Raw genomic sequence first — 117,271 nt, 5'->3', positions numbered from 1 at the left:
TCATTTCGGTGCTGGATCATTAATCTGCCTACTTACCTATATGATACTGATTGTCCACCTCCTCGTCACGCAGGTTCGCAGAATGACATCACACTTTTATTCCTTTGGAAAACAAAAGATCAATCTGCGGGCCAGGTTTAATAATGAATTATGAACGTGCCGCAGGTGGGTTCCACGAGACCTCTTATAATTAGTGAATGACCCAATGAAATCCCTGGTTGTCCACTATGGAAAACGGCTGATCATGTAATGCAGTAATCTCCATTATCTCAGTAGATGTTTCTTTAGATCTGGAGCTGCTATTGGTAATGTTCAAATATTGGCCGGTAATACTGCTAGGTTAACGGTGCATCGTTTGCAGACATAATGATGCAAAAAAAAAAAAAAAACATAATGTTTGCCAAATAATAAGAAATCTCAGAGCCCAGGGTACGCACAGTAACTACAGGCATACAGCTGCAGGAGTCGATGGTGCCATTAGTATGAATCACACAGCGCAACAAGAGCGACACTTGGGTACTGTGTTACCCAAAGGGCAAGAGGCGGATTGTCAGGGCAGGTTTCCATGGTGATGAAGGTGATGAAGCACGACCTCACTCAAACCCCTTCACATATGAACAGTTTTCAGACATTTTTTTAGCCCAGTTTTCTGGATATCAAGGTAACGGTCTGAGACCCCAGCCAGTGTCTGATAATAGCACATGGGACTATGGGAACTTTCAGCCCTTATCTGCGATTAATTTTTCACTCGTTTCATTTTTATCACATCACTGTTTCAACATTTTACTCTAGCCAAAACTTTGCGCATGGATTCCACCAACTGTTCACGCTATTAATTGAACTAGCCAGGAGTGAATAAGACGTGAGTGGCCGAGCAATCCAATAGTGTTCTACAGAAACTATACAGTACTGACTGTTAACACAATTTCACATGCAAACATTTGTTTCCCAGGAAAGGTCCTGCAACACCCACGCTATTGAACCAGCACCAACGTGCCCTTAGCGAGATAAGTTTAGCCTAGGTTGAGTATAGTGCCTGTATGTCGGATGTTTAAAGAAACATCTTAATGTTTACATTACGGTGTTATCCATGTGGAAATATTTTATATGTTTCTTCCAAAGGATTTTTCAAAAATTCAGTCATTGCTTTTTATTTTTCTAAGCTGCCCCAACCTAAAACTCATATCTGACTTCTTGTAATTCAGGGAATTCCTAATGTAACTTAGGTAATGTAATTCCTAATGTAACATAAACTTACCCAGGCACGTTAACTGTTCTGTCTATTTGGGGGCGTTTTCAATGGTTCCAGATCATTTTTGGCTGTTTGCAAACTGACTTTAACAGCAGCCTTAGGTGACCTCCACCTAGAATCGTCAAAGGAACGCAGAGTTTTACGAGAGTGGGGGAGGGGTTGTAGTGGTGATATCCGCTTGCCCCGGGGCGGAATGCTAATTAAATCAAGATCCAGGCTTTGTGGGGAAGAAGACCTTCATCATTTGAATAGATCCCTGCTGGGGCCAAACTGAAGATCTTTACATCGGAATTGGTATTAGAATCATTATTGCCACTCGACCAAGGTGGATGGAAATTTTTGTTGGCAGTGCATCTAACCGTTGGAGACACCATGACAACTAGCAATTAGGACATAACACAGTTCGAGAATAAGCACAAGACACACAAAAAACACAAGGTACACAACAAAAAGGAGTAAATGCAAGACATGGGATATATACAGTAGTTTGTGCAAATTCAGGTAATGAAATAAAGAAGTTGTCATAGGCACAATACAGAAAACAACGCCGGGTGATACACACAACCGGATCATTCAGTCATCAGAAGTGTCACATCATCAGGGTCATTCACTTAAAACTGATTCCTTTGTCACTGATTCCTTCATTCACTCGATTTTGTCTCACGCTCCTTTTTTTTCCACGTCTTGCTCTTTCATCGCCATATTTCATCTTTACGGAGCCTCCACCTCCCAAGAATGCACAGACATCTGTGCTGTGGATCTTTGTTCATGAAGAAAATGATTTTCCAGCAGGGTCAGTCGTGTCCTACTGGCACACGATGGCCTTGGGTGGGACACAATTAAGCTCAAAGCAGGACGCCATGCTCAGAAACAACAAAAAATGTTTATGTTTCGAATCAGAGATAATGACTTTTCATTGGATGATGCCAGTTCGGCAGGGAGGTTAGGCTTGCCTGAGCAGAAACACAGCCCTGTCCGGCCCAGAACTTCACTTCATGGACCCTTGGGTTCTGTTGTGAGTGGAAAACTGCTTCGACTTAGTGGGTTGTTTGTCTTCGCAAGCCACTGCGCTCAGGTAATAAACATGATCATGAAAGTGTCCCTGAGGATGTAACAGGTCAAGTTTGAATCCAAGGTCTGCAACAACTGCAGAGTATAGCAGCTTATTAAGGAAGCCAGCCCAGCCCTATAATCGGTAACACTACTCAAGGGGGGCAAATTATGTAGCATTATGCTCTTACTTATGTATTAATTAACCCAAAACTAAGCTTTAGTTGCATACTGATCTCATGTTCATTCGTCATTGATGAATTTGGCGTCTTTGATCGCAAGCAGTTACTATATTTGTTACTCTGTTAATTCTATAACCCTTTGTGAACTATTGAAGGAACAAGTAATAAATAACACTGATCTCATGTTTGGTTATTAATGAATCATGATGCATCTTTAATCCCAAGCACTTACTATATTTGTTCATGATTTGTACTTCAGTAGTAACTAAGTTACTGCAAAGTATTTGTGCCCCTTTAAGTAAAGCATTACCCTGGAGCCTAATTTTTCTTTTTAGCCAGACTAACTAGATCAGTGGTTCTCAAACCCGGTCTTCGGAACCCACTGCCCTGCTTGTTTTCCAGCTATCCCTGCCCGACTTACTAGAGGATAACTCATAGTATTACAGTGGTTAAGACCATGGAACCAGTAACCTGTCAGTTTATAACGGTTTATGTAAGCTTATGTGTGCTCTGCCTATTTCATTTCCACCCTGGATGTCTGGTTTTTCTGTGTTTGTTCTGTGTTCTGTATGTGTGCGTAGGTTCTGCCCCAGAAAACATTCTCTTCTCTGTTAACTGGATACTCAGGTCATGTTCAGAGTACCTTTCCAGAGTGTTCTCATTCATGCTCCTTTTTCTTGACAACACTGTTACCAGATCAGCACCAATTTAAAGGGGATGTCATTATTGTCGTAATGGTTACCAGCAAACATATATTTATAGATGAAGATATATACAGAGATGACGACCTGATAAACACCAGCAGGGGATTTTAGGTAACGAGGCCTCTGGTGGTCATGGCTCATGCATCGCAAGGTTCAATTTGCAGAAATGGCCCAGAATTCTATGGCTTAGGTCCCTCGCCTCCTACTGCTTCAGACCATCAGCTCAATAAATTTGGAGTCTCAAGAGACATCGCACAGATGCTCAGATACCTTCACTATTAAACATTGGCCAACTTGCTATAAGTGTGTCTTCTATGCTCTATTGCAGCTGTGTTAAAAAAAGAAAAAAAAGAAACCTTCCCTCAATTTCTCTGCTTTGGAGTTCTAGCTCACTAACTGGCAGCTGGTCCCAAATGTTTTGTACTTGAATGCAAACAAACACAATCACACAAGCTGTTGTTTCTTCATTTACATTAAAGGGGTCCTATTATGCAAATTTTCACTATCAATACTTTTATTTTTGGGGTGTACTAGAGTAGATTTGCATGCCTCAGTGTTCCAAAAAACATTATTTTTCATACTGTATACATTTCTATTCACTCTGACTATACCTCTGTCTGAAATACTCTGAGCTTTAAGCCGCACCTCGGATGAGCCCTTTGGTTTCTGTTTGTTCATCTTGCCTGATTGGCCCGTTTGCCCAACACATTCCGCCCCTGTCTTGCTGTCTGCAAACAGATTCTTGCAGGTAGGTGGCCAATAAGGATTGTGTTACGAGGTGACCTCACTATGTCACAGAAGTAATGGCTGGAATTCCAATGCGGTTTTTGGTGTGAGAGTTATTACCTTTGGCGTGTACTTTGGGCCTTGAGACTTTGCAGACTGTTTACATGCATATAAAGCTAAATACCACGGTTAGACAAAGGGAAAAAGCAGAAAAGAACAACAGGGCCCTTTTAAAAACATTTAAATCAGCTATTTAGCTATTAGCTATTTTTTTATCATAAAATTCTGAAGAGAATCAATGTAGCTCTTGTTGATGCAGCTAAGTACTTTTTTTCCTTGTATCAAGCCCAAATTGTACTTCTTAATTAGCTGATCACGCAATCCAGCGAGCTAATAAAACTGCAGTTGCTCTGAATTTGTTAGGTAGAGCTATTTTCAAGTGTCTTTCTGCTAGGGACATTATATCTGATGTCAGGAAGACTGGGGCCACTAAGTTTCTGCATCAGCTCTTAGCTGCTCCTGTGCATGACATCTAACTTCATTTTGTGTAATTCATTTGCTAGTTTACATTTATGGTAACACTTGACCTAAAGCTTTCCTCTATAATGCACTATAGATACCTTCATAATGCATTATAATGCTCAGTATAAGAATTAATTAAGAAAGCATCTTCTATTGACAGTCATTAGGCATTGTAGTGTTGATTAATATATTTAATAAGTTACAATGAAGCTATCATCTATAATGCATTATAGACACCTTCATAATGCATTATAATGATCTGCATAAGAACTAAGGATGCTTTGTACTGCATTATGAAGGTACCTACAGTGCTTTATAGATGAGAGCTTCATTAAGCATTCATAATGAACAATAAACATGGATATAATGTTTTATGTCTTTTTATAAATATTCATAGGCATGGTTATAACAGTTTATGAATACATTATAATATCTTATTAATGTGTTCATAGATCCTTATAGACTCCGGTTTCCCCCCACAGTCCAAAAACATGCTGAGGCTGATTGGATTGCTAAATTGCCCGTAGGAGTAAATGTGTGAGTGAATGGTGTGTGAGTGTGCCCTGCGATGGGCTGGCCCCCCATCCTGGGTTGTTCCCTGCCTCGTGCCCATTGCTTCCGGGATGGGCTCCGGACCCCCCGCAACCCAGTAGGATAAGCGGTTTGGAAAATGGATGGATGGATGGATGGATCCTTTTAGACATGACACTCATAGAAAGTGTTGCCACATTTATTCATTTAGCAGATGCACTGATCCAGAGCGACATACATTGGAGAAAGCAGGGTCAGACAGTCGCTGGAGCAGCTGGGGGTTAAGGGCCTCGCTCAGGGGCCCGACGGTGACATCACTGTGCCGGCCATGGGATTTATAAGGTAACAGAAAATCCTGGAGACACTGTGGTCCAAGTCAAAGAACCAGGGTTTGGCTCCTCCTCTCCATCCTATTCTTAACAGCTGTCATCCAATTGGCTGCTCAGTGGTTTTCCTGAGTCTGAGTCATTGCCATCCTTTGCTCTACAGTCTCCACCCTGGATCACCAGAGCACAATGGGTTCCGTCTTCTCAAATACACTAAGGGATTATGACCCAACTGACTTCCCAGAGTGACTATTTTATGCCCCACAAAGAGGCCCCATCCATGCCACAGACTGTAACAGATGAAACAGGACACCCCCGATAACGTGGACGGGAGGCTCATTTACTCGGTCAAAGGCACTATAATTACGTTACTGCAGAAAACTCACATTCCGCTCTTTTATTTTATGTTGATTTACAAGGTCAACAAATTCAATATCATGAGCTCAAAGGCCAAATATAATATTTCGTAATTAGATTTCTGTGTTTATTTTGTGACATTCCCTTGCCAGTCCTTTACAGAGGGCTGGCGATATGGAATATTTATAAGATGCATGGTCAGTTTGCAGCCAGGAATGTTGAAGGGCCCAGTCCTTTTATGGAATCTATAGGTATTGGCCTCAAATGAAAAACTACAACATGGACTTCGTTTAAAAACAAAATTCTACAAGATGCTGTTTTGACTTTCTGGAAAGGCTCCAGTGTCCTTTGTCACAGCTTTTTGTTGGATTAGCTAGATTTCCTCCGATGTTCTTCCAGTGTGCCCCGTCCATTAGAGTTGACTCCCTCATCAGTTTTGTCTCAAAATCTCCTCTCTAAACATGACAGGCAATAACGTCTTGTCGCTCTCATTGACTGCAGGGAAATGAGCGTGTTCTTGGGCGAAACTCATCTTCTGGATAGAGTCATCGCTACATCTGTTGCTGTTGTTGGTCTTTGATCGGGCAGGCTGTCCTTTGGCCGCTGTTTACAGAGGAGATGGATCTGTCGCAGCTTGTTAACACGATTTGTCCAAAGTCTCTTTTGTGTTTGTCTTGTGTGTTATATATTATCGTTTTCCTTCTGTATATTTTCCTCGAAACTAACCCAAGAAGGCTTATAGTGTTATTGAGAGGTATGAAAGATGCAGAGGTGATCTATCAATGCTGGAAAGCTTTCATAATGGCAAGTAATAGTTAATAATAGCGGTGAAGTGGGGGCTGTCTTACACTTCGGGGGTTGGGGGTTAAAATCCTGCCCCTGCTCTGTATGAGTGGGATTTTCCAGTTACCCCATTACTGTGTGGAATTCCTCTGGGTACTCAAATCTCTACCCACGCTCCAAAAACTCTCCTCCATAGTTTTTGATTGTGCCTTTTGGTGGACTGGCATCCCGTTGAGGATCTACACCTGCCTTTGCCGTTGGCTGGGTCTGGCAGATTCCAGGCCACCCCGGTAACCCTGTACCAGATAAGTGGTTGGACAATGGACCGAGTTAATAGGAGAGCACCTAGCTGAGCTGTATACAGTTACTTTAATGCAATCTATAAACGTCGTGAGACAGTAGAATTCTGTGACTTCACTTCAGTTAGAGTTTTATGAATGTTAAAGGACAATTACAAAAGACGTTTCTACCTAAGACCTTCTGCAGTAAAATGTCACACTGGGAAATGTTCCCAGTATGTCCAGCTGCAGCCAATTGACCTGATGTTAATGAACATGGATGATCATAATGCTTGTACCATCCACCGTAACCTGCCAGATGCTGCCAGTGCATATAAATATTGTGGTGGATGTGTGCTTTTTCACTTCACTTTACGCAGGTGTTCCGATTTAAAGTTAATTCTGATGTTCCTCTTCCGTGAACTGATGCTGTATTTCTTAGAAGTTTTTAAGAACACTAATATAGGATGAAATGATTCTGCTCCTATGATAAGACAGGGAAGTCAAAAAAAAAGTGAAGAAAAACAAATTCTTTCACTCAGAAGGTACGACCTCGGTGCGTATGTTGATGCTTCCATGTCCCACTCTCGCCAGTGTGGGGAAGCAATTAAAAAGGCCAATAGGATGTCGGGTTACATCTCTAGGTGTGTGGAGTTTAATTCAAGGGAGGTGATGCGACGATTATATAATTCCTTGGTAAGACCACACCTAGAACATTGTGTGCAGGTTTGGACACCATACCTTAAGAAGGACATTGCTGCCTTGGAAAAGGTGCAACGTAGGGCTACAAGAATGATTCCTGGTCTTAGAGGAATGTCTTATGATGAGAGGTTAGCTGAGCTGAATCTGTTAAGCCTCATGCAAAGGAGACTAAAGGGGGACATGATCCAGGTATATAAGATTCTAACAGGTCTGGATGCTGTTCAGCCAAATGGCTATTTCAATATTAGTTTAAATACTAGAACTCGTGGCCATAAGTGGAAATTAGCGGGAGAACATTTTAAAATGAATTTGAGCAAGCACTTCTTTACACAGTGTGTAGTTGGAATATGGAATAGTCTTCCTGCTAGTGTAGCGCAAACTAAAACCCTGGATTCCTTTAAATCAGAGCTAGATAAGATTCTCTGAGCTATTAGTTAAGTTCTCCCCAAACGAGCTTGATGGGCCGAATGGCCTCTTCGTTTGTAAACTTCTTATGTTCTTAAGATGTTTCCACTGCATCTAGAGTACACCTAACACAAAGAAGCCCTGATCCTTCTGAAACAGCAGGTTTACTTGATGCTTTTCCCCTCCAAGACAACCAACAGTAGAGGGATGATGTACGACTTATGTCCTGGGATTTAAACCACCACCTTTTGGGTTTCTAGCACGAATACTCTTCTCGTTAAGCCTTTGAAGTGCGATTTGAACCATAGAAATGGGCGCCCTGCCATTCAGATTCCCAGGTAACTGCCAACCGTATATGTCATTTCAAGCATGGCCACCCTTTCACTCAAGTGACCTGTAGGGATGCGAATACCGGTGTGCAGTGTACTGTAGCTGTCAGGCCTCCTAGGTCCACGTCTTGTTCTTAGGCTTGAGGCGTAGTCAATCTTCAGCTGACGGCATCTATGTTTTTGTTTCCTATTTTAGCCCAATCGCTATAGAGTCATGGTTTGTCTCACTTTTCGCCTTTATCAGCTGCCACGGGACAGAGAGAGAAAAAAATGTATATCACTGCATAACTATGCAACTCCATCAGTGAAATGCAGCCGTCTGCAAACTGGGCTGGCAGGGTAGTAAAAGCAGATAGTTCGGCCCAAGTATGGATTGCAGGTAGTTTCTGAACTCAGCATTGAATACAGCTGAGTCAGACAGAGGTCTGGTCCATTGTTCAATCTGGAGTGAGCAATCTGGCTTTGGTAACAAGTAATTAAAATTATTTTTTTTAAAACTGTCTACATACCAGGTTCTTCTGAGCAGGTTTTATATTTAGTAGCCAAAGCCTCTCTGGGTCTAGTCATATACTTCATAACATTTAACAAATCATACCCAATAAATTTTATTCAATGTGTTGGTCTTTTCCTGGTCCCTAGGCTGCAGTGATAGACACACAAATATAGACGATCCCCCACCTGAAGCCCAGGGGAATAGTGACTCCAATAGTGGAGTATATACCATGCAGTGTGATCCTGCATCACAAGTGTGATGTCATAATGCCATGCAGTATAGTCCAGTGCCACAACTGTGATGTCATAATGCCATGCAGTATAGTCTAGCGCCACAACTATGATGTCATAATGCCACAGCACCACCAACTGCAATGACTGGTTGTACTTGATGGACTAGAGTGACAGGCAGGATAGTGGATGAAACCTCAGCCTTAGAGAAGGAGAGAGGATCATGTCAAGGTGAAATTAGCTGGCAGCGGTTCTACAATCAGCTAAGTGATGCTGAATATACTGCACTCATTTTTGGCCTTACTGCAGTGAGGTCATAATCACATTGTATGAAACTGAATTTGTCAACAGTGTGCTCAGAACATCCATTCAAACAATTTCAAATTGTTTGATGCTCTGATTCTTCTTACGTCATGTAGTGCACAATTGGCTTAATCCCCCTACAATTACAGGACACTGTTACATACACCAGTGGCCAAAATTGTGGAAACGCTTCCAGTTTTTAGAGATTGCACAACTTTATTCGACCGTTGCTCTGGTTACTTATTTAATTGTCGAATGTATATTTCTAACATTCTTCGATTGTTTATAAACACTACTGCCAAAATCCGTGTAGTGATTTTTAAAGCGTAATGGCAAAAATGCTAGGTGTTTCCACAATTTTGGCCATTAGTGTAGCATGGCTGAAGAAACAATGACTTAGAGGAGATCCTGGGAGCCACACCAGCCTTCACAAATATAGTTTCCCAGCTCTGCTTTCATTATGGGTTCTAGAAATGGATCGTGTGTCAACGAGAAGTGGAAAGTGATGAGGCTCACATTTTTCCCTACTGTATAAGCTCTTAATTCTGTGCCAAAGAACATAACCGTCAGCTCAGACTAGTCCTCACGTTCTACTGTGAACCCAGGTAAAATAGGGTGTGTCTTCCTATGCCCCCTAGTGGACGCAAATATTCCCGCAAAGGCACGCAGGTCCATGGCTGCATTTGATATACGCTCAGAATCGTTCTGCATTTATACTAGCAGTCAGAGGTTTTTACGCACCGCATGTTTTTATGACGTCTCCGCCTGGGAGTTTGCATGTTCTCCCCATGTCGTCGTGGGGTTTCCTCCGGGTACTCCGGTTTCCCCCCACAGTCCAAAAACATGCTCAGGCTAATTGGAGTCGCTAAATTGCCCATAGGTGTGCATGCGTGAGTGATTGGTGTGTGAGTGTGCCCTGCGATGGGCTGGCCCCCCATCCTGGGTTGTTCCCTGCCTCATGCCCATTGCTTCTGGGATAGGCTCCGGACCCCCCGCGACCAAGTAGGATAAGCGGTTTGGAAAATGGATGGATGGATGAATGGATAAGTCAAATAAAACATGTTTCCTTTATAACATGGAATGAATATGTAACTGGTTGTTTGGTGATGGCAGTCAAATTCTAGGCCGTCCTTTAACTTTAAATGCACTAGTTAACTGTTTCATCCCATGAGACAGAGCAGTGTTCAATGTACCTTGTAGAAAGGAATGTGTTGAATTTTCTCTGCTGTTATAATTGCTAGAGGAGATTGCTTTGATGAATCAAAGATATGACATTTTCTTGCTTATATAGGTACTCAGGTGAACATGCAGTGAATTTATTTGTCAGCAAAGAATATCCAGTAAATGTTACATGAGCGACATGCACATGTAGAAAATCTCCAGAAACATTTGACTGATAGTGTACACAGCATCTCATAGAGTGGGCTTAAAATGCTTGATTGACCTTGTGAGCTGGCCTTGGACAGGGGAGAGACAGGGGCTGTCCAAACGCCAGATGATGGTAATGATGAGATGACATACACGTCGCCTGCTGAGCTTGCCAAGGCCAGGCCCCTGGAGCCGTATGTCTTAAAGTAGGTCATACTTGGCATTGCCTGACAATGCAAGGGGGCAGGAAGGCAATTTCCATTGTAAAGCATTCAAGGTTCATCAGTCTTAGCGGTGACTAGGAGCTGGTGAAAGGGACAGAGAGACAGAGTGGCAATGGAAGTAATAAATAAATGAATGAGCTTGGGGGAGCAAATCTACAGGAGAGAGCCTCACTAATGTCTATAACAGAAACACATCTAAAAATTACCTCTGTGGTTCTACATCCCACAGAGATTTGGCATTAAGGGGATTTAGTGGAGTGTTAGAGTCATTACCACAGCCAGGTGCTAAATGCTTCACTTCTAATGATTAAACTCCCTACCTTGTTGCCTGTCATCTCTGCTTGCCTGCGTACCCATGGAGGTGGTCCATCGCCTTGGTGTGTGATGCTCTGCACAGTCTCAGTGATTCGTGTTCAGTTTGATGCCAGAGTAATGTGAGAAGAGCACAGGGAAAACCATTGACCGGGTTTTCTGATGACTTCAGACGAACGGGCAGGCATTAAAAATGAGGAAAGGAATTACCTTATCTGGCCTGGAAAGTTATAATCCTGGCGGGGGGGGGGGGGGGGGGGGGGAGTCTTGTTTTAAGGTTGGAGGAGTCAATAGCTATTTGAGTGTTGGGGTGTATATGTATGTGTGGCTTTATGGCTGAATTGATGGAGAGGTGCGTATATGTGTGCGCACTTGGAGGGATGGGCTATGTGTTTGGAGTGTTTGTGCATGGGGGGGGGCTCTGTCTCCCCCTCCCATCGTGCCAAAAAGCTCTGCATTGCTGGCAAGAGTTATGAGAATCGAAAAAAGCAACACCAGATGGTGGCGTGTTTTTTAAAGAAGTCAGTGATCTCCTGGACTAACAGCTCTCGCTCTCTCTTAATTACGTCGTGTCCAGTATCGCCCCTGTTGTTTTTTCACATGGTAATTGACCGGGGGGGGGGGGGAAGGATAAAACTGAGTGCGGGACTTGGTCTGGCCATTTCCGAGCGGGATGGCGCTGTGGCTGCTGACTGGCGTGCTGGTCCTGCTAGCTGTGTGTAGACCCACATTTCAGGGAGGTAAGGAAACCCAGCGTGGTACTCTGTGTGTGTCTGCACTCCTGTTTGCATGGCCTTAATTTCTCAGTCGGGCACCTCTACAGGAGGTAATGCAGGATTTGTGAGTGGTGTGCTCTGGACACTAAATCAGGAACTACTGAGTCTCAGGAAATCATCCAGGATTGACTGAAACAAACGCTAAATAATTCTGAAACATTACTCTTTTCGTGTAACCTTTCTGGCTCTTCGTATGTGTTAGCACAATTTGTTCTGCAGCAATTCTGAGGGATGTTTCTGGTCTTGAAGAGCTAGAAGAATGTGACTGGTGGTTTGTCCACCTGTCTTCTCAAATTCGTTCTGCAGACCTACAGCTCAAGGTTCATCGTTTTGAGCGTGAGCAGCAAATTACCTGTCTATGTGCTTTAATATGTACCTTTTTAATTAGTCGTTACTGAGAGAATGACTTATTAGTGCACATGTTCCGTTATTTGTTATTCATTTCTTTTGCAAAACACCGTGCCCATTTTCTTTTTAAAATCAGTCACAAAGTGTTTCAAATGCAGGACCCTCCTGCATGATACCACAGCTGCTGTTCATTTGTAACTCACCTAAACCGTACTGTCAGACGCAAGAGCTGTTTCATTAGCTGTATTGACCAAGCTGTGAGTCCAGTAAGACTTAAGTTCACTCTATGATGTTCACACCATGATGTAATCGCTTTTCTCAGAATGTATCCCCATCATTAAGCGATGCATTGCTGTACTCAGATGTCATGTCACTTGTCTATGACAGATATAGTTTGTAATCTAGATCTGCTTGACCATTATCCAAATGTCCCAAGTATAAAGGCACATATTTCCTTTCTCTTCTTCAATCAAAATCCTTCCGCAGCTCTGACTGGCCAGATGAGCTTGTTACTTGCAGGATATAGTTTTCCCATTGGCCAGTCAGTAATTATACAGCTCAGACAGCTTAGCAGTTTGGCGTGTGAGGTCACCGCTCTCGTTTTTAGGGAAATTCACTTACATATTCGAATGAAGCAAAGCAAACGTATCTAAAGCCTCACAGTTCCTGTTTCTCTAGGGGACCAAGCAGCATGTTTCACTAAATCCACAATGTCCCCACAAAGTTCCTTAACCAAGACCAAGGTTGGGGGATTGACGTTGACTGTCATGCGATCCGCTGATCCTGTATCCATGTGTATGGAGTTGGCATGTTCTCCATATGTAATTGTGGGGTTCCCTCTGAGTGCTCAAGCTTCTCCCTGCTGTCCAAACACATGCTGAGGTTAATTGGAGTTGCTAGATTGCCCGTAGGTGTGTATGTGTGAGTGAATGGTGTTTGAGTGAATGGTGTGTGAGTGAATGGTGTGTGAGTGTGCCCTGCGATGGGCCGGCACCCCTTCCTGGGGTTTCCTGCTTGCGCCCATAGACCCTAGACCCCCCCATAGCCCTGAAGAGGATAAGCAGATCCAGAAAATGCATGGATGCGCAGAAGAGACCCTTTTTTACATTCTCACAAACTATTGCCAACCCAGTGCAAACTTTTTGCATGTGCAACCCAGACATGAAAAACAGTCGGATTACATGCAGTATATCTGGCTTCTTTGCATAAATACGCTTATGTATGTGTGGCCCAGGTATATTTATTAGATTGCCTGCAATGCATGAGCGTGAATAAAAGATGAGTTATCTGGTCTTTATAAAATGGTTGCTCTTTTCTATTGTAAATCAGTTACAGTGATGAAATTTCGTGATGTTCCAGTCATGTACTTACCTTGAGTTTAAATAGTATGTGATTCCACTTGACTTTTATCACAGTGATTCTTAATTTACCTGGTCCTCACGGAGTCCCAGATGCTCCCACAGAGCTCCCTATCAGACAGTGGACTGTCTGCAGGTTCCTGAGCACCGGATTGTGAAACACTCGTGCATGTCATCAGTTTCATTATTTGCATTGTGTTTCAGGGGTCTACTTGCCTACTGGGGCTGGGGTAGGAACTGAAGCAAGACCAGGAACGTTTGGGTTGGGAGCTGGAGGACTGGCCACAGGTCTGTTAGCAAGTTCCTCATGAAATCAATGCGTTGCAAAGTGTCTCGGCGGTCCGCCTTGTAACCGCACAAGTTCGGGGTCATGGGCGGAATTGTGTATGCAGTTTACATGACTGTCCAAGGTTCAGGGCACTTCTGCCAACAGGCAGAATCATTTAGATAGCTTAGATGTTGTATCTAAGGTACCTTTTGATTGACAGTCACGCCTTCCAACGCATCTACACCCTGTCCTCTAGGAGAGACTTGGGGTTCTGTACTAGATAAGAAGTACAGATGGTGTACTGAAAATCTCACAGCTTAGGCAATAGCTGAAAAAGAAATAAGACAATTTGGATGACTCAACTGAATGTTCTATATTGTCTAATGTTATAGACAATGCAACGCAGTTTGCAAGAGAATGAAACAGAATTTCCATCCATCCTTTTTCCAAACCACTTCTCCTACTGGGTCGTGGGGGGTCCGGAGCCTATCCTGTAAGCAATGGGCACGAGGCAGGGAACAACCCAGGATGGGAGGCCAGCCCATCGCAGGGCACACTCACACACCATTCACTCACATGCAATTTAGTAACTATAATCAGCCTCAGCATGTCTTTGAACTGCGGAGGGAAACCGGAGTACCCCATGGATGGAGGAAACCCCATGACGACATGTGGAGAACATGCAAACACTGAACACATGTGACCCAGGGGGAGACTCGAACCCGGGTCCCAGAGGTGTGAGGCAACAGTGCTAACCACTGCACCACCATGCCGCCTCCTGAAACAGGATTTAGGAAATAAAACTCAACCAAACAAAACTCTAAGCAATAATCGTTCAAATAATGATCTGATGATTGGAAAGTACTTAAGATTAAATATCTCGCAGAGGTAATAATGGAAATTAACATATGCTTCTGGTTGTGTCGTTGGTTAAGGGGCCCAAGGTTTAGGTACTAGGCTGGTACCTGGTGGTTTGGGAACTGGTGGAGTAGGAACTGGTGGACTGCTGCCTGGTGGATTAGGACCAGCTGGAGTTAGACCAGGTGGACTGATTCCTGGTGGAGTTGCAGCTGGTGGTCTAGGTGGCCTGGGATTTGGGACAGGTATGTGTACTCATTATGAATACTAGGTAGTACTCAGGAGAAAGAATAACTGAGAAATTTACAGAGAGACAGTGAGAGAATGACACTGCATTGTAATCACCACTGATAATCTGATGATCTTTCCTACAGGGGTTGGTGGTAAACCTGGCAAGACAGGTGAGCTATTACTTGAATCCAAAGTTCTTCTCCTCTCTCAGAGACTATCAAAAAGTTTTAATTGTGCCTCATGTTACCTGTCATTTGTTTGTGTCATTTGATATTGGGCACAAGGTGTAGGTACTGGACTGGTACCTGGTGGAGTAGGACCTGGAGGTCTATTTCCTGGTGGAGTAGGACCTGGAGGTCTATTTCCTGCTGGAGTAGGACCTGGAGGTCTACTTCCTGGTGGAGTAGGACCAGCTGGTGTCGGAATTGGTGGAATAGGAACTGGTGGACTTCTGCCTGGTGGAGTAGGACCAGGTGGATTTAGACCTGGTGGACTGATTCCAGGTGGAGTTGGAACTGGTGGTCCAGGTGGCCTGGGACTTGGGACAGGTATATGTGCACATTATGAATACTAGGTAGTACTCAGGAGAAAGAATAACTGAGAAATTTACAGAGAGACAGTGAGAGAATGACATTGCATTGTAATCACTACTGATAATCTGATGATCTTTCCTACAGGGGTTGGTGGTAAACCTGGCAAGACAGGTGAGCTATTACTTGAATCCTAAGTTTTTCTCCTCTCTCAGAATCTATCAAAAAGTTTTAATTGTGCCTCATGTTACCTGTCATTTGTTTGTGTCATTTGATACGGGGCACAAGGTGTAGGTACTGGACTGGTACCTGGTGGAGTAGGACCTGGAGGTCTATTTCCTGCTGGAGTAGGACCTGGAGGTCTACTTCCTGGTGGAGTAGGACCTGGAGGTCTACTTCCTGGTGGAGTAGGACCTGGAGGTCTACTTCCTGGTGGAGTAGGACCAGCTGGTGTCGGAATTGGTGGATTAGGAACTGGTGGATTACAGCCTGGTGGAGTAGGACCAGGTGGAGTTAGACCTGGTGGACTGATTCCTGGTGGAGTTGGAGCTGGTGGTCTAGGTGGCCTGGGACTTGGGACAGGTACATGTGCTCATTAGGAATACTAGGTAGTGCTCAGGAGAAAAGAATAACTGAGAAATTTACAGAGAGACAGAAAGAGAATGACACTGCATTGTAATCACCACTGATAATCTGATGATCTTTCCTACAGGGGTTGGTGGTAAACCTGGCAAGACAGGTGAGCTATAACTTGAATCCAAAGTTCTTCTCCTCTCTCAGAGACTATCAAAAAGTTTGAATTGTGCCTTATGTGATCTGTCATTTCTTTCTGCTATTTGATATGGGGCACAAGGTGTAGGTACTGGACTGGTACCTGGTGGAGTAGGACCTGGAGGTCTATTTCCTGCTGGAGTAGGACCTGGAGGTCTACTTCCTGGTGGAGTAGGACCAGCTGGTGTCGGAATTGGTGGACTAGGAACTGGTGGATTACAGCCTGGTGGAGTAGGACCAGGTGGAGTTAGACCTGGTGGACTGATTCCAGGTGGAGTTGGAACTGGTGGTCTAGGTGGCCTGGGACTTGGGACAGGTACATGTGCTCATTATGAATACTAGGTAGTACTCAGGAGAAAGAATAACTGAGAAATTTACAGAGAGACAGTGAGAGAATGACATTGCATTGTAATCAGCACTGATAATCTGATGATTTTTCCTACAGGGGTTGGTGGTAAACCTGGCAAGATAGGTGAGCTATTACTTGAATCCTAAGTTCTTCTCCTCACTCAGCGTCTATCATGAGGTTTAAATTTTTCCTTATGTTGTCTGTCATTTATCTGTGTCATTTGATATGGGGCACAAGGTGTAGGTACTGGACTGGTACCTGGTGGAGTAGCACCTGGAGGTCTATTTCCTGCTGGAGTAGGACCTGGAGGTCTACTTCCTGGTGGAGTAGGACCTGGTGGTGTCGGAATTGGTGGACTAGGAACTGGTGGATTACAGCCTGGTGGAGTAGGACCAGGTGGAGTTAGACCTGGTGGACTGATTCCAGGTGGAGTTGGAACTGGTGGTCTAGGTGGCCTGGGACTTGGGACAGGTATATGTGCTCATTATGAATACTAGGTAGTACTCAGGAGAAAGAATAACTGAGAAATTTACAGAGAGACAGTGAGAGAATGACACTGCATTGTAATCACCACTGATAATCTGATGATTTTTCCTACAGGGGTTGGTGGTAAACCTGGCAAGATAGGTGAGCTATTACTTGCATCCTAAGTTCTTCTCTTCACTCAGGGTCTATCATAAGGTTTTAATTTTTCCTTATGTTGTCTGTCATTTATCTGTGTCATTTGATATGGGGCACAAGGTGTAGGTACTGGACTGGTACCTGGTGGAGTAGGACCTGGAGGTCTATTTCCTGCTGGAGTAGGACCTGGAGGTCTATTTCCTGCTGGAGTAGGACCTGGAGGTCTATTTCCTGCTGGAGTAGGTCCTGGAGGTCTATTTCCTGGTGGAGTAGGACCTGGTGGTCTACTTCCTGGTGGAGTAGGACCTGGTGGTGTCGGAATTGGTGGACTAGGAACTGGTGGATTACAGCCTGGTGGAGTAGGACCAGGTGGAGTTAGACCTGGTGGACTGATTCCAGGTGGAGTTGGAACTGGTGGTCTAGGTGGCCTGGGACTTGGGACAGGTATATGTGCTCATTATGAATACTAGGTAGTACTCAGGAGAAAGAATAACTGAGAAATTTACAGAGAGACAGTGAGAGAATGACACTGCATTGTAATCACCACTGATAATCTGATGATTTTTCCTACAGGGGTTGGTGGTAAATTTGGCAAGACAGGTGAGCTATTACTTGAATCCTAAGTTCTTCCACTCTCTCAGTGTCTATCATAAAGTTTTAATTGTGCATTGTGTTACCTGTCATTTATCTGTGTTATTTGATATGGGGCACAAGGTGTAGGTACTGGACTGGTACCTGGTGGAGTAAGACCTGGAGGTCTATTTCCTGGTGGAGTAGGACCTGGAGGTCTACTTCCTGGTGGAATAGGACCAGCTGGTGTCGGAATTGGTGGACTAGGAACTGGTGGACTTCTGCCTGGTGGAGTAGGACCAGGTGGAGTTAGACCTGGTGGACTGATCCCAGGTGGAGTTGGAGCTGGCGGTCTAGGTGGCCTGGGACTTGGGACAGGTATATGTGCTCATTATGAATACTAGGTATTACTTAGGAGAAAGAATAACTGAGAAATTTACAGAGAGGCAGTGAGCAAATGACACTGCATTGTAATCACCACTGAAAATCTGATGATTTTTCCTATAGGGGTTGGTCGTAAACCTGGGAAGACAGGTGAGCTATTACTTGAAAACTAAGTTCTTCTCCTCTCTCAGAAACTATCAAAAAGTTTTAATTATGCCTTATGCTATCTGTCATTTGTTTGTGTCATTTGATATGGGGCACAAGGTGTAGGTACTGGACTGGTACCTGGTGGAGTAGGACCTGGAGGTCTATTTCCTGGTGGAGTAGGACATGGAGGTCTACTTCCTGGTGGAGTAGGACCAGCTGGTGTCGGAATTGGTGGACTTCTGCCTGGTGGAGTAGGACCAGGTGGAGTTAGACCTGGTGGAGTGATTCCAGGTGGAGTTGGAGCTGGTGGTCCAGTTGGCCTGGGACTTGGGACAGGTACATGTGCTCATTATGAATACTAGGTAGTACTCAGGAGAAAGAATAACTGAGAAATTTACAGAGTGACAGTGAGAGAATGACATTGCATTGTAATCACCACTGATAATCTGATGATTTTTCCTACAGGGGTTGGTGGTAAACCTGGCAAGATAGGTGAGCTATTACTTGAATCCTAAGTTCTTCTCCTCACTCAGCGTCTATCATAAGGCTTTAATATTTCCTTATGTTGTCTGTCATTTATCTGTGTCATTTGATATGGGGCACAAGGTGTAGGTACTGGACTGGTACCTGGTGGAGTAGGACCTGGAGGTCTATTTCCTGCTGGAGTAGGACCTGGAGGTCTACTTCCTGGTGGAGTAGGACCAGCTGGTGTCGGAATTGGTGGACTAGGAACTGGTGGACTTCTGCCTGGTGGAGTAGGACCAGGTGGAGTTAGACCTGGTGGAGTCATTCCTGGTGGAGTTGGAGCTGGTGGTCTAGGTGGCCTGGGACTTGGGACAGGTACATGTGCTGATTATGAATACTAGGTAGTTCTCAGGAGAAAGAATAACTGAGAAATTTACAGAGAGACAGTGAGAGAATGACATTGCATTGTAATCACCACTGATAATCTGATGATTTTTCCTACAGGGGTTGGTGGTAAACCTGGCAAGACAGGTGACCTATTACTTGAATCCTAAGTTCTTCACCCTCTCTCAGTGTCTATCATAAAGTTTTAATTGTGCCTTGTGTTACCTGTCATTTATCTGTGTTATTTGATATGGGGCACAAGGTGTAGGTACTGGGCTGGTACCTGGTGGAGTAGGACCTGGAGGTCTACTTCCTGGTGGAGTAGGACCAGCTGGTGTCGGAATTGGTGGACTAGGAACTGGTGGACTTCTGCCTGGTGGAGTAGGACCAGGTGGAGTTAGACCTGGTGGAGTGATTCCAGGTGGAGTTGGAGCTGGTGGTCCAGTTGGCCTGGGACTTGGGACAGGTATGTGTACTCATTATGAATACTAGGTAGTACTCAGGAGAAAGAATAACTGAGAAATTTACAGAGAGACAGTGAGAGAATGACATTGCATTGTAATCACCACTGATAATCTGATGATTTTTCCTACAGGGGTTGGTGGTAAACCTGGCAAGATAGGTGAGCTATTACTTGCATCCTAAGTTCTTCTCTTCACTCAGCGTCTATCATAAGGTTTTAATTTTTCCTTATGTTGTCTGTCATTTATCTGTGTCATTTGATATGGGGCACAAGGTGTAGGTACTGGACTGGTACCTGGTGGAGTAGGACCTGGAGGTCTATTTCCTGCTGGAGTAGGACCTGGAGGTCTACTTCCTGGTGGAGTAGGACCTGGAGGTCTACTTCCTGGTGGAGTAGGACCAGCTGGTGTCGGAATTGGTGGACTAGGAACTGGTGGATTACAGCCTGGTGGAGTAGGACCAGGTGGAGTTAGACCTGGTGGACTGATTCCAGGTGGAGTTGGAACTGGTGGTCTAGGTGGCCTGGGACTTGGGACAGGTATATGTGCTCATTATGAATACTAGGTAGTACTCAGGAGAAAGAATAACTGAGAAATTAACAGAGAGACAGTGAGAGAATGACAATGCATTGTAATCACCACTGATAATCTGATGATTTTTCCTACAGGGGTTGGTGGTAAACCTGGCAAGACAGGTGAGCTATTACTTGAATCCAAATTTCTTCTGCTCTCTCAGAGACTATCAAAAAGTTTTAATTGTGCCTCATGTTACCTGTCATTTGTTTGTGTCATTTGATATGGGGCACAAGGTGTAGGTACTGGACTGGTACCTGGTGGAGTAGGACCTGGAGGTCTATTTCCTGCTGGAGTAGGACCTGGAGGTCTACTTCCTGGTGGAGTAGGATCTGGAGGTCTACTTCCTGGTGGAGTAGGACCAGCTGGTGTCGGAATTGGTGGACTAGGAACTGGTGGACTTCTGCCTGGTGGAGTAGGACCAGGTGGAGTTAGACCTGGTGGACTGATTCCTGGTGGAGTTGGAGCTGGTGGTCTAGGTGGCCTGGGACTTGGGACAGGTACATGTGCTCATTAGGAATACTAGGTAGTGCTCAGGAGAAAAGAATAACTGAGAAATTTACAGAGAGACAGTGAGAGAATGACACTGCATTGTAATCACCACTGATAATCTGATGATTTTTTTCCTACAGGGGTTGGTCGTAAACCTGGCAAGACAGGTGAACTATTACTTGAATCCTAAGTTCTTCCCCTCTCTCAGTGTCTATCATAAAGTTTTAATTGTGCCTTGTGTTACCTGTCATTTATCCGTGTTATTTGATATGGGGCACAAGGTGTAGGTACTGGACTGGTACCTGGTGGAGTAGGACCTGGAGGTCTATTTCCTGGTGGAGTAGGACCTGGAGGTCTACTTCCTGGTGGAGTAGGACCAGCTGGTGTCGGAATTGGTGGACTAGGAACTGGTGGACTTCTGCCTGGTGGAGTAGGACCAGGTGGAGTTAGACCTGGTGGAGTGATTCCAGGTGGAGTTGGAGCTGGTGGTCCAGTTGGCCTGGGACTTGGGACAGGTATGTGTACTCATTATGAATATTAGGTAGTACTCAGGAGAAAGAATATCTGAGAAATTTACAGAGAGACAGTGAGAGAATTACATTGCATTGTAATCACCACTGATAATCTGATTATTTTTCCTACAGGGGTTGGTGGTAAACCTGGCAAGATAGGTGAGCTATTACTTGAATCCTAAGTTCTTCTCCTCACTCAGCGTCTATCATAAGGTTTTAATTTTTCCTTATGTTGTCTGTCATTTATCTGTGTCATTTGATATGGGGCACAAGGTGTAGGTACTGGACTGGTACCTGGTGGAGTAGGACCTGGAGGTCTATTTCCTGCTGGAGTAGGACCTGGCGGTCTACTTCCTGGTGGAGTAGGACCAGCTGGTGTTGGAATTGGTGGACTAGGAACTGGTGGACTTCTGCCTGGTGGAGTAGGACCAGGTGGAGTTAGACCTGGTGGAGTCATTCCTGGTGGAGTTGGAGCTGGTGGTCTAGGTGGCCTGGGACTTGGGACAGGTATATGTGCTCATTATGAATACTAGGTAGTACTCAGGAGAAAGAATAACTGAGAAATTTACAGAGAGACAGTGAGAGAATGACACTGCATTGTAATCACCACTGATAATCTGATGATTTTTCCTACAGGGGTTGGTGGTAAACCTGGCAAGACAGGTGAGCTATTACTTGAATCCTAAGTTCTTCCCCTCTCTCAGTGTCTATCATAAAGTTTTAATTGTGCCTTGTGTTACCTGTCATTTATCTGTGTTATTTGATATGGGGCACAAGGTGTAGGTACTGGACTGGTACCTGGTGGAGTAGGACCTGGAGGTCTATTTCCTGCTGGAGTAAGACCTGGAGGTCTACTTCCTGGTGGAGTAGGACCCGCTGGTGTCGGACTTGGTGGACTAGGAACTGGTGGATTTCTGCCTGGTGGAGTAGGACCAGGAGGAGTTAGACCTGGTGGACTGATTCCTGGTGGAGTTGGAGCTGGTGGTCTAGGTGGCCTGGGACTTGGGACAGGTACATGTGCTCATTATAGAGGTAGTAAAAAGAATAAGATAAAAAGAGGTAATGAGGCAAAAAACTATCATAGAGATTTGCGTGTGTTTTTTAGCATTGTGTCATTGGATTTGGGTCCAAGGTGTACGTGCGAGAGTGATACCTGGTGGATTAGGTGAATTAGGTGAAATAGGAGCTGGTGAAGTAGCAAAAACTTCACACATCTCCAAGGTAGTGGACAGGATTCTTCTCTGCTCTCCATGGGAGTTGCTCTGCTGCAGCCACCCACAGGTAGGCTGCATGGATTATAAAATGAATGGGAGAAAGCCTTTGGGAGTATTAACACTGGCGGGGAACCAATGGGGTCTACCCTGTTGGGTGTTGGAATTGGTGTACTGCTGAGGGTCGCTCGCTGCATGGCAGCACTTAGGACTTCATTTTGCAGCAGCCCATCTGGGTAAAAACATGTCTTTCCTCTGTATTTTAATGGCAGCACACTCTAAGGTACACACACCAGGGAATAGCCAGATCTCTGTAGATGGGTATAACTATTATTGGTCTGGTCCCTCTAATGGCTGCCATACTCAGGGAGTAGCTGTTGCTGTGGCAGATGGGCTCCTCTAGATGGTAATTTTAGTGAGCATGTCTGCGGTGGGTGATATCCCAGTGAGGGAAACATTTTATTCACAGTTTTGCTCAGTGGTTGATCAGTGCCCAGGACACTCCTCTGGTCATGGTTGACTTCAATGTGACCACTGGCACTGACAAGGCTTGCTGTGAGGTTTGTGTTGATCCCCACAGGTCTGGTGACTGTGGTGAAAGTGACTCCATGTTCCTAGACTTTGTAAAATGTCAGGGTCCGTGGGTCACTGGATCCTGGTTACAGCATGCAGAGCTGCATCGTTGGACTTGATACTACAACACTTGTGGTTCCGCGAAAGACCTACACAACTGCAGGATCTACAAAAGTGACTAGTTTGTGAATTCTGCAGACTTTTTGTCTGGAGATTCATCTTAGGTTCAGTAAGCTACCACCTACTAGGAGAATGAAGCAGGACATGGCTAGACTGCAAGATCAGGCTGTTTCTAATGAGTTTGCATGCAGTTTCTGTGAAGAACTTGCAGCTTTGGGTGCGACTGCTGATTCTGACGTGATGTGGGAGACCTTCCATGATGAGACTCTGAAGGTTGTTGAAGGCTGAGTTGGTGTAATCAGTGCTTTTAGAAGGATGTGCTTCATCTCACAGGTCACCCTGGATATTAACAAGAGGAGGCACAGTGCACCGCTTAATGGCAACTCTCGTCTGAACCAGAAACTGAGAAGGATAAATGTGGAGGCACTAAGGGCAGATAGGGAGGTGTTTGTTAGAGGAATCTGTGAGCAAGTGACACACCATCTGTGGGTAAGCGACCCACATCCTGGAATCGAAGCATTTCACACATCTGAATCTGTTCCTCGGAGAATAGCAGTCAGGGCAGGTGATGGAATAGTCCTTACAGATGACACTGCAGGTGTGACCCACTAGACTGGCTACTTTGAGGAGCTGTTTAAGGCTGATCTTCTGGCTAAGACATTGGATATCTTTCGGTCCGCGGTTCTTGGGGCTCATCTTCCGATTAGCTGGGAACCACCCCATCTCACAGAGATTGAACAGGTGGTGAGCCAGCTGGAGGCAGGGACAACCTAAGGGATCTATGACATTTGAGGTGAACTTCTCCAGGCTGGAGGTAAGGCTGTCCTCCTGACCTTGCAAGCAAGCTTTGCTTCCATTTAGGAGACAGGCATTATCCCAACTGACCCGGAAATGGGAATTCTTGTCCCTATCTGGAAAGGGTAGGGTGATCGCCTGGTTTGCGGCAACCGCAGGGTGATAATACTGCTGTCAGTGCCAGGGAATGTCCTTGCTGGGTTCATCCTGAACAGGAGCTGCAGTCACTTGCTTGCCACCAGTGATTGGAACAGTCTGGTTTTACTCGTAAGAAGCCTACTATCAATAGCATCATGGCACAGAGGGTTCTCACTGAGCGCAAATGCAAATATCATCATCTTTGCAGCCTTTGTTGATTTGACTTAGTTGATCAAGCTGCCCTGTGGGACATCCTGAATCTTCACAGGATCTCCCAAAGTTGCTGGACATCATGGCTAGTCTATACACTGATACTGTGAGTGCTGTGCAGAGTGGAGGCAGAACCTCTATGTGGATTTTGGGGTTTGTTAGGGATGTGTTCTTGTTTATACATTGTTCAGTGCTTGTATGGACTGGATGTTGGGCAGGGTGGTGGGATCCAGCAGCTGTGAGGCAACTGTTTGTGAGGAATGATTTACTGATCTTGACTGTCAATGATGCTGTAATCTTTGCGGAGTCAATGAAGGCCCTGATTGGGGCTCTCGAGAGACTGAATGAGGAATCTGAGTGTCTAGGTTTGTGAGTGTCCTGGATCGAAACCAAGATCCAGGCCTTTAATGACTTCTGGGGCACAGCCATCAGCAGTGCATCTGTCTGCGGAGAGAGTGTCAACCTCGTTAAGATGTTCGCTTACCTTAGCAGTGACGTTCTTGTCTCTGGTGACTTTTCCTATGAAGTCAGTAGATGGATTTGTAGAGCATGGGTGGTCATGAGGTCACTGGAATGGGGTGTGTGGCACTTCTGAAATCTTTGTAAGGGGGAGAAGGTATAAGCCATTAGAATCTTGGTGCTCCCTGTCTTGCTGTATAGCTCAAAGACATGGATGCTATCCAATGACCTAAGATGAAGACTGGACTTTGGTACTGTGTCCTTTCCGAGAAGAGACACAGAATCTGGTTTGAGTCTGCATCAAATAAGCGGTTGCTCACGGAGTCCCAAGTGAGGCACAAATGAGGCATCTACCAGCACTGTAAGGGAGCATTAGTTAAAGCACTATGGCTATGTGATGCATTTTCCTCAGGCTGATCTGGCTCGCCGAATACTCATTGCTGGTGACCCATGCGACTGGGGCAGGCCAAGGGAATATCATGCTGGTACAGAAATCGGCCTTCCCCGAAGGCCACAACGTTAGAAGCATAGAAATAGGCAAAAATTCCCATAGACATTCTTCAAATGTCTTAATATGTATAGCAAGACATTTTAGACAATTGTATGCTTCCAATTGGGATGAACTAGAATGGAGATTGAGAGCTAGGCCTTCATGTCCAACATCATTGCTTCACATTACAAATGCTCTTCTGGAACGGGCAAAAATACCTACAGAATCTTGTGAGAAGCCTTGCCAGAAGTGTGGCAGCTGTTATAGCTGCAAAGCGTAGACCAACTTCATATTGATGCCTATGGATTTAGAATGGGATGTCATAAAAGGGTCTGTGGGTGTAATAGCCAGGTGTTCCACTTCTATTGTCAATATAGTGTACGTTGCTTCGTCAATGTGTGTCTAGGTGGAGCTGGAGGAACAGGACTGGGAGGGGTTGGTCCAGGAGGAGTAGCAGGGCCAGGTGCAGCTGGAGGTAAGACAATTAACATAATACAGCAATAACAAATGATAAACCAGTATCATATTGCCATTTATCATTTTTCCCTGCTAGTTCCTGTTTTTCCCCAAACTGGTCTGCCAGTAGGGGGCACCAGAGGGAAGGCCTCAAAAGTACCAGGTAAGGTAAAGAGGAAACCTGTTTGATGACTTTTATAATTCCTTAATTTATATTATACCTGCCATCATTCCCATTTTTCCCATATGTCAAGACCATCTCGTTTTGCTGTTTCTCCTGGGAACACCTGTAATTTGCATGGCCCTCAAATTTCATTAGGAATATTCTTCATACATGGTTCTGTAAGTTTTGTGTGTTTGCCTAACTAGGTTTCATTCATTCATTCATTCATTGTCATTCATTGTTATTCATTCTCATTCATTCGTTTGTTTATCCACTTTTTTGCTCGCTTGCTTATTTACTTATCCAACCCCCCCTTCTCACCGAATAACTTTCTAAAGAGTATAGTATCAATAATAACTTGGAATCAATCCTACAACCTAATGGTTTCAGGTATAATCTTCCAGCACCAGTTCAGTATTTATCAGAGTCCAGTACTTATCACTTCCAAAGCCCAGCTCTGCATGTTAGCTATGAAAACTGATTTTCTGGAGATCTTGCATGATGGAGCTGATGGTAGGAAAACTGAGTTTCTGTGCCGATGCTCCTACCCAGTGAAACCTGTAGTTGTTCTCTATCTATTGTGCGGATCCAGGTGTGGGAATTCCTGGACTCTATCAGCGTGGACTTGTACCAGCGCAAGGTAGGTTTCTACAATTACGTTCCCTTATGTTCCCATAGTTTGTCTTTGGCCAGTAAAAGCCAACAAATCTATTTCCTCTCTAAGGTCTTGGCGGTTGGGGGACAGTGCCTGGTGTAGTGACAGGGGCAGAACTTCAGCCACAAGGTAAGGCTTCAATGAAATTGATTTCTTCATCTCTGCATCACCTGTCGATTTTCTATCAAGTTCAACCCTTTTAGGTAAATGCAAGATATTACCTTTGCAATTTCACATATCTCCTTCTCAATTTCTGTTGTGCTTCATCCATCAGGGACGGGCCAACTTGGGCAGGGTATATACGGAGCTAATGGTAAGCATTGCTCTAAACTGGTTTGATTAGTTACAAATGCAAGCCTTATTTAGGAACTTTCAAATGTACTTTATTCATACTTTGCTTGGATACATTCTAACTTATAGACAATAATTTTAGGACAATTAGGACAATAAAGTAGTAATGATTCCGCCTGGGTTAAATGTGCGTGGAGTTTGCATGTTCTCCCCATGTCGTCGTGGGGTTTCCTCCGGGTACTCCGGTTTCCCCCCACAGTCCAAAAACATGCTGAGGCTAATTGGAGTTACTAAATTGCCCATAGGTGTGCATGCGTGAGTGAATGGTGTGTGAGTGTGCCCAGCGATGGGCTGGCCCCCCATCCTGGGTTGTTCCCTGCCTCGTGCCCATTGTTTCTGGGATAGGCTCCGGACCCCCCGCAACCTAGTAGGATAAGCGGTTTGGAAAATGGATGGATGGATGGGTAGTAACGATTCCTTGTTTTCTTGTATATGCGTGTACATATGCGTACGTTCTTTGAGTTTGGGTATATAGTTGAGACTGTAAATGCTGCTGTGAACATGCAAATGCGGATCGCTGTGTGTAAGCGAATGAATGTGGTTATTAATCTGCATATATGGATTCTTCGGATAATCCCACGTACGTACCACAGTAATTGTCTTTGCAGGAGGTCGTGAGGCATTTCTGCGCCAGCCAGGAATCTTCAGCGGCTACCCCCTGACCTCCCCCAAAATTCAGGGTATGGTCGCTGACGGAAAACAACTCGCATCTACAGAGGTGGACATTTCAGGTGCAGAAAGTAAAAATCCAGGCCAAGATTTTATTTCAACCAACCAGTTGAGTATAGAGTCACAGAGTACTCAACTGGTTGGTTGAAACAATCTTGGCCTGGATTTTTACCCCCTGGAGGTGAAATGTCCACCTCTGCTTACACCACCGCCACTGGCTTGTGGTACACTGCATGATAAGCAGATTTGGACCGATGCAGTAGTCTACACTGCAAACGACATATTTAAGAAACATTCCTCCACAACATTAGTTCCAGAATTAAAATCCAGGTATTTTCAGACTTATCTAATACTGAATGTTGCATCAACTTTTCCCCTGTGATTTGACACATTAAAAGGGATGAGGCGAGGGAGTAAGTTTGGTTTCAACATTAGTAGGGCCCAAATCTGCAGCCCAAACCCCACCCCCTAAATATACACCCAGACTTCAAAATGCTATTCACTGGATACCGAAAGATTTTAACTGCAACACTGCCGTTTACTCAAACTAAATGTATTATAAAAATGGACAATAAGAAAAATATCAAAGTCAAAGTGCAAGAATTAGTAAAGATGTAATAATAAATAATTTGGAAAACCCTCAGGAACTTTTACATAAAACCACGAGACATTAGCTATATCATTTGTTGCCAGCAAAGTGAGCACTGAAGGTAAACGAATGAAGCTTGCTTGTCACCGTGAGCTTAGCACTCTGTGCCCTCACAAAGGATTACTCACTGAAACCATGCAAAAATTCTCCAGTGGCTGCGAGTTCCCAGGCACTTCTGGAAGTCACACATTAGGGTGAGCCTCGATATGTTTCATTTTCTTCCCTAATTTCCTCTGTGAACTTTAAATATGGTGACAATGAGCTAGTGAGAGCAGACGAGGAAGGAAAAAATACTGGGATGCACCCTTGATTTCGCCCTAAAGTGCGCAAAAAATATTGGTAGGGACAATTCGGTACTCCTACAGGGTTGGTAGGAGCATGTCCCTTAGGCACTCTTGATGTATTTCTGAAATCTTGTGTGTCTTTTCTTCAGGTGTGGGTGCACTCAGTCTGGCTAAAGCCCAGGCCAAAGCAGCTAAATACGGTAATGTGCCTAAAGCACCATAGTTAAGCACATTACTCCACAGAGCACTACAGTCATTACTCCTTACAGTAGTATAGTCATTACTCCATACTGCACTACAGCCATTACTCCACACTGCACAATAGTCATTACTTCACAGGGCACTACAGTCATTATTCCACACTGCACTATAGTCATTACTTCTCCCAGCTTTATTATTGTATCACAGCTTATGACAATGAATTTATTGGCATTCCAGGAGGCATTGGTAGAATTCCTGGAGGAATTGGTGGAGTTCCCGGAGGAGTTGCTGGCCTTCCCGGAGGAGTTGGTGGCCTTCCTGGAGGAGTTGCTGGCCTACCTGGAGGAACTGGTGGCCTACCTGGAGGAGTTGCTGGCCTTCCTGCAGGAGTTGCTGGCCTACCTGGAGGAGTTGGTGGAGTTCCTGGAGGTGTTGCGGGTGTCCCTGGAGGAGTTGGTGGATTTCCTGGAGGAACGGGTATAGTTCCTGGAGGCGTTGCTGGTCTTCCTGGTGTAGTTGGTGGAATTCCAGGTGTTTCTGGTGATCCCAGAGGAATTCCAGGAAGTCTAGGAATACCTGGAGGTAATTTAGGATAATGGAGAACATAAGGTGTATGATGTGTGAATAGTGAGATATATACTTGTACAAGAAGCCACGGGTGTGGCCAAAGAAAAGATGGATTTATGAGCACTTGTATCTTAAGGATACAACTCGCATCTACAGAGGTGGACATTTCAAGTGCAGAAAGTAAAAATCCAGGCCAAGATTTTATTTCAACCAACCAGTTGAGTATAGAGTCACAGAGTACTCAACTGGTTGTTTGAAACAATCTTGAATCTACACCCAGACTTCAAAATGCTATTCACTGGATACCGAAAGATTTTAACTGCAACACTGCCGTTTACTCAAACTAAATGTATTATACAAATGGACAATAAGAAAAATATCAAAGTCAAAGTGCAAGAATTAGTAAAGATGTAATAATCAATAATTTGGAAAACCCTCAGGAACTTTTACATAAAACCACGAGACATTAGCTATATCATTTGTTGCCAGCAAAGTGAGCACTGAAGGTAAACGAATGAAGCTTGCTTGTCACCGTGAGCTTAGCACTCTGTGCCCTCACAAAGGATTACTCACTGAAACCATGCAAAAATTCTCCAGTGGCTGCGAGTTCCCAGGCACTTCTGGAAGTCACACGTTAGGGTGAGCCTCGATATGTTTCAGTTTCTTCCCTAATTTCCTCTGTGAACTTTAAATATGGTGACAATGAGCTAGTGAGAGCAGACGAGGAAGGAAAAAATACTGGGATGCACCCTTGATTTCGCACTAAAGTGCGCAAAAAATATTGGTAGGGACAATTCTGTACTCCTACAGGGTTGGTAGGAGCATGTCCCTTAGGCACTCTTGATGTGTTTCTGAAATCTTGTGTGCTCTTTCTTCAGGTGTGGGTGCACTCAGCCTGGCTAAAGCCCAGGCCAAAGCAGCTAAATACGGTAATGTGCCTAAAGCACCATAGTTAAGCACATTACTCCACAGAGCACTACAGTCATTACTCCTTACAGTAGTATAGTCATTACTCCATACTGCACTACAGCCATTACTCCACACTGCACAATAGTCATTACTCCACAGAGCACTACAGTCATTACTCCTTACAGTAGTATAGTCATTACTCCACACTGCACAATAGTCATTACTCCACAGAGCACTATAGTCATTACTCCTTACAGTAGTATAGTTAATACTCCATACTGCACTACAGCCATTACTCCACACTGCACAATAGTCATTACTTCACAGGGCACTACAGTCATTATTCCACACTGCACTATAGTCATTACTTCTCCCAGCTTTATTATTGTATCACAGCTTATGACAATGCATTTATTGGCATTCCAGGAGGCATCGGTAGAATTCCTGGAGGAGTTGGTGGAGTTCCCGGAGGAGTTGCTGGCCTACCTGGAGGAGTTGGTGGAGTTCCTGGAGGTGTTGCGGGTGTCCCTGGAGGAGTTGGTGGAGTTCCTGGAGGTGTTGCGGGTGTCCCTGGAGGAGTTGGTGGAGTTCCTGGAGGTGTTGCGGGTGTCCCTGGAGGAGTTGGTGGAGTTCCTGGAGGAACTGGTGTAGTTCCTGGAGGCGTTGCTGGTCTTCCTGGTGTAGTTGGTGATCCCAGAGGAATTCCAGGAAGTCTAGGAATACCTGGAGGTAATTTAGGATAATGTAGAACATAAGGTGTATGATGTGTGAATAGTGAGATATATACTTGTACAAGAAGCCATGGGTGTGGCCAAAGAAAAGATGGATTTATGAGCACTTGTATCTTAAGGATACAACTCGCATCTACAGAGGTGGACATTTCAGGTGCAGAAAGTAAAAATCCAGGCCAAGATTTTATTTCAACCAACCAGTTGAGTATAGAGTCACAGAGTACTCAACTGGTTGTTTGAAACAATCTTGAATCTACACCCAGACTTCAAAATGCTATTCACTGGATACCGAAAAATTTTAACTGCAACACTGCCGTTTACTCAAACTAAATGTATTATACAAATGGACAATAAGAAAAATATCAAAGTCAAAGTGCAAGAATTAGTAAAGATGTAATAATCAATAATTTGGAAAACCCTCAGGAACTTTTACATAAAACCACGAGACATTAGCTATATCATTTGTTGCCAGCAAAGTGAGCACTGAAGGTAAACGAATGAAGCTTGCTTGTCACCGTGAGCTTAGCACTCTGTGCCCTCACAAAGGATTACTCACTGAAACCATGCAAAAATTCTCCAGTGGCTGCGAGGTCCCAGGCACTTCTGGAAGTCACACGTTAGGGTGAGCCTCGATATGTTTCATTTTCTTCCCTAATTTCCTCTGTGAACTTTAAATATGGTGGCAATGAGCTAGTGAGAGTAGACGAGGAAGGAAAAAATACTGGGATGCACCCTTGATTTCGCACTAAAGTGCGCAAAAAATATTGGTAGGGACAATTCTGTACTCCTACAGGGTTGGTAGGAGCATGTCCCTTAGGCACTCTTGATGTGTTTCTGAAATCTTGTGTGCTCTTTCTTCAGGTGTGGGTGCACTCAGCCTGGCTAAAGCCCAGGCCAAAGCAGCTAAATACGGTAATGTGCCTAAAGCACCATAGTTAAGCACATTACTCCACAGAGCACTACAGTCATTACTCCTTACAGTAGTATAGTCATTACTCCATACTGCACTACAGCCATTACTCCACACTGCACAATAGTCATTACTCCACAGAGCACTATAGTCATTACTCCTTACAGTAGTATAGTTAATACTCCATACTGCACTACAGCCATTACTCCACACTGCACAATAGTCATTACTTCACAGGGCACTACAGTCATTATTCCACACTGCACTATAGTCATTACTTCTCCCAGCTTTATTATTGTATCACAGCTTATGACAATGCATTTATTGGCATTCCAGGAGGCATCGGTAGAATTCCTGGAGGAGTTGGTGGAGTTCCCGGAGGAGTTGCTGGCCTTCCCGGAGGAGTTGGTGGCCTTCCTGGAGGAGTTGGTGGAGTTCCCGGAGGAGTTGCTGGCCTTCCTGGAGGAGTTGCTGGCCTACCTGGAGGAGTTGGTGGAGTTCCTGGAGGTGTTGCGGGTGTCCCTGGAGGAGTTGGTGGAGTTCCTGGAGGAACTGGTGTAGTTCCTGGAGGCGTTGCTGGTCTTCCTGGTGTAGTTGGTGATCCCAGAGGAATTCCAGGAAGTCTAGGAATACCTGGAGGTAATTTAGGATAATGGAGAACATAAGGTGTATGATGTGTGAATAGTGAGATATATACTGTACTTGTACAAGAAGCCACGGGTGTGGCCAAAGAAAAGATGGATTTATGAGCACTTGTATCTTAAGGATTATAATTATTAGACCTGTTATACAGGCGAAATTCCCCATAAAGTGTCTTTGCGTGTTTAAGGTCATGGGTAATTTAATTGATTTGTGAAAATGATGTTGAAGACCCAGACTTATGTCTAAAACAGGTCAGACTGGTTTAATGTGTTTAATCTGTCATTTTACGTTGCAGCATATGGAGCAAGTGCTAAAGCACGTAAATATGGTAAGATCAGGACCATTCATGCTTATAACCTCCGCATTTCTTTAAGATTTTTTGTAATTATAAGCCTTAAAGCACATTTTCTGTGCTTTACACACATTTCCTCACGACACTATGAACTGTGGGTAATTCCCACAAGCAAAGTCTGCTGAAATTGCAACCTTTGTGTGCATTAAGGGCTCAAAATGTCTGCGAGAGAGCCCTCACACACTTGACGATATGATAGTGGGACAGCCCTAAGCCCTCAAGGACCCTCTTTGAATTCTGTTACAAGGAACCCCTGATGATCTCGTATGTGGAGCGTTATGTTGTTTCGACTGATTAAATATAGAGGGGCTCGTGTTCTGCAGTGTATGGACCTTCGAACCGTCTTTTGGACCTTTTTTTATAGCTGCTGGCATTGGACCGAGTGCTGGATTTCCTGGAGGACTTCCCGGGGGGGTGCCTGCTTCTGGTTTTGGAGTTGGAGCGAGTAAGTTTATATCTCTGTGGTGTGCTGACTCAGTTCAGTTTGTTAGCTGTAAGTCATACATGACCAAGGCCACAAAGGTGTCTCTGCAATCAAGAATGAGCAAATCACAGTGTTCAGTGTATTAACAAAATTATATGGGATCAAATGAATGGGAAAAACTCAACTGTACCTCTGAGCCAAGTTCCTCATGTTACTGAGCTCATATTGGCCGTTAGATGTGTGACCCTAACATCACTGTAGATCAATGTTTCCCAAACTGGCCCTCGGGGACCCACAGACACTTTTGTAGAGTGTTTAATGAGTATGAGTGTGTCTGCGTCATTCCAGTAGGAATCCCAGGAGGTGCAGTACCCGGATTAGGAGGGGTACCAGGAGGTGCAGTACCCGGATTAGGAGGGGTACCAGGAGGTGCAGTACCCGGATTAGGAGGGGTACCAGGAGGAATCCCAGGAGGTGCAGTACCTGGATTAGGAGGGGTACCAGGAGCTGCAGTACCTGGATTAGGAGGGGTACCAGGAGGAATCCCAGGAGCTGCAGTACCTGGATTAGGAGGGGTACCAGGAGGAATCCCAGGAGGTGCAGTACCTGGATTAGGAGGGGTACCAGGAGGGGTACCAGGGCATCCAGGGGCTGGTGCTGGAGGTATATAATGTAATTTTTATGCAGTGGGTAGGGTGTGGAAAGCAGAAAGATGGGCCAGTATTTAATCCTGAATACTGAATAATGCCTATGCTTATAATCACAGAATTCATCAATAACGTTAATTGTAATGCCATTGCTATCTATACTTCTCTAGCATTCTTCATAGGGTAGAAGTTTTAGTTACAAATGTTTTTGTATTTCTTTAAAAACATTGTTAAATACAGGATGCTGTCCTTCTGTTACTGTTTTGTCAAGTTACAGTAATGATAAGTTAACAAGTCAATGCATCTGGAATGGCTGTTACGTATAAATTATTCATAAAGACAGCATGTCAATCATTTTCATAGCAGTCAATCTTATGTATTTTGTGTCACAGGGTATCCCGGTGGGCTCAAAGCTCTTAAATATGGTATGCCTTTTAATTAAAATTAACTTAATTTTTGCCACGTTCACTCACTCTTACACATTTAATGGGATTCCATAATAGCATCTTAAAATAGAGATTGACTGTCCTTATGATCTTTCATGCAGGTCCAGGCGGAGTCGCAGGAGGATTTGGCATTCCCGGTGCAGTTCCAGGTCTTGGATATGGATTCGGACCTGGTGCCGGACTCGTCCCTGGTGCTGGAGGGGTTCCAGGGGCTGGACCCGTCCCAGGAGTCGCAGGAGTTCCAGGTTCTGTAGGGATCCCACAGATTGGATTTGGAGTTGGGCCTGGAGGTAAATATAGAATGAATTTCTACAAATTACAGTCAAAGCCAACCCTGCAACAGCAACACAGAGCAGGTTAAAGATATGGCATTACGATTGAGTTTGAGCTCAGGCAGGATCTGCACTGGGGGACAAAACTGTGTAAACAGTTACAAGTTTTAGAGATTGCAGAACTTTATCTAGCTGTTGCTCCAGTAACTTATTTATTCATCCAATGTATGATATGAGTAACATTCTTTGATTGTTTAGAAACATAGCCGATTTTTTTAAGTATGATGCCAAAAGTGCTGGGTGTATCAACAGTCTTGGTCACTAGTGTAGCACTGCTTGTTTAGTTTTTGAGAGACATCAATGCAGAGTAAGTAGTTTATGTGTAAAGAGTGTAAAGCCATGCAGGGGTCACCACAGCCATGCAATAATGCGTGGTATACAGTTAAGGAGACTGCTATGTTGTCCCACCATGATAACCAGTAATCGTTAGTGGGGATAATCACTTACAGTACTGTACTAATTTTTTGTGTTGTTTTCTTGTTTTAAAGGGTATGGTGGAGGCGTTAAGCCCCCAAAACCTGGTAAGAGCATCTTGTTATATATTGTTCTACCATGATAATCAGTAATCACCAATAGGGATAATCACTTATAGTACAGTACTAATGTTTTGTGTTGTTTTCTTGTTTTAAAGGGTATGGTGGAGGCGTTAAGCCCCCAAAACCTGGTAAGAGCATCTTGTTGTATGTAGTATGTCTATTAATTGCATAGAATATTGCCTAGTCTGATAAAACATAGATCTGAAGGTTCTAAGACAGCGGTGAGGAACCTCATTCATTGTGGGCCGATGTGGGTGCAGGTTTGTGGGATGGCCTCTCAATCAGGCAATAATAAAACAGTGGTTCTCAACTCCAGTGCTCTCCATGGATCCGGTTCCCTACCCCTCGTATTAGAGAACCAGTGCAGTGTTTCCCTTCCTAGACCTCAGGAACCCACAGACAGCCCACGTTCCCCCCCCCTCAACCCCAGCTCCCTGCCAGTCAGTCCACATTTTTGCTCCCTCCCAGTTCCCAGCAAAAATGTGGACTGTCCTCAGTATAACAATTTCAGCCCTGTCCTGTAGGTGTCCCTGCTGTGGGCGAAGGGGTTCTGGGAGGAATAGGTGTGGATCGAACCTCTAGCACGGCATCTGGAGGTGCCGCAACAAGGGTCCCGGGAACCACTGGAGCACCACTCGTGGACAGTGGAAAGCCAGGTGCATTTTGACTGCTGCTACGTCCGATTCGCTGCCTTCAATGGGACACTGCATTCCCCTAACCTCGCACTGCTATGATTTATGTTGGTCACATGACCTGCTCTGAGGCATGCATTTAGCGAAAACTGGCAGCACATTCCATTGTTAAGGGCCTGTTTAGACCTATCAGTTACAAGTAAGTTTATTGTAAATTTACTTTTCATTTCAGTTCAGCATTTATCAGCAGCTCAGTTAAGTACATACAAAGGTTAAATGCTGTGTATCTTACGCAGTAAAAATACTTGGTTGAAACCTGTAAAAACAACAGTTTTGGAAATTTGTAATCAAGAGACAGTGGGGATCTGTTGTCTAGTACACTAACTCCAGCTTTCTTGTAGGTTACATCGTTTTATTGTTTCATTATCATTTTCTATGTCTTACAGCAAAGGGACCAACGCAGGCACCTGGAGAAACTAAAATCTTAGGTTTGTTCTTAATATATTTAACTCAAATAGAAATGGTACTTTTTCATCCATGCTCCTAACTTCTCAAAGATTTATTTATGAAAATGCCAAGGGTGTGCCTATGAATTACGTCACAGGACAAAATCTCCCCAGTTGGCTCACCCCGATCCACGGCGAAGTGTTACATCATAGCATAAGTCATTCCCCAGCTGCCCCCCCCAAGTCCTGTGTTCCTGTTCTCCCATTAGTACTGAAAAGTCAAACTTTTGTTTGTGTCATTGTTTTGTCTCCATGGGCTGTAAAACCTGCAGTAGAGATGTGTATCTCCCTCATTGAGGCCAATGAGATACACATTTTGATGCACTGCCAACAATCCGATACATTAACGATACATATGATGCGACTACTAAAGCGATACAATGTTTCACTCCTATTGTGATACCAATGCGATTAGATACAGTTTGATTCAACATAATGCAATTCGACGAGAGACAACAAAAATAATATGACAATATGCAATTCAATATGGTACAGATACAGAAATAGTTTTAGGGAGGGGGATTAAATCTAAATGTAAAACTACTGGTCAAAAATTATTGGTCACATTTTTAAATAATAAAGCCAAAGGGCCATTACTAATAATTATATATATGAATAAATCGGATTTTACCAATGCAAAGATGTTAGAAACGATGCATCCCAAGTTCACCCCAATCTGTATCTGATCTACGCTTGTTAAGTTGAGGCAATTGCACCGTGAACTTCTATGCCGGTGCACCGATACGAATTGGGGAATATTTCCGTCCTTAACTTGCAAAGAAGTCTGAGACTTCAGAGGCTTGTAGCTGGGGAGAGGGTGAGGACCTGGAGAAAGACTTTTGGATGCTATATGATACTAAGCTGCACTTTGCCGCTCCTGTAGCCATATTTTGTGACTAGCTTTGTAGATAGGATGCATCAAATTTAGCGATGACAGGACCCATAAAAAACAGCCTGCTAAAATGGCTCAGTGAGGCTTAGTGTAGAAATACATAAACAGCTACTGTATGTGCTAATCCTTCAATGTGCAGGTATTTTAAAGCAGGATTCCCCAATTCCGGTCCTGGAGGGCCAGTCCGTGACATAGTTTGCATATTTCCCTGCTCAGACACACATGCTAAACCTGACTGGTGAGCTGAGTAAGGCATTTTAAAGTAGGGAAATCTGCAAACTGTGTCACGGACTTTGCCCTCTAGAAATTGGGGAATCCTGCTATAAGGTTGAATCCTGTTGTCTCTTTGGCAGGAGCGACGGCCACTGTTGTGGCTGACACAGCTCCATCGCCCAGTAAGCTTCACCTAGTGGTCGCATGCAGTTCCCACGAAAACTAGTGTCATGGTCGCCACCACAACCTAAAAAGTGCTTGCTGCACCATTTTCCCACTAATGCTGAACAGCGCCCTGTGTGTGTCAGATCTGCGTGTCAGCAGGTGCACTGCCCCACGCACACCCCCACCCCTTGCCTTTCCTGATGGGTTTCCCCAGATAGAGGACCCTGTAAAAACACCCTATATACCAGTGACCACCAACCCTGCTCTTGGAGATCTACCCCCCCCACAGAATTTAGGTGCCGCCCTTAATTTAACACACCTCATACAGACAATAAGGGCTTTCAGGGGCATGTCAGGATTAGAACTAACTTAGCTTCAGTGTAATTGGCTCCAGTGCCTACACTGCTCACAGAAAGTCTTAGGACGCTTGCTTAATTCTTTAAAAATGTTGCAGATTTATTGGTTTCATATCAAAACAAAAGTCCATTGACAAGCAATGCTTAACATATCTCCAAATATCTTCTCCACAGGCATTTTCTTTTTATTGTGTCAATTTTTTTGACTCATTCAGCTCTGTTCTTGCCATTTTATTATTAATTCCAATAGTCATTGGCTTCCAAAGGGATACTACACACACTGTTATTGCAACTGGACTACTTTTATGTTATTTTGTCAATTAACTTTTTAACTCAGAGCTATAATATAGGTTTCAATTTATTACTACTTTAGATAAATGTTTTACTTAAAACGACTAGTTGTTTCTCATGTGACAGACGCTCCTCTACTTACGAATGAGATACGTTCCAAACGGCCGTTCGTAACTTAAAATGTTCGTAAGTCGTTATTCAACATCATTTTAAGGGTATACGCAAGTACTAAGAACTAGGATGCTGGGAATACGCACGCTACGCTGCTGCGCGGTGGAAGTAGCGGCCAGAAGTAGTACTAGGCGGAATTGGGCACAGAAAAAAAATTATGCTGCGGACAGGAAACCCAATTTGGACTTACAGCACTCTTCGTTCGTATGTCTGAAAGTTCGTAAGTTGAAAGATCGTAAGCATTCATCACAAGACATTCTGTGGGCTTCTGTGTCTGTATTGGGAGCTAAATTAGGGCTGGACTAAGCTTTGCAAGGTGGTAGATATTCAGGAGCAGGATTAGCGATCACTGCCGTGAACCATCACCTTTTTGTCACACGGTTGCATTGTTAGAAATGACGCACCCTCTCACTTCCGCTCTCTCCTACCCCACGCACGTGGTTCTTCATGTGTTCCATTTCCAGGCTGACATTGCCTCTCCGTTTCCTTTGACAGGTGTTGGAGATGTTGTGGCAGGTGAGTAACCAGCACACCTCGAGGTACTACATCCAAAACCTCACCCTACTTTAGGTCAGTTAACAGACTGAAGTTCCTCAGCACCCACAAGGGGACAGGATATGACATCACCATCAATTGAGCGGCGTGGTTTCAGAATCACTGATTTAGACCCAAAAAAATTCACGACTATTTAATACTGAAATTTAAATAATTCTTTTTCCTCTAGGTACAGAACTACTGAAACTAGACGGTAAGTTTATATGTTTGAAGTAGGGTTGCAATAATGATGACTAATATGTAAGAGTCAATACAGTGACAGAGATCCTTATTAAGCATTGTTAACTGTTATTACAGTGGGTGCAGGAGTTATTCAGCCTAGTTGTAAGTAATTTAATGTTTCAGGTGATTTATTTTGCTTATCGGTAGGATTCTTATAACCATCTCATGGGGCAAGAATAAATTAAAATAAAATAAAATAAAATAAAGGAGTAACAGCCATGTATTGCAATTAATATAGTTTTTAACAACAGACTGTCCAAACATTATTTCTTTCTATTAAGACTGTAAATATTCACCGTTTTTTTTAATTCTTGCACTTCAAAGGAAGGTATAGTCAATGCAATTTAATAATTATATAATTTGAATGAACAATTTACTGTATTTTCTTTTCTTAAATCAATAATAATGTTTTGATGTTTTCCATTTTTTCAGCTGGAACGAGCATCAGTAAGTACTTTATTCAATTCTGTTTTTTTTTTTAAACTCTTTCAGCATGATGCTATTTATTACATTTATTACTGCAATATAGTGCAAAACACAGAAAATCTGCCTGGTTTGTTATGCTGAGTTATTAATCCTTTACTGAGAAATGATACATTTTGGTAATTACTGCAGTGAGTAGAGCTAAAGGGACCCTATTATGCTCATTTTCATTGTTTATAGTTTTATTTCCGAGCTACTGGAATAGATTTACTTGCCTCAGTTTTCCAAAAACATTAGTTTTCTCATACTGTACATCTCTATTCACTCTGTCTAAAACAGTCTATTAGAGCTTTAAGTCCCACTCCCGGTGAGCCCAGTGTGTTCTGATTGGTCAGCTTGCCCGATTGGTCAGTTTGTCCAACACGTTCCGCCCTTGTCAGAAAAAGTTGCTGCTCCGGCTGGGTGTTGCGTGAGGGCGTGCCAAACTTGGGGGCCAATAAATGTGTAATGAGGTGACGTCACTATCTCAAAAAGTATGGGCTGGAATTCCAGTGAAGCATTTCAGGCAGATTAGTAAAAAGTGTTTTTTGCTGTGAGAATTACTACCTTTGGCATGTACTTTCGGTCTTGAGACTTTGCAGACTGTTTGCATGCACATAAAGCTACATAACACAGTAACAGAAAGGGAAAAAATGGAAAAGCATAATAGGGCCCCTTTAATATAGTTAATACAGGCATTAAACACAGTGATTAAATGCATAACCAAATGAGGCATTAGATCAATAGCTTTGATGATTCTGCTGGAAAGAAAATTGGGTAAAAGTATTACTCTTATTGGTCAAATCCAAGATAAAAGAATAACTGGTGAATGTAATCACACAAACAATGAGCATAATCATCACGGAAGTTAAAGTTACATTTTTTACAGGCGCTGGTGTTGCTTCTGGTTCTGGTGTTAGTCCTGGTGCTGCTGCTGGTTCTGGAAGTGGAACCGAGTCACTGCCGAGAGCCAAGCCTCTAAACTCTCCAGGTGAAACATTCAGCGAGGCTCAGAAGGTCTTTGCGGTTTCATGCCTGAAGATCTGGTCTCCGTTTGCATTCCCTGCTCTGTCAGCTGTGGATGGAGAGTTTGGTGTAGCAAGCTTCGCTCCTCCTCTGCTCAGTCCCACTCTTCTGCTGAAGTGAATAACTCCATCTGCCTTTCACAAATAACCCTAGTAGTGCACTACGGACATTTCCGACTCTCTGATGAATCTGTATGATAAACATTTGGGTTGCAGGCTGTTCTGCCTGTTCCGTCCACCTGAAGGTGTGAGAAGATCATGCAGAATCAAACTAAATGGTCCCGTGCATAACCGGTGCCAAGAACGCATCTCGAATTTCCTGAAGCTGCATCATCTTGCAAAGTTTACATCTGTCAACTACAGAAGTTATCTATCTGCCTTAAGGGCAGAGTGTGGCCTGTGTGCCTGTAATTACAACGTCGCCGGTTCAAACCCAGCCTCAGCATGTCTGCAGGGCCTTGTGCAAGGCTCTCAACCCCCATCCCTCTGGGTGCTGCTATGGGTGGCTGCCCTTCGCAGACAGCTTACTCTACAACGAGCAAGTTGAGGGAGGTATAAAAGATAATTTCCCCACAGGGATCAATAAAGTATATATTATTATTGTTAGTGATGCCGCTGATAAGTGCATGCTATGTGGCTCAGTGGATTAGCACACTGTGTCTGAGATTAGAAGATGGCAGGTTTGAATATTTTCTCCAAAAAAAAAAAGTATGTTGCTTTAAATGACTGCTGAAAAGGAAAATGCCACAGGGAATGTGGTGGAGTATCATTTGAACAGGATTAGCAGGTTAGTTTGTTAAGTGTGGACGGCTGCATCAGAGACATCCAGTTGTCATTAAGAATTAGTGACTGTGGTTGGATTATTGCTGTTGGAAGGATGAAAAACCGCTAACATAGGTGTAGTAAGAACAGTGTATCCTATTAAATATGCATTTATAATAATTAATGTATTACTAGTGTTAATATGCAGTATAAAATTCAGAATTTTCACAAATCAACATTTAGTAGAAACAGTTATAAATGCATGGAAATTAAGCTTTATGAATATGTGCGTAGAGCACAAACACATTTCTCATATGAAGGAGTCTCATAATCTGGATGTAATTTCCCTGGTTTTCCTGCAGAGGGCAGTGTTCTTTGGTTTGGTAATTACCTAGGTAGAAACGTTATTCTTCTTCTTTGGTCAACTCATAGCCAGCAGCAAAGGCTTATATCGGAGACTGCAATGTTCTGTCACCAACAAAAGACACATTGTTGCCTCATGGTCCCATTGAATTGTAGGTAACCGTAAGTTGCCCTAGTCAGGCAGAGAGAGTTATCAGATGATCTATGTTGAGAAAGAGAGACTCGGCATGTGTCTTTGTGCTGTTCACCCAGAATGCACCTGGTCTCCATGACTACGCCTTGTAGATAAGCAATGATCGTTGTGATGTACTGAACTCTCCTGATCACTTGACCACAGACAGTCTTAAATAATTGCTTCATTCTTTTCTCAGTCTTGGATGATGGAGCCTGGTGCTTAATAATGATGTTTTCTGGTTTTGCCCTCTAGTCGATGGATCTGAGGGAACAGGCAGCTCACAAAAAGAAGGTGAGATCCGCTCCTTTTTGGGCTAAAAACGTCACACAGACTGACTGTACTTGTGCTGACGATGCTTGTCTGTTATTTAATGCACTGTTTATGTGCATTGAGTCCCTTTGAAGTACATTATAGTGTAAATGATGTAAATGCAAATGCTTGTCTTTCACAATAGGGCACTTAAAAGTAAAGGACTTTCTGGTGATTTTAACAAAAAATATAATTTTTATAATTGTGTCTTAAAAATTCTGAAAGAATGTATGGTTTTCAGTAATTTGGATGAAGTGCTGTTTCACTAGGCTTCATTATGTACAAACCAACACTGAGGTCAGCTAGTGACGACCCAGAATTCTCCGGCTCTAGTCATGGAACTGAGATGCCTGTCAAAGTTTAACTCTGATCTCCTTGCCCAGCAGAAAATTAATTGTTAACCTGAAGAGTAATTATTGCTAGTGATGGCCAAATGACCCTTCAGGAACCATTTTCTATATTTTTTTGACCCCACTAGATGGCGATGTTGGTTTGTTTTGGGGCATGAATTGAGCCCTTTCTTTAATAGAGAGCACCATCTAGTGGTATCAGAAAATACAGCAAATGGTTCATGAAGATTCATTTGGCCATCACTAATTATTGCTGCTTGCAAGTCTTTGAAATGACATGTAGTACAAGCACTTTCTCTGTATTTTTATTTGCCCCCTGTCTAGCCAAAAACAATGGCCTCCGGGGATTACTGGGTGGAAGCAGTTATGGAGGTAACAAGCCTTACTACTGGATGACCTCTGGCCATGTGTCCACATCATTATGATTTCTCTTCCTAACCTGCAGGCCTGTTCACTAGTTTTTACTCTTTAGTTCCAGGACAATACATTTTTCAATTACATTTAACACTTCTAGCAGACACTTTGTCCAAAACGACGTATATCTGAGGCAAATAGCACACGTATATGTATAAGCGGCACTGGAGCAGAAGCTACACAAGGATTTGACCGAGTCAAGGATTTGACCGACCTTTACAGGGTGGTCAGCTCTCTGAAGAAATATGGGGACCTCCCCAGGAGGGCTGAGACAATAAAAAATAAGGCAACTAAAGCCCCCCCTAAATAGCGTCTACAACATAGGCATCGTTAGATCTGATCACTGGGGGCTATAGCCCCGAGTTTTTGACCCGCAATGTCCATCAAAAAACGAAGCCATGCTCTGGGTAAACTTGATTGAGCCCCGATTTTTTTCAATAGCTAGAAACACACCTGGTCTAGAATCACCTGTGGCTGCACAGTATGTTTCAAACAAAGCAAGAACATTGAAAGATCTCTATTCAAATCGGTAGACAAAGTGCAATAATGACAGCATTCAGGGAATATTAAGTGGTATCGGGTAACGGAGGTATTCCTGGGTCTTAAGAACAATGAGCGCTAAATCATGAAAACATTGTAAACTTAATAATTGGTAATACATGTTTCTGTTCTAGAGGGTTCTGGATGTCAAGGCAGATCCTGTGGGAGAAGAAAGTGAGAGAACTTCAGCATATCGAGACCTCAAGACATTTTGGTGCTACTTCCTGATTCAGAATGTACATTTTTACAAGCAAAAAATGTTTGTTCTGCTTTCATGTACCAGAGATTGACTTTCCTTTGTACTGTACTTGAGTAAAAATCCTTTTGCAAGCACACAAATGTAAAGAAGCGTTTGACATTCCTGAATAACAATTTTTTAAAAATTAGTAGATTACAGTCAATGTATGTTTGTATGATACCATGCTGATTGTTAGCCAGTTTACAAGCAATGCATTTACCAGCCTTTTTGTTTTTTAGACACACAGAGTCTGAAGATGTGTGGCTGCTACTTTAAAAACTGTGCAAGTGAAGCTGTTGCAGCGTAAAAGTAGGCGTGTCCCGTTTGGCATTTAGTATTTTGGCGTTTAACTTGTCAGCAATTTGTACGTGTCATTATATGGACGTTATTCTGCATTAACGTATAAGCCGGTACCTATGCAATCATGGCATTAAACTTTCAAATTGTGTTCTATACATACATTTTTTATTTTATTAAAAATGTAACACTGAAATTAACTGATTAAATTATTATGACTACAATGCCTCATGAGTCATAAATAGGGAATAAGCGTATATAGGAAGAGATACTTACACAACTGCCATGTTTTGTTATTGCGTGGTTACAGTGCTTTTCTGATTTTTGGAAACCGTATAAATGCAATTCCCGAATAGGAGTCGTGATGTTTTTGTACACGTTCTAGTTAACATTTATGATTGTATGGTAAACGTGTGCAACATTTGTAATCTTGTTCTAAGTCAATGTTTACTGTGATAATCAGGACTAATGTTTTTAAATCGCTTTTCTACCTACTTGCTCATTAGGCTGCGTTATTTAAAAAATAACATTTTTATAATGTTTTTAAATAATATTATTAACATTCAAGGGTGTCCCCGGAGCGTACCCACGAGGTCTGTACTATAAAATGTGTCAGGCCAACAGGCTTAACCTGTTCCAGCTCTGAGCGGATGGTGTGTTAACATTTTAATTGTTTTAAAACAAGTTGTATAAGGCAAGTAAAAGTCACGCATTGCAGACTTTCCACCGGGTAAATACTAATGGTGTGGTGGGAACGATCAATGCATGTTTTTGTTGAATACTTCTGATTATTTGTTGGAATCGCCCAGCATTATAATTGATTAAAAATTAACGTAATAAAGTATTTTTCTGCGTGAATTTTTCAAAGTGGTGAATTTGTTCACAATGCAGCCTTTCCTCAATCGATGTGTATTGTTTGCAATAGTAGCCTATACCACACAACATACTGTCTTTGCCTCTACAAGAAAAAATTAAAATGAAAAATGACCAGCTTCATGATCATGCAACGCCGGCGTCCTTTCCGAAATTACAATGGTTCCGCCCTCACATGCTGATGTACACCAGCAGGCCCCTCCTTATTCTACTTTGCACACTGCATGCAATCGGCCGGCCCTCCTCATACAGGCCCCGTCATCTTCAGGCTGGGTAACTGCACCCTTCCAGTGCGGGCCAAAAACGCTCCGTGGCGCCAGGGAAATTAGGGTTTCAGCGGAGCGCGAAGCCCAGGGACTTTCACACAGCTGAGCGCTGAAAAAGGCTGACTCCCCTTAATCGCCGGGTGAGGGACGGACTTATGGAACAGGTACAAGGTGGGTCAGAAATATGATTTAGACGTTTGAAGGTGGGGCGTGTTTTAATCATACAGACCATAGATGCAGTTGAGTTACCGCAGATCGGGAGCGTGTTTGGAATTGTCATTCGTGTATTAAACTTCACCAAACTACTAAAGTTAACTGTATCTTAATTTGATAAGCCATGGAAGTAATGTTAGCTGATTAATTGTAGGTCTGTTAAGAACTTCGACAGCAGTGTCCACCCATCTTCTAACCGCTTATAGTGGTCACGGGGGCCCCAAGCAGAACGGGGCACAGAGTTGGTGTACACCCTAAATATGGTCAAATCCATCGCAAGACAATTACATATTAGTACTAGAGGCAGTAGTAAACTATTATTAGTAGCAGTAATAGTATTTGATATTATCATAACAATATATTAATCACAGCCGGATGTGTATTTTGTTCACTAAAAAATGTTAAATTGCTTTCTGGTACAAACATTTCTTCTTGAAATAAGTTTCAAACGTATCGTCACTTCTCAGCAAATGTGTCGTTACTGGTCAATCTTTAAAAAAAATCAGCAGATTTTAAAGAAAAGAAAAAAAAACCTTGTGCACACATAGTTCAGTTATGGTTTTTACCACCTTTGGCTGTGTGTTTCAGCTGGAGGGGGGTTTCTCGTGTGCAGGGGGTGCGGGCGTGGAATCCAGGACCCCCGCTACGTACAGGCACTGGGTTCCGACTGGCACGCGCGCTGTTTCCGGTAAGAGTTTCGGTCCGCACAAGTTCGCAATGTACAGTCCCGTACTTCGTTGGTTATCACATTGAAAAACAAACCCTCCCGAAAAGCTTAAATAACATGACTAGTGATAAGATCAGGGAGAGGAACAGCCGACTTATGGAGAATTTTGGAGATGACAAACTTTGCATTCTGGTTTGATTTTCCCGTTTTATTCATCCAACCCAAATTATGACTGTATCATGCGCTGTTTTGAAACATCTCTAAAGTAACATTTTAATATTTTTTTCTCATGCTTGCATTTAAGTCACTTAGGCCAAACCCGACAGAAAACAAGCTGTGTCTTGCTCCCCCACGCGCATGTTTGATGCTGGTGACCCTGCTGTTTATTAATCTGAGTACATAATTCTGCTCATTAGCTATTAGATAATAGCTGGTAGCTCACAGACAGCCTACTGCCCGTGCAGATAATCTAAACGGGGGTATGCTTCGCGTCCTAGTATTGTTTTAGCATCTTCCGAAATGTCACGTGTTAAAATGTTAAGAACATTACATTTTAGGAAACCTATGGTGTGTATACGTTTGCCTTTGTAAGAGCAAAATCGGGTTCGAGGCGCCATCTTGTGGCGAATATCGCGATACCCCTAATCAAATATGTAATATAGAGTTAAACATCGGCCTTCATTTGGAGAATAATTAGCGACTGTGATATTTCAATCCCCTCTGAACTGCGCATCACCCTGTCATAAATGCTCAGAGCTCATCAAGTATCCTCAAGTACGTATGCCGTATTGAACATCTAACGCTATATCTATGGTTGCAAGCTGTCTTGGGGATGTTGACTCAGTTATTTGGAATTAAGGTCATCTGACAGGGCTCCCCAATAAGAAGAATTTATGGTATCCATCATCATTATGACCCCCCACCCGCCCCAAAGAGTCATTGGTCACTTGACACACTGATTATTCCTCCTGACCACCTGGTGTTCTGGCCAGGTGATCTGACCTTTGTAAAATGAGTCGTAGAAGATCTGAATGCACGTATCATGGTGTTTGGGTGTTGCTCTGGACTGGAATTTCTGAAATGATGAAAAAACACTTGGACAACTACAGTATATTAGCTGTGTAAGTGTGACTTTGCACAAAATAAATTCTTGGGGGTAGATTGTTTGTGTTTGGGCAGGGGGCCTATTGTGATATGGTTGTTTTATCTTGTGTTGCAATGGCTGTGTAGGTTACTGATCTTCAAAAAACCCTGAATGGGTGGAAGTCAGTCAGTATTTGATGTTCTGTAGAGGTTGTCATGTTTCCCCAGGAAATCAGCTCACGGAAATGAGGGAGAGAGAGAGAGTGAGAGAGTGACAAATAGAGAAGTCTGCTTGCATAGTTGTCATGCTATCTCCATTAGACTTTTCAGTGACTGAGTGGACCAAAGCTTCATCTCTGGTTGCTAGCGGTGGGATATGTCACGGAGGGACCAGCGGTACAGAAAGCTGAGCAAGGGGAAGTAAGGCTGTGGAGTAAAACTCATGTTGTAACCAGTAACCAAATGAAACTGTTGTGGTATAATGACCTTGGGAGTCCTTTGCGTGGCTATGGTCAGGATGGGCTGGCTCCGTTAGAGATCTTAGATTTACATATGATGTTAATAACCTAAATAGTCACTGTGACTAATTCTGTTCTGCGCGATGTGGATTTCACACCTAACCAGAAGCTACTTTTTAAGTTATAATTTTTTTTTTATTTGTCCCTTGTCTTTGTATCTTGTTAAATGCTTTTCTTGCTCTGGATCTGACCTGCTGAAGCCGGTAGAGTTTGCGATGTGGGTGTTGGAGAGAGAGATGGCACAGCGGACGTGTGGCCTGACAGCTTGCTGCGGGAATTCAGGATAGCCACCAGTTTGTCAGAGCCACAACTTCCCGTAGAATGTGCGGAAAAAAAAAAAACAGTTATCCAGTTTATTTTTGTGAGCTGCCCTCCTATAACATGTGACTTCCTGGCAGATGGAGGTTTTCATGAGATATCTTTATTTGAATGAGGCAAAGCGTGAATGTGAGAGATACAAATATGGACAGACCATGTTTGGGTGTATGGGTGCACAGATGTGGTTTAATGTATGGGGGGGGTGGGGGTGTGTTTGCAGGCACTGCGTTGTCTTTTACCTACTTTAACTTGTCTGCGATAAGTAGATTTCTCAGCAGCAATTGCTTGCACTTTATCCACACTTGACATTTTGTTTCTGCCCGCCGTCTTCGCATTGCCTAAACGCTCTCTGAACATTTTTCCCTGGAGTAGGTGCTGTGAGTGCTCAGACTTACTGTCGCATTGGTACTATGAGAAGGATGGCCGTTTCTTCTGTAAGCGGGACTATTGGGCCCGATTCGGAGAGGTGTGTAGGGGCTGCTGTGAAACCATCACCACAGGCCTTGTCATGGTAAGAGGCTCAGCATTCACCCGAACCACACCCACATGTGCACATCCCAACCATGACAACCTTGACCCCTGTCCAGCCCTGTCATTAAGCACGAATAATCAAATAGAATGAGACTTCTGGCATTTTTAAGCTTTTGATTGCAGTCACAGATTTTCATAAAATTGAAAAAATGGTCCCCGCAATGTCAAAACAGGTTTTTATCACATTGTGGGGACATTTGGGGACCTTGTTTGCAACATGTTTTGCTCTTACAAAAGCTTGCTTCCTCTCAGTCAGTAACCCTGTCTGCTTCCTTACTGGTAAATAATGTTTCTCAATTAATTGACTCTCACTTCATCTTCCCCCTTCAAAGTTCAGTACTGGCCACAGTGCCCCTACCATTGAAATGTATTTCCCCCCCCCCTTAAATTGCAAGATCCCAAAAACTGTGTCTCTCCGTCAGTGTTATAGAGAAGGGGGCGGGTTTCATAGCTGTACTCTGGGCTGACGGTGCTGGTTTAGTGACCAGATGCTTTGCCCATTCATTTCGAAATCTGCATGAAGTCTAATCCACTGCAAATATCGCAGCAGAAAGGCGACTGATCTTCAGGCAGGTCATTTGGAAGTCCTTGCTATCATAGTTACGGAGCGGTTTGGGCAGAACGATGGGGAGCGATCACATACTGCACATGAAGGTGTGGCATGGTTCATAACAAGCATCGTGCACAGCGAGGTTTTGTTGTCTGAATGTCGTAATCTTTGATTTCACCACATCAGTACTGCTGCTTGAGGTAGAGGGGTGAAGGAGCCTTCTGCCTGTGTCATTCAGGCAGTGCTGAAAGTGGGCTGTTGCACTGAAAGGTCTCCTACTGAAACTGTCATGTGACTCTCTGATGTCTTTCATAGGTTGCTGGGGAACAGAAGTACCACCCAGAGTGCTTTACCTGCCTGTGCTGCGGTGGGGTCATCGGGGATGGGGATGCATACGCACTGGTGGAGCGCTCCAAACTCTACTGGTGAGTCTGCTAATGGCGGTGTACAATGTGCTGGGAAAACAGATGCATGCGTCATACATTTTGCAGCTGACCCTGGATAAGTTTGTGGACTTAGCTTGTTTTATAAGGGTGTACTGACACTAGGCGATCCGTACTGTGCCTAAACATATTTGACCCCCAAAGTCCAGTTCGTTTGATTGATGTGATCGCTCGGGCACAGTGCGCTTAACCATGCCCTGGCCCGCTTCAAGAGGTGGACCCAGGCACGCTTGAGTTATCCTCAGGCACAGTATGCATCTAGTGTGATCGCTAACCATGCTCTATGCATGACCTGGACCTGCAAGGAACGGATCGGGTAGTCCGCACAGATTGGGTAGCAACAAACATGGTGGCATAGGGATCACTTTGGTCTCCAGCAGAGGTAGAGTGTTTGCTGGAAATTTAGGCTGAGGAGAGTATCCAGGAACAACTGGATGGGACATATAAAAACTCAGAGAGATTGTGGTAAGTGCAGTAGGTAATAAAAATATCATTGGATATGCGATAAATCTATAAAGGGCCGTGTGTCATCGCACCCAAAACGACTCCAAAAAAGCTACGAAGTAGGGCATCAATCATGAGCTTCATTGTCCTGTCCGATAAAGCTTTTCTTACTGTTTTCTTCAACACAAAAAGTTGCACAGTGATGATGAAAGTGTGCTTGGGCCTGGATTTCCAAGCACAGTGTGAGTGCACACTAGCCGGGGAGGGGGGGACAGTTGTGCTCAGGCAAAGGTCAAGGCAATCGGGCCAAGTGTGAGTACACCCTAAGATCAAAGGAGGGGTCCAGGCAAAGGTCCCAGTCTTTCACACCCTGTAATGTGTGGTCATTGTGTTTTGTGTTCTCCTCTTTATCTGCAGTGGACAATGTTACCAGAAGACCGTCGTCAGTCAAGTGACCCAGCCGGACTCCCTGGATTCCAAGGTCCCACACATAGTGACACTGGTGTCCATCCCAGCCTCTCCTGATGGAAACCGGGGCTTCTCAGTATCCATCAGCCCGGACTGCAGCTCCAACACATGTGGACCAGAGTGCAGCCCCACTGTGCGCGTATCAAGGTGAGTCAGCAGGTCTGCATGGCTGTTAACTCATCCAATCACAGTCTACAGCAATGCTGACCATTGGGCATTATCTAAGAATACACAATTTTAAAAGCGGTAATCAAGGCAAGCGCCGCAAATTCTTGAATCAAAAGTGAAAGTAAGGCAGCAAAATGACCCGAATGATGTGCTTCTGTGTGAGACATTTATCAGTCAGCCAGGTATGCGCTTCACGGTTTTTAGATGATGCGTAGACTTCTGCTAAACTCATCCAGTGAATGACTTTTATAATTGTCACTAAAACCACCAATCAAACAGTAACAGAATATTTAAACGTAAAGAAAAGAGGTACTTTGTATTTTTGGGAATGTTCAAAATTTGTCCAAATAAGTAAAAAGTGGACCGTTCAAGTGCACCTTTATGAACTTCAGATGAGAGAAAAGCTAGGAAATGTAATAAAAACAGGAGCGAAAGCTACATCAAACTTTCAGGCTGGGGGCTAGAGAGTTGTGGTTCCAAATGGCAGCAGGAATCAGGCTGTGGTCCGAATGATGCTAGGAATCAGGCTGTGGTTCCGAATGATGCTAGGAAACAGTCTCCTGAACAAATACCTTGTCTTTCTGTCCAGTGTGAACTTGAACTGCTGCAGTCCAGACCTAAAGAGCTCCATGTGCATTGGGGACCGCATATTGGAGATCAATGGAACCCCAATTCAGAATGTTCCACTAGATGAGGTAACGAAAACTTCCAATCAGCTCAGCCTGTGAAACTCTCCCCATCTTGGTCACTCTCTTTTTGCCCAGGCTTGACCTAGAACCACTCTGTCTACACTAGATTGAACTGTTGATTCAGGAGCCTGGCAGGAATCTGCAGCTGACTGTTGAGCGGAATCCCCATGACCTCAAAGATTTTGGGGATCAGGTCGACAGCCGATCAGAAGTGGTCCAGTGCAGAAGCAGCCCTGGCTCTGAACTCTCACTCCATCCTATCGCCAACAGAGTTCGCTCCAAAGTCATCGCGTAAGAGCTCTACAAAGTGACTACTGGGGTGTTGCTATCAGCCCAGTGCTTCACCCAACTTTTGTAGGATTTATACTCATACTAGAATGATCCAGCAATGCTGCTTTTGTGGGCTCAGGTGTTAGTATCCCAGTCCTAACTTACCCAACAATGACTAAATCCAGTCAAAAATTAGATTTCTGAATGTTATGCACGTTCTTCATATAAAATAGTTATTTTTCATGATCACCCAGCTACATTATATTAGTCTGACATTTTATCCAAAGTAGCTTATAGTAAAGGGTTACGATTTATGCTTATTGAGATTCAAACCCACAACCTTTGTATTGGTCCCACAGTACTCATCTCATTGAGCTGTCAGCTGCTTTGCCCTTTCAGACGCAGTTGCAGCATTGATAAATCCCCAGTCCCCCGTGGCTCTTCCTCCCCCCTGTCCCACCGGAGGGACATTGGGCGCTCAGAGTCCCTGCGAACTGTGCCTACGGGTCGGACAGATCGCATTTTCCGTCCTTCTGACCTCAACCACGGCCAGGTGTTGGGAAAAGGCTTTTTTGGACAAGTCATCAAGGTGCAGCCTCATCTGCGACCTCTGTGCTTCAGTCGGCCTTTTTCATGCATGCGCACCACTGCATTCACCATGTGCTGCCTATTTATTAGTGGACTCTCTTTATATGCAACTTACTGAGGTCTAGCTGTTCAGAAGAGGCAGGACTCTAGAAGAAATTCACGCATAGTAGTGGAGGGTATAAAGTCCGTGAACTGGAATCAAAGGTTCATAGTGAGTCATGTGGATTTTTATGAATAAACGAAAGAGTGAATGTTACATTTATATAGACCTATTCAAGACACCCAAAACGTTCTAAAGAACCAGTGTGGAGCCACCTTAACCACCATTTTTTGCTTTTGATTGGTGTTTTTCCTTCCAGGATCATGGTCTCCACAGCATTCAGTACATCACTGCACATTATAAAGATCTGTTATCCAGTGTCTATAGATTTGCCGGATATTCACTGGAATGCACCCATGACATTATTCGATGTCTATAGGTCACACATCGTGAAACAGGTGAAGAGATGGTGATGAAGGAGCTCCTCCGCTTTGATGAAGACAGCCAAAAGACTTTCCTGAAGGAGGTACATCCAAGGAGGAAATTGGGGGGGGGGGCAACGTGTACCCCACAGTATTTTATTTGGCTTAATTCACCCCTTCTTAATAAATATACCTTTCCATTTACATTATGAAGCGGCCCCTCCCCCAATTTCAAACTCTCTTCCATGCCTTTGGATCCATCACATGGCTGAATTACCCCCACCCAGTGATGGAGATCAGCCTGGTTGATTTGAGTCCAGTACCACTTAACTTTTATGCCTGACCTGACGATGAGTAAAATGTTCCTGTTGACCTCTCCAGGTGAAGGTGATGCGGTGCCTAGACCATCCCAATGTGCTGCGGTTCATTGGGATCCTTTACAAGGACAAGAAGCTTAACTTAATATCCGAGTACATCAAAGGAGGCACCCTGAGGGACATCATCCAGGACATGGTGAGAACCCAGTAGGGTTTAGGTTCTCATTTCATCTTTGTGTTTTTCTACCTGTGTGTCTGTGACTGTGCATGTTCTCATTCATATTCTGGGGGCTGCCTGTATGTCCTGCATCTTGCATAACATGCACTAATATTTGATATTTAAAACAAGTCTATGAGATATAATATACAGCCATGAGTACATGCAAAAACATTCATGCATGTTGCTCTGAGGAACAGAAAAATGAACACAAGGTAAATTTCCCAGTGTGTCCCTTTTCATCCCAAACAGGACAGTAATTACCCCTGGAATCAGAGAATAGGATTTGCTAGGGACATCGCCTCTGGAATGGTTAGTGTCAAGTACTTTGTGTGTTTATTGTGTTCTGCTGCCCTCTAGTGAAATTACATAATATAGCGGTTTAACTTAAGGGCAATTGCATTTTCATTATCTTTTTGCTCTTTGTATCTGTATAAATGAAGTAAATCGGGTTTCATAAATAAAGGAGTTTCCTGGGCCCCTAGACGTAATGAAGGTAGAGAAATTGGGGGAGAGCAAAGGCCCTTTTGTATTCTGATGTAAGTCCATGGCAAGAATACTTGGCAGTATTAAAAACGAAGAGAACCTGTCCTATTTACGGGTTTGTTCAGTTGGTGCCATGTAGTCTTTTTCTTTAGTGGGTCAAGTAAATGTTGTTTACTCTCAGTAGTTTCAGCATCATTTTCTGCTTTTGTTCACATTTATTCAGGCATATCTGCACTCTATGAACATCATCCACCGGGATCTGAATTCAAATAACTGTCTGGTCAGGGAGGTGGGTACCGCGTACCAGTGTGTACATTGCATTTTATGGAGCAAGACCCTGTCCTTGAGGAATCGAGGTTTAGAAGGCATAGACGTAGACATCTGCGTATTACACGACTGGCTGTTTTTGGGCCTTCTGTTGGAGGATGCGAGGTAGGCTCAGCTCAGTGAGTACTGCCCCCACAGGACCAGAGTGTGGTGGTGGCTGACTTTGGCTTGGCCCGCCTCATGGTGGAAGAGCGGAATGCAGGCAGGCTCCCCCCAGCTGGGCTAACGGGCCCGCCGAAGTCAGACCGGAGGAAGAGGTACACGGTGGTCGGTAGCCCCTACTGGATGGCACCGGAGATGATCCTCGGTGAGTCGAAGGGAAACGTCTGTGATAACTGTCAATTAAACACGTAGAAATCAGAGAAAGTAGCTGCAGCTTTGTGGCATACACAGTGCTCACAGAAAGTATTGGGGTGCTTGCGTAATTCAGGAAAAATATCAGCGGGGTCAGAAAATACCGCAAATGGTTCATGAATCATCATTTGATGATCACTATTAGGTAGTAGTGCAACTGTAAACCAGCCTGCTCACTAATGTTTCATTGCCAGGTCAAAGTTATGACGAGCACGTGGACATCTTCTCCTTTGGAATAATGCTGTGTGAGGTTAGCACTGCAAATGATTACTGAAATGTTGTTACCGTGGACCAATAAGAGTGTTTTATTCCAATCTCGCTTTGGCAACTATTCGACCACTGTCTACTCTTGCTTCTAGATAATCGGCAGGGTGAACGCTGACCCGGATTATCTGCTCCGAACTGTAAACTTTGGCCTGAACATCAGAGATTTCCTGGAGCGCTACTATCCACCAGAATGCCCCATGGCCTTTTTCCCCATGGCTGCTATGTGCTGTGACCTGGACCCGGACCAGCGGTACTAAACCACTCCTTTCAGGGGTCATTGTTTTGAAAGTATAGCACTTGTTTTTCCTCCCCGATTCAGTCTATGTCTCTTCTTCTCCATCCTCATAGGCCCTCGTTTGCCAAGTTGGAAGAATGGCTCCGCAACCTGTCGATGCATCTGACCATCCGGCTCCCCCTTGCCTCTGAGCTGGACCACGTCCACCAAACCTTCTGGCAGAGCCACACCCAGCCCAAACACAAGGCAGACGCACCCCCCGAGTAGCTTGGCTATCTGGAGCCTTACTCCAGTGCTTGCAGAGCCAGACTGGGCCGTATTTAATGCACAAGGACCAGGGATCTCATTATTCCTCAGGAACTGCTGTATAATAGAAGCACTTACTGAATTCTTCGTAGCTTTTGCATTTAGTACGCAGGTAGGAAAATGGTACTTCCTTTGAATTAGTCTCCTCCAGATTAACCACTGTCGTAATGGCTGAACTGAATAATGGGCCTTTGACTTGGGGAAAAAAATCTGGCGGCTGAACTGAAGATGATGTGATACAGAAGATACAGAGGAACTTGACTGATGGTGAAGGCAATAGGCAGTGCAGGAAGTATGTCTGCTTGGCCCTGTGTGAATGCAAACAAGGCCGAAGTTTGCAGAGGAACCACTGTCAGCTAATGTGTATGTCTCTAGGTCATCTGCGCGCAAACTACAGTTATTGGGTTAAAGACAGAAGTTGTGCTGGTTTTGGCAGATATGTCTAAGCCCATGACCCTGTGGATGATGTGTGTTAGGAGTTCGCAGCCTTTTGATGACTGGACTGCAGACGGGTGAAACCTGTCACCCGGGGTTGGGAAATACTGAGATGTGATTTTGCAGTGGCCTGTGCTCATTTGTAGATATCCTCCTAGAGCATTTCTCACATGAAGGTTTTTTTATTTGCAGTTAAGATTCTCATCTCACTGTTCACTGTAATGTATACAGCAAATATCCATGTTACCTCACACCTTCGGAGACAAGGGTTTGAGTCAACGCCCCAGTTCTATGTGTGTGGAGTTTGCATGCTGTTCCAGATATACTCGTCAGGTTTCTTCCTGGTCCACCATTTCCCCCAACAATCCAAAAACATTGCTGAGGTGAATTGGAGTCACCAAAAAATCCATAGCTGTGAATGGTGTGTGAGTGTATGGTGTGTGTGAGTGGTGTGTGAGTGAATGGTGTGTGTGTGTGTGTGTGAGTAAGTGGTGTGTGAGTGTATGGTGTGTGTGAGTAAGTGGTGTGTGAGCGCGCCCTGTGATGGGTTGGCGTCCCATTCTGGGTTATTCATAACTATTGGGATTGACTCAGGACCCTCTTGACTTTGCATAGTATCAGCAGGTATGGAATATGGATGGATGGATGGATGGATGATTTCCAATAACCAGTTATCTGGGTCATGGTGAATATCATAAATGTTTACAGTTATTCTGTGTTAAAGTACATTTTTATGCAGGAGTTTTTTGGCCAAAATACAACCCCCTGTTAAAAAAATCTGAATGTATCCATATAGATGATCCATAAAGATGTAAAATGCACTATATCGGTAAACTATCTTTTACTCTTTTTACATACGAACATATTATGGTTTGCATTTGTTAAGATATGTTAAGATTTTATGTAACATGGCCGTTTATGCAGGTCCCAGTTTGAAGAACCTGTTTACATGTGAGCCTCCTTTTTAAGCGAAGTACAATTTCGGTCGTGGTATTTTTTTTTTACAAATTACATTAAATGTACCTACAGGTAACAATGTCACCTCCATGTTCAAGATGTATGACTCACACTCAGTAATTTTGGAAATACCTAAAGATCTGAAATATTTTGGTCGCCATTCTTCTGTTTACTGATTTTACTTTTTCTCTGAGCCAGACGACTATACTTGATGAGGAATTTGTAACCTTCACCGCTATGTGAGCCTGAGCGAATCGCAGCTATAGCCAGCCAACGGTCTCATGTAGTAGCTGAAAGGCTGTAACTGCTGTGTGTGTAGCTGCCAATAGGGTGCTTCTCGTTTTACACACTGGCCATTATAGTGAGCATAGTTTCTTCGTGTGCCAGCATAGTAACGTTAGTTATCGTTATTATCTTGACTTGCGAATGTAGCTGTACTATGTACTTTGACAATGGAACTTCTTAGGATGTGATTCTGGTCAGAATTTGTCTGTTGTGGAGTTTGTTAAACCTTTATGTAAAGTAAGGCGGAAAATGTTCAGTTTCTAAGAACATAAAGCCTACTGATATTCATTCTAGTTTCATTCATAATTCTTTGCTTCAGTCAATCCGTGTAAAGGATCTATATTTCAGTTTTTTTTGTTTTTAAATGTACAAGTACAAGTTATATGTATGGGCAGACATATGCCATCACTGATATTGTGTTAAATGACTTGCCTTATGACTTCTTTACCTTGCAAACTATGAGAAACAACTATGTATTTTAGTTTGGGAAGCCAGCAGCCAATGGGGGTAACTATTACAGCACCATTTTTTTTTCTTACTTCCTTGAAGTTCAAAGAGTATTTTTATAATGTACTGTTTGTAGCACATCGTAAGTCCTTGACTGCTGTCTGTCGACTAGTTTAGGTTTTAAACGAAGAAACCATAAAAAAATGATTGGTTGTCCCACCTCTAGTTGCTTGGACCCTCCTCCTCTACAGTCTGATTGGTTATCTCTCTGCACTAATCAGTTTTCATTCTGCCCTCAGAACATTTTTGTGTAAGTAAAACTCCCATGAGCTTCTTGCAAGTTTGAGTATGTCTTTCTATGCCGTATGCAGAAAGGACTGTACAGACTGGAGAGATCAACAGGCACACAGTAAACATGGAACCAGAGCGAGTCAAGCTGAGGCTGAGCATTATAGACACTCCTGGATTCAGGGATGCTATGAATAACACAGAGTGGTGTGCTGAGCCTGAGATTACCAGGGGCGGGGACAAGGGCTCGTTTTAAACTGAGAATGGAGGCAGCCGACGGCAGCTTTTCAAATGAGCATAGGTTCAAACAGACAGAGAATGTAAAATGAAAGTTTGCAGTGGAATTCAAATCGTTCTTTGTCTCGATTCCACTCGTTTGACCCCATTTATCCTAGAAATATCCAAGGCATCTCTTCGTAAGGAGTTGGTAATGAAACGTGCTGTCAAAGTGAAATGCTCTCAGCTAAGATGGCTTTGCTTTGTTTGGTACACCTTACCAAACACTGCTGAGGTGCTACTGTGCTGGGAACATTGCACTGCATTGCACTGCACTGTACTTCAGGGGCATTGTGTAAATTATAGGGGGGTGGCGGGTTGTGACCTCCCCAATAATCAAAACCAGCCAGTACAACCCCCTGGGCCCCCTTCAGTGGGTGGAAACTTCTACCCCTCCCCCCCCCCCCCCCCCCCCAAAAAAAAAAAAAAAAAAAAAGTTATGTCCTTGTTCAGGGGCAAGATGGGAACACTGAGGACATTCATGGGCACTGCTGTCTCTACTTCATCTCGCCCTTTGACAATGGATAAAAAAGACCGATATGAATATTATCCCTCAGGCTACACTCACCTACATTTTTTTGAAGCTATGGAATAAAATGTCCTTAAAATAAAAAAAGAAAGAAAAAACATATTGCATTTCGCCACATTTAGGCTGCGTCCGAATCAGATAACGCTGGAACTGTGTAGTCCCCACCCTGCATGCACACACTGTGTCTGCGTCTAACCTTGGCAGTGGAGAATTCCACCCGCAGCGTTCTTGTGATGTTGTGGGACATGCTGGAGTGCATACAGATGCCGGACCTGATAGACACAACTGAGGAGAAACACTACAGGATCTACCATGTGCAGCACGTGACACACTATCGTGAACAAACAGGAGTTTCATTTGTTGCAACGGTGGCATTCTGTGATGGTGCACAACATGAACCAACTGTATGTCAAATAGTCAAAGACTGCATTGGTAAACGAGCACATTTCATTCCAAGTATGTCAGTGAAGAACACGCGGTGTGTCTGTGCTGAAGCAGCCGCAGAGCCTGGTCAGTAGGCAGCAGTGTGTGTCGTGAATCTCGTTCTGCTCAGGCGTGTGGCTGTCGACTCCTTCCTCTAAGGAGATTGTAGAGACACAAATACATCAAGAGGATTGGCTTCAGCTCTAAGCTCCATCTGCCTCACACAACTAGAAGCAATCATACAATAAACTTACCAAAAACTAGGAAACATACAGTGGAAAACATGTCTGTCAATAGCAAATTTAGGAATACAGTATGCAGATACGGTGAGTACAACTATAGTAAGATTTCTGCAAATGTGTAATTGTGTACAAATCTAGAAGTTCAGCTGTAATCTGCTACAGCTTCCTTTAAGATACAGGTGTTGATAGATAATGCAAGTCATTTGCTTTTTGTTTATATTAATCATTTATATAGTAGTACTAGAGATATATGGTCACATTTGTATTTACGTCTGCATGTATTTTCCTACATGTTATAGGGTGCAGTCTTCAGTGTAGCATGCTGTCTGCTTTGGCAGTCCTTGGCTTGGCTTTAAGGCGTGGAGCCAGCAGTTAAAATCTTCTTCTTCTCTGTGAATCCATCTCTTTGTTTTCAGATGTAGCGGGAAAACATTTGTGATGTAAAACATTGTACAAAAATGCAGAAATATAAATGCAATGCATAAATGTGCAATTGACTGCAAATGGAAACATTGTATTACATCAAACGGGTGATTTTTGTGTGTGTGAACACAGTTCATTTGTAAGCCACTCGTGTTAAATGGAATAGACACTGTCTGAGGGCTCGTCACTATGAGAGGTCATGCTATATTCTTGTTTTAAGAATAGATTATAAGGGAATAAGTTGGTCTCTTTTATATTTACATGATTTTAAGGCTGTGAGTTTCTGCTGTTTGAGTTTGTGAAAGAATATTAGTTAAGAAAGCCATTTGTCATTTTTGACCATATAACATCAGGTGATAATATCCATCCATCCATTTTCCAAACCGCTTATCCTACTGGGTCGCGGGGGGTCTGGAGCCTATCCCGGAAGCAATGGGCACGAGGCAGGGAACAACCCAGGATGGGGGGGCCAGCCCATCGCAGGGCACACTCACACACCATGCACTCACACATGCACACCTACGGGCAATTTAGCAACTCCAATTAGCTTCAGCATGTCTTTGGACTGTGGGGGGAAACCGGAGTACCCGGAGGAAACCCCACGACGACATGGGGAGAACATGCAAACTCCACGCACATTTAACCCAGGCGGAGACTCGAACCTGGGTCCCAGAGGTGTGAGGCAACAGTGCTAACCACTGCACCACCATGCCGCCCCCAGTGATAATATCAATTATTGTAATTTGTAGCTCCTTGAAAACTGTCTCGGATTTGGTGAAATTTTCATATCAATATGGCCTATGCAGAATCTGTTGTGTTGATGGTCCTCTATTAGGGGATCTTGAGTTCTAGGATGGCCGTCATAACCTGCTCTGTGTCATACTTCCTGTCCTTCTCCAAGACATCATGCACAGTTGCACGTTAAAGATGTTTGACCATGTAAACTATAACAGGGAGGTGTAGCATTCAGCTGATTTGCTATTGGATCTCGACTATACTGTCACTGTATGGCAGTTGTTTGTAATGAGAGAGCAGCAGAGAACATCCATCCATCCATCCATCCATTTTCCAAACCGCTTATCCTACTGGGTCGCGGGAGGTCCGGAGCCTATTCCAGAAGCAATGGGCACGAGGCTGGGAACAACCCAGGATGGGGGGCCAGCCCATCACAGGGCACACTCACACACCATTCACTCACACATGCATTCCTACGGGCAATTTAGCAAGTCCAATTAGCCTCAGCATGTTTTTGGACTGTGGGGGGAAACCGGAGTACCTGGAGGAAACCCCACGATGACATGGGGAGAACATGCAAACTCCGCACACATGTGACCCAGGCAGAGACTCGAACCCGGGTCCCAGAGGTGTGAAGCAACAGTGCTAACCACTGCACCACCATGCCGCCCCCCAGCAGAGAACAAATTTTGTTAATTAATTTATATTAAAAACATTTCCGTGGCACAGGGATCTGGTTGCTAGCTAGTATGTGTCTGTTTCACAAGAAAATGACCAAAATACCAAAACTAGCGTAAATAATTGTAATATCATGGAATGCAATCAAGAGGTATTTTGATCTTTTTTTCTCTTGCTCTTTTGCGCCCCCTAATGGCGATCGTCCATGTCACTTATAAGGCAAGCTGGGCCCTGATCCCTCCCCAGCAGTGCTTATTTCTTGTAGCTAGAACTCTGACACTTCATGAAGTGAGATAAGGCCTCCTCCTGTTATTTTTCAGGTGCGTATTTAATAATATCAGCTAGTGACCACTTGGTGTTTAAGAATATTAACTAGATCCATTACCAGTGTTGAGGAAGTTACTCACAAAAGTAGCCCATTGCAGACAGAGGTGGAAAGTTCATGTCCAGAAAGTGCAAATCCAGACCAAGGTTTTGTTTCAACCAACTAGTTGAGTACTTTTACTGTGTTAGGAACCACAAACTCTGTTCTGCTGAAATGTATAATAATAATAATAACAATAATAATCAATACTTTATTGATCCCCTTTGGGAAATTGTCTAATGAAAATGAATTAAAATTAGTTTTCTGTTACACTCATTACAAACAACTGCCATCCACTGAAATTTCCACCTCTGACAGGAACTAAAAGGCTGGCATCCCATGTCAGCTCATGCTGTTAACGGCTGTTTATTCTCTTATTCGTTTATAAATCATTCTGCTCTAGAGGAGGTGGGATTTGGGCAGCCAATTGAAAAGGAAGCTGTTCCTGTGGCATGATCCCTAGTCTGTCATAGTCTGGAAGTTTTCTGGGTCGTCTGGGGATGGTGGCATTACTGCCCTGATGGTCTTGCATGGCACTGACAGTTTGACAGCTGAGATTCCGGCTGTAGAGCCATGATGTTCTACCTGTTCAGAGCTCCTTTCATACAGTTTGTCTGTGAAGAGTGTTATAAGGCGTGAACTGAAACTGAAAATTTTTCCCCACAATGAACAAAACCAAAATGAACGCTTGGTACTTTGCTTTCTATAGAGGTTATGTGGAATGCAACTACATTGCATGTGATTCACCTGAATATTCTAGAACCTATATTATAGTAAAAAAAAAACTCCCTTTATAGTTCCAGAGGCACTTCTGGGTGTAAATTGCATCAAGTAAGCCAATACACAGCAGGTCAATTATCTGTGCTATTCTAGTGCAGATTGAAGCTGAATTGTAGGTGCAGAAAGTTAGGATGCACTGATACGACTAATACGACATTTGACCTGAGCGTCCCATATATCCATTTGAAACAGCTCACTGCTTGGAGTTTGAGCTTTAATAGGCTCTGTGTTTTGTTTCACTAGCTAAGAACAATTATTCAGTTGTTTTTATTCTTCCCTTAGTACTTTATCCTCTTGTAATGCCAGGCGATTCTTTTCATCTATGTGTTAAATTCCCTTGATCCTTGGCCTTGCAAACATCTCTGTCTTCCTGCTAGTTCCGCAGCTTCTCCATGGCTGAGTCAGACTTGGAGGTGAATCACGTCATGAAGCACTTCCTTCCTAGCCGGGCCCACTCCCCCCCCAGCGGAGAACCGTCATGTGATCGGGTGGTGGGGGACGCCACTACCCGCCCACTCGCCTCAGGGAGACACTCTTTCTTCCGCCAAATCACACCAGATAGAACCTCCAGGGACTCCTCTGCAGAGTCGGACTCACTGTTCAGGTTCAGCCTGGGCTCCATGGACCTGCCACTCAGCCCATCACGTCCTAAGAGTCCTTGGGGCCACTTTGACCCCTACGATTCAGTCGAGGTACAATGTATAAACCATTTTAGCCCCTATAGATTCCTCACAAGAAATATGTAATGACATGAGCATCACCTAGTATGAACAAATGTCATAAATCCACATGCACCTTTATCTGATTCACATGGACTGTTTGGTTTTAGGACTTGTCAACAGATGCCTGTATTAATGCTGTTACATTGTGAATGAGTCATGGATTCCCTGCTGGTGATTTTCTTTGGAGCAACAGAAATCAAACAATAAACCATAGATTTCAGTGGGTAACACTTTGCATTAACTGCACCTTCATAATGCATCCATTATGCATTCATAGAACATTCAGTGCATCTTAATAATGCATTCATAGAACATTCATAACCAGCATGTAAGTATACCTTAACATCCTAACGTACCTTAATAGCTGTAATATACATCAATAACAAACATTATATGATTCTAATGTTTGTTATTGTATGATGTTTGTTATTAATGTGTAATTGTTTTATGAATGTTCTATGAATGCATGATGGATGTGAATTGAATGTTCTATGACTGCATTATTAAGGCATCTTGAAGGTGCAGTTAATGTTACCTGGCAGTGGCCATTACAGAGGTATTCAGATTTTCTTTTAGAATTATGGACAGCAAATAGTTGTTTTTTTTATGATGTCACCACAGTCTAAATCCAAATAGCAGGCATTCTCATCATACGGTAATTAATCTACTTAATTATAAAGACACTGGCTAAAGTCATGTCTCCTTTACAGGACCAAGATAAAGAATATGTTGGTTTTGCAACGTTGCCAAACCAGGTACACAAAAAATCAGTAAAAAGGGGCTTTGACTTCACATTGATGGTAGTGGGTGAGTACAGTTGGGTAGGATTTCCTGCCATGTCATTGTATAGGTGATGATACACGGGGTAACTTTGTGAGCAGTGTTGCCGGGTAACCGCCAGCTAGGTGAGACAGAGGCCAGCTCAGCTGAATCTGGATGATTGTGAAAAGTTGCCCATTGTTGTCGAAATTTGGTGCCCAATAGCAATCGGAAATTGGCCAAGCAACATTCGTCAGCAACACCGCCCGGCAACATGGCTCAGAAAGTTACCCTCTGTATCGTCACCCTTAGAGGTCTTGTGTACATGAGAAACCATCATTATCACTAATGTAATTTTCTCCCTTAAATCCATTGGTATTTACGAATAAATCTTTTTACAAATATTTCGTTTGAAAGGTTAATGGATGGGCAGCAGTTCAGTGCAAAGAAAAATTACATCTTGATCCCAGCATTGTGTCTCCTAGCAACAATGAAGTATGTTTTATTTTAGGAGAATCCGGCCTGGGAAAATCTACTCTTGTCAACAGCCTTTTCCTCACAGACCTATATAAGGACAGGAGGCTTTTCCGTGCAGAAGGTGGGATTTGACCGTAATCTGTTGTTTGTGCTTAATTTGAGTTTGCTTTCAGTTAGTTCCTATGCAGATTTAATGTTATTATCTATGACGCCCCATGAACCATTTGCTGTATTTTCTGACCCCACTAGATGGGGCTCTTTGTTTGCACTGGTCATTGTTTGTGCCCTTTTTTTGAGCACCATCTAGTGTGGCCAAAAAATACAGTAAATGGTTCACGAAGCATCATTATGTCTCACTGCTGTTGTCAATCGAGGTGGTGTTACTATTGGGGGAACAGTAGAACAGTCTATTGACACAGGCTAAAGTAACCAGAACCTTCCATCTTCTCCTGCCCAATTATCTAACACAGGACTGATTGGTAACCAGAGCAAGCAATCTTATCCACAGATGGCCAGTGTGCACGCAGGTTTTTGGGGTAACCTTTAGGTCAGCTATTCAAACTCAGGTGTGAGGACTCTTCAGCCAATCAGTGCTCTAATTAGTAATCTGATTGGGAAGTTGCAGCAAAAACCCGCATACCAAACGGCACTTTCTAGATAAGATTGTCCTCTTCTGGTCTTAGGCATAGCTTTGCTATCCAGGGCTGAGGTCCTCTGCTTTCTGCAGAGAGAATCACACAGACTGTAGAAATCACTAGGCGCACGGTCAACATTGAGGAGAAAGGGGTGAAGCTGAGGCTGACCGTGGTGGACACACCAGGATTTGGTGATGCTGTCAACAACAAACAATGGTAGGTCTGAGTGGGTGGAGGCGGGGTTTAAGGGGGAAGAAAATGAAAAGAATTGATTACAATTTACATATTTCTACAAACCAGTAGTGATGGGCAAATGAAGCTTCATGAACCATTTGCTGAATTTTCTGACCCAACTAGATGGCGCTGTCTGTTCAGAAAAGGGTACAAATCATGTTCCAAAGCAAACCAAGAGCACCATCTAGTGGGGTCAAAAGATACAGCAAATGGTTCATGAAGCCTTATTTGCCTGTCACTAGAAACCAGTATTAATAAGTATTGTTTTTCCAATTTATTTCCTGTGTTTGGTTAATTTAGGATGCACTGATATGACATTTGACATGTTCCCTGGTGTTTTGCAAAAGTTGGCAGCCTGTGGTGGATTACATTGAAGAGCAATTTGAGCAGTACTTCAGGGATGAAAGTGGCTTAAACCGCAAGAACATCCAGGACAACCGTGTGCACTGCTGCCTCTACTTCATCTCACCCTTCAGCCACGGGTACAAGGACCGGACTCTTCATCTCTTAGTGTTAAGAAGAATATAAAACCTCATTCATATATATCATTTTCTGTAACTAGTGGCAAAGATCTCTACCAGAAATTAATAAATATCCTAGGTATACACTGACACTGAAGAAGGGCTACATTTCCCTTAATCTTGTGTGAAGTAAACAGTAAAGTCATAAGATTTGCACTTGAGGTGTTTTAGACCGTTTTAACTTACAGACATGGCCTGATGAGTTACATGACAGGGTGTCACCCTCTTCTATCTTAGCCTCAGGCCTATAGATGTAGAGTTTATGAAGGTTCTACATGAGAAGGTCAACATTGTGCCAGTGCTGGCGAAGGCCGACAGCCACACCCCATATGAAATGAGGAAGAAAAAATTTAAGGTGAGTACGGAGCACCTAAACGATCATAGTCAGATAAGGACCTGGGGGGTATTCCATGAAGTACGATTTCGGATGACTTGTCAAATTTAAGGTATTTAAGGTCTGGGTTAAATTGACTTTATTTTCATTCCCTGACATTTAGCTCAGACTACCTCAAATCTGACAAGTTATCTGGCTAAGCAAGAAATCCCCCAGGTCATTATCAGACTTACATTCAGCAGCACAAAGAGGAGGAACGATCAAAGCCTGTACACATATTCACATGACGAGTGCACTGTACATCTTGAATGCGCACATGTGTTCTTGTATCAGGCAGGAAAACATGGATCGTGCCATTGGAGAGCACACTGGACAGCCGCTGTGCGTCACGTTGGCCAAAGCAGTGGTCTCACTGTCTTGTCCAACCTCCAGATACGGGAGGAGATGGAGCAGCATGGAATCAAGATCTACCAGCTCCCGGACTGTGACTCAGATTCAGATGAAGACTTCCGACAGCGTGATCAGGAGCTAAAGGTTAAGCCTCTCTAACAGGACCTCTGTATACTAGGAACAATAAGACTCCCTACCAGTTTTAGAAAGAATCGCAGAAGCACAACAATTTAATGAACACTTTTCAGATTATATATGACATTTGCAAATCTAATCTGTCTGTTCTCTGCTACAATAGAGCCTCCCAGAGTTGCCATTGATGCAATTTCTTTCGTCTCCCTTCCAGGACAGAGTCCCTTTTGCCATAATTGGTAGCAACATGGTGGTGGAAAGCATGGGGCGCCAGGTTCGAGGGCGTCTGTACCCCTGGGGCATTGTGGAAGGTACGGGGAGCTACAATGCTGATTGGGGGTCACCAATCCTGATCTTAGAGATCTACCACCCTACAGTGCAGCCCTAATTTAACACACCCGATATAGATAAGTATCGCAGCCAGTTACATTAAAGCTAAGCTGACTCTAATACCGAGAGACCACCGAAGGGTCTCCTTATCTGTGACAGGCGTGTTAAATTAAGGGCTGCACTTAAGCTGGCTGGTGACCACTGGTTTAAGGCGATGCTGCCTTATAACTATGTGTCATGTTAAGGACAATGTTGATTTGAGCTTACCTACCATGCTGTACCCAAAGCAAACTTTGCTGATCTCGGTTGTGTGGTCATCAAAAATGATTCTAATTCATTGACTCACTGATCTGCAAATGTTGATATTTATGAGGTATCTAATATATAGATTGACCTCTAGTCCTGGTATTGTTCCCTTGTACTGCTGATTAAATAGTGCAGTCTATGTCATAGTCTATGTGAAAGCTATGATGTTCTGTCCCTTGTGATCCCCTTAGTCTCCATTTAACTTGGCCTGTAGTGCCACTCGGCAGGTGACATGACTCGTTTCCGCTTATGGGTGGGCGTGGTCTGAGAGGTGACCCTAAACAGAGCCCGTCTGTGCTGTCGGTCGTCTTGGTAGCGGAGGATCCTGCCCACAGCGATTTCCTGATGCTACGCGACATGCTGGTGCGCACTCACATGCAGGACCTGAAGGACATCACCAGGGAGACACACTACGAGAACTACCGTGTGCAATGTATCCAGAACATGACCCGAATGGCGGCTGGAAGGAGGAGGCGCATGTGAGTGTGTGTGATGGCTCAGCCAGGCGTGCAGAGTTTTGTCCACACACACACACACACACAAAACCCTATAACAATGTGTCCTGAATCAAATCAGCTTCTCATTTACGACTCTGGGCGACCTCAGATTTCAATGCTTCATGTGTGTATGTAGTAGACTGATTCAGGACAACAGAGCGGACTTTCCGATCCCCTTAACGTCATGCTCCACGGACAGCAACACAGAGAGACTCGTTTGCGAGAAGGACCGGGAGGTAAAAATCAAGCAAGATCCTGTAAGAGGAGGCTTCTGGCCCAGGTACAGACTGGGAAATGTGAACCAGGGAACCTTTCGGATGTGATTAGTAGTATCGCCTGCATCGGTATTGATAGACTTACTGGTGTCTTATCCGATTCACAGATGAGGCGGATGCAGGAAGGACCACACAGGATCAAGGGACAGAAAGAAGCTCGTTAGCCAATGCCACCTATTTTCAATCGCTTTCCTGTCCGAAACACAACATTTTGTTGGGTGTCTGAGAGCGTCCATGTGATCTTTATCTGCAGAGTGAACATCCTCTGTTCTTCGCAGGCTGGCACTAATTTCATGTTACACTCGTCCTAAATGCAAAAAGGAGGCAGGGCTGAGGGGGCTTGGCGCAGGGGGGGCTTCTTTATGCTGCTTTCACAAAGCCTGGGTTCCGGCTGCCGAAGTTAATCCTGGAATATCATGTCCCTCACTATCTGAAAGTATAATGAGAAACCCGTGACTGATGGTAGCAGGGAGCTATGCAGGTGTGTTTGTATGTTACGTAGGCGCTGATGTTAAAAAATGGAAACCTCAAGCAAGAGAAAAATAAGATTGTAAGATCTGATTTATTTGTGACCTATAGATGCAGATGGGTTTGCAGCTGAAATGTCCTGGGAGCCCACAATTTGAGAGACAAAGCACCCTGGTCAGATCATTTTGGAAACGATGATGTCATACAACCATTGCTGCAAATGTAATAATATTTATTAAGAATCTTCATGATTATAATTCCATTTTTTCTCTTCTTTAAACATAATGGACAGTTAGATGCAGCCCAGAATTTACAGGCGATACATAACTTAAACTTTCTCCATAGGGAAAACAATTATATATATAATTTTATATATATATATTTATATATATGCATTGTTAAAGTGGAAAGAGGTCTGTAAAAGTGACCTTATTGTTCTCCATAATTGTACATGGTCCCCCCCCCCCCCCCAAAAAAATAAAAATAAAAATCAAAATAAAACTCTGCAATCTACATGCAAAAACAGGCAATGATTAAAGCTTAAAGCATACACACAAACATGTCAATATGTGCATATACTCACACTTAACTTCACACTAATATAAAACTCACAACTGAACTCCGGGCATTATGCTTTAAAAAATTCAGAGCACAGATTTCGAAAAGAAAGACTGGCTTTTCCACCACACACACGTACACGCAGACTGGGCCCGTTTTGTCATAGCTATGCACTGCAGCTGGTGTAAATCATAGTCGCCCTACCGAACCCACCCCCAAACATACGCACCAAGCTGACACACCAGTAACTCCAAATCACACTGTATGATTCGAAGTGATGCTGGAACATGTGGGAAGGAAGGGGTCAGGGACGGGGGACAAGGCCGTACAGCTTCGAATCTGCTGGAATCTTCTCGTCTCTGTGACATGGAAGGAGATTTGTCACTTGGTAGTGTCTATCAACCAGAAGAAGGTTAACAGCAAAACTAACTACACCAGTACGTACACCAGGCAGTTACCCCCATTCCGTGATACCAGTGTTTCTCAATCCGTTCCTTGGGGGACCAACAGACAGTCCACGTTTTTGCTGCCTCCCAGCTGGAGGAAGCAAAAATCTATACTGTCTGTCAGGGAGCTGGGGTGGGAGCAGAAACAAGGACCATCTGTGGGTCCCCGAGGACTGGGTTGGGAAACACTGCTCTATACCATTTCACCCCAGAGGGTAGTGTTTGTATCTCCCTTCATAGAGGACTGGGGAAGGAGGAACATTAAGGGGGTGGGCCAGCCTACAACCTTGTGTCCAACTGCAGCAGTCCAGTGAGCAGTCCAGTGAGCAGTCCAGTGAGCAGTCAGACGCAGCCGTCTGCAGCACAGCACAGTCTGCAGGTCAAGGTTCTTCACAGCAGTTTCCCAACCCGCCCCTTGGGGACCCCCGAACAGTCCACGTTTTTGCTCCCTCTCAACTCCCACGAAAATGCGGGCTGTCTGACAAGAAGCTGGGAGGACTGGTTTGGGAAACCGCGCTTTATAAAGCCAGGCAAACAGCCTGAAAAGGGAGCGGAACCAGTATCCCTTCGGTCAGACCTCTATACATCGCGATCAAGCTGTTTTGCACGCCTAAAACCAACTCACAGTCATGATGTGCCGCATGAGGCGCAGTAACACCCTCTGGACAGAAGAGGGCAGGAGCGCGACACTCCACAACACATGGCCACAGGCTGTGACCGCCAACAATCTGGTCATTATTGGTCACACTGAAGGCGCGAGGGCGACACACAGCGTTTGTGGACCGAGGGTAAGGCTTGTGCCAGAGGCACGTTAACTGCAGATATCTTTTTCAAGGAGTACAATTATCAAGACTTTGTCTTCATTCAGACTTCAACATTCAACCTGCATCCAACATATTTTGTAAGATTTTTTCTGTATTTGCCTACCCAGATAATAACCCAAGAGAAATTACACACACCTTGGTCAAAAAAAAATATCATGGAATCATGACCTGACTCAGATCATGTGACCATGCACAGTGAAACCACCTGAGTCTCAGATCACATGACTGCCCACAGTGAAACTATGCAACGGAGATACCATGCCACTGTACACTGTAAAACCCACGTAACCAAATGCAGAATGATGAAGAGCAGAAAGCATACGACACACAAACGAGCTAAACAAGCCAGTCTGGGTAACGCTTCACCTCCCCCCATAACAGGCGTCCAACTCCACATATGCACGTCACAAACCCAAATGTGTGCACAGACCGTTTCATATACATCTTTGACAAAAATAGATTTTTTTTTTTTGGAATGTAAAGTTTTTAATGCGGTTCATGATTCTATCCAAATCTGTGGTTTTGAATTTCCATCAGTTCCAGTCGATGTGTGTGTGCGTGTGTTCCATCTGTCTGGAAGTCTATGTGCACTTAAGTCTGCAGGCTCCTCCCCCTTAAGCCAGATACAGGCTCCTCCCCTTTAAGACAGATTCAGGCTCCTCCCCCTTAAGCCAGATTCAGGCTCCTCCTCCTTAAGCCAATTTCAGGCCACTGACAGGGAAGGAGGGCATGGTCACCATGGTGACAGGGTTGAGCACAGCTCCCCCTACCAGCTGTGGGTGACGTGACACCACCTGCTGTTTGCCTACGAGGGCGGTGGCCTGGGGGCCAGAGGCAGGGCCCGAACCATTCACCTGTGCATGGCTCAGAGTGTGTGCGATATGGCTGACCACGGCAGCAGCTGCAGGGGGCTGCGGGTACAAGGTGGTGCCCAGGTGAGTCACCGGGTGCACCGTGATGTGACCGATGGGGGTGGAGGCCGAGGCAGAGGAGGATGAGGAGGAAGATGGAGCTATGTGAGCGACATGCTTGGGACCAGCCTGGATCACATGGCTCACGGCCTGAATGACAGAAGCGTGCGAGGCTGAGGCCGCATGGGCGATCACCGTAGGTTGGGTGACTAGGTGCGGGTGGGCAACCATAGCTTGGGCGGGGCCAGGGGGTGGGGCCAGTATTCCAGGGGGTGGGGCTGGATGTTGGAGGGAGACGGCAGCCACTATGGGGGCCGGTGGCTTCTGGGGGGCTTTGGGGAGAGAGACGGGTGCAGTGGCGACGGATGCCGTGGAAATGTGCTCATCCTGGTCCAGATTGTCTTCGCCCTCTGGCAGAGAGATCAGAAAAACGCCCAGTCAGTCCAGCCAGAGAAAAGAAGAGAAAATAACCTTTGCAAAAGTGACAAATAACATAAAACAAATTTCATCATTTGTCTATAACTTCTCTGCCCTTGATCACACCGGCTCTGGCCATGCTGTCACTGCCCCGAGCGTCTGGCCTGCCTACCCGAGGCGGTGGAGGTGGAGGCCTGGTCGTCCTCGGGCTGCGCTGCCTGCCGCAGCAGCCGCTCGATCTCCATGCCGTCCACCCACTGGCTCAGCTCGTCACGCAGCTCCGCCAGCCGCTGCTGGGTGGCGATCTTCTCCCGCGCCAGGCGCTCCATCTCGTGCTCAAACTCCTTCTCTTTCCTCTTCAGCATCTGCAAGCACAAAGACTGGTCGGGGGGGGGTGGATTTCCCTCTAGCGCCACCTGTTGCCCGGCTGACTACACAGCAAGCTTCAGTAGGCCTGAACACGCCTCAGTGTGGTTTTCCTGCGTCACAGTTCATGTGCGCCTGCCTTAACAATCTCACAGCCCTACAGGTGTAACAGGTACAACCTCAGCCGAGGATTAACAACCAGCATGACAGGATCAGTCTGTTATACTGCGTCTCCCGCGCTGGCAAATCCTGTAGAGAACTACAAACCAGCCACCGCTCTGTGAAGGCAACTCCCCACATCATTAAGGCTTCCATACACACACAGACACACACCTGTCCCTGTGTCTCCCAAACAAACAGCAGGGCGAAAGGGAAACATTGAACTCAGGCAGCTAATGACCTAGTTTGCTGTCAGCTGACACGAGAAAGCCAAACAGGTCACACGGACAGGGCAGCTAAGGCCGCTAAGAAAAAACAAGAAAAGGTCTAAAATTGTGTGTGAGTGTGTGTGTGTTTAAGAGAATTAAAGTCATAAGGAGCCTAGAGATACTCTATTAAAACAGGTATGTTCACCGGCGGGTGCAGAGGGGGCGTGTCAGAGCTTCCCTTATGGCGATTTCGATTATTTCTCTCCGAGTCGGAACTCGGATGAAAACGTCACGAAACGTCACTTCCCGTTGGAAACACGCCTCTTTTACGATGTTGATGTCGGACGTAATTTCAACATGGCGGCTTACATACTCAACATTTATATTCAACATCGATTTAGAGAGTACCATATCCTGACCGTAAACAGTATCCTAGCAGCAATATCAGATTTTTACCAGACTCGTTAGTGTCTTTGGTTTGTTTGTAGTTTGTTTGCCTCTCGAACAAAAGAGCATCGCTATGAGTGTACTACAATATTTTATAAAGCTTTTAATGTGGTTTGACTAGTTCGTGTTTCTCTTGGAAAAAATAATCTCACTCCAAATCTGCTAAAATACATAGCGACAACACACAACAGCGTGTTCATGGAGGCAGCCATGTTTGTTCCGAGATGTGGCAGCTCGAACAGCAGATTGTTGGACGTGAATACACTGAACTCAGAATTTCCGAGTTCCGAGAGAAAAACAAACACACCATAAGCGCGGCCTGATCTGTGATCACCCCCCCCCCACCCCACCAAAATATACACACACACCTGCATGACCCCTCACAGCCAGAGAGACTGTCAGGAGAAAGAGGAACACGGGAGTACGCATGGTTGATCAGAGGAGGACAGAAGGCTTCGGAGTGACTAAAAGTTGTCCCCGACTAATGAGTCAGTCGGCATCTCACTGTAAAACAGAACCAAAAGGTTCCTCTTCGGCACTGGCGTCACTGCGAATGACACCAGGCCCTTTGCCCTGAGACTCCAGGCTCCCCCGCCTGTTTCCAAGACAACAACTAGAAGCCATCCTAGTTTCCCCAGCAACCACCTTCACAATGAGTAGGTTGCAGCTAGATCTCACTGCAGCCCCCCGCCCCCCACAGACACACCTGTGGATACATAGACAGACTAATTAACCTTTACACACAAACAGAATCCTGTCCCCCACCCCCAAGCCACAGTGCCCCCATAGCAGCTATTCAGGAGAGACCACTGCACCAGCAGACAGTACCAACCAGACAAAAAAAAAAACCTAAAAATTTGGAGCCAGAAGCTGTACGACCTTCAGGGGGAGGGAACACTGCTTTCCTGGCTTTCCCATGGGCCTGCTTGCCACAGCAAGGTGGGGGCCAGAGGACACCAAAAAAAGACAGAACACACACCTCACTCTATGAGTATGACTTCACACCAAATCTACCATGTTATATTGTAATAGTGACAAAGTAGCATATACGATATCCTAAAATGCCACACTTATTGTATGGTTACAATAAGTAACTGCTAGAGATAGATTCAAATCTTTCATACGTACATGTTGCTATTAAACTGCTACATTTATTGAATTTTTATTTTTATTGCGTGTTATTTGTTGAGTTCGCACTAATTGGGAGTAGCATTTTCAATTTCATTGTCCTGTACAATGACAATGAAGACTATTCTCTTACCACTTTACACATTAATTGTTACAATACAATGATGTGCGTATGACGACGGAGAGAGTCTCAGACCAATTTCTGCGTGTGAGGGCCAGTGCAGGAAAGAGGAGTGAGACACATCTGGGCTCTCAAAAAGGGCCGAGAGAACAAAGTGCTTGTACGGTTTTGAAGCCCTTTCACAGAACGAAAGCATCACAGAAAAGACCTTTTGTTCCACACGGCCGGGGGAAAAAAAAACCATTTCGCCCGACATAAAGAGAGGTTTCTGTCCCATATAGAGGACAACAGGATTTTATTTGCTTATAACGCCACAGTAAGCGAAGGGACAGATGTCCTCAGCAAATGATGCCCACCATTGTTACCTTCTAATTCACACCAGGTAATATCCCCAGGTGCCTGATTATTTACTGACGCGAGCACACCCCAAAGGGGAGAGGGACCATCAGCCAATTAGGCGAGGAACGCACACAAGGTGTGGAGACAGCCGTCACTGGACAGAGAGAGGAGGGAAGGAATATGGGGAAGCCACCTTCTGTTTGGTGCAGGAGATCAGTCGCCTTGACCATATCTGAGCGTCGTGGGGACCCAATCACAGGTCAGAGACGCGGGCAGACTCTGCAAAGACAGACCGAGCTGTGCTGCCGCGGTGACGGACATGGGCGCAGAGATACCGTGAGGTACGGAGGGGGGGCGGGAGAGGGGGGAGAATCGGAGAGGGAGGCACAGGGAGAGAAATGAAGGGGGAGTGGGAGGCCGGAACACAGAGAGATGAGTGTGCTGATATACCCCGAACTAAAGGAGAAATCACCTTGTTGACACACTCCACTTGCCCCATGGGGGCGACTTCGTAAGAAGGAGTGGGCCAGCGTCCAGGGAGGGTGAGAGACGGAGGGCCAAAGGCAGCTTATCGAGCCTCCGGGCCACTCAATAGCGCAAGGGGGCCCTCAGCGACACCCTCCCAGCCTTATCCGTGCAAAAATAAAACCGAATTGACATTTCAAAAATGTACAAACATAAACAGAATTAAACCGAAAGGGATGGGGGCTTAGAGACCCTGCAGACAAGCCGGTGCTGTCAAACACGCGCGTCCGCGCCCCTCCCCCTCTCCTCAAGCCCTGCCTCCCTCCCCCCCTAACCTCTGCGGCAGTGGTCTGTTCCGCACGTGCTCAGACTCAGCGGGGCTGAGGTGACGTCACCCGTCTGCAGCTAGCCATGTGCTCAGAGCTCACATGGAGAAGGGCGCCCGGGGAAGGCTTAAAGGGCTACAGTGCTGAACTCGCACAGGCATCGCGGCGTCACGAACAGGAACCCCGCAACATAAAATGGTTCCCCGACATCACAGACACTCCCTGAGGTTGATATTATTTATGCAGGTCACCGGTTCTCACTACGCTATGCCATCTGCAACCTCCATAAACCAAACGATGCCCAAATAGTACAAAAGGGACATTTAGAATCCACCTATCGCGCTCGGTAACAGAGGGAGAGTCTGAGACGACCCACCGGGGCCACGGCAGAACAGGGAGTTAAACCAGAGTCTTGCTTCCGAAATCCCCCTCACAAAAGGGGGAGTGGGCAGGGTGACAGAGCGAGTGTCTGACCTCAAGGAGCACATTCAATTCAATTCATTATATTTTTATATAGCATCTTTCACAGCAGAGTTGCCTGTGGGCAGAAGTGATGGGCACACTGTAATACATTACTACATCATTCATACAGAATAATACATGAAAAAGGGAGAAAGAATAAAAGAATGGAAAAAGAAATAAAGTGGAAGGTAAAGAGGAGAGACAAAGGCGAGTCAAATAGCCATCGGCTCTGGAATGACTACTGCCTGTGTTATTATACGTGTACATGCCACATTAGTATAAAACGTGTTTAACATGTTTAACGCATCGCCCCAATATTGCCCCCTCTCTGCCTGCGTGGTAATGCGGCTGCTAGACTTTACCCAGCGATAGGAAATTAAGGTTGGTTAGGCTAAAGATGAGGCTGGTACAGTCCTGCAGAACACATGCGAGGTGTTTGGGGGGGGAAGGGGGTCTTCATGGTGCGTCGACTATCTCTCGGAACTCGGAAATTCCGATTCAGTGACATCACGTCCGACAATCTCCCGTTCGAGCTACCACATCCCGGAACAAACATGGCTGCCTCCATGGACACGCTGTTGTGTGTTGTTGCTTTGTATTTTAGCAGATTTGGAGTAAGATTATTTTTTCTGAGACACAAACAAACTAGAAACACAAAACTAGTCAAACCACATTTAAAGCTTTAGAAAATACTGTAGTACATTCACAGCGATATTCTTTTGTTCGAGAGGCAAACAAACTACAAACAAACAAAACACACTAACAAGTCTGGTAAAAATCTGATATTGCTGCTAGGATACTGTTTACGGTCACGATATGGTATTCCCTAAATCGAACATGTGCAATTAAATGTATTAATAGTTATAAATGTAACAAAATAAACATTTTTAAATAGTTATAAAATAGAATTACTGTAGACTGTGTAAGCCACCATGTTGAAATGATGTCAAAGAGGAAACCCGGACAACAAAATTCTTGGTGCGTATCATTTGCCTTGGGATCCGATTTTCAGATTCCGAGATTACATCACATCCGCTAAAACCTCAGGAAAACAGAGTCAGACGCGCTCCATTTGCCAGAGAAGTAGCAATACCATGGACCCATGTGAAAAACAAGATTTTTTGCTTAGCAAAAACAACTTGTCAGATTTAAGGTACCTTAGTTTAAATGGCCTTTATCTTCGTTCACTTACAATTAGTCCGAACGACCTTAAATCCGACAAATAATCCGACTAATCATGAAATCTAATTCTACCCCAGTTAATTGTTAGCCATTGTTATAATATCAGTTGATAATACATTACGCATGGTGCTTTACGTATAAAACTCCGTACAACACGTCCACACATAAGTTAGATGGTAAAGCGTGTGCGACCGATTTAATGAGCCACAAATGAGAAGCAGTGCTTAAATACTACAACTTTCCCTTCTGTTAATAAAGGGTTCAGCCATCTTGAATTCTGAACTCGGGATCCTCTGTGCTGCTCTGAGATATTTCTCGGCTCTCCGAGAAATGGGAGCGCGCACGTCGTCACTTCTGATTCAGACTCGGAATCCGAGTTCCGAGGCCAAATGGAACGCACCATTAGTCCGACATCGACGTCATAAAAGCGGTATGTTTCCGACGGGAAGTGACGTTTTTTTTGTGACGTCTTCATCCGAGTTCCGACTCGGACAGAGATAATCGAACGCAGGATTACAGTAGTGTGACGGGGGAATGAGCTGCTCTCAAAGTGAGAGGCGGGGGGGGGGTGGGACTGAGGAGCGTGAAAGAGAGAGAATGATGAGGAACCTCGCGGCAGCAGAGCCACGACCCGCGGAAAACGCCTGGAGATGTGGCCGCTCACCTGGATGTAGCGCAGGGCGCTCCTCAGCACGCTCAGGTTGGACGTCTTCTTCTCGTCCACGTTAGGGATGTTCTTCTTCAAGGTCTCGAAACACTCTTTCAGATGTGCGCGCCTGCGGAGGAGAGCAGGCGGCTGGTCAGCCGAAGGGGATATCCCAGCATGCTCAGCGGTGCCCATGTGGCCCCGTCTAATGACCCACAAGCTCACGGACAAAACATGTATGGAACCACGTGACCCCCAAAGAGTACAGCGGCTTCCGCCAAACACAGAAGTACAAGAATCCCATTAACTGAAGTGTGACCTACATTCTAACAAAGGGATGCAAGGAGGATCTTCGACAGCAGAAACTGGGCAGTAACGGCTGGGGTGCCCGTATGCTGAGCGAAATCCAGTCGATTTCACGCTCCAAACACTCTTACTGTTCCTTTCTCCGAAATACCCAACAGCAGACACTTCCTAAGACTCTGGCTCCCAGGGGCTATTGCTCCATGATTAACTAACCAATGGTTTCAAGTTTAACAAGTTTAAACTTGACCGAGTCATGTGGTTTCTTAAATGCAACTTCTGAGGTTTAATTCGTATACTACCGTATTGGCTAAAACAAAACTGCGTGCCATTTAGAGATAAACCCAACAAGAAATATTAGTTTTTCCTGCACCTTATCAAGGGTTTAACTGAAACGTGGGGTTTAACTGAGGTTTAAGGAGAAAAACTGTAATTAGCATAATATTAAGGCACTGGCCTGAATAGTTTTTGTTTTTTATGAATGGACAGCATTCATTTTTCATTAATGTATTACATTGCACTTGCCACACTGCACAGTGCGTACTAATGTGTCTGTCTTATTTGCATGTTGCACTGCAGAATATCGACTACAGAAAAAGTAAGTAGTCTGTTAGGCTATTGGCATGAAGGGGATGAGCAAGTCTTGTTAGCGAAACAAAAACATAGCATTAATATAACTGTCCTTCCAATTCAGCCTCCCCCCCTCAAAAAAAAAAAAAAACACCATTAGTACTCTACTATGAAGAACAGCATATTAAAATAACTAAAAAAATATTGGCATGCAGGTGCCATGCATTTCTTGAAATATCACCAAAAACATTTATTTCCATTAATGACTTTTAAAAAAGTTAGAATGACACAATAGTGCATATACCAAAAAGGCTATTATATTTTGGAACTTTACAACTGTAGTACTGTCACTGTCGATTATATCAACAATAGAGTAATCTACCAATAAATCTGACGATTCATCAAGCAATCATTATATTTAATATAATATAATATATTGCAATTGGCTCGAGGCAGGAACCAACCACCCACTGCATGGTGCATACCTGGTCACGCTCTAGTTGCATGTTTTCGGACAGTGGAAAGAAACCAAAGACGACATGCACGGGGAGAGTATGCGAACTCCACACGCATAACGTGGGGGTGTGCGGCGATGGCGCTGCCGACTGTGACACTACACCGCTCTCAGCTTGCACAATGAGCGGGGTGAATATCGCCATGGTATTCCATGCACAGGCAGTTCTCAAACAGCAAGGACCCCAGTAGTCTGCTGGATTAAGACTATCAAGTTGTGCTAAAACATTTTAACTCGGTCGAAGAAAACATAATTTAGCGATTTTTGCAGTTGTGATGTTTTTTTTCCCAACATTATGTAGTAAAATGCTTTTATTAAAAAATTAAAAAATAAAAGTAAAATAAAAATAAATGATAATCACTTGAAAGTTTGACGGCACAGCTTTGGACTTAAAAATGAAAATGAAATTTAAAATGGAGTTAAAAGAAAAGTAAACAAGAACCGGTCACAAAAAGACATTCATCTGCTGCTATATTTTGTATCTCATAGAGACGATATTGAGAAAAAGTCATTTTCGGCACTGCTGTGTGTCCGTTGCCATGACTAACGAAAATACCACCAACTTATCTGACACTCCATTGATAGGTACTTGGCGATACATTTCATTTTCATCTCCTAAACACTGCAAAATTTTAAATACTGCAAGGTCAACTTTTCAATATTGTTGAGTCCCACGTTTGCAAAAAAGTAATATTATACGGTTAGTATGTACTGTATTATGTAAGAAGATGCGACGAAGCGATGGGTCTAATCTTTGTTTTAGCAGCGATTATTTTGACATACAGGAATCATAGAAAGTTAATTAAATGAAATGATTTAAGTCAAAGTGATGTTAATGGCAGGCCTAACCCTCACCTGAATTAATGACTCAAATTTGACTGTCTTCTTGTAAGACGTATTTGCATTGTAGTCGTAGCTCTATGTATAGAATATTGCTCTATGCTCTATACTTCTTCTTATATGCAATGCCAATGTCAAATTGCAGTAAAGTTTGTTTTCGTAGTACACCCGGTTCAGCGGTAGTTATTTTAACACGGCGATCAGGAAGTCAACACACAGCTGAGTGCTAAACTCCTGATAAAAACCGAATCCGCTTTACTGTGCTGCTAAACCGCAGTTAAGATGATGACACAGCAACAGCCCCACAAGGTCACAAGCCCAGCTTCACGTTACTACCCGCTCCTATCCAGCCAGGTCACAAAGCTGGGATTGACTAACCTGTTTTTCTCCAGTTTGTTGTGCACCTCACGAGTCCCAGCCCTGCCAGAACAGGAAACAACACGAGGCGTTACTTCATCAAACCAAACACGCGCTGTGAAGGAGGACGTCAGAGCTGCCCGGCAACTGTGCAGATTCAGCATTGCCACTGTGCCCGAGTCTGGCTCATTCAGATGAATAAACCATCTGAGGCTACGGTCTGCACCTCTCAAGACTCTGCTAAACTCTGTTATAACAAGTCCAGCCTTATGCGAATCCCTGAAACACGTTTTCTCCAAGAAGCACAAACAGGCATGCTCACGTACCCCCCTGGCCTCCTCCTCATGTCTTGCTGCCGGGTGTCCTCCAGCACTGGACTGGGCCGCCCCACCGGCGCCACCTGCCCCTGCATGATGGCAGAGCCAGGGAGCAAGGCATGCTGGGAGCCCGCTACCACAGCACTGGGGTGGGACCGCAGCTGCTGGTTCTGTGGCTGAGGGCTCCCGGAATCCATCAGGGGCCCCACCTCTGTCTTCACCTGCGCCAAAAGGGGGCGCTGCTGAGGCGAGGAAGACAGGACATCCTGCCCAGGGGCGGGCAGCGGGAGAGCCGATACCACAGGAATCGGGATGACGGCGATGGGCATGGGGGGCGGCGGCGGTGGGAGCGGGGGGGGCGGCACCAGAGAGGGGCGGACCTCCAGGTGCGATTCCTCCGCCCAGGTCACATGGTTTACCCTCACAGGCTGGACCAATGAGGATACTTCTGAACATCTCTGCTCCGCCTCCCGCTCTAGGGTTACCTTCTCCCGCACTTCTCCTTTTGAGGAAAGAGAAAGTGCAACCAGTTAGGAGCCAAACAACCCTGTGTTTATACCAGGACTGTTTTGTCCAGGTTTGTGACTAGAAGGTGGGTTGGTGGGGGGCAGAGTAACACACCCCCATCTGGGAATCGAGCCAGCAGAGTGTTCCAGGAACGGACACAAACCAGCAATGCAGCCTGACCTTTGACCTCAGACTCTCCATGGAAGCCGCAGGCATCCGCATGCCCGTCGTTAACACTGCTCTGTTATTTACCACATTATCTCTGTCACACAGAACCTACAGAATGTGAAAACTAGACAAGTTCTCTCTCAAATAGAGGTGCACAATATATAGAGGAAATATATCGGTATATGCCGATATTTGTTATAAATCAAGATATCAGCATCAGTCTGATGTGTCACTCTTGGCTGATATTTAACAGTTATCAGTATTCAAAGTAAACAGTACCAGAGCCATAACTCCACAATACATAACTAGACATAGCTGCTACAATAACAGAAATGACTGCGTTAGACAATCGGCCATTTTCAGTAGTGGAGGGCGAGGGATTTTGTCGGCTCATTCAGCACTCAGGACCTCATTAGTCTCCAAAGTGGGCTGATGTCTCACTGTCTGTTGAACAGGGGAGGGGCCGATCAATCGCGTGGTCCAAAAATACAGGAAAAAATCTCGTCCTGGATTAGGTTCAAAATGGGACGCAGCATTTTATTTCTCGATACAGGGTGGGTGGTCGACTCTTACTTAGACGACGTCTCAAAGTACCAGCCTGCAGGACAGTTTTATACGGCCTGCGGATTTCTTTTAAATTCATTAATAAATCTGGCCATACAATGATCTTTCGTTGTCCACAAAATAAAAAAAAGACATAATGTTAACCCTCCCCCCCCACCCCCACACACACACACACACACACACACACACACACACACACACACACACACACAAGTGGCTCTGAGGTTAGCTGGATATCGGTATTGGTTATAGCAGACAAAAATACATTTGCACGTCGGTATACCGCTACTCCCAAGATTAAGCCCGACTGCCACTGCCCTGCGTGGAGCACGTCCACGTCCATCAGGACCACAAGAATTGGAAATGAAGCCAGCAACCTTTTCAGATGTAAATCCCACGACAAAACAGGGCCGCACGTATGTAGACAGGCGCGTGGTCCTGACAATCCACGGCACTTAGGCCCGATACAGGGGCAGGATTAACGCAGCGAAACCAAAAACGGAACCTGAGCGTCCGCGCGCTCAGCAGATTCCCATCCCAGAAAGACTCCCGTTCGCAACAATTCTGTGATCTGCGTCTGCTGCCGGTGCCTTGGACACACTGGCTGGTCGACACGGCAACAGCCTCTTTTAGGGAAACAGAAGCTCTCTTTCACTTCTGCCTCTCTGCACCCAAGGGGCGTGTTTCCTGAGACGGACAGGAGGACAGAGGAGAAAGCTGAAACCGGACAGGTGAGCTAAAATCCTAAAAAACACCCACGGTTCATCACAGACCTACAGAATTAATTGTCTTGGACTACTTATTGTCAGTAGTAGAGATGTACGATATGTCAATTTAAATATCGGTATCAGCTGATGTACATTAAAAACCAAGATGTCAGCATTGGTCCAATGTGTCGATATTGGTTAATATTACTGGTCGATATTAAGACTTCAGTCTATATTCAGAGTTAGAGATACCAGAGACAAAGACAGAACTACTAATATAATGAAGATGATTGCATCAATCTTTGAACCATTTTCCAGAGGAAGATGAGGGATTTATTCAGCTCATTCACCACTTAAAACCTCGTTACAGTCTCCAATTGGGCTGATGTCTCACTGACTGCATTACACGACGTGGTTGGTACCCACACTCATGAGATCTTAAAAAGTAATGTCAGCAAGATCAGTTTCACTACAGATTTTTGGAACTCGGAGGTTAGCCGGTTATCGGGAATATTAGGCAGAAATATATTGGTTATCGGTATTGGCCAACATTTCTACGTCAGTACACCCCTAGTCAACGGCACCACAGGCCCTGGGCCCATCCAGGATGAATCGCATCCAATCTGTGTGCCAAAATCATCCTTATAAGCAGCCAACCCCGACTAAGGCATATTGCCATTATGACGGACATCCAGCCCCGGTCTCTAGGCAACATGACAACAGTGCGGTGAAGCAGTGAATCCTGGATCATAGCAGCACTGACGGGCGCGGGGAAGGGGGTCACATAACTCGGAGTCGCCGTCGGTCCAGGTTCGGCGCAGCACGAGACCCGCATGCGTCACTAAGCCTCTTACTTGGGCACACACAAAGGGGCACGTCCCAAATTAGGCTTGTGGGACGTGAGCCGATTTAAAGATCAGTGACAGTTTGGAGCATTCTGGGAAAATGACATTACAAAATATCAACCTTTAGAGTGCGGTAATACCAGATGGGACAGGGAATTTTCAGGACACTTTAATTACGGTGAATACAACAACAACAGAGGCGGCATGGTGGTGCAGTGGTTAGCACTGTTGCCTCACACCTCTGGGACCCGGGTTCGAGTCTCCGCCTGGGTCACATGTGTGTAGAGTTTGCATGTTCTCCCCATGTCGTCGTGGGGTTTCCTCCGGGTACTCCAGTTTCCCCCCCCAAAAACATGCTGAGGCTAATTGGAGTTGCTAAATTGCCCATAGGTGTGAATGTGTGTGAGTGCATGGTGTGTGAGTGTGCCCTGCGATGGGCTGGCCCCCCATCCTGGGTTGTTCCCTGCCTATACCCATTGCTTCCAGGATAGGCTCCGGACCCCCCGCGACCCAGTAGGATAAGCGGTTTGGAAAATGGATGGACAACAATAATAATAATAATATACTCATTCAGCTAGATAAGTACAGGGCACGAGGCAAGGGTACACCCCGGTCAGAATGAGTGCATTGTCATCATCATCATTACTAGTAGCAGTATTATACCGTAATAATTTAGATTTGAGTCTAAATACAGAGCAGAATATAAGAACTGCAAGCTTTAGTAATAATCATAATATTGAAGCATATACTTTAGTGACAGACTCATGGTGGCCAGCCAGACGTACAGTTTACCATAGCAAACCAGAGTTCACCTGGGGATCCGTATCCCGGGCTGTGCAGCAGTGCTGCGACAGCTGCGGAGACCAAGGTCACGCGTGCCGACAGAACCGGAGCCACACAGCGGCACTTTGTGTCTGCAGTCTGAGGGAAGCCCCACACACAGCGACACTGCCGGGGTGGGGTGAGGGGCAGCAGCTTCTGTCCCACAATACACTGCACCCTACACACTGCGATACTTAGGGTCGAAATATCGCTCGGCTTACTGCCCCACTGTAACCCAAAGAAAAACACTTTCTATATTTACGTAGTTGGGCAGGCCTGGTACCAGCTGTCCCAAACTAGGCAAAGCATACAGGAACATGAGTGGGTGTCACTGGGAGCAATGACAGCATCAGGGACCATGAATACCAGCCCAAAACAGCACTCTGAATGGGACCTGCAATCAATATCACCTTACAGGACCACTAAAGCAGTAAAATTCACTGCCAGTTGCAGCGAGACACTCTAGCAGAGAATAACAGACCTAAAATAAACCGAAGTTCTCTGCTTGAGAAATAGCACTGCTGACTGGCGGAGGAGAAGAGTACGTTCCAGACAAAGGAAGGTGTTCAACACGAGTGGAGACGCAAGGAGGGCAGGCCAACGGAATTCCAAGAAGCGCCAGCAGCCAATCACGTCACTGCACATTGTGAAGGCCTGCCTTCCACTCCCACCCAATTACTGCAGCACAGCCAATCAGTGCAAGCTTTCTGAACAGGAGGGGGGCAAAAAAAAAAAAAAAGGAACAGAGGGGTTTGGGGAGACGGGGGTTGCCATGGAAGCAGTGCCAATAGAATCAGCAGACACAGAGGAGCGGCCCTCCACATGAACGCAAAAGGCGACGAGCCCAATCCTGCAGACTGGACACAGGATTCCAGAGTGCCTGCTTCCAACAGATCACTGCTGTTCAGAGCACATTTCCTATAAATCCACTTAAGAAAAAGCACACAATTACACTCATATATTTTAAAAAATAAACCAATAAAATTCATGGGATATTAAGCACCCAGTCTGTGACCAGTCATTACTGGGAGCTCTCAAAATGTCACTGCCACATGGCAGTGTATCTATTTGTCGTTAGATAACTACATGTAGACACCTCTGAAATAAAGACTTCCCTGGTACTTTCACGAAAGTAAACCCCGATTTTGTTTAAGAGCATCTTAAACTGCCTGAGGGCAATTACTTCTGTGGACTCATTGTGAAAGTTTGTCCTAACACGTTTCGCAGAGGCATTTCCTGCCTACAAGCACCCTGCCTTCCCGCATCTGTGACAAGTGCGTCACAACGCAGCCGCGTACTGCGGATCTGAACCGCGGAAATCGTTCTTCGCTCAGGCCGTCATCGCTACAGCAGCCCCAGCAAACGTTTCACGGCCAGGGTGACCAAGTATCCCAGGCGCAAAATCCTCCCTAATACCGCAGGGTCACAAATCCCTCTGTATCTTCTTAATGCAAGAGAAGACGCGTTATATAACGGCGCAGCACACGACTGCCCCAGATCCTCCCCCCTCCGTGACCCGCGCCCGGCACCGATCCGACAGTGCGGCACAACGCAGCACGACGCGCACGTGCAGAGCGGGGCGGGTCCCGAGCACGCGGTGTCTCCTTGTAGGAGTGGACGGGCCGACACGTCATCAGCCCCTGAAAACCCATCTAGCACGGCATGATAGCATGAACGCCACATAAAAAACCGCTGATATCCAAATGCAAACGCACATGGTTCTTACCCCCCCCCCTCACCCCCCGCGGTGTGCAGCAGCTGGACGGGAGACTGACTGAATCCGCTCGTCAGTCTGCCCTACGTCAAGACTTTACAGTAAAAAAAAAATATATATATACGTTTGCTACCGCCCTCCAAACGACTTACACGCAAAGCTATGGCTCAGTTAGACTTTGAATATCTGCCTTTTTGCCGGTTATGGTAGCTCGCAGTCGTTCGCCTAACTGGGGGGGATTAACGTGATGTAAGGCTGGCGGAGATCTCCCTGGCATCGCTTTGCTAGACGCATGCACTTCATGGGTACGTGCAAGCCGATTTGCACCAGACGCTTATGTGTAGGAACGAGCCGCAGAGGTGCTAAACCTACGTGAAATCGTGTCACGAAGAGAATGACCTAACACCCACACACACAGACGATCGCACTGGGGGGGGGGTGCTCGTTGACATAGGCAACCCAATTACCGAAGATGCAGCCTGAAATAACTGGAAACCCCTAGAGAAGCGCTCGGTGGGTAGATGCTGCGTAATATAACTGGCTGCACATCAAGTAGTTCAGCTGTCATTCACGAAATAGCATAGTTCAAAGAGCGTGACCGTCAAGTTGACATGTAGCATGCTGCACGAACAAGTCACAAGTCTACCTATGTACAGCCGTCTTGCTTTTTAGGCAAGCAGGCGCGCTGAAGACCCGCAGCCATCCCGGAGAATCGGTTCTGAAGCACCTCTTGCATACATCTTGACCCAAGGTCTCTCAACTTACCACGTGTGATCTCCTGCTGTTGGGCTTGCCACTCCAAAAACCTGGCTGCTTCTAATAGCGTCTCGATGCTCATCTCGTACCTCTGCGGTCTCTGACTGGCAGGCGAACACGGCAGGTATGCACCGAGGGGGATCGGCTTTGTGCTGTAGTGCAGGACCCCTTTCCGGTCTACGGGATGGGGAAGAAGTATCCGGATCCCCCTCGTAAAAAGGCTTTCAGGCACGTTCAAGGGTTGCAACAAAATGGCGATGCAATAACAGAAAACATAACAAGGCAAGAGGCATACCGCTCAGAGAGCACTCCCCCCCCATCCCCGCCCAGTAACCACTACGTTATCACCACCCCCTCCCCCCAAGATAGCACAGTCGTAGGAAAAATACGGATTAGGATTGTTGCACTTAATGGACTGGACTCTGAAACATTTCTAATATGTGGGGGAATTGCGTTCTATTCAGAAGAGTAACGCGTGTAATATTTGGTTCACCATGTTAAAAAAATCTAACCCAGCGATTTGCTGTTGAAAACGCTTCCCCGTTTACATATTCGTTTGCGCTGTGGGAATATATTCCTATATTCCGTGCTGAGAGTTTTTCCTCATCATTATTATATTATTACATTGCTTTATTTACGCGAAACATTTGGTTTTGTTTAATGCACATGTGAGATATCAGAGTCGCATTCCTAATAAGCGCTGACCTATCAAATGCTACAACAATTTGTAATTCTCCACTGGCGGGCAGTTTTTAAGGGGAAGGGGAACCTTGCCGGGTTGTAGCAACAGCCCTAACTTGCGGTAAATTTGCATTTGATTATACATGTTCATGCCTAGCAGCCAATCGCCGTGCAGAACAACAAGGCATGGTGTCTGTCCACATGGGCAGCCACTCGGCCGTGCCCATCCGCATGTACCTGCATGGAGCTGACCCGCCGCCTTCAAAGCCGGCCGATTCGCCGCCACACCCTCTGGTCTGTAACCAAGTGCGAGGAGGTCGTACGTGTTTCAGTTTGGCGGCGTTTCGCGCTCAGATACGCCTTTTTAGGTGCACGACTTATCCCATGACAGACGAAACGCAAAGAACAGAAGGGGCTTTTGTTTTGTCGGTATTTGCAATAAACCTCCTTCCCAAATAACGGTATTCAGAAATAAGTGTCTTTGTGAAAAATTATTTTCATTCTGTAAGCATCCAAAGCAGCTGATGTAGTGTTTTTGCTGTTCATCCACCACTTGTGAATAACTTTAACCTTTTGCTGTGTGCAGCAAATCGGCAATAATAATAATATCCTTTGATATAATAAACGTTAACGACCTAAAAGCTAATCCATGCATTCATTTTCTATAATCACTGACCCAAAGAAGAGTCCTCTAAGCCAGGAGTCTATCCCAAGGAATACGGGATACGAGGCAGGGGACCCCCCCGGGCGGGATGCCTACCCATCAGAGGGCACATACACCCATGCTCTCATTTATTACCCTACAATACCAGTCAAGTCTGCGGCAGGAAACCAGAGTACCGGGGAATATCCATATTAACATGCGGAAAAGTCCTAGATATGGAAGTGTAAGGCTACAGTGCTACTGTTTGTGTTTATTTATGTTTTCATAACAATAAAATATGCATAACCATCATCATTCTTATTTTTACGTGTACTTTTAATATTATTTTAAGCCCGCCCCAACTCTTCGTATTTCAAAACGTTTAAAACCGTGAGTAGGGCGTGGCGCGCGAGCCGAGCTGCCGGAAGTGCGCCGTCCTCGTGCTGGGGGCGGAGCGTTCTAGAAATTTGGTTTAAAGGGGAACAACATTCGCTTGTGCTTTTTCTCTCACACTAAGAAAGCTATTGGTCTACTTCAAGACCAGTATAAACTATTTCAAGATATGTTGTTTAATTTAGGCATTCCCGGTATTCTAGCAGTTATATAATGTACATAGTTATACCTCTACTTATCTAGCGTTGTTTGCTGCCAATACAGCAATTTTCCTGGACGGTAAATATAAACAGCATATGATAATATGGAAGAAATTGGGACTAGCCCAAAAAACGGTGTAAGACCGAGAGCGGGTTTCCGAAACCAAAACCCCCCGAAGGAGTCATGCCGGACCGCCAGCCGTCTGACCGGATTCGTGGAAGAGTCACGTGGCCGTGGTCACCATGGCTACCAGAGTAGTCGGCGTTCCAAAGGGTAAGAGAGAAGGGCAAGGGAGGGCACGTGTGTCTGCGGAGAAGCAGCGACACCCACACACACTTACAGGAACCCGCCTGCCTGAGAACACCATCTGATAGTATGGAAACTGTGGAATACCCTGTGCGGAGAACACGGAATAACTAACAAAATTTCACTTCAATACATATGGAACATGGACACATATAGGTCCAGATTGCAAATCATTGTCCTTTTAGTTTAGTGTAATTAAATGGGCCTTGTTCTGATAGTTTAATTTTCCTGGTCAGGGTCGGGATGGATGCATCCCGTAGAGCATATGAATTGAGATGCAAGGAAGAATCACCCCCCATTATGACCACTTTAGAGACATCCATTAGTCTAACTGCATATTTTTTCACTCGATGGGAGAAAATCTGAATCGCTGTAGGAAATCCACGCAACACGGATGGAGGATTTTATCAAACAACGCTCGCAGTGTGAAGCTATAGTGGTACTCACTTAGCCACCCTAATAGGTACAGAAACACATGGAGGCATATTTTTGTCGGTACTCAGCTGAGTATTTGTACCATCAAAATTACTTGCTATAGTTTACAGATATCCAGTTGCCTCAATCTTACAGGTTTTAAGATAAGAAGAGTAACGCCCTCCAATCCTTTTTTGACTTGCATTTTTGACCGTACATAAATTTAGTTTGGAAAATCCCAGTTTGGGAATAATAGTCAGACCAAAATCTTATAGTGCGTAATACGTCCAGATTAGGTAAATTTGACAGATTCGGAAATCCAGCCCGTTCATAACTGCAGTACTCGCCTGTAGTGCCAAACGGCAGCTCTACGGCTCCACCTAGCGATTCAATATGGTAATCACACAAGTGTTTTTGAGAATGTGTTGTTTCATAGAAAAGTGAAGACACTTTAGCTAGCAAATATCAGAGCATTCCAAACTTGCCCTTCTCAAAAGACAATGGCCACTCATTCACCAGCTTTTAAAACAAATTTATTAAAAATAGATCTATCTTTCTGGAACAAGCTGGTCAACCCTGAGTCACAATAAACAGTCTGTAGTTTTAATGGGTATCATCTCTGTGCTATGAACAACACTTCAGTAATTAACGTGCATTAGTCTCACAGGGGGCTGGAGGCAAGTCGAAGAAGAGTGTTCTTCAGGTAGGTGCACAGCTGGTTCATCAGATCACGGTTCAGGCCCTCTACCCAGTGCATCTGCACGATCACATCTCCCTCCTCCTCGTCCTCTTCTGCTAGCTCTCCAGCCCCCTCTAGCTTCACGTTGGTCAGGCACTTAAACAAGAATGGCTGGCTTGCACCGGGACTGTGGGATGTCATGCTTGAGCCTGGAGCAGGGGCCACTTCCTGCTTATCAGGATCTACTTCCTGTGTATTGCAAAGCACTTCCTGGGTGAGAGGCCCCGCATGCGCGGCTTGGGCCGCAACAGAGTCCTCGTTGGCTTCACTTTTGCCCGTTTCCAATTCCACCCCAACAATCGCGTGATTTTCCGGGGATTCTGGGTTTTCAGGTTGAGGTTCACTCTCTGCAGTGTGTGGTGCTGCACTGCCGGCACATGGGGGCGCCCTGGGCAGCTCCCGCAGCTGTCGCCACTGGTCACGGCGCTTCTGGCGCACGTGTATCCAGGAGTTCTCCACCGCCGTCAGGAAGAGGCTCCGTTCGGCCTGCCCGCTGGGCACCCTTTTGTGCGACACCTATGTAGTTATGAGGTTCACAAGGTCACAAATCTCTTAGAGCAAGTCCCATTGTACTCCACAGAGAGCGTCATTTCCAAGTGCCTGTTGCGTTTCCCTGACTTACCCGCAGGTCACTGAGGATTTTCTCCAGCCATGCGGTGACCACGCTCAAGCTCCCAAGGGTGGAACAGCCGATGGATGGTGCCCTAGCCCTCAGCAGCTTTACGGTAGGAAGCAGCAATGAGAAAGACAGAGGCTTGCGGGCCTTCTCCAGTTTCCTCTTCTTTGACGGCGGAGACTGAAACCAGAGGGTGATAAGACGCTGTAGCCTCCCGGTAGACAAAGTAGCCCAAAATTAGACACCTTCTCACAAATGGTGTAGCGCAAGCTAAAACCTTGGGTTCCTTTACATCAGAGCTAGATAAGATTTTAACAACTTTAAGCTATTAGTTGAATTCTCCCCAAATGAGCTTGATGGGCCAAATTGACTCTTGTTTGTAAAGTTCTTATCATATATCATTGCAGTGACTTACATAAGTTCCCCCTTATAGTTGAACCTGAAACCTTGAACATTCTCAGCACAGGGGTGTCTCTCATCCGTTGGTTTAGCAAAACTAATTGGTGTTGACCTGGGAACAGGCAAGCCAATTAGAGAAAGGAGAACAAGTCCTGCCTCTCGGTAAAGGGTTCAGTTATTAAGGACCTGTTACATAACTAAAGAGATATAGGTTGAAGTGTTATAGGAAGGAGTTGACTTGAGTGGTAAAACAGCAGCTTACAGTTGTGTTGAATGAATTACTTGCTAACTGACCACGTAACGTCTTCATGTAAACATGGGCAAAAAAGGTAAAATCCAAAATTGCAAATAATTAAGCTTTTAATGGGCTTAACAACGAATCACTGGTCAGATAATTATCAATAACTAAAACACGCACTTCAGAGACCCGTGCCACCGTTTGCTCTTCACTGATCACTGCGGCAGTGAACTGAAGGGGCAAAAAAGGGAAATTCACTCACAGGCTTCTTGTACGCAAAGATACAGCCATGAACAGATTAAATGTTTCATGCAAAATTCAAACTAACAAATGGCTGAGTTTTTATTTCCGTAGATTATACATTTCCAAATATCTTTCGGCTATTTGCTGTTGAGACCATTAAAAGCTTAATGTTTTGCAATTTAGTTTTTTTGCCCAGGCGTGTAAACATTTAGGATGCAAAGTGGATAACATGGGAGGGGGCAGAAGTCCAGCAGGACTGGGGATCAGAATCGGGTTTTTTGGACTTGTGTGCTGACTCACACACAGTTTGTTGTATTCGTTGCAAAGCCCATCATCCACTGTATAATTTTCTTAATCTGGTTCTGTGATACGCCTAAGTATGCAAGCCAGTTTATTATACAACAGCCAGAAGCAATCTGCACACCGACAGCCTATTTGTCAGACTGAATGAAAACTTATCAGGAATGAGGAAAACCAGCTGAAAATCAACAGGGCGACCACTAGAGGGAGGCAGTCCCCTTATAGAGACCCCAGTGCTGCAGCATAAATGAGGTCATATTTATAGACTGAACAGAGCTGACAATACGCTGCCCTACCTGTACTAACAAAGGCACTGACAAAGGCTCCTAGGTGTTAAAGTCACCCCACTCACCGGCACGCTGACGTCCTCGTAGAAACTCCATGCCAGTGCCCATCGCATGGTCCGGCCCTGACAAAACTCTGTGTGGGTCACCTTGGGTACCTGAGAAGGAAACCGCAAGTGCTGCAGACAGAATTCACTGCAAGCCCCAGCATGTTCACCGAATCCACAGCAGCGAGGGCGATACGTACCCCCTGCTTCCTCAGCTCTTCCTTCAAAGGCGCCAGGCTGCACTTCTTTCCAAGCATGCAACTGTACCACCTGCAGGAGGCACAACGATTCTGTGAGACCGGTACAGTGTATGGCACCGCGGTTAAGGAGCTAACCAGTATACAATGCATCGCATGTAGGGGGAAAATCCCCATGCAAGCTAAAACGCGAGAAAAGTTGGAGGCGGGAAGTTCATGTCCAGAAAGTAAAAATCCAGACCAAGGTTTTGTTTCAACCAACTAGCTGAACATGAAGAGTCACAGGTACAGAGCACTCAACTGATTGGTTGAAACAAAACCTTGGTCTGGATTTGTACTTTCTGCACCTGAACTTTCCGCTTCTGGGAAAAGTGACCGACATAGAGCTCCACGCACGGCCCGCACCTCAGCCTCTTCTTCAGCTGCAGGCTGTCATGGATAATCCTCTTGACGAATTCCAGCTCGCCCCCCTCGGCCATGATCTCTGTCACGCCCCCGGTGTTCACAGAGCTGGGTGGGGGCCTCCGCGAGTTCCTCGAGTTCACGCCCTGTATAAAAACAGTGAGCAGGTTAGCACACCCTGGACAGCCCCAGGTGCACCTTACCAGTTCGGGTTTTCCCTCCCATACGTTACAAATATTTCCTCTGTTTTGCAAATTAATAGGGTAAGTGGATAAGATTTCGTAACGCTAAGTTATTATAGACGTTATTGCTGAACGTCTATAATAAATTTGGGGCGGCCATGTTGGAAACTGGTGCTGAAATTCACATAAATAAAACTAGTGTAATGATAAGGCTGGCGGAGAAAAGGCCAGTGTCGGCCACCGGTCGATCTTTAAGATATCCCTAGTCAATCACAACTAGGCCCTTGCCTTCTGCCCTCCCTGTAGTCATAATTTATCCAACATGTGTCAGACAGGAGGAGGCAGGGCAAACCTTGGCCTCCAGCTGATTGGCGAAGAAGGGTGGGTTGCACATGCAGAAGTCATAAACGAGGGCTGACTCCTCCTTCAGGGCGTCCATTAGCAAGGTCTTCTGAGGAACCTTGACCACTGATTGATGAAGACGCATGGGGTGGATTGAGGGGGGGGCTCAACACTGTAACCTATGTCTCACCCACCATATCAAGATACATGAAAACATTATAGACACACACTTTATGTAATTCAGAGTGTGAGCTACGTATTAAAACAAGTCATAGCCCAGTATTTTTCACAATTTGTTTTCCACTCGTTCCCAATATATTTGAGTAGACACTTAGACTAAAGTAATGTATGTGAGGTAAATAATACACACACACCCATACATTTATGTGTCCGTATTATCATAAACACATAGATAACGAGGAGCCAGCTTAGTTACCAGGTCTGCAGGGCTGAGACTGAAATGAGTGGTCAATAGCAAAAGCAAGTTAGCACTTGAGCAAGAACTATACAGCCATAGGATTATAATGGAGAAGAAGAATTCCTATTGCCACATCATAGTCGTAATAACGTTGTAGCACAATGCATCGCTCATGTGTTTGTGGTGATGCTGGTGTAAACAAACCTATTGCACTGCCAGTGGTATAAAAGTATAGTACATAATACTTGATAATGATAATAAACATCCATTACTCCCGTTACTGGTTTATGTATTTACTGTAATGTACTTTTCATGGCTATTTAAGCTATATCATATAGCATAGGTGTATAGTACGTTATACCTTCTAGGTTTTGTAAGTACACTATGTTTCCACAACGACGAAATCGTCTAATGAGACATTTCTCAGAACATATCTCCATCGTTAAGCGATGCGTGAGCATCCTCAAAACATCAAGAGGATTTGATTCCTATGAGGAAAATGCTAAATATAAGAAAATCTAGCCAGATAGCAATATTGCGACCGCCAACCACCCAGGAATGTGCTTTCTGACCTTTGATGAGGTCAGACATGCTGTTCTGCTCCACGTTCTTCTTGGCGTAGCTGAAGCAGACGTTGTCCACCTCAGTGGCCAGGAAGAACCAGCCATTCATGGTGGCTCCCAAAAGGGGGTAGATGCACGAGGCTCCAGTCCCTGTATGCAAACGGTGAGATGTCCAGTTTGCAACAAAGCACACATAAAACACCACGAACACAAAGGATACAGGATGGAACGTACCAATGTCAATTCCCCGGCGGGGGGCATCGCCTGGGCCGGCTCCGATCAGGTCCTCCACCCAGTGGATATAGTTGAGCCGTAGTGGGACAGTGGGGATCAGACGTTCTAGTGGAATCTCAATGGTCAGCCCAAAGTCCTCTTTCAGGAGTGTGCAGGTCAGGGCACGCACTGCCTCAGGATCCTTAAAGTTCAGCCTGAGTGGGGAGGGACCGAATTAATGTTTAAAGGGATCTTCCTGCAAAAGGCAGTGTTAAATCCAGTCTCGGAAAGCAAGTGACTGTGAGAGTGGCTTGTGAACTGTTGCCTGCCACGGGCCCGCAAATCCCCGCTAACCACGAGCTTACTCAGCCTATATTTAGAACAGCCATCAGCGTCTCCTAGGAGACCCTTATACCAGAGAAAGGCATCAGGGATGCTCTCTCCATGAAAATCATCAGTCTTATGCATGAGGTGCAGGGGGGAGGGGGGGGGGGCAACAGGCAGGAAATGATCAGAAAGGGAGGATCAGGAGAGATCAGGAGATGGTGATGACATCATAATGTGGGTGGAGCCAGGAGCTATGCCATTGGTGGGTGCTACCAAGGGATCTGGGCACAGGCTGAGTAAGAGTGGGTGGAGACTGGTGGTATGACGCTGTACGATTTCTCTCACTGATATTAAAGGGGTTGCGTGGAAACTAGGTCTTCAGCCCTACAGGGACCAGAGATGGGGGGGGGGGGTGGGCGGTTGCTGTAACCCCCAAAGTAGGGCTGAACCAGTTTACATTACACGTAACAAACACACTAAGTGGCTCCTAGTATTTCTGCTTTGTCTTACTGTCAGAGATCAAAAACACAGCAAGATGAGTGCTAAAGGTGAAAAGCACGATACCAAAAACATCGTCTCTCTCAGCCCAACCAACAGACCACCTCCCTTTCATCAGAATGGTGCAAATTCCGATACTGCAACAATCAGCCACTGGCCGATGGTTACAAATGTCCCAATATTTTCCACCGATAATTCCCTGACGAGTTTCTGAAAAACAAATCCATTTCAATAAAGACGGCTGCAGTACTGCTGAATAAACACTAGTCTGTTAGTAATGCAAGGGTTTGATAGCAAAAGAAAATTCACTCTGAAAATTATAGAGTTTATTATACTTGGTGATCAGACCTTCTCTGTTATGTTATAAATATGTATACTATAATAAAATATAGCGCTCTGGGGCTGTTGTATGCAATAGAATTGATGTATTCTTACAAAAAAAATGCTTTCATATTTTTGGAATGTAACTATTTTTTTTTTATTTGGGTGGAGTGTCCCTTTAAACTTATTTAAGCAGAACCTCTCAAACAATCAGTATCGGTGGCAGTTTTTTGAAATAATCAGCTATATGACCACATGGCCTGTTGACTATGAGGCACCAAAGCTGCCACTGACTGCTACTTGGTCCCTGAATAAATGTCTGCATACTTGGCATAAACTCATTCTTTGGAGTGAGTTTTGACATCTACCAAGGGTGTGTCTTTTCTCCTGTCTATAAATTCGTCCATCCATCCATCCATCCATCATCTTCCGCTTATCTGAGTTCGGGTCAGAGGGGCCGCAGTCTCAGCAAGGAAACCCAGACTTCCCTCTCCCCGGCCACTTCATCCAGTTCCTCTGGGGGAATCCCGAGGCGTTCCCAGGCCAGCCGAGAGACATAGTTCCTCCAGCAGGTTCTGGGGCATCCCTGGGGCCTCCTCCCAGTGGGACATGCCCGGAACACCTCACCAGGGAGGCGTCCAGGAGGCATCCTGACCAGAGGCCCGAGCCACCTCATCTGGCTCCTCTCAATGCGGAGGAGCAGCGGCTCTACTCTGAGTCTCTCCCGAATGACTGAGCTCCTCACCCTCTCTCTAAGGGAGAGCCCAGCCACCCTGCGGAGGAAACTCATTTTGGCCACTTGTACTCGCTATCTCGCTCTTTCGGTCACTACCCACAGTTCATGACCATAGGTGAGGGTAGGAACTGAGCCAATCGACTGGTAAATCGAGAGCTTTGCCTTTTGGTTCAGCTCCTTCTTTACCATGACAGACCGATACAGCGCCCGCATCACTGCTGACGCCGCACCAATCCACCTATCAATCTCCCACTCCATCCTTCCCTCACTCGTGAACAAGACCCCAAGATACTTCAAATCATTGCAAATAACTGAGATATTAATAATAAAAAAAAAACAGTTGAAATTTTTCAGAAATAAACTATAACTAAATAGAACTTATCCAGCAATGGTCTGTCGAATAAGCTGGTGGTGTTGCCACAAGTTTGTCCCGACACAAATCAGTGCCGACAATCACTTGCTTTTGCTCAATATCGCCTCTAAGGAATCCAAAATATTTATATTCCAGGGAAGACGAATGTCTTTTCGTGACTAACTTTTGTTTGTTTTACTCCTCTTCATTAATTTTTGTCAAATTTCTCATGAACAGGCCACAATGTCAATGAGTGAGTCCGAGACCCAGCATGATTATGATTGGCTCGGAGAGCATGTACAGAGCTCATGCAAAAGCAGTATCAGGAAACTCTAGACTGATTTTTTTAAAACCTACGCTAGATAATACTGAAAAAAGCCCATCATTAAAATTGCAAAGCTTGCTAAGTTTTAACAGAGCAAAAATATTTGTACGTAACTTCTTATCTTAAGCGAGCTATCACAGAGGTTTCTCCTCAGGGCTGCCAATTTCCATGACATGGTGAAGAACCTGCAGATCTGGAGGGATCTTAAAATATAGCTACTGCTTCAGCTTGAAAGGAATCAGCAAAGGGGATTTAGGCATCTCATACAAATGCTACCTGGTCACAACCCAAGAGTTGTTCCAGGCATGTCCCACTGGTAAGAGGCCCTGAAGCAGACCTAAAACACAATGGAGGGATTGTATTTCCCAGGTGGCTTAGGAACATCTGAGAATTATACAGAACAAGCTAGAGCCTGTGGCTTTGAAAAGAGAGGTCAGGTCTGACCCATTTAACATGCTGCCTCCATGACCCCCAACCAACGCAAATATATGAATATGGCTGGATATTTAAATTCAAATAAATAATCGCTAATCATCGTTAGTGTCCCCATCACTAAGCCATTGATATGGGAGGAATGATGTTGTGTAAGGGGGGGGGGAGTGGGGCATGAGAAATACTGTTTCGCTGAATAATAACACGTTGAACGTCCTTATTAAAACAGTAACTGTTGCTCTGGGATTCGGTAGGCATACACCAGGTTTTACCCCCAAAGAGTGTCTCATGAACTCTGATCTGAAAAGACGCAGCGGTCGGTACTCACGCGACTCGGCCGGACAGGTTGGTATGGACATGCTGCTGAAACTCCGGGTACTTGGAAGCCAGGTACGCAAAATCAGGAGGCTTGTCTTTGTATCGGTTCCTGGGGTGCATCGACTTGCTCAAGGCCATCCTGCAGAGTTTGGCAACGTGACGTCAGGTCAGTACTGACCGAAGATGCAAAAACTAGAAAAGAGCTACGCACTTAATACAAGCTAGTTTTGAAAATTTACATTACTACTGAAACTCAATATGTCTCTTCCAGAATTTTCCGGTTGTGAAATGGTCACTGTACTACAGTTTTCTTCTTAAATTATATCCGTAAAGGGTCCTGCTGACCAGAAAATGATGGTTGCTGCCGTTTAAGTATGTTTTTGCATCCTTCATTGGCATTTAATTATGATGTATTATACAGTTAGATTAGACAGGTTTATATTTCTAAGACATGCCAATCTGCGTCACTTTAGGCGGTGTAGTTTGGAAAAGATGTCAAGCTAAGTTGGCAACTGTGTTACATTTTAAATGAACAATTTCCAAACATCGTGTACAGAAACAAGTACATGCAGACATACCTTCACTAAAATTACAAAAAACAAACACTTCTAAAAATCGCACTGAACAGTAGACTTCAACCCCAGACACGTTGCGTATACGTCTCCACACAAAACGCGAAGTTGTCATCTCTCAGCGACGCCACTGAATATGACGTCACTACATAGGCGTACATTAGGGTGAGGTGTGTTGAATTTGTGCCTATGATGAATGTTTTTTGAAAATGTTATGTACGTACCCTAATTATGGTAATGGATTGTGAAATGAATGGATTATATACATGAATATAAATAGATACTCAACTTTGCAGGAAATGATATTCATTTTAAATGTTACGAATGGTTAAACCGAATAGGAATTCAAATATGAAGCCTTGTGATTTTATTTTTAAAATCCCTGTATATAAAGAGTTTTTTTTCTTTTTGTGTTGATACAGTAAGCCCATTAATTTTAATTAGTTAAATAAAAAAAAAAATTAATATGCCGAATACATCCCCGCGACCCAGTAGGATAAGCGGTTTGGAAAATGGATGGATGCCGAGTACATGTGTTTAATGTAATATAATAACAAAAAGTCACTCACTGGCTTTTACATTCGATGTCACTACTTTTTATGTATGCGCACTTTTCTTCCTTAATAAGACCTGGAAACAGATGGCTATTTTTTCTGGGCGACCGAAATGGTAATTTATTGAAACTGTTCACCCCCAGCTGGGAAGCCTGTAGTCTGTACCCAGCCCTTTCTCCTGCTGTTCAAGAAGATACGGAACTAGAATAATGAATTTTTAATTACTGATGGAAATGGAAGCTGATAATAAACAAAGCTAGAGCTAACATTTCCCTCAAATTTATCATCAGTGTATTGACTTTAAATTATTGGCAAGCTTTTCAGATCCCTCTTTAAATTCAGACTGAACGGGTATGTTATTAATTCAAGCGTCGCTGAATATAAATGTCTAAAAATTAATTCAGCATATTAACATTTCATATTTAATTGCTGCTTGTGCATTCCATATTATATGACACTGGGATGAGGGATTTCAGAATCCTTGTCTTCTGACATCTGTTTAATGTGATCTGCATCCGTTGAAGACCCATTACTTTAGCTTACCTACACCTTAAAACGTAACACTGTAGCTGTGACTGCTGCTGTGCATGTCCCTATGGCGTACCACCCATGTTCTCTGCTTTCCTCCACCACGTCCCGCTCCGAGCTGAAGTGCTGGTTTACTCCCATGGAAGCGTGATATTGTGTGACCTTCAATCAGACAGCTTACACAGAACTGCTTGGAGAACTGGCTCACTGAAGGATTCTATGACAAGTTTACATCTTGCTTTTATGAAGGCAGGATCACTCTCCTCGTATTCTTTGTTCGCATGCCCAGGCAGAACTGGGCAAAGTGTCAGCCTTGGATTCTGAGGGTTCCTCTCCTCCATTGCCGCAGTGACTGAAAGCATCTGAAGCTGTGGACCTGCTGATCCATTTCAACTGGTACTACATAGGTTCATTACATCGAGATCATATCATCGCATATAACCTCCCCACTGGAAAACGTCTGGGATGCTTAAAAGAAAATGGGCAGGCCTGTACTTCCAACTGTATAGCAATACTCCGATTTACCCCTTTTCCTCATTGTAGGAAGGAAACCTAGTCTCTTCCAATCAATGCCTGTCAGTCGTTTTGCAGAAGCCCTCTCCTGAAATGGACTAAGTCTGAAGTTGTGTCACTCTAAACGGTAAAAGAAAGCAATCACAGGACAAACAGAAGAGAAATGCATAGAATGGTTTGGTTCAGCAGTGAAATTCTTTATTATATAATTGCATCTTCATGAAAAGGCTAATTAAAATGATATTGGCATGTGCATTTATTAATCTTATTATTTTTAAACATCTTAAATCTTGAGTCAGGCAGGACTGAAGATTTAAGGAGAGCAAGGGTGTGCAAGTTAAAGGGACTTTAAATGCTTTTCTGTTTGAACCTGAAGTATGTGCATGTTTGGGGGAAAAAAGTGGAACGATTAGGCTCTCTTTAGCTCTTTCCTTGTGTTCCACTGTATCCAATTTGGAACAGAATCACCATACTGGGTTGGGGGGGGGGTTAGGGAGGGAAAATAAACCCAAAGAGGAGGGGGAAAAAATCCAACTAAGACTAAACAGTAACTATTAACTGTATGAATAAAATAGATCCCAAGGAGGGAAAATGTTGATCCATACAGTGGCTGTATCTTCTGAAGAAAGTGCACTTTATTTATAATTCTGTACAGAAATTGTGTTCATTCTGCACTGAGGTCCCCCTCAGCCCCTCCAGCTGTCCATCACATACATGTAATGTGGGGAGATTCCTGGGCATCCTTGTCAGAACCTGTGTGTCTTTCTGGGCGGGGTGGCCCATCGTCTGGGGGGGTGGGTGGTTCACACAGCCAGGCTACCTTGCCCTGCTGCTGCAGCTCCTTACACTTATGGAACGAATGGTTCAGTCTGAATCGATGGCGGGTCTTATTCAGACCCGGGTTCTAATTACTTTGAAGGTTACCACATAAACTCCTAGTTACAGTCAACCCAGCATGTCCTCATTAACCCTCTCCTGGCCAACCCCAAAGTGCCTGGGACTTCAGCACAGTTGGGTTTCTAGCCATGGGCAGCAGTGCTGAAAAGGTCTAGTTCCCGTTCACACAAGGGAGCCATCACACGTCATGACAAGGGTACGAGGCTCGGCACCCCACATCACATTACTGCACGGGAGGGAGGGGAGTAAGCACGCTTCAGAAGGGCGGTCACACTGCAACTCACTGTTCCAGAAAAGGACCCCACAGACCAGATACAGATACTTTAAGTTTTGTTTTGATTTTCTATCCCTCTCAAAGCGAGGCACCAGATGACAAACAGGCAGAACAAAACAAAAAAACAAACCAAAAAAAAAACAAACTGACAAAATAACCTGACACACAGGAACGACACTGTCATTAAATTAGCATTTTATCGCTCTACTTCTTAATGACCCAGTCACTGTATGCAGCTTGTAAGTCCAGTAGGGCTAATGGCCCACCTGTACTCTTAACCCTAGGCAATTTCTACACGACGGTATGCAAATTTACAGTATACAATTTTGGATTCACCATGCAAGAATACTTTTGTGTGTAACATTTAATAGCTCAGTCTACATCCAGAATAATTTACATAAAAGGACAATGGTTATTTAAACGGCGATTGATGGGTAGTAACCATGGTAACCGAGTGCGTCCAGGAAGTCAGAATGGAGGCAAAGAGTAGGGCGGGGTCAGGGGGGTGAAGGGAGAGGGGTCGTCGCCCGTAGGTACATTCAGCGGCATTCCCACACCTTTACTGTCTGATCCACACTGCCAGTCACAACGTACGGGGCCGTCTTGTGGAAATCTGTCAAAGAGAGTTTATGTGCCATATATGCTACATTATACATTTCTTGTAATACTAGCAGTGTAGATTCTCACCCCGTAGCCTTTAAATTACAACCCTCCTCACGCAGCATGTATATCCATACACTGTCTATGGCTAGCTGTTCATGTCATTTGCATAAGCCTGAAACGTTCCTACTAAAGCCCATGGATGCAGCAGGGGCCCTTACCCAGAGAGGTAACGAAGTGTTCGTGGGCACTCAGGGTTTTCATGCAGCGCTTGTTCTTGTAGTCCCAGATACGGAGAGTCTTGTCATCGGCACAGGACACGATGAACCTCCCTCCTGGGTGAAACATCACGCCGCGCACCCAGTTGTCATGGCCGACCTGCAGAAAGGGGCTGCGTGAACTTCGTGCGCGTGTCCTGGGTCAGACGGCACAGACACTCCCGCAGTGCACACACCCACCAGTGTCATAAGGCACATGCTGGTGCTCACGTCCCACATCTTGATGGTCTTGTCTCTGGACCCCGACAGCAGGAAGGGGCCGGGCTTCCCACCCTTCTTACTCTGAAAGAAAAAGGGGCCAGTGGGGAGGCTGCAGGCAAACAGGTCTATTGGCTTGAGTGCTGTCACTCAGCCGTCAGTGGACGAGACCAAATCCCCGGACAGCAATCCGATTAGTCCAGAGCCCTTTATCCACAAGGCAGAGGTTGGACCTTATTAAAATCAGGGGAAAAGGATGCGTCATATTAGGAGCTTCACCAATCAAACTAAAATCTGCAGCCCTCCTCATGCTCATAATGTTTACTGCAGTTTCCAGCTAGTTCTCACAGGGTTGTTAGATTCGACTCTGTTCAACCACCCCTCATTTAGTGAGTACCATGGTTAGTGAGCATTTGCTGCTATGACAGTAATAAATAACATTCATTTTCTGATCAATGCACGCATTTATGACCAATGCAAGAACAGAATGAGAGAGAGAGAGCTTTGAAATAGAATGCATGAAATGTTAAAAATGTCCATTTCATGAAGGATAAAAGGAATTGAGTATGGAAGGTTGAAGTAAAATTGTAAGCGCAGTTGCGGTCACACCACCATTTTGCTTAGTAACTCAGTTGCTGGAAGGGAACTCAGTCACTAAACAAGGACCTCTATCTAATGTCTGGGAATTACAGGCAACAAACTCATAGCTACCCCACTTAACCTAGAGGAATGAAACAAGGGGCTCAAGTATTTAGTTGGAGTGGGGTCAGGTCTGACCTCTGACCCTGTGGCTTCCAGAACAGTAGGGTAGGCACTCTCGGGGGCCCAGGAGATGCACTCCACCACATGCTCGTGCTCCCGGAGTTCCGCCTTGCACTCCTTAGTAGCAGTGACCCACACGCGAACCGTCTGGTCGTTGGAGCAGCTAGCAATGAGGGATCCATCCTGGTTGGGCCGCACCATGCGCACCCACTCTCGGTGGCCGACAAACGTCTTCACACAGTACCTAAGAAAATGCCACGAGATTGAGACAACAAACCCACACATGAAACTACATTTCCCAGTACCCCTCAAGCCAGAAGCTTCGTATTACTTAAAGGATCAGCAAGAGTCTAGAGGTCAGTGACAAATTTATGGAACGTAAAGGGATGGAATTAAGCCTGTTCTGACTTGCACCTGCCAGCTCCCTCACAATGGCTCCTCGTCACCTACCCAGTGGCCACTTCCCACATTTTGATGGTCTTATCCCTGGAGGCAGAGATGATGTGATCTCCATTGGGCATGATGGCTACAGACGACACATTGTGGTCATGCCCTGCAGCACACACACAAGAGCAGGTCACGCATTTCCACAGAAAAAGTGGGGACTTCATCACCTACAACTGGGAGAGCTTGTTAAACAATAATCCTCCAAATATGAGATAATGTCCCCCCACAAAAAAAAATCATAAATTACGCAAGCCCAATAGCATCAGCAGATTAACCCCCCCACGGCTGATTTCCTGCTGGGGCTCAGTGGGTAAACAAGCTAATGACATAGGAGGAAGGTCCTAAGAGAGATTCTTAAAGCAAGCAGCTGTCAAGACACCATCATTAGGTCAGGTGGTGACACAGTGGGCCCCTCCATATGATATGGGAACTGACCATACCAACAGTATTACGCTGTTGGATATAAAAACTATTACTGCGAATAAGTACAGAATCTCCTGCCACCAGAAATATATGCCTGGTATCCAAGGCGACCCTGCCAGCTCTCTGCAGGTGAATTAAAGCAGTGACAGGCAGATCAGATGACTCAGACCAACTTATTCATGAGTGTGTCTCTCTCAGTCAGGCAGATCTCACATCAGAAATCAGACACGGTTTCAGGTGATGGGTGGTGATTCCGCAGCATGTCAGTGCTCACCGCGAAGCCTGTACAAGCTGTGCGATGGCCTGCTAAGGTGGGCCTTGTATTTCACCTGCTCTGTGAGGTTGCTGTATGACATCATACATTATCCCTAAAGAGAAGCTTAAAAGGCAGGCTTTCAGGACCATTTGTCTTCAGTTTATAAATCGGCAGGACAATATGGCACGGTGATTTATCACTCGACCGCCATTCAAGTCACCCCCACCGAACAACATGCTTGACAAACCCTCCCACTTATCATCAGAAGCAAATTTTAAGCGCGAAAATGTACAGCTGAGGTGACCAAGTTTCACAAATAAGGGTGCAAAATTTTGGAAATTTTCCATTAATTCCCACATATTCCTGGTAATTCCCATGGAAAGTTTCCGACTTGAAATATTTCCCAAACGTCCCAGCTTAACTTCCCATGGAATGGAAGGCTTCAGAAATTTACCACCCTCCTTTGAAACCCTGCTCACAGACATTTACCCAGATTAATTCAGATTCATCCTTCTACCAATCACAGCATGGACCACACTCCTTCCTTTCACCGGCCCCGCCCCCTACTCACCATGCATGGTCCGGATGCACTCAAAGCCTTGGAAATCCCAGAGCTTTATAGTCATGTCAGCAGAGCAGGAGGCCAGGAGTTTGCCGGTCTGGTCAAAGGAGATGTCCTGTACGGAGTCTGTGTGGCCTTTCAGTGTCCGCTCGAAGTCCCCTGCCTCATAGTCCCACACCTTGAAGGGAGAGAGACGGACACCAGCGTCACAACATGGCCCCCTGCCCTGAGCCTGGCTGGCCCATCTGTTCTCTCCATGGGTGGTGTTAGAAACAAAGTGGGGGGAAAAAAACAATAGCTTGTGGAGAGAAATGGAGTCAAGCGGCAGGCACCTGTGCACCAAGGATCACGGCTACTTAGGACACTCACGCCTACCCAAGTGGTGGAACTGGGGCTAAGCACCCATAATTAACCACTACCCTTTATCACGCTGTGCTGACATTTCCGTAAAACCCACTGCCCTGATCTCACGTGTGATCTCCCAGAATGGAGAGTTAACAGGTCTCTGAGGAAGGATGCTTGGATTGACAGCTTTTAAGGTGGGAAAGGTCAATCGATTTCTATCAAACGTCAGAACTGGGAGGGGGGGAATTAAGCCTGCTTCCGCAGTCATCTATGTGCATGTGCACCGACACACAAATCATCTGTACCCCCCCCCCCAGCTTTCCAATAAATAAATAATCATTCAAAGAAGCCACATGTGCACCAGGAGGGGAGGGAAGAGCACAGTTTATGGCTAAATATTAGCAGCAGCATAAGACGTTATTCTCGCACCTATGGGTGTAAACACAGGGCCAGGGGTGATACCTTTATTGTGGCGTCCTCCGAAGCAGAGACCATGACGCTAAACACAGGGTGGAAGATGACCCGGGTCACGGGGCTCCTGTGTCCACTCAATGCATACTTCTCCGGAGGCCGTGGAATCCACTCCTTGGGGTCCCGCTTCTGTCCCACGGGGCCCCCCAGGGTGATCTCCTCTTTAGCCTCGTTCAGCTTGGATTCCAGCTCCATCACCTGCACCAGAGGGAAAGCGACTTCTGACAAAGGGAAAGCCTACCAAAAACCTGCGACTGCAATCAACAAGGCAAAAATGCCAAAAGTCTACCAGCAGCACCTCCCTGGCTGACAAGCTTGTTTTTGTTCTGGTTACTTATGGTTAGGGCTGGGTAGGGGTTAAGGTTGTCATAGCTGGGATTAAAGTTATGCCAATAGAAATGAATGCAGAGTCCCCACAAAGATATGAATAAATGATTTGTGTGTGTGTGTCTAACCCACGCAGACACATCTCCAATCAAAGTACCAACCTTCTTCTGTAATCTGATCACTGAAGTCCATTTCTTTTCCAGAAGACCGGCATACTTTTTGTCTAACTCCTCATTCTGAAAGTGAAAGGAGACAAATGAGCAGACCCCCGAGACAAAGCCAGGTGCGATACCCGTATCACATGCTTATCTCATTCACCTGGCTTCACCTCCCACACACTGCCTGTAGACTGACACAGGAGTTTGGAGAGTGTGTGTCATTTCAGGAGATTAGAGGGGAAAGTGCCTCACACACACATGCTTTAAACGGTCACTGCTAATCATTCCTACAGATGCGTTAATGTGACCTAGAACATGCGCGTGCGACTGCAGGTAAGGGCTCAGTGAGCATGCGAGTCTGCTAGTGCCCCCCCCCCATATTACCATGTCCAACTCTGCCTCCTTCTTGAAAACAGAATATGCTTCTTCGTAGCCATTGGAGCGGAGGTAGTCGGCTATCGCTCGGTTTCTGGAAAACAGAGAGTGGGGGGAAAAGCCATTAGGCACACCCAGGCACATCCCGAAGCGGGACAGAGCTGCCAGGCCGTATGAGCACCTCCCAGAGGGGCCAGCTTCACCAGGGTTTGTGCACCAAAAACAAATTTATTGTACACCACTCCATAATAGCTACCAGCATGTTAAGTCATAAAAACTACAGAACAGCACTGGGCGGTATGGACCAAAAACCAGATTATGGTATTTTTAGGTAGCACAGTGATGTGAATCATGGTATTTTTTTTCCTTCAGCTCAAGATACTGCTCTCAAAACAGGGTGTGAATGTTTAGCGCCAAAAAATGTAAAATCAGTTTGGGGAACAGAAGCATGCAACCATTCAAAGTGCACTTAACTGGAAAGATCCTCTTTCGAAGGTATTAACATTCAACAAAAAAAAACAAACTATCTTTCAAGACGCCTGGAAATTTGCATCATTTACAACCAGGAAGGAATACTATAAGTCTCTATTTAAAATCTGCTCATATTTTAGCAAACAGTACAAGTGTGTCAATATAAACGGTACTGTCTCATATTTTGTTTGAAAATATTCTGATATACCGCCCAGCCCTACTATAGAAGGTAAATTATACCAATAAAAGGTTTGCAAATGGACAGAATTTATGGTCGTCAAAATGATCACGAACTACACCTATGAAGCGAGATACTGACTAAAAGTTACCAAAAGGTATCCATCTGGAGGCCTTTGAGAACAATGCAGAGAAAAGCTTGTGCAAATCCAACAAATACACTTTTCTTTTTACCCAGTTCGACAAAAGCAACGAAAGGAACCAGCAAGCGGCAAGAGAAGGATGCGGGGAAAACGATAAGCTCACAAAGGTCACTCCTGTCAGCAGGAACACATACATGCAGGCCCTATGCCCTTACCGATACTCACACCCCAGTCAGCTGACAGAGCTATAACAGTGGCATGCTTTTTTAATGGTGGCCTCCCCGAAAACGTACGCTAACACCTTGGGCACACCCAGCAGCAGCCTGAACCGCAGGCTACATATGCAGGCGAGAAAGGGTGAATTCCTACGTGAAGGACAAAAGGATCACACCCTCTGGTTCATTCACTGCAGACCCCCGTCTCCTTAGAAAGACAGACGGAAAAACCACACCGAGGCACAAACAGCAGCAACACACGGGAAGCAAAATCACCGTGCTCTGGTTTCCATGGACACCAAGAAACCGCATTCCCGAGGACTGGGCCGTGGTCACAAATACAGATAAGAGAGTCTTTTCACGGCCAAGTCTGCTGTTCTATTATAAGCAGGGCTTCGGTGAAGCCATGCTGACCCGACTCCTAACGACCAACACACAGATGGATCACCATTTAGGAGCAAAAGGACAACAGGAACATCAGGGCCACAGACAGCTCAGGGAAGGACACCATGAAGAGCCATATGGAAGCCTGGCTGGGACTCCACAGGAAATAGGGGGTGTGTATCTGTACACACATGCATGCTTTCACTATTCCAACCTAAGTCTGTTTCTCCTCCTAACATCAAAGATGGAGTTTTGCTCCTTTCAGTCTATGACATCACTGCCCTACATCGGAGTCACCAGAGCTAGAGAGGGGAGGGAGCCACAGCTTTGACGTCACTTCTGCCATGATGATGAAGCACCAGAAAAAATAAAAGTGGGGTGGCCCCAGACCCCACCCAACCATTTACTTTTCGGAACCTAAAGCTGTAGGAGATGCACAGCACGTAGCTTGTTACAGTAGCACAGGACCCCGAGAGTAGACTCTACAGCAGACGACATGGAGGATGTGGTGTTGCAGAACACTGCATGCAGCATTTGAATTCTGCACAAAGACCAGTCATGGGAACAGATTCTCTGTCACGTTCACTGTCCGCTGGAGCCTGAACAGGCGACATCATTGCCGATCACTGAAATGTTCACTTTCACTGACACTGACACCCATTTCCTCATCACTGAAGATTGTTTTCCTGAGTTGTTATAATATTTCACTGAAAAGATTTGCTAAACGTCAACATTTTGAGTTGGATATGGATCCAGGTCAGCTAGACCATTAATAACCTAAATAAAAAACACAAAACAAACTGTGCCAACATTAGGGTTGTAATACAAGCAGATTTTTGGTGAACCCACAACACTAATCCACATTTTCTAAACTTTCATATAGAAAGTCAACAAACAACCACAATTTATGAAATTAATACGTTTTTGAACAGAGACAGGGCTATAGACAGCTATTAGTAGAGTATCAGCTGACAGGAGCAGACTGACAGTTGAATACTTTTGCTGTACCTACAAGGAACTATCAAAGGACAGGTGAAAAATGGGCTTCTTAGATGATACTGCACCCCTGTGCCCTGCTGCAGATCCATACACACCACTCAAACAGATCAGCTGCTTGCCACCGGCACACAGGCTGTCAGCATCCCAGCACATGACAGGACTAACAAGGGTGACAATTCAAATCAGGCTCCTGCTTTTCACTCAGTGGATTAATAACTGGCCATTCTCCATTTGGTGACAAATGCTGTAAAACTGCGCCTGAGAGAAAGCAGAGAATTTAGACACTGAATTTGAGCCGCTGTTCCGTTTGCCTGAGCCCTACCGCGTCAAGCCCCCTAGATCGTCATTGCCCAACCTGGTCCTCAAGGACCCACAGTCAGTCCACGCTTTTCCTCCCTCTCAGTTCCCTTACCTAACCAAGCAGCAGCATGGACTGTCTGCGAGTCCCTGAGGACCGGTTTGGGAAACACTGTTCTAAACTATCCATTCCCAACCAACTGACGACTGCAGACCTGTTTACTATGCTGCAAAAAAAAAAATTCATGGACTGATAAAACTTGTCAGCCAGGGAGGTGCTGGTGGTAGATTGATTTATGGGGCATATTTAATAAGTTTGGCCATTTCCACTTTTTTAGAAATGACTAGAATTTTCAGACATCAGGGGTTGTGAAAAAGGGTGTGACCTCAAAATACATAGTTTATTTTTGGAAATGAACCAACCCCTCCCCAAAATCCCAGGGTTCCTGAGGGAATACTGGCTGCATACGAAAAGGCCTGGAGGGACCCTGGGGCACCAGCAGGGCTTTGTCTGGTCACCGTGGGAGAACTCGAGCACAAAGCAAGCTCTGTAGAGGCAGTATTAGATTATGAGTCCTTGCTTCGCTGCCAGCTAAGGCTCCTTGTTGGCTTCGGTTGGATGAAATTCCCTGGAACATGCCTCTTTTCTACACTGTAGGGGAAACACAATCCCAGAGCCTGGATCTGGAATACATGTCTTACACCTTTGCCTTCCTGGGAAGCGAATCAAAACCCCAGCAGGGCAACTCATAGTCTGAAATTCAGCACATTAGTCCACCACGCAGGGTCACTGTGCCTCTGTCCGGCACAGCAAGAAAGGCAAAAAAACAAACATCATTCAGCATTGGTGAATTATGGGAGAGGAGACCCTGGACTTGACCGGTTTTCTCCGAGGCATCTTCCAAGGACCATGTTCATACAGCAAAGTCCCAAAGTTAGTGATGGGCAAATGAAGCTTCATGAACCATTTGCTGAATTTTTTTGACCCCACTGGATGGCGCTCTTGGTTTTCTTTGGGGGATGCTCCGAGTGCTTTTATGAACAGAGAGCACCATCTGGGGCCAGAAAATACAGCAAATGGTTCATGAAGCTTCATTTGGCCATTACTACTCAAAATGCAGTCCAAAAAGAACAGCACCACAAAGGCAAACACACATGACGAACAGGCTCTTAAGTAATACACATGGATAATTACAATGTACTTAATGTACAGCAAGAAGAGATTCCTCAAAGGAGATGTATGTCTCATTATCTCGTAATGTTTTAAAGGGATTCACCCCAGCAATCCAGCTTGGATGAGACAAGGGCTCAGCGCAGCAGGCAAAGAGGTGCCCATCACAGCACCATGATCAGTTCCAGTCGCCCTCATTGGCAGCAAGCTGCACGCAGACCGAAATGTCGCACGACGCAAACCCACATCCACCCTGTGTTCCACGAAGGGGAGGAGAAAGCACTCTGATGCACTGCGTATAATGTGACAAAGCCTTTTATAAGCATCAGCGTTTCCCTTACCATTATATTAGGGGGGCACCCCGCCCCCCCCAACGGCACCTCCCGCCCCCCCTTGAAGGTCAAATTAATTTTATTTTCTATATAGTGCCAGATCACAACAGAAGTCATTTAAGGTTACTTTACCAGGTCTATACATTGTCCTTTTATTAATCAAACCAAATAGCTTTATGTTATCTTATTTACACAACAGCTTGTCATTCTTGTCTGCACGGTCACGCGTTTACAATTCTCCTCTGCTCTCTGTATCGCACATGGAGGAGTTCTGCCCCGATGCGTGCGCACACACAGGTGACCACACTCCCACCAGCGGACAGAGTGCGCATGTCGGAAAATATGTTGCGTCAACCACCTGAAAAGCAGACAAAAATATTTGCGTTTTTTTAAACGCTCCAAGGGTGGTGAAGATGGCAACATTCGCTCTCCTGCTCTCCTGCCACCTCCCCCACAAAGCTGTAAACCTAGGGGAAACACTGAGCATCCTACATCGACCTGTTCACATTAGGAATTTAAAAATGCAGTGGTCCTGTATAATACCACGCTGCTTAAATGTGTAGAAATATGACCTACTCATTGAACAGATAATGTACCTACCCTTTAACACATCTGCACCAATGCCCAAACACAGGCCTGGCAGGCCAGCCCACTTCCTCATCACCCACCCTCTGCTGCTGCAACCGGATTGGCCAGTCAGTAAGATTCCTGCCCCCAGCACGTCCCACATGGCTGCTTTCCAAACCAAACTCAGCTTGCGGTAGTCAGTATGGGCATATCACGAGAAACTAAACATCTCCTGACGTCCTACCAGTTCAGATGCAACATCATGAACATAAGAGCAGAACGAGCTGTTAAATATGAGTCGAAACAAAGAGAACAGAACAGCATGCCACACTTCCGTACAGCGAAGGTAATACAAACAGAACAGCGGGGCACATCAAGAAGATACAAGCTGACAGGTCTACCAGAACATCTCTTTATAAACATGAGGAACATTAGCCCCAGACAATTTATACCTGACCTGCAAAGAACAGAAGAGGGAAGACAGGAGTTTCTACATACCCCACTAGCAGTACAAGCAAGCCAGGATACCTTAAACCCAAGAGGGCAGGCTGGCCATAGACATGAAGATAATGATCCCACAGATCACACTGAAAACTGCTGCCCTATTTTCATTTTGTAAAAACCTCTGGGCTGCAGTGTGGCCTTACATGTGCAAAATGGAGGGTTAGATTCCCATGCCCAGCTTTGTATCTTTGGAGTATGTATGCATTTCTCCCAGGCATTCAATTTTCTCCTCACTGGTTACTGGTTATGTAAACCAGTGTCACAAAATGTCCCGAGGTATGCAAGTGTTTGTGCGTGTGGGTGGGTGTCCCCTGTGATAGACTGGCATCCCAAAGGGGCTGTCCCCAGCCTTGCTGCATGGGATTACACTACAATTCTTTGCTGAATAGTTGGTTCAAAGAAAATGGAAAGAGGGAGAAGAAATTCTGTATTTCTCACATACTTATCACATTTCTGGACCCGTGAGTCAACACAAAAAGAACGCGACCACTGCAGACATTCTAACACACGAGGTGACGCTAGAACACACAACTCTCCCATGTAGATATCATTGACCTTGATGTTAATTCAGAGGGCAGACAGATCAAACAAGCTAAACTCGGGCCTAATAATGTTTCAGTCAAGATGCTGAAAAGGCTCAGTATGCATGCAATGGAGATTTTGTAGTTTGAAAATGTATTGGGGAGGAACTCACAACTCATCACGTTGCCTCTGAGACAGCACCATCTCTGCTGCCGGGGATGGGGCAAAGGCGGGACAGCAGGGGGAGGAAGACCCTCCAGCAGACGATCGGCGATCCGGACACAAGCTTGGCACTCAGGCTGGGGTTGGAGGCAGAGCAGTGGGAGGGTCCACTGCTCAAAAGCCTGCCGTGTGTGCACGATGCGGACCCCTTCTCCAGTATCTGGCTCCGGGTTCGAGACTGACGAGGGCTATGCGGACACTCAACAATCAGATTGGCCTTTCATCTGTACAGAGGGGACAAAAGGGGGGAGACGTCTTTTACGTAGAGCATTGCTGGAGAAGACATAGAACATTAACACATACCAAATAACCAAATTAACGTTTGTGACATAGCCACCACATATTGCAATCTCAACTTTATATTCTCTTCATGTATGATTTTTTTGCATAAACTTGCAGAGTATGTTTCAAGATGTTTCTGCGCCATCACTAGCAATGACGACGTGCCCAGAGAATGTTTCCGACACACAGCTGACAACGCCTTTAAGTGCCACGCTGGTGGAGCTAGCGACGGGACTGGGCGCAACTGGGCGTGGTCTTCGGCGGAACAGAGAAAAGCCATCTTACAGAGCCTCTGCCCTGCACCCTCCGGCAATTGACTGTTTCTTTCCAGCAGACATGCCATGATGACTCGTGAAATTTCACTTAATGGAAGCTGGAGACCAACTTGGCCCACAGAGCCAACAAAAACGACAACCCAGTGGTTTGACCGGAGATCAAAGAGCTACGGGTTTAAGAGCCCAGAGGCAAAGCTTGTTGCTGTGTCCAAGAGGAGAAATACAAAAAAAAAAAACTTCATAAAATTTCATGAGGGTGGGGCACAGCAACCCACCAATAAAGCGAGAGATAACAACAGCAAGCAGCATGTCTGGAATGTCTAGTTACCATTTGGAAGGAGTTCTGGTGTCTGCAGATGCTGCAAAACATTGTTCCACAGCCCCTGATCTCAAAGACCTATTGTCAGAAATGCAGCCCAGGAGCAGTGACATCACCACTAAGCTGATAAATTGGCAAGAGAACATGAGGGCCCTGCACCACCATCATGTAAAGACAGATTCTCATCTTAAAACAATATATATTATCAAAGGGTAAGGGGAGCGAGATCTCAGTTCAAACTATCTACTACCATCTTGAATGCTTGAAGGCTTCTGAACCTCTGGGATGTTGCTCAGCTGAGCACATAACTGTCAGGAGAATTCTTTAGAGCATGGGCAGAAAGATGGGGTAAAGGAACACTAAGCAGCCTCCTGCTGGTGAACTGCAATGCACTGTAGTTCAAAGAGGAAAAAACATAACAACTGACAGCTTCCCGCTTCAACACCTAGGATGGAGCCAAGAACGCTTCCACCCTAATTAAAGATGGATGCGCCCCAAGGACGCAGCTCAAAGGCAAAGTGATCGTTTAAATGTACACGTTTTCTGCCCATCCCAAGTAGATTGCAGTACCTATTGTGATCAGCATGTGGCTATATGGAAGCAAACAGTGGCAACCACATGAAGGGCTTCAAAAGCACATCTCCATTCTGTTCCACTCATATCAAGTATAGTATTCTTTTCAAATGTTTATATTTCACTTCCATCTTTCCGTCATTGTGGACCCAGTAAACAAAGATGACACCATCGAGCAGCACCGACTGGAAAAGAACCAGGGGGACTGAGAAAGGGAACACCCTCAGTGCTCACCTACTTCCTCTACAAACAAAAAAGCAGACCTCCATCATTATAGCCTTCCTGTGCACTCATCCTAGATACTGTAATGACCACCAGTTGGACAAAAACCATACTCTTTACATCAGACTGGATGGACGTGTATCAGAGAGATAAAGGTGACTGCTACAGAAGTTACTCAATACCCCTCCAAAAACCCTTCAGATGAGCTCTGGCAAATACACAAGACTGTACCACAGAGTGGCTGAGCGGCACCAACAAACTAGCTAAACCTTCACAAACGGTTCTGAAATATTCACGTCTATAAATAATTTCACTGCTGATGCAATACCGTGCTGTAGTTTATGCTACTCGGAGCAACTGCACAAACTATCTACAAAAGGACAAGCCAAAGAGGTCTGAGAGTGATGTTATTAGACATACTCACTGAACACTGATGATTTAATAACTGAGAGCTTCATGCCAACATGCATCATTGGACAGCGACTGTTTACAGGAAAATCTGAGTATGGCAGAAACAAGTTCAGCATTATAGTATTATTAAACAATTTCCTTCAGCAATAATATATATTTTTTTTTATTCTGATTCTAATACCATCACACACACACAGTAGATTAATTGAGTGAAGATTATGGGATATACAGAAACATAGAAGTGAAGGGCGGGCTTTTCAAAGTTCAAACAATCTCAGAAATGCATGGAATGTATAATGCAAAAAAACTCCAGCTTCCTCCCTAAGTAAACACCCCCAAGAGGACTGGACTCTCCTAGTAGACAATGAAGCCCCTTTTCCAAAGGGAGGGGCTGAGCACTGTTAACGGGAGCAGACTTCAGTCAAAGTCAGTAAGCCTTCTACTGTAATCCTATTTAGGTGGTCCTACTACTGCATCTGGTCTGAAGGTATACTAGCTGTACTTCATTACACAGAACAAATCTACAACAGCTACCAATGGGCAGTAAGAATCCCTAAGAACAGGGAAAAAAACAAACAATAAAACACCCTCACAATGCAAAATAAAAGTCCAAGATGAACTAAGAAATGGACCCCTTCTTTTGGTGTAGAAGCAACAAATAAGACTACTTTGATCCATCACCATCAACCTGATGCAAAGCTACATGCATTTTAGTGTATTCAGCTCAAACATCACACAAAGGAATCCAACGCCTGGAACAATCCGTGCAGCATCCCAATAACCTGAGCAGCATGGTACTTTTATAAAACAGGCCTAAACAACTGCATTGTGCAGACATCCAGCAGGACCTTCAGAGGAACATTGGTATTTATGATGATGGTGATAAAAGTCACACATTCCCATCACAAACTGATCACCAAAGAGCACAAGAATTTACTAAATATCCAAGTTCTAGAATAACAGCTTACTATTTTTTAAGGAGGAATTGCACTATTGATGTAAAATCATATGAAACATGGTACTACTTAAAACAGAAGGATAATGTTTTATTCATCTCAGGTTCAGATACCTTGAGATATCGGTTTTACCATCTCGGGAGAAGCAGGAGGCGATTTCTCTGTGCGAGACGGATGGATCGATGCGTTTTAAATAAGGTGCAAAACGACATCTTACAGTCTTAAAGACGGACGCATTTTCTGTGGATGAAACAGACACTTATGTTTTAGAAATCACCAAAAAAAAACATCGAATGGGCAACACAGAAAGCACTTCACGACCGTGTGAACCTCGTCTGCAACATATCCTGTAAAAAAAAAGGGGCTAAACGAACCAGAGACAAAGTGAGAAGAGTGATTGTGCTCATTATCAACAAATCATCCTAATAGGTGAGCCAACATAAGCATGGAAGAGGACTTGTCAGCTTCACAAGTTCTAGCCCTACAGTAAACGGGAAAGGGTGTGTGGGGTACAAATTTTAAGATGTCATATTCCGATAGGCTCATTAAGGATGCTGCTTGTCTTCCTCCGCCCAGTTGGACCTCAACGTGTCACCATATCCGTGAGATCATAACGTTTCGCCACTACCCCGCGGCACATCTGCTGTCGCGTTTGATCAAAGTGCACCCCCGAAAACCTGCACCATTTGCTCCACCCCTATGTAGCACAGCCCAAAAGACCCCGAGGGGTCTCGGAAATCAGCGTGAAGCTGAAAAACAGAAATCACGATACGCCAAATCATCGCCGGAAATGGCGAAGAGATAGTCTGCACCAAGCGTTGGCCGTAACGCCACCCTAGCACTGACCATCATGGCCAGATTCTCAAAATCTGCGAGGTACATCGTCACATTCACACAACAAATATTTTATTTAAACTGATAACATTTCTCTTCGACTGGCTCCTCGGTTGAATAAAATTTCTGGAGAAAACCGCGACGCTCATATATAAATGATTACGGAGAAAGCGCATCCAATATTTATGAAAGACGTCAGGTTTACCTGACTAACTGACCAGCGGGGAGGGTCCGCCAGCATCAACAACTTTGTTTAGCTTAAACATTTTAACAGGTATATCAAGACATGACAGTTAACTACTTCAACACTGTAGCGCAGGACTGTCAACGACAGCTACAGGGAGTATATTTTCATTTTGAAACAGACCCATAAATGACCCTAAACATGGGTCACCACGCAACTGTACATCTCTAACTAATGCTTCTTACGCAAGCGTGACATAACACTTTTCAAACGGGGTACCGAAAGAAAACGAACCAGCGGAGGGACATCTCCCACGTTATCTAACCGGGGCATGTCATGGAGGGTCTTATGCGACGCTGCCCGGGCCCGTATTAAGCAAAAAAAAAATCACGGCCACCTGTCAACAGCACCAGGGTCCAATAGCGGAGGGAAGCAAATATACCCTCCGCTGATCTGCACTAAACCGCCGGTCCGGGTCGGGTCGGCTTCCCCCCGGCAGGAGACCGAACGCCCTTTGCGCGAGGCGGTAACCTACGACAGGAGATGGGAAACGATGACAAACGGAAAACGCTCAGGGATAAACTCACTCACAGAACCGAACAAATGGGGTGGGTCGCAACCGCTAACACAGAAAAAGCCGGACAGAGCCGGGAATGTCCTTTCTCCCTCGCCCGGTTGGCGTGTTGTTGTTTTTTATCCCTCTGCGCCGCTCCGACGGCCTATCCGCCATTTTGAAACGCAGACAGGAGGCGCATTACGGCCACATCGTCATTTTTCATCGCTATTTTTCTTTCGCGGACGATTTGCAAGAGAATCAAAACCCTGCCAGCCTTACCCTTCAATGTCCGTACTATCTAATTCTCCTGCCGTGCTCATATAAACACGTAGTGAGACTGAAATTTCTGGACGGAGAGAAGTGAACTCCTCTGCTGGGCGACCGGCTCTATCTCCTTGTTTCTCCTCCGCATTCGCCTTCGGACGCCAGTAGCGCGCACCAGCGTGCGCTCGCAGTCAGTCGCGGGGGCGCGGATGCGCGGCACATTTTGCCCAATGACCAATTGAAAAAACAGAAACGTTCATGTGTCCACGGGCACACGCACTGATTCCTTCCCTGCCCACACCCCAAAGATTTGCGTAGCCCAAACGTTAATCCAGTATGCTGTTCTGCGAAATAGAGCAGTTATACAGATATGAGATCAGAATTACGCTTTACGCCTGTCAGACTGGAAATTTAATTGATTTAAGTTTATTTTTTTAATCATTATCACTTCTAATGACAAATCAGTATTTGGTTACTAAAACCACAATGAGCACTGATAATAAAAAGAGCCAAATGTTTTATTAGCTAGTTCTATTAATAGTGATATTATTTTCGACCAACGATAACATTAACGTGGATCCTGACAATGAAGAGTGAACTTACAATATATCCACCCACGCTTCGATTGAAGACACTTTAGTAACAAACATTAATCACTTGTCCACATCACACAACGTGAATATACCCACTAAAGTA

The 117,271-nt window shown here is 44.9% G+C and overlaps 6 protein-coding genes and 1 long non-coding RNA gene across 61 annotated transcripts; 3 read left to right on the top strand and 4 right to left on the bottom strand.

Moving 5' to 3' along the window:
* Positions 1-10,475: 10,475 nt before the first annotated feature.
* Positions 10,476-11,209, bottom strand: LOC125713459 (uncharacterized). The gene is made up of 2 exons (XR_007383601.1): positions 11,086-11,209; positions 10,476-10,846 (listed from the first exon to the last, which is right to left on the bottom strand). It is a non-coding gene; the product is annotated as an uncharacterized LOC125713459 (long non-coding RNA).
* Positions 11,210-11,668: 459 nt separating this feature from the next.
* LOC125713111 (uncharacterized PE-PGRS family protein PE_PGRS54-like) lies at positions 11,669-44,891 on the top strand. Of its 50 annotated transcripts, none has more exons than XM_048983955.1 (62): positions 11,669-11,817; positions 13,764-13,847; positions 14,763-14,930; positions 15,060-15,086; positions 15,201-15,464; positions 15,594-15,620; positions 15,735-16,028; positions 16,159-16,185; positions 16,300-16,533; positions 16,663-16,689; positions 16,804-17,037; positions 17,167-17,193; positions 17,308-17,631; positions 17,761-17,787; positions 17,902-18,135; positions 18,265-18,291; positions 18,406-18,624; positions 18,754-18,780; positions 18,895-19,128; positions 19,258-19,284; positions 19,400-19,603; positions 19,733-19,759; positions 19,874-20,137; positions 20,267-20,293; positions 20,408-20,479; positions 20,510-20,671; positions 20,804-20,830; positions 20,945-21,178; positions 21,308-21,334; positions 21,449-21,682; positions 21,812-21,838; positions 21,953-22,186; positions 25,578-25,646; positions 25,725-25,790; positions 26,383-26,430; positions 26,515-26,574; positions 26,720-26,758; positions 27,405-27,476; positions 28,548-28,598; positions 28,837-29,181; positions 30,045-30,095; positions 30,502-30,804; positions 31,668-31,718; positions 32,053-32,355; positions 32,654-32,686; positions 33,075-33,155; positions 33,483-33,797; positions 34,174-34,206; positions 34,329-34,517; positions 35,048-35,080; positions 35,191-35,223; positions 35,620-35,751; positions 36,174-36,215; positions 37,479-37,520; positions 38,817-38,837; positions 39,046-39,069; positions 39,531-39,545; positions 40,450-40,551; positions 42,138-42,176; positions 42,869-42,916; positions 43,633-43,672; positions 43,976-44,891. In XM_048983955.1, exons 1-62 carry the CDS (start codon positions 11,751-11,753, stop codon positions 44,010-44,012), a joined length of 6,855 nt encoding a protein of 2,284 aa, XP_048839912.1. In that variant the 5' UTR covers positions 11,669-11,750; the 3' UTR covers positions 44,013-44,891. The 50 variants fall into 50 exon arrangements, with proteins under 50 accessions (XP_048839912.1, XP_048839919.1, XP_048839920.1 ...); XM_048983962.1 differs by having other exon boundaries at positions 20,408-20,671; positions 30,502-30,630; positions 30,715-30,804; XM_048983963.1 differs by having other exon boundaries at positions 20,408-20,671; positions 28,837-29,076.
* A 244-nt stretch (positions 44,892-45,135) lies between these two features.
* LOC125712965 (LIM domain kinase 1-like) lies at positions 45,136-57,436 on the top strand. 4 transcript variants are annotated; one of them, XM_048983605.1, is made up of 16 exons: positions 45,136-45,336; positions 45,974-47,555; positions 48,344-48,482; positions 49,368-49,477; positions 50,357-50,554; positions 51,165-51,270; positions 51,371-51,555; positions 51,934-52,123; positions 52,602-52,688; positions 52,966-53,097; positions 53,371-53,430; positions 53,828-53,893; positions 54,070-54,238; positions 54,480-54,535; positions 54,645-54,802; positions 54,901-57,436. In XM_048983605.1, the coding sequence occupies exons 2-16, from the start codon at positions 47,512-47,514 to the stop codon at positions 55,052-55,054; spliced, it is 1,854 nt and encodes a 617-aa protein (XP_048839562.1). In that variant the 5' UTR covers positions 45,136-45,336; positions 45,974-47,511; the 3' UTR covers positions 55,055-57,436. The 4 variants fall into 4 exon arrangements, with proteins under 4 accessions (XP_048839562.1, XP_048839563.1, XP_048839560.1 ...); XM_048983606.1 differs by having other exon boundaries at positions 45,136-45,343; positions 45,999-47,555; XM_048983603.1 differs by having other exon boundaries at positions 45,136-45,343; positions 45,974-46,073.
* Positions 57,437-62,262: 4,826 nt separating this feature from the next.
* LOC125713296 (septin-5-like) lies at positions 62,263-68,208 on the top strand. Of its 2 annotated transcripts, XM_048984301.1 has the most exons (11): positions 62,263-62,647; positions 63,388-63,484; positions 63,948-64,034; positions 64,641-64,764; positions 65,130-65,264; positions 65,541-65,658; positions 66,070-66,171; positions 66,374-66,470; positions 67,112-67,274; positions 67,429-67,572; positions 67,675-67,797. In XM_048984301.1, exons 1-11 carry the CDS (start codon positions 62,348-62,350, stop codon positions 67,676-67,678), a joined length of 1,371 nt encoding a protein of 456 aa, XP_048840258.1. In that variant the 5' UTR covers positions 62,263-62,347; the 3' UTR covers positions 67,679-67,797. The 2 variants fall into 2 exon arrangements, with proteins under 2 accessions (XP_048840258.1, XP_048840257.1); XM_048984300.1 differs by having other exon boundaries at positions 67,429-68,208.
* Positions 68,209-68,250: 42 nt separating this feature from the next.
* Positions 68,251-86,319, bottom strand: LOC125713295 (max-binding protein MNT-like). The gene is made up of 6 exons (XM_048984299.1): positions 86,035-86,319; positions 79,952-80,444; positions 79,647-79,688; positions 77,060-77,171; positions 71,364-71,556; positions 68,251-71,184 (listed from the first exon to the last, which is right to left on the bottom strand). The coding sequence occupies exons 1-6, from the start codon at positions 86,105-86,107 to the stop codon at positions 70,556-70,558; spliced, it is 1,542 nt and encodes a 513-aa protein (XP_048840256.1). The 5' UTR covers positions 86,108-86,319; the 3' UTR covers positions 68,251-70,555.
* A 2,860-nt stretch (positions 86,320-89,179) lies between these two features.
* mettl16 (methyltransferase 16, N6-methyladenosin) lies at positions 89,180-97,870 on the bottom strand. 2 transcript variants are annotated; one of them, XM_048984298.1, is made up of 11 exons: positions 97,734-97,870; positions 97,166-97,294; positions 96,682-96,742; positions 93,868-94,061; positions 93,643-93,783; positions 92,663-92,778; positions 92,132-92,274; positions 91,730-91,799; positions 91,551-91,640; positions 90,025-90,198; positions 89,180-89,918 (listed from the first exon to the last, which is right to left on the bottom strand). In XM_048984298.1, the coding sequence occupies exons 2-11, from the start codon at positions 97,194-97,196 to the stop codon at positions 89,325-89,327; spliced, it is 1,614 nt and encodes a 537-aa protein (XP_048840255.1). In that variant the 5' UTR covers positions 97,197-97,294; positions 97,734-97,870; the 3' UTR covers positions 89,180-89,324. The 2 variants fall into 2 exon arrangements, with proteins under 2 accessions (XP_048840255.1, XP_048840254.1); XM_048984297.1 differs by lacking the exon at positions 96,682-96,742.
* Positions 97,871-99,498: 1,628 nt separating this feature from the next.
* Positions 99,499-116,788, bottom strand: LOC125713298 (lissencephaly-1 homolog B-like). The gene is made up of 11 exons (XM_048984302.1): positions 116,591-116,788; positions 111,650-111,923; positions 105,705-105,789; positions 105,324-105,398; positions 104,827-105,033; positions 104,029-104,197; positions 102,782-102,884; positions 102,347-102,575; positions 101,552-101,653; positions 101,315-101,471; positions 99,499-101,106 (listed from the first exon to the last, which is right to left on the bottom strand). The coding sequence occupies exons 2-11, from the start codon at positions 111,679-111,681 to the stop codon at positions 101,033-101,035; spliced, it is 1,233 nt and encodes a 410-aa protein (XP_048840259.1). The 5' UTR covers positions 111,682-111,923; positions 116,591-116,788; the 3' UTR covers positions 99,499-101,032.
* Positions 116,789-117,271: the final 483 nt, after the last annotated feature.

This window comes from Brienomyrus brachyistius, chromosome 18 (genome assembly GCF_023856365.1).
Source record: "Brienomyrus brachyistius isolate T26 chromosome 18, BBRACH_0.4, whole genome shotgun sequence".
In the NCBI taxonomy this organism is placed as follows: Eukaryota; Metazoa; Chordata; class Actinopteri; order Osteoglossiformes; family Mormyridae; genus Brienomyrus; species Brienomyrus brachyistius.
This window is presented reverse-complemented; position numbering and strand designations above follow the sequence as displayed.

Coding starts and splice junctions, on each gene's coding strand:
- LOC125713111 (XM_048983954.1), top strand. CDS start 11,751: ATGGCGCTGTGGCTGCTGACTGGCGTGCTGGTCCTGCTAGCTGTGTGT. Junction 14,931..15,059: donor TGGCCTGGGATTTGGGACAG/GTATGTGTACTC, acceptor TCTTTCCTACAG/GGGTTGGTGGTAAACCTGGC. Junction 16,690..16,803: donor TGGTAAACCTGGCAAGATAG/GTGAGCTATTAC, acceptor ATGGGGCACAAG/GTGTAGGTACTGGACTGGTA.
- LOC125712965 (XM_048983603.1), top strand. Junction 46,074..48,343: donor TGGCACGCGCGCTGTTTCCG/GTAAGAGTTTCG, acceptor TCCCTGGAGTAG/GTGCTGTGAGTGCTCAGACT. Junction 53,431..53,827: donor GGGACATCGCCTCTGGAATG/GTTAGTGTCAAG, acceptor ACATTTATTCAG/GCATATCTGCACTCTATGAA.
- LOC125713296 (XM_048984300.1), top strand. CDS start 62,348: ATGGCTGAGTCAGACTTGGAGGTGAATCACGTCATGAAGCACTTCCTT. Junction 66,471..67,111: donor CCCCTGGGGCATTGTGGAAG/GTACGGGGAGCT, acceptor TCGTCTTGGTAG/CGGAGGATCCTGCCCACAGC. Junction 67,275..67,428: donor GCTGGAAGGAGGAGGCGCAT/GTGAGTGTGTGT, acceptor GTGTGTATGTAG/TAGACTGATTCAGGACAACA.
- LOC125713295 (XM_048984299.1), bottom strand. CDS start 86,107: ATGAGCATCGAGACGCTATTAGAAGCAGCCAGGTTTTTGGAGTGGCAA. Junction 80,445..86,034: donor ACAGCAGGAGATCACACGTG/GTAAGTTGAGAG, acceptor TTTCCTCAAAAG/GAGAAGTGCGGGAGAAGGTA. Junction 77,172..79,646: donor AACAAACTGGAGAAAAACAG/GTTAGTCAATCC, acceptor TCTCCTCCGCAG/GCGCGCACATCTGAAAGAGT.
- mettl16 (XM_048984297.1), bottom strand. CDS start 97,293: ATGGCCTTGAGCAAGTCGATGCACCCCAGGAACCGATACAAAGACAAG. Junction 92,779..93,642: donor CATGTCTGACCTCATCAAAG/GTCAGAAAGCAC, acceptor TTCATCAATCAG/TGGTCAAGGTTCCTCAGAAG. Junction 90,199..91,550: donor ACGAGGACGTCAGCGTGCCG/GTGAGTGGGGTG, acceptor CTCTGGTTTCAG/TCTCCGCCGTCAAAGAAGAG.
- LOC125713298 (XM_048984302.1), bottom strand. CDS start 111,681: ATGGTGCTGTCTCAGAGGCAACGTGATGAGTT. Junction 102,885..104,028: donor GTGCATCCGGACCATGCATG/GTGAGTAGGGGG, acceptor TGTGTGCTGCAG/GGCATGACCACAATGTGTCG. Junction 102,576..102,781: donor ATGTGGGAAGTGGCCACTGG/GTAGGTGACGAG, acceptor GCATTTTCTTAG/GTACTGTGTGAAGACGTTTG.